Source organism: Varanus komodoensis, unplaced genomic scaffold (assembly GCF_004798865.1).
Source record: "Varanus komodoensis strain SLA01 unplaced genomic scaffold, ASM479886v1 scaffold32, whole genome shotgun sequence".
Taxonomy (NCBI): Eukaryota; Metazoa; Chordata; class Lepidosauria; order Squamata; family Varanidae; genus Varanus; species Varanus komodoensis.
In genome coordinates this window covers 581,815-701,392 of record NW_025335798.1, presented here as the reverse complement: position 1 = coordinate 701,392, position 119,578 = coordinate 581,815, and the positions used below count along the sequence as shown (strand labels likewise).

The following is a 119,578-nucleotide window of genomic DNA, read 5'->3' as shown; positions in this document are numbered from 1 at the left end:
CAGCAGGGAATGGAGTGGCCAAAATAGAAGAAATAAAATGCCCAGAGAGGAACCTGCCAGGGTCCAGAGCACTGATAGGTGCATACCTGGCTCCTGTAGTCCCCAGTGGGCTTTACCTGACATTGTAGGAAGCCGAAAGGTTCTGGGATGACTCTAGTATCTTCCACTTGTCTCCCTTCCCAGTCTTGCCACTTCCTGCTCAGAAATGCCCTGAACTGGATCTCTGGGACAATGCGAGCAATTTTATTTTCCTTCATAGCAGGGCTGGGAGACAGGAGGTAGACCTGTATCGAGAGAGACTTCTGTTCCCTCCAATGAGACACGAGGCAGGGAAATGGGTGAATCAGAGAGAGGCTTGGTTGGGTGAGGTCATCAGCGCACAGTGCTGGAGGCATTTGGGCATATGCACGTCGAGTGCGGCAAAAGCTCTGCCGTTAATGAGCAGAATGAGCAGGTGGCCGGGGGCAGCAGCCTTGGGACCACGTTGCGAGCCCAGACAATATTGCTAAAGCCAGCAGGCTAAAACCTTCCTTCAAGGGACGGTGATTTGTTAGTACCTCTGCGTGAGTCCTATTGAGTCTGTGGTGGTGGGCTTGATGGGAGAGGGCAAGTCCACAGCATGGGGATGAGAGAAGTAGGACTCCAGATCACACTTGGCTTCTGAAGACCTTTCTGTGTCATGCAGAGAAGGACATGGCTAGGTACCAAAAAGAGCTGGGGCTCAGGCCCTTAAAACAACAAAATAAGACAAGAAAATGTACTGATTCGTATATGCTAATTTACATACACTCCAAGACCGGTGCATGTGTAACTCCTGTTTCTTAAGGAGTCACCTATTTGTGAAAAGAAATGCATCAGCCATGGAGAGGAAGGTATTTGATTTAAAAAGCAAAGCCCTGCGGTAGATTGATGGGGTGCAGAAGGAGGTGAAACACGTGTGGGGAGAAGTCCTAGAGGATCAGGTGCGGCAGGGATAATCGGGGCCACTGAACCATTCCAGCAAGTGCCCACAGACCTCAGGGTGGAGCATATGGCCTGCTGGGGATTCTGGTCTCCAAATGAAAGCTTTGAGGTTCCAGCCCTGGAGGGCTGCCTTGTCACACTGCCTCTGCTCACAGAGGAGAACTGGCAGGCACAGCATTTCTTATGCCTTTCATTTTTTTTAATGACTCCCCCTGAAATTCCCTCTTCTACATGGGAAACGATTAAAGAGCATCGGGGGTCCCTGCCATGCCCCCTTTTTACATCCAATCTTGCTCTAGCGGAAGGGTGTTGTAGATCAATCTCTTCCCCAGGTTCACCTTCAGAGGAGACCATGAGGAAGCTGCTTTGGTGTACTGTTCATTTTTGTTCCTGGTGAAACATAACTATTCCTGCTGGTGCGTGATAACTCCAAAGATCTGTGTGGTTGCTGGGATCTGCCAAGGTCCAGCTCTTCCAGAGGACAGAAGGCCTCCAGAAGGATGAACTGGCTGTGTCCACCATTGCCCCATGGAACACTCCGGGATTCACAAGCCTCCCTTAAAGCAAGGCGGGTTACAACTCTCCTGGTCCATGACCTCAGTTTCCGCAAAGATGTGCTTCTTTTCTTCCTTCTGCCTATGACTAAGACAGTACACTGACTTTTCACTAAATTATCAGGAATCTCATATTATGACACAAACTAAAGCAAATGCGTGAGTGATCTGCTGAAGTGTTGATGTTTCCCTGAAATGAAAGTATAGTTTCAGGCATCCATAACAATGCATTTTTTATTATTGTCCTTAGAGTCAGAAGGTTCATTTCCTACAAACTACATTGTGCGAGGCCCATTTGCTTCATCCACAAGCAGGCTCCTGTCAGGTTTGTTGTGAGAACCACTTAGGGCTGTGTGTGTGTGTGTGCATGTGTGTGCTTTAACTAGACCCTCACGCTCCTCCAAGAGGTAACGGCTACAACAAAGTAATTTGAGGGAAGGACATGCCAGGTGCAAAATGGCAATTTTGGGCACAGAGCCAGTTACCCACCCCATAAGCAATACTCTGGGATGACCTGCAGGCAGAAGCACTCCCAGAGCTTTCTGGCCTCTGCCCTATAAGTACAAAGGCCAAGGGGAAACTGGCCTCTCACCTTCTTCTGCTGTGCAGCATTGCGGATTGGGTCCAAAAGGGGAGAGTGAACGGGGACAGTGACAAGGAGGGGGATCCATCCAGGGAGGGAGTCTCCCTGAAACCCACCTATCTCATAAGCTCTGCCAAGCAGTCTCTCCTCTGCATCCCACTGTTGGGAGCTGTGCCTTAGGAGTAGACAAGAGAACAGGGGAGAAAATGAGGGGGCAGAAAGACTGTGCATGTGGGGGGTGCATTCTTTGATATGATGCCCCCATTATGCATGTCCTCTCCATGGTGGCCCAGATGGTTCCACGTTAGGGCCTGTCTGGGTTTTCAGCTCTTGGTGACAATTTGGTTCTCTCCATTATTCATACTGATTTTATATCATTTTCATTTTACGTTACACTGTCATTATTGCTATTACTGGGCCCTTGTTGCAACACCTATTAATCCAGAGCAGGGTGGAAGTATTTAAATCAATAGCTAACACTTTGTGCAAGGGCCCACCCCAAATCTGGGGCTGGGAGAACGCGGCGGCCTGCATCCCAGCCATTCCTGCTCTGGTGCCCCTTGCAGGCTAGTAGCACAAGAGGGCCAGCAGGCTGGTGCAGGCGCCTCCGTGCTTGCCTCTCCTCTCCTCTGTGCTCAGGCCTTCGGCTTCAGGCCATGACCTTCCCTTCCCTTCCCTTCCCTTCCCTTCCCTTCCCTTCCCTTCCCTTCCATCCATCTTCCTCCTGACACAGCAGTGACAGCTGCGCCTTGCGCCTTCTCACACCTCCTCATCTTGCTGCTCAATACCTGCCGAGGAGTTATTAGAGCTGCCACGGCTGGTGACAGAAGGAGATAAATGGGCAGCAGAGAAAGATGCCCCCACGGCAACGAGTCTGGGGAGGCCGGATCTGGCACGGGAGAGAAGAGCCGGCGCTATCAGCTCAAAAGGGGGGAACAGGACCAGCAGAAGCAGGAACAAAGGGGAGGTATCCAACAGGGGCTGAAGAGAGAAATCAGCACAATGGTCTGAGGAATTATACCTATCATGGACCCCAAAGAGTCAGGCAAGGAAGATGCTTTTTCCAGGTTTCATACCATCCCCTGTGATGCATTATGCATAACTGCCTGCCCAAGGTCTGCAAAAGTGGCAGATGACTTACTGCTTTTGAATACCACCTGCCAGTTTGGGTCTGTTTAGGCAGTCATCCTATACTATATGGTATGCACATAGTATTCTCTAGCAGGAAGTCCCACTGAACTCAGGAGATCACACTGTTCACTGGGTTTTATTTAAAACATCACACCTGCTACAAGGCACTACCTGAGCTCAGGTGTACCATTCCAGGTTTTCTGATAGAGTAGGAAAGGAAGGATGAGGGCAACAAGGTTCGTGGCGTGATTCAAGTCATTGATATATTTCAGATCAAATGGCCTCTGCTCCTTAAGGTGGTCCTTTGTCCTCTTTTATAGACAGCGGTCATGCACTAGAGGACTACCCGTTTTGAAAATTACCTCTGTTTGAGGGGCTGCCCAGCCCAAGTGCAGTTTGAGGATCAGGTGGCATGTGGAGAAAGAGTTGGGCCTTGACATTGCCCATCACCTCTTAGCACCTGGACAGCAGAATGAGCAAGGCACACCTGTCACCAAGTTGTGGTCTTCCACACCATGGTGAGATGTACTTTATTTCTATTTAAAATTTAATAGTTGTTATTAAATTTGCACTGATGCATATAAACAGGTGTAGGCACATTTTAGGTACACTAATGTCCTCTTTTTTGGTGATGCATAATCTCTTTTTTTAAACTGATTTTCAAGTGATCGACCTACCACACCTGCCAATAAGAGCCCCTTTGCATTACTTTGTGTATTCCCCAAAACAGAAACATAAAGAGTTCCGTAGGAACACAAGCTTTTGATCTGAAACCTGTGGGGTGGGGTGGGGTAGAGTAGACCTTTGACTTCCCTACATGTGTCCCCGTCCCTTTTTTCTGCAGTGATTCGCAACTATTTTGGGAGTGCTTTACTCCACCATGATGTGGCAGGCCATGTGGCCGTTTCTTCTACCCCAGCAGACATTGCCACAATTCCACGCAGGGCATCCAAGTATAATCTTACTGATTTAGAGTTCTGCTTCAGTGTGATGACACCCCTCTTGCAGACTCTGACTTCTCTGCCCTCTGGGGAAGGAAGCTTCCGCCTGCAAACTTTCATGCCATCATAGAGTAGCATGATTCAGATATGCCACAGCAAGTTTTGGCTTTTAGCTTAGTGCTTGTCAGCAGATGAAATTATCATTTTTATACACCCACACTTTAGGAAACATTCTCCCTTCTTTTCTGAGATAGGTTGTCAATTAAACAAAGAATTTCTCTACACCAACTGAAAATAATGACATGTGGCTGGTAACAAATACATTGCGAGTGAGAACAAGCATTCTGAAGAATACCTGGCATTGTGTGATTGCTTGGAGAATACAGAGACGTGTACAGGTGAAATTCAAGGGGGATGGGATTATTCCTTTAGCTTATTTATGCCCCACATTTCCTCTAAGGTTCTCAGGGCACACATAGCTCTGCCTTCCGTTGTATCTGCCTAGTAACCCTGAGAGACGGCTTGGTCCACAACCAGGCAGTGATCTTGAGGGCTAACTAGGGATTTGGATTCTGGCTTCCCAGTCCTAATCCAACACTCTCTCTGTTGCAGCACACTGGCTTGCTCCTCCATGCTGCTCACTACATGGGTATCTCCTACCACATGCTATCATTTTCTGCTTCCCTCTTCCACCAAATGGGGGAAACTCCAGGGCAGTTTTACAGAGGCATTTCCTGCTGGAGGCTTGAGGCTGGAGGCTTAAATTGCATTGCTACTCCAGCTGGTGGATCATTCCTTTGCTGGTGAGATTCTTTAGTAACAGCCCAGGATAGCTGGGTGATGTTTTATCAACACAGGGGTGGGGAACACGTCTCAGTGTTGGTGGACTGCAACTCCCATGAGCCCTAGCCAACATACAGAATTACTAGGGATGATGGGAGTTGTGGTCCATCAACATCTGCAGGGCCATGCACTACTTATCCATGCCAAAATGGAAAATTGGGCAGTGGATTCAGTTTCTTTTCCACCCTGAGTAGTGGTGAAATGTCTTGGCACCAGTGGCAAAGCATCGCAGTAAAAAGAAGTGAGGCATACATGCGTAGTTCATCCATGCAAGGTGAAGCTGAATGTTGCTTATTTATTAATTGAATTTACTCAGGTCAAAATTTAATTATTAAATCACTGGCTGAAGCCAAAACAAGGGCCCAGAAAAGAGAGCTAAATGCCTGGGGGCGGGAAGGGTAATCATTTGAAATTAACACCTTAGATGCAAAATCCCAGCAGAGAAAATCCTGCAGAAAATGTGGATTACACTTCGTGGTCTCTGAGCATCACTCACACAAATGCCACACCTGCATGGAGCCCCGTTCCAGAAACCTTCAGCCGAGGCATTTTTTGTGGAGATCTCCACCACCACCCCAGCTGCATGTCCCTAGTTGCCTTCCACTCCCTCCCTCAGTTCTCTGTTGACCACCACTGTGCTAGGCTTGTTTGGGAAATTATCTGGAAAGAAATTTAATTTTGCTGAGGTTTTCATTCTGTCTACCATTTTTTTCTGTCTTTAAGGGTTTTCATTGTGCTGCTTATCTCTGTGTGAGCACCTACTGGGTGCTTGGCCCTCTGGGGGTCTTTCAGAAAGTACCTCCTCTGTGGGAATAAGTTACCCCTGGCAGAGGGTAAGGACACATTCCGTGTCCCTTTTCTCCCTGGGAGAGAAGCATAAGTTGGGCATGTGTGCACCATGCCTGGCATTTAACCAGTCAGGAGGTTTTAACCTCATGAGATGGAGCCTTCTTCTAAGTCACTAAATCTTAACAATAAAACCGATTTCTTGACAGGGAGCTACCAGCCCTAGCATGAGCAGCCAGCTCCCAGGTGAATGTAGCACATTACAAGATCTTGGAATAAAGGCACATTGTCTGTTAAATCCTCTTGTCTCCTGAGGCCACTCCAGTTTTCTCTCTCTGATCTTGGAGGGTCAGGAATAGAGTTCAGGCATCCAGATCTCAGATTCAGCAGGGCAAGAAGTGAAGAGTAATTGCTGTGGGGTAAATAGGGAATCCCCACCACCATCACCACCAGTGGCATGCACACTTCAGCTGAGGGCTGTGTTCTCCTTGCTGAAGGAGAATACAAAAATGTAAACAGAGCTGCTACCCAGAATTTGGAGATGTGATGGGAGAATTGACATGTTAAGGAGAGGCAAGGACAAAATCTCCTTTGATTATGCAGAAGGCTGCTATGGCAAATCTATCTGTCAATAGGCATGAACTCTCTTCCATGACGTTAGATTCTGCAGCGCTTTTGCTTTTCGGGATGTGACCTGTTTACGTTCTCCTCTTCATCCTAGCCACTTTAAGCTCAGTCAGAGCCCTGCTGAGACAGGGCCATACTTTGGTACAGATCCAGTGTGGACCAGAGGTCACTACCAGCTGCAACAAGGAAATAATTCACCAGGTTCCAAACAGCAAGAGGTAAAGGTTAAACGATGCGGGTTTGTGTCTGAGTGCACTGAGCTGTCAGACTCCGACCTGCCCTAAGAACACTTTGGACTACTTCAAAGCCAGCTGGAAGTTTTGACTGGTAAGTGTTCCCAGCCCCTAGACATTGTCATGCCGTTGGCTATCATAGAGATCAATACTTTGAATAGAAAAAAGGTGTTATTTGCCCTGAGCTTCAGCAAACCTGATCATCATCTACATGGAGGAATGGGTGTTTCTTGTTCCTCGCTCATGGGCACTGGCTCTTGTTGTCCCTGGAGTTCTCCAGGCTTGTGCTTCTTCCACCTGCAAATAGGCAGAATCTCCACAGCAACATGCTTGTAGCTGGGCTCTCCAGCTGTTAATACACGTGCCAGTGGCAGCCAAAGAATTCGCTGGTTGGCTCAGATCAATAGTTCCGAGGCCCCTGTCCTGTCCTGTAGCTCTTGTTGCTCCCATCATCACAATGATGGGGGAATGTAGAGTTCGCTCTTCTATGCAGTTCTTCAAACATAGCAGCCTTGTCCACTCTAGACTGGGTTCCTAGCACTCTTGTGCCCCCTTGGCTTCTGGACCCATGATTCCAGTGCACAAACCTTCCTTGACTTTCTGCTTCCTCCCTGCCAACAGTGCACAGCCCCTCTGCTGGATATAGCTGCCTCCACCCCCCTTTGGCTTCTCCATCTGCCAGTCCTGTAACCCCTGCTTTTCAGGCAATGGCTGTTTTGCCCTACTTCTTTCAGGCCCGGGGTGAGGAACCTGTGACCCTCCAGATGTTTTGGCCTGCAACTTCCAACATAGCCAATATGATGGGAGGTTCAGGCCAAGGCATCTGGAGGGTCCAAGTGGTCCATCTCTGCTTTAGTCATACTGCCACATGGTCAGCCTCCTTAGTACTGACCTTCTCCCCCACCCAGAGCAAATTACGCCTGGTAGAACTCCATTTCTGATTAGTCCCTTTTTGCACTGCTTCTCTGTCTCCTCTGCCTTTTCCCTCAAGCCTCACTCATTACTCATCTTTCTTCAGGTCGCTTTTTCTTAGGTCAGTGACAGCTCCCCAGCCATTCTTTATGCTCGCTGCCTCTGAGCAGTCCATGTCCCTTAATTCCTCCACCTGATGGGGCCACTTCCCTGCCAAGTGGACAACTTAACTTTCCCTCACAAAAACTAGACTGCAAACAACGTAATTCCACGCACATGCAACTATTCTTAGCCATTGCATCCATGCGGCCAATCAGTTGTGCAGACTTGACCATCATACCGTAAATGATGACACAGGTGTTGAAGTAAATTAATTTTCTGCTATTGCAAAGGAAAGGACTAGAAACAGCGAGTTCAAGTTTTAAGAAAAGAGACTCTGACTAATCATCAGGAAGGCATTATTGGTGGCATGAACTGGACCCTCCTTTGTTAGAGGCTGAGTGGTCGCCTACCCAGCGGTGGATTTTCTGCATCGGCCGTGTGTTGGCCAAATGACACTGAGGGTGTGTCCAGCTCTACAATTCTATGAGCAAATATAGATAATCCACTTGTTTGCGGTATCATAATGCACTTTCAGCATTATTGCTGCGGGGCATAGAGATCCGCTCACTAGGCTACGCTAATATTGTTCAGTGACCACAATGTACATCAGAACTGAAGACTGCAAGTAAGATGTAATTACCCCCTCTTGCAATAACCGCTTTTGCTACTGGTCTTGTTGCATCATGAGTGTGAGGCTATAAAGGCCTCTTACGGACATTAGAAGCACCCAAGTCCTCTTATCGGAGGCAAGAGATCCCCCAAATCTAACACACATTTTGGCTAGATTTTCTTATGCTTTTTGTACTGCTTTCCCTGACAAACACTTCCAAGCACATAAGCACACCTGTAGACTTTAAGGCCCTGTCCACACGAGTTCCCCATCCCGCCGGACAGCTTCATTCCCAGACCTAATGGGAAAAGCTGGTATATCTGAGCAGTAGGTGATCAGAGACGGGATATTTTTCCTGCTGTGCAGTATGAAGGAGATCCTCTGCCCTGTGAAGCAGGGAAGTCCCCTAATCTTGCTGATCAAAGATGAGAGCTTTTGCCTGCAAGGAGGCAGGACAGGGAAGAAAACCACCGAGTGGTTCAGTTCAGGATACTTCTCAGGCTTGTATTTCTTTATTGTGAGCCGACAGGCTGCTCAGGCTGGTTCTAAGCAGGCACGCAGAAATCTTATCCCACATATTTCAGAATTCTTACAATAAGTTAATCATCACTTTTGGCTGCACCCAGATTACCTTTGGCTCCAAGCCTACAGAAGGAATGTAGTTCTGGGACCCTTTCCCAGGTTGGAATTTGGACTTTGGACTGAAAAAAGCTTCCTCTGTTCTGCTTTAAAAGAAAAGAAAAGAAAAGAAAAGCAGAGCAACTGACCAAGTGGTAATTTCCAATGCCCTACAAGATCCCCACCGGCGATCCATTTTTGCATTCTGCAATGCTTCCTGTGGGCCATCCATGTGTCCACTACTCTCCCATGCCCAAAAAGCCGAAATGCTTCTCTCCTCCTCCGATATTTCTGCTTTGATTCTTCTGTCTCATCCTGTTGGCTAAGGAACTGGCGTCACACCGATCTCTCATCTTTGTTACTGATGGAGCTCTGTTCCTGAGAGCCCAGGTGCCTCCTGCAGGGCCACGCTCAAGCCAGTATCTTTCAAATCAACAATCTGCTGGTATCCGGAAAAACCAGAAACGTTATTCTTTCTTTCTTTTCTCCAGGCCAAAGTACAAGTTACATGCAGTTGCAGGCCTCTTTTTCCAAACGCTGCTTTTGTTGTAACCCGCGGTGTTACAGATGAGACCAGAGACCGGATGGTAAAATAAAGAGGAGGTTTATTCCTGCATTCATAGAGGAATGCGCCCCGAATGGAGTTGGAATGAGGTTTTTATAGCATCACAGTGAGTTTTCGGTAAATGGGAAACAATACAATCAGTTTTTGACAGAAATCAGAACAATGGTGACAATGGGGAGTTACAGAATCACATAGCAGCAGTTAAGCAAGCGATATACAAAAGCAGATTTGGTTAGCAGTAAGTTTTATCTTTTAATTTACACCTTCTAAGCAATCTTTGTAGGTAAGCTCTTTCCACTTTCTGAGGGGAATTCTCTGAGGCAGTTACTAGACATTTGAATGGGCTAGAGCTTAGGAGAGCTAAGCCTATCATGCATACCCTGAGACAGCTGATTATTCTAGTGTTTGGCCGTGTCCTGCCTATCTGGAGCCTAGAGGAGTCATGCCTATCCTGAATGCCCTGAGAAAGCTGATAGATATTTCTATTATGTCAGGATCCTGGGGAGTCAGGCATAACACTTTTTGTAACTGAAAGACAGTTTGGAAATTGCAGTTCAGAGCAGAAGAGATTCAGAGAGGGGGGCCTGCTTAACTCCTACCCCTTTTCACTTTTGTGCATTCACATTCACATTCACACACACACTCACATCAAGCTGCCTTTCACCTTGCAGGGAAAAAGCTCCTTCCGCTCATGGATGCTGAAAAAACTTGGAAGCAAGAAGGGAACGCACTGAGCAGCTCCTCCTCCTTAATGCTCTTTTATTCTTAGCTGCAGCCTCTGCAGCTCTGGCACACTAGCCTTTTGCATCCTGTCCTCATCAAGTGGTACTCCTGGACCCAGGGAAGGTGCTTTCCTAGGGTGCTTCCAGTCAGCCGGCTGCCATCGCTACCAATCAGAAGGCACTGCGCATCTGTCCCATCTTTTCCTGCTTCACGGATTGTCTCCTGGTAAGAAGGAAGGTTGAGAAGGTGTGGAAAAAGAAAGGAGAGTTACAAGTAGAAGAGGGTACAGTCTGGGCCTCCATGTAAATTTCTGTGTTTAAGGCAAACTGATTGCTTGATAAAAGCTTCATCCGGAAGCACCCATACTTCCTTTTAATCTCTAGGATAAGTTTTGCTCTCTCTGGCTTTAAAGCTGTGCTTTGCATGATGTTTGTGCAAGATACAGGGCAGTTTCTACCTCTCCAATGTTAATCTTGTCCAAATACTGTCTTAACAGTAACTTTTAAAATTTAGTTCTCCTCTGTGGGTGGCCTTAGGATTAAAGCTTTTGCTAAGACGAGTGGGTGTACTGGAGAAAGTTCAAGAAAATAGCGGAATGGTTTAGACTTACAGATAGAAAGATGTCCTGGTTTTTCAGTAGGAAAGCCCTGGCATTTTAAGTAACTGCAAAACATTTTGACGGTGTTTTTATGGCTTATCTTGGTTGGTAGTGGGAGAAAAGCATCTCCATAGTCATTTTAGGCGGTGACATTGCAGCTCTGCTTCTGTGCAACAGTCACCCTAGAGGAGTCACAGTCCTATCCTGGGTAGATTCTGCCTAGACATGCCTAGCAGAGGTGTAGCTGTCATGAGACAAGACTCAGGCAGCACTTTCTCCAGGCAGCACTTTCTCCAGGCACTGCACCATCTGGTTCAGACACAGGTCACACGATTCGCGTCCCAGCCCCTCGTGCTGATGCTATTTTCCCCTCAGTATTTCAGTGTTTCCCAAACTGCTTCTGTGACAACTTTTCCAGTGCTTGTGATTCCCATGCACTGCAAATAGGTTTTCCAATCTAGCCGTATTGAACTTGTAACGGTAGGCGAGGCTTTAACATTGTTTTGCAACATTTTCCCTACATTGTTCCTCTCTCGTATCTTTTCCCTTCTTGTTTCCTTCTTTGTTCTTTTCTCACACTGATTTTCTTGGGACAAGTTAGTAGGAAAACAATGACAACAAAAATAGCACTATTATTTCCCCATCTTCTACCCCTCATATTTCTCCCCTCCATCATTTAGACGTTTTGAGGGGAAAATTTTGGCTGCACACCTATGCAGGTGCATAGCTGTGAATAACCATGCAATTTATTTTTCAACCTCCATTCTTCTGCAGCATCGAAGTTGTACATGCAGTTTTCAGGCTGAGAGAGAGAGAGAGAGAGAGAGAGAGAGAGAGAGAGAGAGAGAGAGAGCGCGCGCGAGCGCAAACTTGAAAGGGAAGCATTTCTGTAATTGCAATAGTGTAGTAAGATTTGTGGCATGTGTGAATGCTACAGAGCATGATAAAGATATGTGCCCTGTCAAACTGCTCCCACAATTACAGTGCTATGAACTTGGTGTGGGACTTGATTGTATTATAAGCACAATGGCTACTGCACTATATTCATTAGCAAGTGCTTCCAGAGCAGCAACCGCATTTTGGAAAAATATTGGTACAACCTCACATATGAAAGGGCTCAGGCACAGAGCCTACCAGGAACAGACAGTTGGCCGTGTCACAAGAAAACTGATCCATGCTTTCTCTGTTCGCTTCAGTGCTAGAGACTACACATGACATTTTTGCCCTTAGGGAAGAAAATCCACTATAAATACAGCAATAATCCAATGCATCAATGCCATATTTTGAAAGGGCTGTTAGTGGCATCGAGACTTCAGAAGTGCTGGTAATGCAAGCATGGACAGCAAACAGCTAACTGGCTAACTTTGGATCAGATTCTCCAAAGTGTAGCCTTATATAATTCCAGATATTCCTTCTGGGTCTCTCTGATGCTTGTAACATGAACTAGTCGAGTATATAATCTCACAGGGAAGAGTTAAAGAATCATTCAGACAAACTATCACAATTGCCAGGTGCGGTTCCAAGGAACGCTGATGCGGCAATGCTCTCCCATTTGGTTCTGGAAAATGGATGCCAAACTCTTCCTCTGTCTCTCTCCTTAGTTAGGAGATGTGTTGCTTATCAAACTACTAAGCGGTACTGCATTCCAAAGGTTGGAAATTTCCAACTAGTGTTATACCTGGTCATTAAAAGCCATAAACATTATTTTGCGAATGTGATTAAGCTGGCAATTTATCAGTTGGCCATTGTCTATGTTCAGATATCCAAATGCATGGCATTCAAGTCTAAATTGCAAAAAGCAATATGCTTTAAGATCATGTTTTTGCTCTTTTATTCCTGTATGTGTATCTAAAGGGATTTAAACCTGTAGCAGGTATACCAACACATAAGACCAGTTCCTGGCTTATAACCACAGTCATTCCATGATTCTATGGGAGGGATGTGATGGAAGGCAGAGCCACCCATGAGTGCCAAAAATGGTTTCTATGCTTAGCTAAGGGCGGAGAAAATTCCAAGATGAGAACAGACCGAAGGGAGCTGGGGTAGTGGCAGGCACCGTGTATAGGCTATGATAGTCTGCTAAAACTCTGGTGTCCTTCCAGATGTTTTGGACTACAACTCTCATCACCCTGACCATTGGTTATGCTTGCTTGAGGTCAATGGGGACTGGAATCCGAGAAAATTTGGCTGGCCACATGTTCCCTGCCTCTGCATTAAGGACTTTGCCAAAGCAAATATTGAGGAGGGATCCAGAGATAAGGAAAGTGCTTTGGCCAGAGAAGTGGCAGATGGGACATTCTTCCCTCCAGGGTTCCCAGAAGAGTTGCAGGCACTGCTTCTTTCTCCTGACAGAGGCCGATAGCAGCCCACTCGCGATGACCCAGCACCTTCCCTCCCTGACACGCGTGGCAGTGTGTGGGGGCACTCATGGGAACGAGATGTCGGGCGTTTTCCTGGTCAGGCACTGGATGAGGGACCCCTCCGAGTTGCAGCGGAGCACCTTCCACGCCGTTCCCTTCCTGGGCAACCCACGTGCAACTGAGCAGTGCAGACGCTACATCGACCGGGATCTCAATCGCACATTCACTGCTGATTTTCTCAAGTGAGTGTTGCTCTGCGTGTGTCGAGGGCCAGCTCCCCCCCCCCGCCCCTTTCACAGCCACAGACTGCTCTTTGGCAAAGCCTCTTTATGTTCAGTGTACTTCCAGCAAAGCCCTCTAGTGGGCTAGCTCTTCTCTCCTGATGCCACCTCCTGAGGTCCAGGATCATTGCAGGCTGCTTTGCCATTCCCCCTCCCGGGACTTGCAAACTGGCCATTCTTGAGAGGAGCTCTCCCCTCGCCATCACCGTGTCCAGGGCCCTCATTTCCTGAGCCTCCTTCTCCTCCCCATCAGTGTCACCCTGGCCCTGAAACACGTGTGAAGAGCAACTGCCTCCTTCATTCCCAACAGCGTGCCACTCAGCAGAGGTTTTGCAGAGAAGCAGGAGCTTCACTTCCGCTCCAGCTACTGGGGAGCAGGCTGCCTGTCCCAGCTTGCACTGCCCTGCGCTGGCTTTGAGGCTACAGCTGGGCTAACCGTGCTGGGTAAGGCGGTGGAGCAGGGCTGTAATTGGTCGGTGAGCCAAACGGGCCCCTCTGGGGGCACATCTATGCCTGCTGACACCATCCCTTTGCACTTCTCTGAGCTTTGCACCTCTCTCTGCACAGAGAAAGAGACTTGCCAACTGGGCTTTGTGAGGTCTGTGCTTTCCCCCCGGGAAAGCGTGTCCCACACAAAAGGACTTGGCGAATCCTCCCAGTACTGGCCTCTCACTGCCCATGTTTCTGCTGCCATCTTCAAGTGAAGCCCTGAGATAACAGTGGGGATTCCTCTACTCTAGTGGGGCTTCCTCTGGGGTGAGGCTTGGAGCCAAGCCCTGCCCATGGCGGAGCCCAAGGAGGGGCCTGATAGAGAACCTCCGTGGAGATTCCACACTGCTGCTCTAGGGCCTGCATGGCACAAGGTGACCCCAGTCCCTCCTCTGCCAGAATCTGGCCCCGGGGGCAGCCTCGAAAACTCCTTTGCTTTGAGCGCCTGTTTCTCAGCTCCAAGGTTCCAGATACGGACTTGTACGAGGTACAGCGTGCCCAGGAGATCAACCAGACCTTTGGGCCCAAGAGTTCTTCTCAAGCCTATGACCTCATGCTTGACCTGCACAACACCACAGCCAACATGGGCTCCTGCCTCATTGTGGACTCTGGAAACAACCTCTTGGCCATGCATATGTGTAACTACATTCAGGTGAGGCCATGCTTTGGGGGACCCAAAGGAACTAAGGCTAAAATTCCCACTTAAGGGCAATCTTTTCTTCTTCACTCCACAGAAACATTCTGGAATAAGACACTGTCCCATCCTTCTCTATCAGCAGCAGCCAGAGGAAGAGACTTATTCCGTATTTTCAGTGGCCAAAGTTGGGCTAGGTAGGGAATGAAGTCAGAAAACTGCTTGATACTCTGACTGAAGATCTGCAGTGGGTCTTTGCAGGGTTGGCCCAACCTAGCAGAGCAAGCCCCCAGCCTGTTGCTAGAAGCGGATGTTGCTATTCCTAAGCGTACCAGTGAAGCAGTGTGCAATGTGACTGGAAGAGGAGCACCCAGAGTCCTTGCAGGCCTGGATCAGAACATGCATACGGCCGAGAATGAAGCCTCAGTTGCCGCATGCCTGCCCTTGGCCTGTGCGAAGTGTCAGCTAATTTGTCTGAAGTGGTTTTTTGCTGCTGGGTGTTGCTGCTTGCCTGGGATCGTGTGGAGGGGTGGGGTTTGGAGTGTATTTTGCCTGCTTTTTGGTGTGGTTGTGCGACGTTTGCCTGGTTTTGTTTTGTGCATGGTGTTTGTGTATGCAGTGTGTGAGTGTTGCTTGTTGCGGAGGTGGTTTGGTGGGGCTGCGCAGTGTGGTGTGGGTTAATCTTGCCCATGCATGTTCATGTTTCTTGTCTGCGTGTGCATGGTTTTTCTGAGCATCTGCAATTTGTCTTCTCTGAAATGGGTATTTTCTTGTGCTTTATGGGAAGGTCAAATATATAATCCAGCATTTGAGACTCTTTTCCTCATTCTTTCCTTGACCAAGTTCTTTGCAAAGAAAGCTTGGCTTTCTTTCTGGGAAATGAGTGCTAAAGCAGAAAACTGTAAGTTCAAGACAGTGGTTTTGAATTTTAGAGTTTAGATGCTACTTCTGCCTTGGACTTAGGTTCCAGGGCAAGTCACTTTTCTGTTATACTCACCCATTTTCCTTTTGGGAAATGGGTGTTTTGTGCTGGGCCATGCCCACCATTGCAGCCATTCTGAGAATGGCCAATCCCCATTGGAGACATTTTTTTGAAGCCGCTAATGACATACTCTTAAAATTTTAGAGGCCCGAGAAGGTTGCAGACCCCTGCAATAAGGTTTGTGGCAGGGATTTGAATTCAGGTCTTCCCACTCCACGTCTGGCACTTGTAACTATGCTGCATCACATTCATTATCATATGGGAGGCATTGATAAGGACCAGGCGATGCTCAGTCCAAAGATCTGGGGAAAGCCACAGCATGGGATGCTGTGCTGTGCCAGAAGAATCTTCCAGGCAATGGTGCAAAATACGCATGAGCAAGACTTTCTTGTGCTTGCTACGATTTACGCAAAAGCTTCTCAGGAAACAAATGGTTTAGGCAGCAAAGATGAAGTTTGTGCAAGTTGATTCCAACAGTGCTATAATCAACACAACTGTCTTCATGTGGTTTCCTGCAGCATTGGAGCTGGGCCCACAGCCCCAGGGGGTAGCACGGGCTGACCTGCTTGCTCAGATGCGGTCCATCGTGGCCTGTGCTTTGGACTTCATTGAAGAGTTTAACCAAGGTGACCTACCTCAGCATACCTTGTTCTGAGCTCCTTCTTGGGACTGGGAATTGGGCTAATGAATGTGGCCTAGAGACACTAGCTAGCAACAAGATTATGGCATGGCTTTTATTGTTTTACGGGTGAATGTTGCTTTACTGGTGAATGTTACTGGTGAACATTTTACTGGAGATGTATATCTCCAAATTGTTGACGTCTCCATACATCAGGTCTGCAGGACCTTTTTTCAGTCCAAGGGCCAAATTCCATTTCAGAGAAACTTCTAAGGGTCAAAATCCCCAAAAGACCAGCATACCTTACAGTGAGCTTTAGGAAAGGCAAAAGCTTGGAAACCACCATACAGTCAGTAGTTCAAGGAAAGGGCTGGAGTTAGGAGATGAGGGCATGGCCCTCAGAGGACCCCTAGGTGGCTGGAATGGGTCCCTGGAAAGCCATCTTTGGCCCTTGGACCTGAGATTCTGCACATCTGACATAGATAGAAGAGAGCCAGGCAGATTGACCAACCAACACATCGCGTCACTTGCGGATCTGGCGACGTGCTCCCGTCCATCCTTCGTGCCTTTGCCCAGCATGCAGTTTGCATTGCTCTGCCACGATGCAGCGAACTCTGGCTTTGGCGTGGCCTTTAGGATGAATCCCCCAGGACTGCTCAGATGTACCACAAGCTCTTAGCCCCAGAGTGGTGGCTGATCACATGGATGGGGGTGCGCTTCTTTCTGCCCTGGTGTGAAGCGTAGGAACAAACTAGGAAGCTGGTGCTTTCTCTGGACCGACCGACTGTCCATCCATCTCCATGTCTCAGGTATGTTGTTTCCAGCCCTCGAGACTGAAGCATACAAGGTGGTTGGCTTTGTGGACTTCCCCCGCTATCCTAATGGCGAGATTTCTGCTGCGATCCATCCAAATCTGCAGGTGAGTATGGAGCGAAAGCAGGGAGGAAGGGAAGATGCTGTGTGCGCACGCAGGGAGTGGTATCCTTGGAGCTGCTACCCAAAATATGGGAGGCTGGCACCCCAAGAACCTTAGTAAGCATGAAAAAATAGGCTTTGGGTAGATGCACCTTGCACCGTAGCAGTGCAATGGAGAGGAAAGTTGCCCTTGCAGCCATCGAAGCTATGCCAGCTCTCATCCTTCTGCAACCTTGGATCCCAATATGTCGGACTACAACTCCCAGTATCCCTGGCCATTGCCATGCTGGCTGGGGATGAAAGGACTGGCAGGTCCACGATAACTAGGGACCCAGGGCTGGGGAGGCTGCCTGTACTCACCCAGGTGGCTCTCACCTCTTCACTCTCGCCAGAGGAAGCTACACAGAAAGAACTGGCTTAGGCAGGGCGTCTGTCTGCTCTGGCTTTGGGCTATAACCAAACCCTCCCTCCTTCAGGATAAAGATTTCCAGCCTCTAAAGTCTGGGGACCCCATTTTCCAAACAGTCAGTGGGGAAGATATTCTATATGAGGGTGACAAGACCACCTACCCAGTCTTCATCAACGAGGCAGCCTACTATGAGAAGAGGGTGGCCTTCATCGAGACAGAGAAGTGCACAGTCTCCCATCCTGCACTGCAGAAGAGTTTTTAGACGAGCCCTGTCTGAGCAGGGCAAACTGGAGCGAGCGCCCGTCACAAGAAGGCAATTGGGCCAAGTGTTCTAGGAAACCACTGTGGTGTGGCTTATCCCCTGGACACTTGTGAATAAATAAAGACTATCAAACAGTCCACAGCTGATTACAGTTTTATCCTGTGTTGGTGCAAGATGATGCCCCAGTCTCTAAAGCAGCAGCAGTCCATGTTACTTCCACCCAAAGAATTTGTACTGCACCTCAGCATGTTTCAAGGCTTGCCTTTTGATATCTGTGGGGTGAAACTGCTGTTTGAATGAGCCAGCATGTTTTTGGTAGCATGAACTTTGGGTGTGCGGGCCTAGATGCACGTTCTGAAATCCAAGCATGGATTGCATGAGCGGTTTTTGCTCAGTTTGAGTCCCCTGCCACACCCTCTCCTGGCCTCCCTCACAGTGTTCTTGGGATGCTGATTCGTGTCTGCTCGCGCGCGCTCTCTCTCTCTCTCTCTCTCTCTCTCTCTCTCTCTCTCTCTCTCTCACACACACACACACACACACACACACACACACACACACACACACACCCCCTCTCAGTTCTACAGCAGCTGCACATTCCCACCAGAGTTTAGGGTTCCTCAGATGACTTGTTCTGTTACAGTACTGGATGTATTGCTAACCATGCTGCATTTATTATCCCTTCTGCTTTTGCAGACAAGATGTGGAACTTGGACCTACCAGCACCAAAACTCAGAAGAGCCCCTTTGGTATTTTCAGGCCAAGGGTGTGGATGTGTGGCTGTCCAGATGTTGTTGGACTGCAGCTCCTGTCAGAGCTAGGCAGTGTAAAGAATGGTGAGGGGTGAGGGGAGTTGCGGTCCAACAACATCTGGTGAATCACATATTCCTCATCCCCACTTTAGCAAGACAAGTCTTCTGCCACTGTGTTATTTCCTGGCGCTGTGGAGTTATGTCTGTTATTTGGTTGTTTGTTTATTTGTTTTCTATGTCATCCATTACTAAGTCTCTGGATGGCTTACAATATGTGCTTGTCTGTTGCGTGAACAGGAAATGTACACATGGCAACTTAGGGCTTCCCTAAAGGAGGTGTTGTGTGCTTCTGGTCCTCACTGAAAGAAGTTTATAGGACCTTTTCACATCATCATTGTTTTCCAGGGTCTCTTCTGATTTTTCCCGAGTTTTTGTGGGGTGAGAGGAAAATCTGCTAGTAAATTTTAAAATATGAGAAACCAGCACAAAAGCCTTGCAAAAAGAGCAAAATCCACTATACTGTATCTATACCGCAGTGCCACCTTGTGCTTGGTTAATATAGAAAAACAGAGAAATACCACCCCCAGGAAAAGCTCCGGGTTCTTCTGCAAGAAAAACAAAGGAGCTTTCATACAGAGGTTAAACCACTCGTGCAGAGAAGCCCTTCAGGGGTTTCCAGCACCGAACAATTTCCATGAACTGGATCCCACAACCTGATAGGCTGTTCCACATGTTTTTGCCCAGGGTTTTCTTTAACAATCAGGGCAGTCAGATGGGAAGGGAGGATTATTTGGAGGGCTGTCCTTTCTGCAGAAGAGCCCATGGCCTGAAGGCTACAGAATGGGGCTGGGCAACCTGGGCCCCCCAGTGATATTGACCATAGCACCTATAAACTTAGTCATTGGGCATGTGGTCCAGGACTGACTGGAGTGGTAGTAGAAAACATCTGGTGGGCATCATGTTGGAGAATGCTACTCCAGAGGATAAAGGGCAGAGAAAGAGAGAAAGAGAGAGTGGGGGAGGGGTGCCCCTGGTTTGAAAAGAGGTGAACCATTCTCTCCCCTGATGTGGGAGTCTCTCAAGTCACCTTTGCACTGGATGCCGAACCAAGGTGCAAAGGTGTGGCTGCAGCCAGGGGTGTCTTTGGCTAGCTTAGGCTGAGGCATCAGCTGTACCCATCCCAGAAGAGGGCTGACCTGATGACAGAAATCTGCCTTGGTTAGCCACATTGGATTAAGGTAGAATATCATCTACCTTTGGAGTGCCTGCCAAAGCTTCAGTTGTGCCAGGGCAGTCTTTCCCCACCCAGTGCCCTCCAGGAATGTTAGATTACAATGCACAGAACCTCTCCCCAGCTGTGAGAATTGTAGTTTAACACTGTGGAATGCGTCAGGCTGAGGAAGGCTGGGCCAGAATGCAGTGATGTCAAAAGGCGCCCACCCAGAGAAACATATGGGACCTAATCTGCACGGCTTGCGTGGATTGTCAGTCAGTTTCTGAGTATCATTCAAAGTGTGGGTGACAACTCTGAAAGCCCTGATGGCTTGGGTCCATGATACATAAGGGGTTGCATCTCTCTATATTGGTCTTGTTGCTTGCTAAGAAGAAATGGGAAGGCTCTTCACTTGGAAGCACACCAGCCTGTTAACACTTCATTATTTCATTCTGTCATTACATGCATTCCTCACTTTTTCCTCCTGCAAGGAACCCAAGACCACTTACCTAATCCTCCTATTCACCCTCTCCATTTTATCCTTACAACAACCCTGTAAGGTAGATTAGGCCAAAAGTCAGGGACTGGCCCAAAATCACCCTATGAGTTTCAAGACCAAGTGAGGACTAGCACCCAGATTTTCTGAGTTCCAAACCAACCATCTCACTACCGCACCATGCTGTGCCTTTATAAAGACAATAAAAATGTCTTTATTTTGACAGGCTTTTAATGTGCAGGTTGAAATTGTTTTACCAAGGGGGTATTCATCTGCCATGTCTGTCTCTTTTGTGTTTATATTGCTGCTTTGCTGTAGTATTTGGGGGTTTTTTAAAATGTAATTATATGTTTTTTGTACTAGAAAGGCAGGTTGCAAATCTTTGAATGAAACAAAGAAATACATTTTGTATTCCAAAGCAGTAAGCCAACAATGATCTAACAATTATTTATATAGAACAAGGACAAATCTAGAAACATTTCCAATGATACCCAATGCTGCATGTGCACAACACAAACTCCAACTATAATATTTCTCCAGGGATGGAAAGAAAAGGAAAGAAGCAGCTTATAATTGCTTATAGCAGCTTTCCTCACCTTAGTACCTCCCAGATTTGCTGGACTCCCACAGCCATCCTGGCAATCCTGGGAGCTGCAGTCTAATACGCCTAGAGGGTACCAAGTTGGGGAAGACTGCCCTACGGAGCTCCTTATCTCTTTTCTAGCGCCCTACATGGACGAGGTTGCTGCATGCTCAGTTGGGCCATCTAAGCAAGGCCCAGCACTGCCTGCTCCAGCTCTTGGTGGCTCTCTGGGGCCCCAGGCAGTGCCTTTTCCTGATGCTGCTACTGTTACCTGCTAGCCTCTCGGAGGCAGATGCTGGTGCCTGAGCCTGGGGGCTTTTGCAGGCAGGGCATGTGCTCTCCCCCTTTAGTCTGACTGTGCAGGGCCCAGCGAGCTCTTGGTGGAGGTGAGAGTAAGGTTTGGATGAGGACTTAAACCACTGCAGCCCACAAAACCTAGGAAGGGGGGGTTTCAGCAATGTCATCCTTAAGAAGCAGTCCACATTTTGTGGGAATGCTTAGCAATGAACTGCCCAGAGCAACTACCCTCGGAAGTGGGTTCACTTGCTACCACTCTGTCATCTGACTTCCCACTGAACTGATTTAACAAAAGAGAACACACCCAGTGGTGGTTTAGAGGATGGGATTACAGGGTTCCTTTCCCTCCATCTTGGAGCCTCTCCAATGATGCCTTTCATTTATTAATTTTGCCCCAGGGAGTGATACATTTCTCCATTCAGTTCAGAAGAATGTCAACAGCCCACGGAGAAATGAAGTATTCATTTTTGCACTGATTCTAGTGAAAGTGTCTAGGAATTCTGGCTCCTGGATGAAGCCTCAGGTTGCGCAGAGAACTTGGACACAGAAAAATCACGGGGCCTTCACATTTGATCCATGGTTGAGAGTGATTTTTCCATGCCTGTTGACAGTTTTCCAGGACCAGAAGAATTTGGTGTGAGCTTTTGTGTACTTCCTGTTAACAGGGAGGGGAAACTGCCAGGCAGATTCTTTTGGGCTGTCTAGACAATTTGCCTCAAGGCAGGATAAGTTCCCTTCGGACATGGCTTGCAGCCTGGCACCTCTCCAGCTCCCCAGCGATACCTTACATCACATGAAGACTGAATTAAATGTGTAGGTGGGGTTTCGTGGCTTTCAGTGAAGTCCAGAAGGTTTCCACAGAAGACAATTCATCCTTCCATGGGTGATGTCCCACTATCTCCAGGAGGTGGAAAGAGATCAAAGGGCAGCCCATTTCCTTTGACTACTGAAAAAGGAGGATAATGCTGGAAGGGGCGAGACAGCCCCTTCCCCTCCAGATCTGGTTACCTGGATGACAGCATCATCACAAATTCTGAAAGAAGCAGGAAGGGAAGAATTAGTCTCCAAGCTGGAGCAGGCACTGGGGAATGTTGATTGGAGTTGCACTTTAATACCAACAAATCAAATTTGCACTTCCCCAAACTAACGTACCAATTGGAACACATTTTTGCTCTTCTCACCATACAATTCCTTAACCCAAACAGGTATACATAAATGTGCACATTAGAGAGGACTGTTTGCCAAACCCCACCCCCCAAAAAACCCCTGCATGTATTTGGGGAAATTGCATACAAAATGCATGTGAATGTTCACGTGCACAAAAATGTGAACTGATATAAATTTTCATGTACACTTACAAACAGAAGAGAAGGATCTGCAAACAGTGTGGAAACAAAATGAAAGAGGCAGATTGGTTCTTCTGTGGAGGCAGGGTTATGTGAACAGAAGCAGGGAGACATGGCTAACATTGTAGATCTTTGTAGGGAATGGCAAAGATCCAAACCATGCATGGGCTTGCTCTGAATGGTCAGCAGATGTGGCCAGGGTAGTGGGTGATGGAAAAGTGGATTTGCCTGTGGGTGTAAAAGAAGCGAGATGCACGGAGAGCCAATCCCCAGTCCTTGTGGAGTGCAAGGAGGACACTCTGGCCAGGTGTAGCTCTCTGCAGGACTTTCGGGGAGGAGCGATAAGAGGGAATGGGCTGCGTTCTCTCACCATCAAAGTCCACTTTTCCATCCCCATTGAGATCAACGTCCTGTAGGATCTCATCCACTTCTTGGGCCTTCAGTTGCTCACCTAGAAGGGCACCCACAGCCTGGCGAAGCTCTGCCTCGCTGATTGCTCCATCCCCATCTGTATCGAACTTCAGAGAGAAGAAAACAGTTAAGGACTGATTTCTGCAGCTTTCACTCCAGCTTCTGCCTTTCTTTTCCAGCCACTCTTTCCCCTCCCCATTATCCAGGCTTTCTGCCACTCCTCTTCTTCTCCTGCCCACCTGCAGTCCCTAATCCTCTTCAGTCCATTCCATCTCTGCTCTTCTGCCCTAAGCCAACAACAATTTCATAAAATCACAGAATCATGGAGCTGGAAGGAGCCAGAAGGCCATCAGGTCCAGCCCCATGCCCTGCACTCTGGAATGGATGGGAAGAGATCTTGCCCTTCCTCTTTATGACAGCCTTTCAGGTACTTGTAGAGTGCTATCATAGCCTCCCTCAGTTTTCTCTTCTTGAGGCTGAACATGCCTAGTTCTCTCAATCTTTCCTCACAGGGCTCTGCCTCCAGTCTCTGAATCATCCTTGTCACCTCCTCTGTACCCTATCTAGCCCTTTTGTGTCTTTTTAAAACTTAGGTGCTGGACACAGTACTCTAGGTGAGGTATGACTAGAGCTGAGAATAGGAGAACTAGTACTTCACGTTTTCTGGAAGTGATATTTCTGTTAATGCAGTCCAAAATAGCATTTGCCCCTTTTGCAGCTGCATTACACTGTGAGCTCATATTTAGCTTGTGATCTGCAGCAATCCAAGTTCCTTCTTGTTGAGCCAAGTATTCCCCATTTTGAAATGATACATTTGATTTCTTGTTCCTAAATGGAGAACTTCACATTTGTCCCTACTGAAGTTCATTCTATTATTCACTGCCCAGTGTTCTAACCTACCGAGACCATCCTGTATCTTACCTCTGTCTTCCAGGGCATTTGCTATTTGACACTGAATTTGGGTGCCTTCCCATGTGCCCCATTCCCATGTATTGATCAAGGACTAAACCCATTGCCTCCCAATGATCTAATCCCATGCCCTTCTACTATGTGTGAATGAAGCACCTCTGCCGCTGGAGACCACCGCATGGCTCTCCCCCACTCAGCTGGCATTCAGTCGCTTGTTAAGGGGCCAGTCCTGTAGGGAAATTCTGCACAAGGAGCTCCACCCATGTAGCCACATGTTCCCAGCAACCGTGTGTGGGACAGCACCCCGGGGAAAGCGGCTCCCACACCACTGGAGTGGGAGGCTGCAAAGGAAGCCTGCATCTCACTTTTATGTGCCAAGCCCTCCATAGCAGCTTGCAGCCCTCCCATGCGGAGATCAACAGCTGGCCGTCATTTGAAAAACTGTTCCTCATGCCTTACCAATAAAGGCATGTATGAAACCTTTCAGATGCCTGGAATTTTGGATAATCATATATGTGCCCAGAAGATCAAAGAAAGGCTGTCACAAAAGCAGCATTAGGACAGAACGCTATAAACATCTGTAGCATCTTACATGTTTCGAAATGGTCACTTCAGAGCTTACATATAACACAGAGCCCTATTCCTATCCCTCAGACAGGCCCAGTGTTAAGCAACCAGGGTGCTAAGAAATGCTGCTGTTCACGTGGATAGAAAGTAGAGGGCACTGCATGAATATCTCTAGTCAAATCCTGTGATTTAATTATACTGCAAGAGTTCCATCATAGGCATTCAGCCATTTCCCCCTATCATAATTCTCCAGTTCTGTGGTGCCACTGAGGTGCAAACATGGAACTTTTTTCAGCCTAAGGGATGAATTCAGTTCTGGAGCAGGATTGGGCAGCTACCTTCCGGAGGGAGACAGAGTGAAAGGTGAGATAGGCAGTGCCAGGACCAACCCATCCAATGCCAAAAGAACTGTTGCCAGTGAGATGTGGCCTCTACCTCTCTTGCAGCCACCCCTGTCCTCCAATTCTATGGCAATAAGCAATTTGATCAAAATCGATCAAGATTATGCCTGAGACATTTTGCAGACAAAAGTGCGGCAAAGATGATTTGTCTGCAAAGCAGGGTTCTCGCAAGACCCTGAATGGACTGAAATAGTATTTATGCCTTTTCTAAACTCCCTGTCAAATGTCACATTGCTAGTCCTGTAGCATATCAAAGCAGATGATAGTTTAAGCACACACACATCTTATAAATCATACTTTGTGTTACTTGGGTTGTTGCAGCCCTGTACACACTAACCTGGGAGTAAGCTAGCTTCTAAGAAGACATGTACAGGATCACGCTGTCAGTCACCCTGGGTTGCATTTTGCAGAGAATCCATTACTTTTTCCAACTGTACAATTTGTTCCATGATAACTATTACACCATGTAACTCTGCTCAGCTGAAGGGACAGGTACTGGGGAACAAGCACCTCGGTCCCATCCCAGGCCTGCTCTGCTCACTGGCTAGTTTCCACCCACACTCCTAGCCCAAGACTCGGGACCAGTTTCAGGCTTCTGAGGACCCCTGGGCAAGACGCCCTGAGGCGAGCCCCTCTCGCTATGAGTCTGCCTTCTCACGGCCACCGCCACCAGTTGCTAGTGTGCTTCACCCCCTCTGAGCAGGAAGGCCGTGGCATCTTGTTGCCTTCCTTCTCACATCACAGTTTTCCATCTGTGCCAAGAGATCACTGTGCTGAAGAGGAGGAATAACCGGCAGGTGCCCAACCTTGACTAGAATCCCTGTCTGCATTCTTCTGGCAGGGATTATAGAAAGATCATGTACCAGTGCAAATAAAACATTGCCTGAAATATAATCATACATCTTCCCCTCCCATTCATTTGCGTCCCATTTTCATCATCCACCCCTCCCTCCCTCCCATTCATTTTCACCTACCTCACGGAAGGCAATTTTCAGCTCCCTCACGCCCACCATGTGCGCTGTCTCCTCACGCAGCTTGGGGCCCATCATCTCCACAAAGTCCTCGAAGTCTACACGCCCTCCCACTGTGAGGAAAGAGCACAAGGAAAGGGCAGTTTCCCAAGTTAGTAGGACAGACGATGCAACCCTATACATGGCTACTCAGAAGTAGATCCAGTGGCATCAATGGGGCTTAACCCCAGGCAAGTGCATACAGAATTGTAGTCTCAGAAGCAGTTTTGGGTGGTGTAGGAAATGGTGTTATTATCATAGTTATGACTGATATAATTGATTATGACAGTTATAATTCTATTATTTCTTATTTTATTATGTGGTATTAATGGATACAGATACTACCTTTCTACAAAGTATTTGAATGGCTTCAGTGATAATAGAAGGGAATATATTCAAACTCTCTGAATTCAGCTTCACGCTATCTAAAATGGCATAGAGGTACATGGGTTACTCCTCTGTACCACTTCTCCTGCACTACACTGAATGAGCACCAGTTTCTGAGTTCAGAGGCATATGCTCATCTCCATAGAATTGTGCCCTAAGCAGTATGTAAGGCTACAAACAAACAAACATACTAGAAAACCATAATTGTTCTATCAAAGGGGTAGAAGACTCAGTGCCCTCTATGTTTTGGACTACAATTCCTATAATTCAATATCATTGTCCATACTGGTTGAAACTGATGGATGTTGCAGTCTCCTCTCGCCTGCAAAAAAAAAAAAAAGTCTGAAGGATAATAGGTTGTTCTATAAAATGCTTTCATTCTTAGCTGTTCCAGATTTGTAACGGCAGCTGTGGCATGTGAAATGGCAAGAGGTTCGTGTGAGCCCAGCTTGGTGTGGTGTTTAGAGTGCTGGGCTGGGGACTCAGGAGATCTGGGTTCTAGTCCCCCCACTCAGCCCTCAAAGTATGCGAGGTAACTTTGGGCCAGTCACACATTCTCAGCCCAACCTACCTCACAGGGTTGTTGTGAGGAATAACATGGGGAGAAGGGACATGTAAGTTGCCTTGGATTTCTTACCAGGAGAAAAATGGTGGGATATACATGTAATAAAAATTACTACTAAAGAATACATAAATAAATGTCAGTTTGGTGTCCACGTATGCCGAACTATACGCCTGTCTGTTGAATGAAAGACACAGCCATTCTTCACCTTCTATCCAAATTCCCTGAAAGGGGGACTGAAATATGAAGAATTGCTGCAAATACTGCTTTTCAAGCTGTCCTTAAAGATAGTGGGTTAGATCCACAAATTGCCTTCTGTGAATAAAAGGGATCAGCTCACAGAAGGTGACTTGGGCTGATTTGGGGGGTTGCCCCAACCCCACAGCTCACCCCATGCAGCAGGATCTCCTGACCCATCATCGGGAGGCTGGAGGGGCTGCTATGGGCAGGAAGGGGCTGGGAAGCCTGCGTGCCCTGGACCAGTTCCATGCTCCTGACCTTTGCAGAGGAACCACGAGAAATGACGCAACTCTGGGCTACAGGGGCATCCTGAAGCCTTTGGGCTAAGAGGAATTGGGTGGGAGATCCTGGGGCCGGACGAGGGTAGGAGACTAGGGATGGGACAGGGAGAGAGGGGAACAGAAAGGCCCGACTCACTCCGCATTTTGATGTGCTGGGAGATCTCGATCAGCTCCATCTCCGTGGGCATGTAGCCCATGGTGCGCATGCACTCTCCCAGGTCCTTGTAGCTGATGTAGCCATCCTGGTCCGTGTCAAACTCCTTGAAGGCATCTAGCAGCTCTGCCCGGAAGAGACACGTTGCAGAGGTGAGACAAGCCTTTCCTGCTGTGATCTCCCTTCTTGATTGCGGGTGGGCATAGTGGGAGTTCCAAAAAAGACCCACAGTATTGGAGGGGATGGCTGGACAAAAGAAGGAATCTGCATGCCCCTCGCAGGGTGCTGGCCCTCTTGTTGTGAGCCGCTTAGCTAGCATTTCTCTCCCTCCTCCCCACCCCAACCACCATCCCATGCTTTACCTCTGCCTCTGAATTCCTGATAGGTAACATCGACAGCAAAACTATTCGCCATCCCCAATTTAGGAAATACACTCAGAGGATGTGCAGTGTTGCATTTTAAACTCACTGAACTCATAGCACCATTATCAGGGCTACAGGAATATATTGGGGTGGGGGGAGCTTCTGCTACTATCTGGTTGGTCATGGGGGGGCGGGGGCTGGTCAGCAGGGTCCTGAATCTCAGCCTCCAGATGCAGCCCTAGTTGCACCATTGCCTTCTAGGTGAGGTTCCTCTGCTGGAGGCTAGAATGACTCGGCCACATTCACAGAATTTTGCAAGGGATCCAGGTGTCACCGCCTTCCACTTGCAACTCTCCCACATTTTCCTGACCCTTCTTTCATCTTTCCCCCTTTAGAATGGAAAATCCACGCAGGAGAAGATGGAATAGCTGCGCAAAGCCTTCCAATCACTAGTATTAGGAGCTCACTGTCTGTTAGCACCCTTATTTTGTGGAGCACCAAAGGTTACAATCATGATTTACTAGCAAACATTCTGCTTGCTAGACAGCAAAGAACTGGGAGGTGGGGCAAAGGCAACATGTCTGTATTACTGATCCTTCGTATCAGATATACATTCAATATGGTCAATATTGCATATATTGGTCTATTTTGCATAGGCCTTGGTGCATAAAAAGGAAGGGAAGGTATATGTAGGAAATCACATGGGTAGATGTCTATTGTGTCTATTACCCCAACACATCTTTCTTGTCCTTCTAATAATGACACTGAAGGTCTCTGTGCTAAACTGGGGATCACATAAAGAATTCATCACAAACAAGTCACGTAATTTTTACAGAGATGCAAGTTGTGTCATGTGTGATTCTTAAATAAATAAATTATTTGAATCACAAATGTGGAATATGGCTTGTTGTTGTTGCTCTGATACATCCTCTTGGGTCTTTTCCAAAGTGAATACATCTTAGGGATTCAAAAAGGCAAGGGGAACAGTGCGAAGTCCTTTTACCGAGAAACAGAACATTGTATTCCTGCTTCCCCTGCCCCGCAGTTCCCCGCCTCTGCTTTGCCAACTCACCATCCAGCTCCACTGGAGAAAGTTCCCTCTCCTGGCAAAATGGAGGAAAAAGCAGAAGAATGAGTCAGAGCCCTGCTTTCTATCTGAAGATTTCCACTTATCAGAATATCACCATTTGCTCCAAGAGCAAAACTAAACCAGGGAAGTAGGGGCCTCCTACGAGGCATTCATTCATTTCTTATCAGTTTTGGGGGAAGGTGTTGGAAGGGGCTATGATTAGGTGGAGGTGATGGTAATGGCGGGGAGTTTCCAAGACTGTGTGTCTGCGTGTGGCAGAAAGCTGCGATCCGCAGTGCTAAAGGCAGTGGAAGCAGAAGCTAGGCTGCCAAATGGGGCATACCAGGGTGTGGTGGGTTGGAGCCAGCTCTCATTCTGCCTCAAGCTGATATACTTAATCCCCTCTGTTGCCTTCAGTGGTGGTGGGTCTCTAAAATAACTTCCTGATGTGGCCACAGCAAGCTCAGAAGGCTTTGAATGAAGCAGTAGATCCACTGTTTCCTTCCCCTCTGACTCTACTTAAGACTGCACGCAAGCTACCTTACCCTTTGCACAGAGTGCAGGTTAGGAAGAGTAATCAATTGATTAATGTAATAATAGTCTACCTTTTGACCAAAAACAAAGGTGCACAAGTTGGCAAACAAAACATAGTTTAAAATTTAATTATAAAAGTAAATACGTTTAAAACTCAATTAAAAGCACAGCATTAATATAAACAGCACCGGCCCTTCTGCAACAAAGGTCAGTTTGAACACACACACACACACACACACACACACACACAGAGAGAGAGAGAGAGAGAGAGAGAGAGAGAGAGAGAGAGAGAGATGCTGTTGCTGTGCAGAACAGCAAGATGGAGGGAAGTTTCCGAGTGTGGGGTGGCCATGGAGAAGGCCTATGTTGCAGTCCCATCAAATTCATCTCTGGAAGGGACACTAGCAAGAGAAAAGCTTCCCCTGAAAGTCTGACAATCTGGGCAAGCTGATATAGAAAAAGCTGGGTCTTATTTCTACAGGAAATGTTTTGGTGCCAGATTTGCTGGGGAGAGTTTTTCAGCTTGGGCACTGGTGCCAGCGATTTACTTCTGAGAGAGGTAAATGGAGAGTCAAGAGCAATTGGAAGGTTAACAGATCTACATTTTAAAAGTTTGCATTGGACTTAAAAATAGGCTGGCAGAAAAATAACATCTTAAATTTGCTATATCTATATGTTTATATCATTAGGACAAGATGAAAAACCATGACCAATTTCATAGAATCTAATCAGACATCCATCTCCCATTCCAGTTTTTCAGAGCGAGCTAATTCTTCAACTAGAGAACAAATCAATGCCAACTAACACCAGCCCCAGGGGAAAAGAAAACTATGTATTTCTATCAATACATCAACAATTTTCTGAGTTCCTTCAAAACACCGTAAAGGGAATAACAAAGACAAGGTTTCAGAAAAACATCAGCAATTCTGTACAAAATACGTAGGATCTGATCTCTATCATAATACAGTAGAAACCAATTAGGTATAAAGTGGAATTGCTAAGGGTTCCTGCTAAGCCAACTTGTCCCTACTGTTTCAGGAACAATATCTGTTCTTTGTATCTTTATCCTGCTAACAGCAAATTCAAATGGTGAGTGCTGAGAGAAGTGGAGCCAAAGGAGGGCCACTGAAAAACTATAGGGAGGCTTCAGCTTTTTCGTGGAACCCTGAGGGTTACAAAAATACAAAAGCTCATTAAAAAAACCCCTTAAGGGACAAAATAGCCTCTGTACAAGTTCAGGAGCTACTGCATGTTGAGTGTTAGTTTGAAAAGGACATGGGAAAATATGGGGAAGGAAGGATGGAATGAAATCAGGTATTCTAGAGAAGGGCATGGCTTGCTGGCTGGTGCTCAGACAGGACAGCCCCCCCCCCCCCCCCTGGGGGGGGCAGGCTGAAACATTTTGGGGAGGCCTCACTTGCCTTACTGTCAAAGAAATAACTCCCTGCCAGAGCCCTCGGAGAAGTCCCGTCTCTCTGAAGGAAGCTGATTAACGTGGAGGAAGCTTGCATAATGAAGGGAGGGCTCCGAGCAGCCCTCCCCACTTCCACCCCAGAGAGAAATCGCTTCCCAAATTAACCTGCTGAAGGTTGGATTAAATGGATTGGAGGTCAAGCACAGCTCTGCTGGCCCTTTCTCAGCCATTCCTGTAAGAACAGAAGCGGCCTACTCACAGGGTCTTAAGTGAAACTGGAAGGTGCTGGTGCTGTGGGGGCGCTGCCTGCCCATGACCCCTCAGCAGAGGCTTCTGGGAGGCCTTGCCAGTCTGGAGAGAGCCCTGGGAAGCCCCCGAGGAACTGGGCTACCATTTCTCCAGTCCTTTCCCCCACCTACTGGTCTGGCTAATGGGATTTCCTGGCCTCCCAGCAGGGCATCAGCCCTGGGCTATTTATATGAGCTAATTAAGCAAGGGCCAGGAAGGATGTTGTGAGGGGCTGGAGATCATCTCCCCAATCACAGGGGTGTCCCGGTGGATCCTGCACCTCCTTATCGCCATTCTGCCTCCTGAAGCAGTTCAGCCTCTGCCCTACCACTGACGGCCTGTTGTGCCTGCACAGAATCATCAGGGTGCCTTTGGACAGCTCTGCCTCCAACAGGGGTGCGGGACCTCAAGCTTAAGGTCTCAGCCCCATTGCTGAAGTGGCCTTGGCCCCACTGCCTTTCACCTGGTGCTCTTCTGGCTGTTTTGCATTGCTCCCTGTCCTATTTTAAAGGTTGAAATGTCTCTCATAAGACAGGACCATCTCAAGAGATTTTGGTGAAGAACAAGAGGAGGCCTTCTCCTACCCCATATTCAAGCCAACTGGACTAGCAGTTGACTGTCTTCAGCGGTGGGGGTGCCAGAGAATCTTCTACCACACCTGCAGGCAGCAGGCTGGTGTGGCTGGCACAGAGCAACCATGTGGCACACGGCTCTGTCCTCCAACACCTTGCCGCCTCCTTCCAGCACCTGGCACGTGAAGCAACCTCATCACTCTGTTGAATGGTTGGGCAGGCCCAACAGAAGGCCTAGGCATTGGCAGGAAGAGCTTTACGCTAAAGTATGCTTGCGCTCCAGCCCTTCCCCGCTTGCCTCTGGCTTGCCCGCCACTGGAATTAGGATCCTGATTGCTTCTTGAAAATGGAATTCAGCTGACAGAGGTTCCATTCTCCTGGCCTACAGGGCTCAGACACAGGAACACCGGAGAAAGGCAATCAGTGGCAAGGCGGAGGAGAGGAAGTAAGGCCTGAATGGGTCTGTGCGTCCTAGCTAGTGAGCCAACTGTAAACGCAGGGGCACATTAAAATGTCAATTAACCCAGATTCATTCCTATTTCCCCAGGTAGGATGTGTGCACGCGCACGCACACGTACACCCCAGCTCACCTGTCTGTTTTTTCTCTATATGATCTTGCAGAGCTTTCACTTTTCAGAGGTTGTTTCCCCTTTTGTAAAGGAAGTTGCCCTTGGCCCTCTGTAATGGTGGATGGAGGGAGGAGGACTGTCAATGGTAGTGCAGATGAAGGATGGGGGAGCAGGGATGGGGGGGTGTTTTCCACCACAGAGAGTGACCTTACAGCAGGTCGGGCTATATTTGTCCATCCAGCCCAAAATGGTCTGGGGTGGCTAGCGGTGGCTCACCGAGGCCTGCAGCAGATGGAGGACTTTTCACCAACTGCTCCTTGATCCTTTTAACTAGAGATGCCTGGGACTGAACCATGGACCTTGTGCATGCAAGTCTGGTCTCTGAGCTAGGGTCCTCCCAGGCGGACTGCGTGCATGCCCCCTACATCTACGATGTACATCTATATCTCGTACTGTGCACTGGTTTTTTTTTAAAGCATGCAGGAAAAGTGACAATCTTCCAGCAGTGAAATGTTGCTTCGGAAAAGGCAAGTTCAGGCTTTATAACCAGCAACAGGTCATTAAGTTCAAGTATGGGTCAAATTCCTCTAGAGTATCCACGCCATCTTGACCTGCTTCTAGCATTCCATCTGCATCCTGACCCTGGGAATTCAGCCCTTCTGCATGGAAGATCATAATCACGCTTCATGCACCCCCACAACACTCCGCAAATTCTATGCTGGTCCTGCAAGGCCTATTTTCGAGCAGCAGGGCTGCTCCAGAAGTGCGCTCTATTTACCTTCTGCTCAAACAAACCATTTCCTCTCAAAAAGCTCAGGGGAAACCAGTTCCACAAGACTGCTACAAAAGCAGGAGGCTGTACTCAGCAAAGGTCTGGCAGAAGGATGGTACTCCACCAGTCATGGAACTGTTTTGAAAAATTGTTTGTCTTAAAAAGATGGTATACAATTAAGGGATCAGTCCTATGCCCCTTAGACAGTGCTGTGTGGGTGGGGCATAAGGCGGTTTGGATTCCCAGCTCGGGGCTGGGAATGCATCCTCCAACCCTCCCAACCACTCCCATAGCTGGTGTGCAAGGAACTACATTGGCTGCCTCCCTGGGGCTGAGGAAGCGACCTCGGCGAGGGGTGAAAGGGTGTTCTAGTGGGCAGTGAGGAAGAAAGACTAGAGAGGTCAGGGCATAACATATCTTGTGTCCTCTGCAGCCTCCTCCTCTTTTCCTCCAAAGCTTAGTGATGGGCAGACGGCTCTTGAAAATGCGGAGCAGGAGCAGCAAGAAGGTAACCTCTGCAGCTCCTCCTGCATTGCCTGCGCATTTGGAAGCAATTATCTCTGTAAAATTGCTTCCTGCATGACTATAGACTCAGAGAGTTATAGAACAGTAGAGCTGGAAGGGGCCGAGGGTGCCATCAGGTCCAACCCCCTGCTCAGTGCAGGACTCCAGGTTAAAGCAACCTGCTCAGACGGCTGTCCAGTTGCCTCTCGGGTGCCTCAAGGTGTCTGTGTATTTTTTAAATTAAGAATTAAAGATCCTTAGCGGGAGAGGGGTCAGAAGCAGCTACCAAATTGGTGTTGAGGCCTCCAACATATACACCTGTCATTGACACTGAGAAGGTAAGTGGAATCCGTGCTCACTGCCCAAGAGAGCGATCTGTTAAAATACCTGCTTCGAGGTATTTGCACCCAACCTGACCTGAGGGATGACTGCAAATGAACAGCATCCCCTTCCCAGAAATCTGCATAATATTTTGCTGGTATTTACTTTATAAAACTGTATTATTTAATTACATTATAGTATTCCGTACCCACCCTCCCTTTCCCCTTCTCATTGCTGCCTTTCCTTAGCCTGCCTCTCCCTTCCTCCCCCCCTGACTTCATTCTCTTTCCTGCGTTCCATGAACAGAACCTGTAACAAAATGTTGCAGCGTGCAGCGCTCTTGTCCATGGTTCTAACCAGCCATGCTGCTGTCCTGGATGCTCAGATCCATTCCCACCACCCATGGCTTTCTGGTTCCCTGCCCCCTCCACAATCTGCCCATATTCTGTGACACTGACCAAACTCAGCCCTTATTGGGGGCAGCCAGAATGCCTGCTGATAAGGCCCACTTCTGTGCAGGTGCCACCGTGTTGGCTTTGCACGAATCCATGCTCAGAAAGCCATTTTGCTCACAGAGCTGCCCTGCTTGCTGCAGTTGCGCCCTTCCCTTGCACCTTCCCCCTCCGTCTGCAGGTACGGCCTCACCTTGCCAAAGACAGTGTTAAGGAACGGCGAGTATGCCTTGATGGCAGCTGCATGAGGGTCAGCTTGATGCTTTTTGCTGTGCCTGCGCCCGTGGCCAGACTGGGAGCTTCGCCGCGATTCAGAGCCAGAGCTTTTGCTGCCCTTGGGCTCGCCTTCCTCCTTCTGGGGCTGATCACCTTCCTCCGCTGCGCCCTTCACCGGGCCCTCTGGCTCCCCAGACTGCTTGCGTGGCATGGGACAGGTGTGCCTCTCGGATGTGGGATTTGGGCACTGCTTGCAGACTCAGAATATGGGGGCTTAAGAAGAAGTGGAGAAATCTTCTTATACTCCACCTCCAGGGAGGAGGGGGGTGGGAGAAAGCCAATTAGTGGGGATTATTAGGGAGATACTGGTGCTGGCTTTAGCCCCTTAGAGCTGCCCTCATCCATGGCTTCTAGCACAAAGCCTCCCCTCTCTACAGTCCCCGTGTGGGAGGGACTGCAGCCCAGTGGCCGCACATGTGCTGTGACAGGCGGATCGCTTCAGGCAGGACAGGAACCAGCCAGCTCCAGTTAAGTCTTCTCAAGCAGCAGAGCTGTGAAAGACACCTTTGGCCAAGGCAGTGGAGAAGGATGTGGTCCAGGATGCCCTGCCTGTCCTCTGGCAACAGATAACCAAGTGAGCAAAAAAGACACATGGTAAAATTCCCTGACAAGGTGCATTATTCTAAATGCTTGTGGAGACAGACCATTTTTGTATGTATTTGAGAATGATTAAGAAGAGGGCTTTTCTGTATGAATTTGTTTGTGGCTTTTACTGACTCCCTGGGAAAGGTGTCACCTTAATCCATCAGGTCATCTGTGTGCAGGCTCCCTGGAGGCTGGAGACAGAGCTTGTGGGATTGGAGGAGAGGCTGGGAGCATCTGGGAAGTGAAGAAGCTCATGGCATCACTGGGAGCCTCAAGAAAGGAGAGCTCCAAGGAGTCACAAAAATTGGGCCACTGGCACCCCAGCCATCAGTCAATTTGATGAAAACTATGCTTGGACTACTACTCACTAATGCAGTTGCTGGAGTCTTGGGGGCTAGCGGGAGGCTATCCTCTGATTTTTCAGTGCATCTCCCAAATATTTGAAAGATATTGTCTCAGCCTGGAAGATGATTCTTTGGAAATGGAGTTGTGCCCACAACTTCACAAACATGCCTGAAAAATATTGTCCAGGAGATGCACACAACCCATCTGTAGCATCAGCCCCTCTCCACATTCCTTCAACTCTAGCTCCACACAGTGGCTAAATTTTTTTATCCTGGGCATAAGATACAGAGCAATGGGATCCTGGGAACATAGAAGGAAGCCCTTCTGTGTCAAATGTGATTAATTCCCCCTTGGGGCTAGGCTGTGTGTGGGACCAGAGTCCAAAGAGTCCTCTCTCCCTCTTGCCTACTCTCTCAAACTCTTCCAGAAGAGGGACAGATCACTCTTGCCACAGATCTGAGCTTAAATGCTCCCAGAAAGCTCTTGCTTGCCTTGTGGCTAATGGGGCAAACAAAGTATCTAATAAATAAATAAGGCTGTTTCCCCATCCCTGCTCTAGGAAGTGTGCACAGGACTATAGGCAGTGTTTCTGTTTCGAGAAAAAAATCCGACTCTGGGGAAGTGGTGGCCAGGATATTCCCACAATGAAAGGAATATAATGTCTTATAGCAGCCTTCCTCAGCTCCGTACTCTCCATACTACAACTCCACCCACAGGCAGAATGGCCATGAGTGACAGAAGTTGTAAACCAGCACATCTGGACTACTGATCTATGCCGTGCTGCTGCAGATGATGGGGGTTCTACCCCAGCGTATCTGGAGAGGCACGTCTAGCACTGCACTGAAGTTGCAAGTGAGTTCCAGTCATGTGCAGGGCATGCACCCTTTGGAACAAGTGGAACTGATCTGTACTAGCATTTTATCATGGGACTGTAGCATCAGTCTCACACACCAGGCACACAACACATTCCTCAACCCATTGACTCCCTCAGAACTGTTTTCCCCACAACCTACACTTAAGGGTTTTTTTTTTAATGCTTCCAGTTTGCATGGGCTACAAAGTCATCTGTCTTCCAGCTTCCCAGGACTATCGTTTTTAATGGCAAAGGCAGTTTTTATAACATTTGTTCTCACCTTCTTCCCCCTCCCATGTTTTTCTCATTCTCCTTCCTCTCCCTGCTCTTTCCTCACGCTGAGTTTGATGGGACTTGTGGCAGGAAATACGTGACATTTTGTGTATTTTTCACTCTGCGCCTACAAGCTGCACAGCTGTGAATAACCAGGCAACCACTTTTAAAACCTGCATTCCTGCATATCTGCAAAAGTGTGTATGCTGCCAGCAGAGAAAAACCAAACCGATTGAAACAGCCGTAGGCCCTCTCATTTCTTCCATAATTACAGTGCTACACTGCAATGGCCTGCGGCTTGTGCTCATACTTTTAACAGACGATAAAACACATGTGAACTTGCTAACTCTGATTTCCCCATAAATACAACACCATGAATCAGTATGTGGCATTTGATTGCAGCATAAATATGATGGATACTGTACTATACCCTTTAACTTGTGCCCCCAGAGTATCCACTGCATTTCAAGAAATTATTTGCGCTGTGGTATCATCCAAATAAAAGGAACTCCAGTTTAAACCCTAAACTGGGTTGAACAGGCAATTAGAGAATACAAAAACAAATCAAGAAGTCATTTTATTTAATAAGATCTGTATTACTTGGTGTCAAAGCAGGCATATTTTCAATTTGCACACAGTTCAATCTCAGTCAAGGTTACCACTTTATTGTTAAACTAAGAAGGCCATCACAAAACTCACAGAGAACAGAACATAATAAGAAATAGCAAAGTAAGTGAAACTAGTTTCAAAGAGGCAAGCCTGGCACCGTCGTTACTGGTTTTTCGGCGCCAGGTAAAGACCTTTTTATTTAAACATCATTTTAATTGTTAAAATATATGATCTGGCCAGGGCAACTTCTTCTTCCTTCTCTTTTCTCCTCCTATATTCTTTATTTACTTATTTTATACTGTTAATTTTAATTTTATATTATTATGTTTGTATCTCAGTGTATTTTTTGTATTTTTGTATTTAGTGGTAATTTATTATGTTCTATTGTATTTCAATGTATTTTATTGTGTTGTAAGCCGCCCCGAGGCTTCGGCAAGTGGCGGCATAGAAATGTAATAATAATAATAATAATAATAATAATAATAATAATAATAATATGATAAAGAATAGTATGCATAAGTTTCTTTACAATGTAATACATTTTGCTTTGTCTGATCAAATGTCCTCCATGTCTGATCAATCGCTGCAACTCCCTATGAGAGATACTTCCCTGGGTAGATTCAAGGAGACAAGACTGTTTTAAAAAGGTCATCAGCATTTTGCAACCCAAATGTCTCATTAAAATTCTTCCTAGAAACGGCACATATGGCACGATATTAAACATAACAGTAACATTTTAAATTCCTGAAGCTCTATAAATATAGGACAGCCAATCTGTTGGTAACAGCTTTGAAGATGTTGGAATAATTTTGATTGAAATACTGCATTTATGGAAGAATTGCGTTGTTGTTATAAAAATAAAAAAGTGGGAGGAGATATTTTAGAAAATGGAAGTACATAAGACTGGATTCCTATGCATACTTGCCTGGGGATGCACTGGAGCGTCTGCATCTCATTGCAGGGCATCTTTTGTATCCACGTTCCACTGCTTTTTGGAAGAAGAAGAGGCCACAATGAAGTCCTTATCACCTTCATACATTCCCTCAATCTTTGTCACATTTTGGAACCTATGCCAAGTTCCAGCGCCTGCATTTTAGTTTCACACTGGCACATCCATTTGTTGTCAATTTTGGAAGCCTGTTTTCCTTCATTCTAGTCAATTGGAAATGATAAAGATTGCCATAAAGAATGTGCAGTTTACCATGAAAGCTTACGGAAAAATAAGCCCCATCAAGTCCAAACATTACTGCCAGGTATGTGTATTCAGGATTCCAGCCGTAATGGGCATTGCTCCTATTTTTGTTGTAATATTTGCCACAGGAAGTTTCTAGAGAGTAATGTGTCATTTATAATTCACTTACCTTGGATCACCTCCAAATCACAGAGCAACATCCTAGCTGAGAAAACACTTTCCAAGCATGTACCCTGAAGTTTGGATAGATGCATGTCCTTCTTCAGCTTTTGCAAGAACCTGGACAATTTGGGAAGACATACATGGTTATCTCAGTGGCTTAAGGTAGTCATGTGTTAACCAAGGAACTTCAAAGAAAGAGGGATCAAGGTCTATCACACATCGGCTAGTTTATCAATGCTTTGATGTCTCCATTATCACCAAGAAGTATTTGGTGAATTGCCACAGTTATTCTAGCATAATGTCACTAGCCAGTTCAAACTATTTTAAGCCACATAAACAGCGCAGTGGCAGCTTCAAATAACATGCTACGTTTTGAGGGGAGGGGTTCCTAAACCTCACTGCAAGCCATGGCTAATTGGGATGTTTAATAAGCCACCTCAGGTGAAGCAAAGGAGATTCACATGTCATGCTAAGCCACACCCTGAGTGGCTTACTAAATCTTGTGAACCTTACCGGTGTTTGTACTTTCTGTACTGCATTACCTTCTGCTCTCACAGGCCAGTGACCTGGTTCCATAGCCATCACCTTGAATATTCAAAACCATAAGCTGTGTTAGGGCTGTGAGCGGCTTGGTAGCAGCCCCAGCAACCTACCCTCACTGGGTTCTCACATGCCAAAAAGCTCTAATGTGTACCTGCTGTGGCTTGAATATTCGCAAGTTCACCCTCCACTGCAATGAAAAGCCTCACAAGGCAATGCAATTCTGATGGTTTCTTGTTACATGCAAAACAGGCCAATAACTTTGTTAGTAATTAATGGGCCCCAAGAATGTGGCTCAATTCACATGATTGTAGTAGGCTAAACAAGCCACAAATGACCCACCTGTCACAGCTAGCCATGTTGTCCAAACCTAGACAGTAGGGCTGTTTTGTTGGGGAAACAACCCTCAAATGACCCTTGAGCTGTTGCTGGGCTATTTTTAGGTTTGGACAATATAACAAGTTATGGTAAATTATGACCAGCATGCACTGCAGCTTAAGCAAGCCATGGGGACTTTCTTAATCCATCATGATCATCTGAACCAGGTCACTTGTTGCTTTTGTTCCAACTAATATAGTGATCCTTCTGGAAATGTCTCATAGTGAAAGGCTAAGAAACAGAAACTATCTTTGGGGGCTTGGTTATAGCTAGTGATCTCAAAACATATGCTTCCTATCCCTGTAAACACTTCCTTGGGTATAAAAGCCCCATTGAATTCACTGCAAAGACATGTATAGGATTGCAGCCTTAGACAATCATTTTAAGTATAGCGATGGCTTATCCCTTTCCTAATGCACAACTGGATTGCTGAAAACATGTTGGAAATGTGCATTTGATTCTGTTTCAATATCACTTTGAGAGAATTCCCAGAATCCAATATTAAACCATGCTACGTGTTGTAGATTAATGAGCAACCAAGATTATTAGCCACTATATATAGCAATATATTCACACCTTTATAACATTTATGATCATACACATTATGATGGCACTTAACCTTGGGCTCAAAACACAAATGTAGATTAGAATCAACATATCCTTCAGAAAATACTCCGATTACAAACAAGTCACACCTTTTAAACTCTCAATGAGTGAAACAAGATCTCTCAAAGGCATGCAATAGGCAGCTCCCTCAGTTGAACTGAGGGCACAATCCTGTACATGTTTAGAGAGGGAAAGGGCCTCCAATTCCCAGCATGCTTAAAGGACTGCAAGCTGCAGGGTGGAGAAATTAACCTTGTTGGACTTTTTGAGAGCTGCTGCCAATCAGTTGACACTACTGGGCTTGATGGACCTTGATGGACCTTCAGCCTACCCCAGCTGAAGCCCTCCAGATGTGTTGGGCTCCCATGGTCCATGACCATGTGGGCAGTGGCATGCTGCCTGGGGACAGTGGAGTTGTGACCCTACTCATCTGAAGGGGAAGGATGGCCCAGATGTTTTGATGATCAAGCAGCTATATATGAGAAAAAAATTTTAAATGTGGAGTAGTTCTCTTCTAATGACAGGCAGCAGAGTTATTTCATCATGCCTCTGCTCCCAATAGATTTCTTTTCGGGGGGGGGGATTCTTCCCATGTTCAGATCCCGATGCAATCATGCGTGTGTTGTGGCTGTTGTTTATACACACCCATTCAGAGTAGGCTTTTCTCCAGGGAGGAGCAGCTGCTTTTTATTCTAAAATTCTGAAATTGTCACAAAGGTGCAGAAGTGTGTGAGTTCCTGTACGTGATGCTATGGGGACAATCCACCTCACTGGAGCAGTGACTATAGTATCTTTTGTGCCACTTGAGTAATTTGTGGCAACCACCAGCAACTCTTTGCCATTCCTGATCGGTCTCCTGTATCCACCTTTATAATCTAAACTGGAGCAAGAAACCTACTGTCGCCTCGCTCCCAACCACCCGTTGCTTCATATTTTATTTCCTAATGCCTTAATTGACGGGACTATATAAAGAAAAATAAGCCATAACGGCGGAAGCAGCTGCCTGGTGGTTGGTTCGAATATAGTCCAAGGCACGCTCAGATTAGAGCAGAGCTCAAACTGCATCCCCCGCGCCGGCCAATAGATTTCTCCCGCATGACCAAGGCAAGTTTGGCAGGCTTCCAACCCGCACCCTGGTGCCGAAGTGCGCAGGGGGAAGCCAACGGTAGATGACACCTTCTATGCTCATGTCGCATTACGAAGAATGGGAGAACAGGTCCCTGCCCCGCGGGGCTTACGCTCGTGACCTATTCCCCAGTCTATCTTGGGGAGACTTTACCATAATTAAAGGGAATTGTCGGTGTGGGTGCCCCCCTCTAGTGGCCAGGGCTTTATTTGTAAGAAGAGAGGTCTCGAAGCTCACGATTCATGCAACGGGGCCCTAGAAGTTCCCACGTCCTCTTTTCATTATTCGGTAGAACTGAAAAGCACTTGGCGCATGCTTAAGGACACTCTCTTCTTGCGGATGACGACTGGTTCAAACCTGGGCTTGTCCCGCCACGGAAAATCAGGTTCCAGCCTGCACACTGGCCACGGCCCCTCCGTTGCAGCCTCTGAAGATGCGGCTATACCCCTCGCCAAAGTAGCGCCGCCCCTGCAACTACCGCAGCGGCGCGCCGCCCACCCCTCTTCCGAGCGGGCTCGCCCGAGCAGCGGCGCGGGGCGTGCGGCGCCCGCAGTGGCCCGCTGCTGACCCCGGGGGCGGGCCTTGGCGCCTCCCTCCGCCGGCGCGCTGCTCCCGCAGGGCAGGTAACAGCGGAGCGGAGAAGGGAGGAAAGGCTTCCTCCGCCGGCCTCACTGTCTCTGTCACTTCCTGTGGCGGCCGGGAGTCCAGCCCAGTCCGGGCACTCCGCCCCTCCCTCCAGCCAGCGCTTGCACCGCCCTGGCAGCGTGCGAGGGAGAGGCTGCTGCGTTCCCCCCGGCCGGTGAGTGGAGGTGGGTAACGAAGCCCTGATCGCCGTGGGGAGGGGACCGGGGCCTGGGCTGCCTCCCGGCAGGCGAAAGCGGCGAAGCGGGCTGGAAGCGTCGCTTTGGCGAGACCAGCTCAGCCTCTCTTCCGCTGCCCTCCTCGTCCTCCCCCTTCTCATTCCCCCGGCTGGACGAGAGTCCCGCCCTGCTGCAGCGCTTTTTCGTCTCTGGTTCGGGATCGAGAGCTGCGATCTTGTTTTCCAAGGTTTCAGTACTTTTCCTTCTTAAACCTAGAGGTTTCGAGCGTCTGCGCCGTCATTTAGCTATGGTTCCTGGATGGCGAGGGGAAAAGCACTTCGCACATGCCCAGAAACTCCCGCTTGCTTGTTCTGTGTTAACGGGGTAGATCCCCCTACCAGCAGCCAGGAGATTTGGGGCTTAACGTCAGTATTTTTTCCATTGAAATGGAACCCCTCCTCCTGGAAAAAAGGTTTTATAACCCATTAGCCCCGAAAGGGTATATTGATTGAGTTTTGAAGAGAGGTTAGAGAAATGCTCGGGATGTTTCCAGGTAGAGGGATCCTAGCACCACTGCTCAGAAGACCTTGCATAACTAATCCATCTTTTTCTCCTTAGTGTGGTAAGAAAAATGAGTGAAGAAGCAATGAGAAAACACTGGAGGGTTACAGGTGGAAGTTGCTGTGGTGATACCTCCATGTCTAGTGAAATTCCATGAATGAGGCTAAATGATAAAAAGTAGTAAAAGGCTTGCCTGCTTGTTTGCTTTTAAGTTGCCCAATCATCAGTGTTCTCTGAGTGGGCTGCAAACAGTTAAAAGGCTAAAATGCTTCAAAACATGCCTGGAGCTGAGTCTGCCTGGCTGAGATTTTTCTGACACCCTGTGGGTCCAAACTGAACAGTTGGAATTTGGTTGCAAAATTTCCACTTTGCATCTGGCAGTTGCTGCACTGGAGAAATTGCGTGATTTGACTTTGGCATTTCTCTGTGGGGCTCTTCCTTGCAGGAAAACAATTCCAGAAACTAGCTTCCTTCTAGACAACAGCAAAACACAGTCTGAGAGTTTCTGCCTGGTTGAGTTCCCCTCCTGCTGCCTTACACGCTCTCAGGTGCAAAATAGGGAAAATATCCTAGGCGAGGGGTTCTGGTTTGCTGAAATAGGTTGGGCAAGTTCTGCAGTGCCTCCAACTCTTTCTAGGGTTGTGCGGAAGAAAGGCGGTGCTTGCCCGTCCTTTAGTTCTTCTGTGGCATGAACCTTCCCAACAGGAACCACCCAAAGGAAACTTTCTTTTATGGCCCCAGTCACACCTGGTGGCAGCTGAAAGGAGGGTGGGGCCATCACTGCATCAGAAGCGGAGGCTGCAGACGGAAGCTCTTGGGCACCAGAAATCCCTGTTAGTCTAACTCCTTTGACTATGTGCTGAAATGGAACGTATGTAGAAACACACTGCTAAAGGACTGTGTGCGGTGGTTGTGCCAGTTTTTGCAGTGCTGGCCTCCAGCTTGAAGGGGTTCTGTTTGGAGGTTTGAGCTGGCCTCTGGCTCCGATCAGGGCACCCTGCTGTTGGACACAGCCTGCCTCTTGAACATTTAAGGCTTAGTTTGCATTCAGGTCTTTTAGGTCTTTTGCTTCAGTGGTCAGCTGAGGGCTGTTCTCTTGAAGCTGACTGCTGACCTTCCTCCTCTCAAATAGGTCTGGATAAATCCAAAACCTTCTGATTATTATATTTTTGCTCTTCTTTTTTCAAACTTTTGTAGAGGTAAGAGGATTGGGTGGAGAATACTTCTGTGGTCTAGGAGGGGATTTTCAGTTCTGACATTTCATATCACTCAAAGGAACCAAGGGTGTGTACCTAATTCTGTCTATCTTCATAAATGTTACAGTGTTGTACTACTTCAGTAGACATGCTCTGCATTCAGCTCCACTAACTCAAACAGGGCCCAACCGCCTCTGGAAGATGGTTCTAGTTCCCTTTTCCACTAAGCAATCTTCCTCATACATATTTCCATAAAATGAAACTGAGAAAGAGAACCCTCCCTAACTTAGGGATGGGTGAGAAATGTGTTGTACTTTTAATGCAAATTTAGCAAATTCTCACCTGAACAAATAGGCAAGATAGAGGTGAACCTCAGAATCTTCACATTTCTTGAACTTGATTCAGTTTGGTAGGGATAGGGAGAAGTAAACACAAAAATTGTATATTTGGAAAATATATTTTTCATGCCCACAGGGAAATAGGATGGAATACGTGTCATCCTGAAAATCCTGCAATTTCTGTGAGAATGAGAGTGTCAGACCCATCCATTCCTAGGCAGATAGTGGCTAAGAAGCTTACGGTAGTCGAAAGCAAATGCTGCAAGGAACAAAGAATCCAGCCGTGGTCCAATTATATGTGGGGTTGGACACACACGTGTTGCACATGGGGCAGTGTTAGTATTCATTTATGAAATTAAATGGAAATATGGATGCCCACAGAATTGCACGTAGAGATTAAAACTGTAATGTATGGAGTTGTTCGGAGCTGTAGTACAGAAACGCATTTGAGTTACTTGAGGAGGAAGCACGCATGGTTCCTCCCCACAAACAAATAAATACATCAGAAGCACGCAGGACTTGCAATGCCTTCAGTCCGCTGCAGTCATTTAGTGGTTTCAGAAAATCCCTTTGATCCTTGCTCCACATTTCTGCATATTCTCATGGGAATCATATTCTTTACTGAAGCGTATTGCAGCATTGCCTGACACAATGTGATACACTCACCACCAAATTAGATGTGTGTTACCTTGATTTTCTCCTGTATCTCCCCAGTCATGTCATTCCGGAAGGTCGTGCGCCAGAGCAAGTTCCGGCATGTCTTTGGGCAACCTGTCAAGAACGACCAGTGCTACGATGACATCCGAGTGTCGCGGGTCACCTGGGACAGCACCTTTTGTGCTGTCAACCCCAAGTTTGTGGCTGTGATTGTGGAAGCCAGTGGAGGGGGGGCCTTCATGGTTCTCCCGCTGCAGAAGGTGAGGAAAGAAGCAGTGAAGCTAGAAATGGAGGGAGGAGGTGTGGGGACCCCAGAATTCCTGAATGCTCACCAAGCCTCATTTATTTCTTCTCTTGCATTCTCTGCTATATGTTAGGAGTGCAGTGGCCAATTTTGGAGCACAAGGGACTCACTGTGGCCACACCCACAAGGAGAGTCCAAAAATTGCAGGTAGCAGTCCAGTCTTGATCCATATCAAGAGGCTGGTTGTAGCAGCTTTCATCCCTTCCAGAAGCACAAGTTTCATAAAGCTGTCTGGTCTTTAAGACTAACCCCCCACCCCCAAAATACTTTGCATTGCAGCAATGTATATTGTTGCCCGGAAAATCCATTGCCCACCAGCTATTGAGGATTGCAGGTAAGTTCGGGGGAACAAGGGGTTGTCACTGGGTGTGGGGGGCTGATATCCGTGCCCCTGCTAATATAAAAAGTTCCACTTCTGCATCCATGCGAGCTCAGTTTCTGCTACACCACTGAAAGAATAGGAGGGTGGTGATACATTGGGAGTGGCAATAATCCCGCAAAGCAATTAGGGATACTGGGAGCAGGACTCCAGCTTTGAAGGGATTGGAAAGGGCTCCCACCAGTTCTTGACTCTACTCCTTTGTTTCTGTCCCCAGACTGGGCGTATTGATAAGTCTTATCCTACAGTATGTGGGCACACGGGACCAGTTTTGGACATTGACTGGTGCCCACACAACGATCACATCATCGCCAGTGGCTCTGAGGATTGCACTGTTATGGTGAGGGGGAGATGGGGAAGGGGCTGCATGGGAAGGGCTCTTTTGCAGCCATGGTCTCTTGCGAGAGACACCTGCTGAAGTTCACAGTCACATGTATTCCATGATCAAGCAATTTGACAAGTTGATAAATCTGTTTTTGAAAACCAGCAGATAGAATATGGCCTCCTAAAACCTTTGCCAGATTGGTATTTGGCCCCTGAAGGGAAAGTGCTTCTCTCTTCCTAACATGCACAGAAAATCCAAATTTTTAGCTTGTGTCATTTTGATGATCTCTCTCGTTTCAGTATGTACGCAGGTTTGTATAAGGGAAATTGGAGACAGTATGCAATGATACTGATGTCCCTGCAGTATTTGTAGGTGGAGGAAATATTAAGTGGGATGCGCTGCTGCAGCCTTCCCCAGCCTGGTGCCTTCCGGATGTTTTAGACTTCAGCTCCAGCCAGCCACTGGCCCAAGTGCTGGGAGCTGTAGTCCAAAACACCTGGAAGGACTAGATTAGGGAAGAGTGCTCTGTCAGGAGGTGGAAAAGACTGAGGAGCTGCAGGCTACTTGCAGAATGTGGGATACTGGCCTAAGATCAGGAGAGGGTCGTCTCTTTAGTATGGACAGGTTGTCTGTCCTGGTGGTTGTGATCAAATGTTTCATGATGGGCGACTCTGTGGGGTAGGATGTGGCACCAGAGTGAGAATTGGAGCAGAGGAGAGTGGTTGAATATTGTGTCATTGTACTCCCTCTTTCTCCTCAGGTGTGGGAGATCCCAGAGAATGGACTGACACTGCCTCTGACTGAGCCAGTGGTGGTTCTGGAAGGGCACTCAAAGCGCGTGGGCATCATTACTTGGCACCCAACTGCCCGCAATGTCCTTCTCAGTGCAGGTACCATCTGTGGTGGTGGGTGGTGGAAGACGCAGATGAGGAGGAAGCAGAGTTGAGATGCTTTGGCTGCCAGCCTGTGCGTGGGCCATGTCAAGATACAGCACTTGGCATTGCCTGAGAGCCTCTGCTCCTGTGACAATGCTGTGCTTGCGTGTGCCAGGCTGCGATAATGTGGTTTCTTTCCAGGCTGCGATAATGTGGTTATCGTGTGGAACGTGGGTACAGCTGAAGAGCTTTACCGCCTTGACGATCTGCACCCTGACCTCATTTATAATGTGAGCTGGAACCGGGATGGCAGCCTCTTTTGTTCTGCCTGTAAGGACAAGGCCGTGCGCATCATTGACCCTCGCCGTGGGCAAGTTGTGGCGGTATGTTCCTCCCTCCCCGGAGTCTTTTGATACATGGGCATTCTTGGCCTGGTGGGCATTTGTGTACTTGTTCTCTCTCTGCTACTGTTACTTCTTCTTGGCTTTTTGACAAGGCCTTTCTCATCCTGGAAGTCAAAGGGATTTTGTTTTGGGTCTCACGATAGTGCAGTAGGGATGTATTTGGGACTTGAAAGTCTTCTGCATCTTGTTATCATCTCTTTGAGATGTGTGCCTTCCATTTCTAGCTTGGTTAGGGGTGAAATAGCTCGATCTGGATCTCCAGGTAGATCTCCAAGTGATGTGCAATGAGTCACGAAATTCCTAATAGTTAAATAATAGCAACAACTCTGCACTAATCCATTTTGGCTGCCGAAATTAAGAAAGCTTCTGAGGGAAAACCAGGAATGTTGCTTAATAACAAACACTAATGTTAAAAATTTACATTACATTTATTTTCCACATCTTATCCTTGTGAGTGAGTGACTGGCCCAAAGTCACCCAGTGGGCTTCATGGCTGAGTGGGAACTAGAACCTGAATCTTCTGAGTCCCAGGCCAACACTCTAGTCACCACAACACAGTGACTCTCATTTTTGGTTTTGATTCTGGGTTGGTTGACTTGTGTTTCCTGTTTGCATTTTTAGTTTCTGTTTTTTATTTTGTGCGCAGCTCAGGGTTTGAAAACAAATTCCTGTTCTGAGACGCACTTAGAGGTACCCTGCACCTTAATTCTAAGTTTGTGTGCCCCTTACTCTGATCCACTGTTTCGCACTTGGCTCTAGTTTAGTGATCTTGAGATCCTAGGAAATAATAAAGTATCTCCCATAATCTAGAAGTTTTCCTAGCCCTGCACTATGGTATTGATCATGCCTGTGATCTCACTTGCACAACTTTAACCTTGAAGAAGATTATTGTTTGCCTCTGGGGTTGAGTAACCTGGAGCAGTGCTAATCTTTACGTATGTTTTGTTGGGTTGTTCAGAGAACTGAACTGAAAGATTGGCTTTGGCAGCTGCTTTTGTTAAAGGAAAATGCAATTGCATTTATGTTTTTAACATCACCACTCTCGCTTCAAGTTGTAATCACTTTTCTACCTATCCACATATTTATTCCTTTTATCTTTTTTGTCTTTCTCTGGAATCTCCGTACTGGCATATGAAACATTACACAAATACTGTGAATGAAGGATTCATTCAGCCTTCCCTAGTCAGGTGCCTTGCAAATGCATTGGGCTTCCTCTCCCAACAGCCCCAGCCAGCATGACTGACGGCTGGGAATGTCTGGGGTTATAGTCAAAGATATCTGGAGGGCACCAGATTGGGGAAGGCTGGTCTGTTCTCAGGCAGTGACTTGAACACATCTGTCAGACCCAGGACTGGAGCCCCTTCTTCAGCTGGAGATGCCGGGGGGGGGGTGGAATCCTGTACTTTTTTTTCATGCCGGCCACCCCCTCGTGTCTGCCACTGGCCCCTTGTTTCTTTTATGCCTGCTCTGGGCCAGAATGCGTGGCTGGGGGTTGAGCACCTCTGTCAGCATCTGGTTGTGGGGAAGGGTGTCCTTGGACCTTAAGGGTGGGAGGAGGAAGTCATCGGGTCGACGCTGACCCTAATGCATAAGCCAGTTAGAATCCAGCAGCAGAACAGGTGTGAGAGTGGGGCCAGCCTGGAGCGTTTGTGGCAGCCGAGGGAGCGTGTGGAAACTGCCCGCAGCTTTATCTGTTGCTTGTCCGACGGCACAGGAGAAGGAGAGAGCCCACGAGGGGGCACGCCCCATGCGGGCCATTTTCCTGGCTGATGGGAAGATCTTCACGACGGGGTTCAGTCGCATGAGCGAGCGGCAGCTGGCGCTCTGGGACCTGGTGAGTGGGAGAGTGGGGCAGGGCGGGGGCGTGCTGCACTCTGCGGTGGGGAGGCACCGTTGGGCATGTGGGGAGGGCTCTCCCTGAGCCGAGGAGTTTGGGCTGAGCAGTGGACTCTTCCTGCCATCCCACTTCCTGGGCTCAGTTGGTGCATGGGAGGGCAACCGCCGGCCCATGTGGGGACCCAGTCCAGCCTGTGGAAGGCTGCACTCCCACAGCCGGCCCCCCCCGTGATCTTCTTAGGCCAGCCTTCCCCACCCTGGTGGCCTTCAGGGGCATTTGGACCACAGCTCCCAGGATTCCCACCCTGCAGGGCCATTGACTGGGAATTCGGGGTGTTGCAGTATGAACATGTCTGGAAGGCACAAGTTTGCTATCAGTGTAGCAAAGAAATTTATTTATTTATTTATTTATTTATTTATTTATTTATTTATTAAAACATTTTTATGCCGCCCCATTCGCCGAAGCCTTGGGGCGGCTTACAACAATAAATTAAAACATCATAAATAACATTTTAAAATATATACATTAAAATAAAATACAAATATACAATATAAAATAAGCTGCCCTGGCCAGATAAAATTCAATTATATTAACATTTAAAACGCTGCTTAAATAAAAAGGTCTTCGCCTGGCGCCGAAAAACAAATAACGACGGCGCCAGGCAGACCTCTCTGGGGAGCGCATTCCATAACTTAGGCGCCACCGCTGAGAAAGCCCTCCTCCAAGTAACCACCCTCCTAACTTCTTTCACGGAGGGCTCCCGAAGAAGGGCCTCTCCCGCTGATCTCAGGGGGAGTCTGGGCATATATGGATGTAAGCGCTCCTTCAGGTAACCAGGACCCAAGCCGTTTAGGGCTTTATAGGTCATCACCAACACCTTGAATTGGGCCTGGACTTCAATGGGGAGCCAGTGAAGCTGACGGGGACTGGGCGTTATGTTCACATGACTCCAGTCCTCCGTCAGCTTCACTGGCAGCTCTATTTTGAACCAGTTGAAGTATCCGGACCGTCTTCAAGGGTAGCCCCACTACCCTTGGGAGCACTCCCAAGCTGCGGACCTTGTCCCTAAGAGGGAGTGCAACCCCATTCAGGACTAGGTTCAATTCACCCTCTCCGAAGCCCGATCCGCCAACCAACAGGACCTCCGTCTTGTCTGGATTGAGGCTCAGTTTATTGGCCCTCACCCAGCCCATTACCTCGGCCAGGCACCGGTTCAGCACAGCCACTGCCTCACCTGGATTGGTGGAGAACGAGAGGTAGAGCTGGGTATCATCAGCGTACTGATGGTTCCGCAGCCCACACCTCCTGATGACCTGAGAGCATGTGCTAGAGAACACTTTGCAAAAACTTTAAATAAATAAAACTTTAACTAAATAAGCAAGCCATTTCCTCTTCATTTGCTTTTCTGAGCGGGCTGTTTTTCTTTGCACTGGAGCAAAATGGGCATGGCTTAGATACTGGGTCCCACCGTATGGAGGAAGAGGGCAGGGCTGAGTTAGCCAGCACTGCTTCCACTGTCCCATTACTGCCCCCCATTTGTGCATTCTGGGAGGAATGTCTGAAGAGGGGAGCCTTTCCATGGGTCCAGGCACCTCCCCAATCTAGGAAGCTGGAGGGTAGGGAGATGGGGCTGGCAAAGCCTCCACCAGATTCTGTTTGTGAGGAGGATAATGCCAAAGGGGCTGCGGTGGCCTCCAGTGCCTGAAGGGCCTCTGCGCTTCCCTGTGTGTGTGTCTGCCCTGCAGGAGAGCCTGGAGGAGCCCATGGCATTGCAGGAGCTGGACTCGAGCAACGGGGCCCTTCTGCCCTTCTACGACCCCGACACCAACGTGGTTTATGTCTGCGGCAAGGTATGCTTCCCCACGCAGCTCGAGAGGGGCCTCTGGCTTGCTGCCTTAGCCTGGCAGGTCATCCTGACTCCCTTCGACTTCCAGTGGCTTTCTTCTCCAACAGAAATGTGTGAGGCTGAGCCGCTTGCTTGTTGGAGACAATATTTTGTGTGACTTGTGCATTTATAGCCATGCCCTGGATCTAAGGGATCGGGTCCTCCATTCTCTGCATCCTCTGCAGCATCACACCTTGTCTGTTGCTCCAGATCCCCTCTGCAGACCAGATCCTTGTTTTATCTCTGCCCCTTCGAACATGCTACAGTATCTCTCTGGTTCTGTTCTCTGATTCTGTTCCCAGACAGGATGTACTCTGAAAGCACAGTTGCTGCTCTCTTGCCAAAACTGATAAACTTTTACTGTTCATATTTCATGGAATCTGTATTTACAGTGTTGAGCGCCAACAGATTTCCCTTTCTGTAGTAACTTACATTATAACTTAGTGTCCCAATGAAATAAAACTAGGCCTCTCTACCAGAATTCAGGCACCTTGGAGTTGCCTGCTGGACTTCGGTGACTCAGATTCTTTCCTTGCATCTCAGTGTGGGGCCAGAAATTACTACAGGGCTGTGTTTCAACATTTACTGCAGCCAGGCCTGCCTGTGATAACTCCTGCAAATCAAGCTGTGACTTGCTTGTGTAAGCAAGTTATCACTGACCGAACCCCACAGATATCTTGTGGGAAAGCCCACCTTCCCTCTGAGAGCCAGAACTCTGGTTTGTAGCAGCTTTTGATCTCCTATGCCCTGAAGAGGGAGAAGGCAGTAGCTCCCACCTTCTTTCCCTCAATCACTCGGTCCCGTTTCTTTGAAAGCAAAGTACTCAAGATGGCTGCATAATCAGGGCGGCTTACATGACTTTGTAAGCCATCCTGAGGCTTGTTGCAAAGGATAGCATAGAAATGCTTAAATCAAGTTAAATTCCTAAAGGGTTTGTTAAGATGGGGCAGTTGGTTAACCATGACCGTGATGGGGGTGGCGTTGACACTGTGTCCTCCTGCCCTGTCGGCTCCTCCAATTTCCTTCCAGGGAGACTCAAGCATCCGGTATTTTGAGATCACAGCAGAAGCACCTTACATCCACTTCCTGAACACCTTCACTAGCAAGGAACCTCAGCGCGGCATGGGGTGGATGCCCAAGCGGGGCCTGGATGTCAACAAGTGTGAGATCGCCAGGTAGCTGGAATGAGATGAGCTGGTGGAGGCGGGGGGAGGGGAGACCGAGGAGGGCAAAGGGGCCGTGATCACGGGGGCAAGTGGGTTTACTCCAGCATCCACTGGTCACGTCCGTCCTTTTCCTCCTAACCTGCTCACCCGGTTGCCCCCCATCTCTGTTTCTGCAGGTTTTACAAACTCCATGAGCGCAAGTGTGAACCCATCATCATGACAGTGCCAAGGAAGGTGGGTGCTGGACAGGAGGGATTCATCTACTGGGAATTCCAGCTTTTTGCTCCCTTTGCTGCTGTTTGGGGTAGCCACATTCAGATGGCTGCCGGGAAGCCCCAGCCTTGTCTCCTTTTTTGGCTGGACTGGTCATTCTGCACTAGAGAACACTCACCTTGGAGAAAAAGCCTTTTGCCACTGCTTTGCTCAGGTTGTACATTGGTGGGGTACATGAAGGAGCTGCACGCACTTAGATTTTGGCAGTCAGGAAGGGCTGAAGCGTCCCTCGAGCGGCACTTCGGAATCCCCACCCGGTGTCCATTCCATCCACCCCGGTTTCCTGCCACACAGCAAGAACCTGCCAGTGGTATCTGAGCTTGAAACACAGAAGTGGGCACTGCTTTTTGTGTTAATACAATAGCTCAGCCTTCAGCAGAGTGGTTTGTACGTGTGAGGAAACAGAAAGAGGCTTGGATGAGCTAAAGGCTTCTCCTTGTTTGGCCAAGCAGGATCTCCTCAGTGAAGCAAGTTGTAGCTGCAACTACCTTGGCAGCTTACCTTGAGCAGCTAGTACAGCTGTGAAGCAGGACCTGGGAGAAATAGACCATGTCTGAGACAGGAGAGGTGCTTTCTCATCAGAACAGTTTTTAAAACCTGAGGTATTAAGGCATTTGCTTGTTATTCCTATCTCCATCGTGAGCGATAGTCTTTTAGACCTGTCCTGGATGCCCTCCATCCTGGCTGGTGTTCCATGGCTCCTTTCCTAGCCTGACTATTAGGGGAAGAGGCTCAGTGTGGCCTGCCTAGGTGCAAGGCGTCCTCTCTGCCCAGCAGCAGGGGCTTCCCTCCGATTCCAGGTGTGCTGGCCAGAAGTGTGAGCGCTCACTTGAACAGTCGCTGCGTTGGTAGCTTGTCTTGTGTCGTCGTTCTACAGGGAGAAAAGCAGGTTGCTGTTCGCATACCAGCGCCGCCATTTCAGTTCAGCTTGAATAAATGAAATTACACTGATCTTGACCAGAAGAGGCCACTGCTAATGCGACCTTCTCCTTGCAGTCCGATCTGTTCCAAGATGACCTGTATCCGGACACAGCCGGGCCAGAAGCCGCCATGGAAGCCGAGGAATGGGTGGCGGGGAAGACAGCACCGCCCATCCTGATCTCGCTGCGGGAAGCCTACGTGCCCACAAAGCAACGGGACCTCAAGATCAACCGAAGGAGCTTACTGCCCGAGAGCCGCCCCGCTGCCGTGCCCAGCACCGGGCTGAGTGCCACACACCCCAGTGCCATGTCTCCGCCTGCTGCGACACCTGCCATTAGCGTTGGCATGGCTGGTGGGGTACGTGCGGGGTAGTAGAATGGGGTGGGCTGGTGCTTCCTTGTCTTCTCCAACAGGGCTGCCCAGGGACCGAGCTGGAAGGGAGCACGAAGCACGTGCAGCGCAGGGACTTGGGGGTAGGAGAAAGTTCACACGTCTGGCAGGAGGCGTATTAGAGGGCAGCGTTGTGTGTATTCTGCATGTCTAATCTTTGCTTCATTTTGAGGCTTTCCCGCCCTCTCATCTACGTTTTCCATTTTCCGGGGCTGGGGAGGGTTTCTGCAGTCCAAGTATGAGCCTCCAAAGTCCCTCCTGCACACACAAAGGTCACTTGGAAAGCTCTAGTTCCTTGGCACCAGTTCCTCAGGGCTTGGTGAAGCGGGATTTCGGGAGCAGCATGAGCCATGCTCAGGGCTTCTTTGCTGGGAAGAAAAGTGGCAGCTTCCTTCCTTCCTGTGGCTCCATAAATTGAGGCAGGATTGTGTGTGCGTGGCTGGGTTGAGCGGGAGTATTTAGCAGTGTGGCTTTCCTCGAATGTGTGTGCACATATTCACCCAAAGGGTGTGGTTTATCTATCTCTGAATTTCATAGAGTGAAGCATAAAATAGAACACTGAAATCGTGAAAGAAAAGCATCGAAGCTTTTGTGTCTTTGCCTGCTCTGATGCAAATCTGTCTGTCAGATCCTGTATCTGAGATTGGAGCAGCTTAAGAAAGCAGAAGCTGAAATGCTTACATTGTAAGCCTGAGGCTTTTTTGCAATTAAGACGGCATATAAATATTTTGAATGAATGAATGAATGCTTTAGCTTGAAGAGTTCCGTTTTTCTGTTTGGATGGTCCGTGTGTTAGGGCTTGAGCCAAGCAGCTGGGATCTTGGGAGGTGCCACAGGAGCGCCCTGACACCGGTTCCCTCCATTCGCAGGAAGGCAGGTGGACTACTGAGGAGGTGCTGCACGAGGTGGCGTCGCTGCGTGCGCTCGTGGCTGCCCAGGGCGAGCGCATCGCCCGGCTAGAGGAGCAGCTGAGCCGCCTGGAGAACGGCGATGTCTAGGGGCCTGCTGTGGAGAACCCGTCACCCTGGATCTTCCGACACACGTCACGGTTTCGGGCTGCCAGCAGTCCCTTTACACTGCCTCATCCTGCCCTGTGGTGTGAGACTGGGAGTTGCCCTCTCTTGCTGCTACTTGGGAAGTTCTTTGGGTTTCGTCTTGGACCAAATCTCCTGTTAATCTTGCACCCCATATTATTTCGGGGGCAAAGTGCTGGTCTCCCTGCACCTGCCCCTGTGCCTTACTCTGGTCAGAGCCCCTGCCCACTGTTTCATTCCCGTGGCTGGTTGGCCCGTGTGCCACACCACTCGGACGGGTGGCCCGGGGAGAAGCCTGGGCTTGCCTTTCCGTCTCTCCTGCAGGGTGGGCTTGGCCATCTGCAGCTGCTGCTTCCTGTGCTTCAGTGCTGGGAGTCGCCCGGCCTCTTCTTCCCTGCTGCCCCCTTTTCCTTGCTAGGACCACTGAGATCCTGTTGTGGATTCTTCTGCTTCCTTGCCTGAACTTATTTTATTTTTGAAAGTCACCGTGGAGATGAGCAGCGGGGCCAGACTGTGAAAGGACCTGTCATCCCGTCAGCCCCAAGGCTGCTGTCTCTGGGAGCGTCTTCCCTCCAGCCCTCAAAAGCAAAGCAGGTTCTGACGAAATAAAGGAGGGCAGGAAGAGGGGAAGGAAACGGTTCAGGGTCAATATCTATATTTTCATTCCAAATAAAGATCTTTATAAAGCCACAGCTCTGTGCTGAAGTGTCTTGCTGCTCCGTTCCTTTTTCCTGCGGGCTTGGAGATGAAGTCAAGGTAGGTGGCACCTCTTTCCTGGAAGGGTGCCTCCTTCAGGCCATCGGTGGTGGCTGTACCTTCATCAGGGGCAAGGAACTTCTTCAGCCCTCCAGCTGGAATCTCATTTCTCAGAGGCATTTTAGCTTTTCAAGTGTGTGTGTGTGTGTGTGGTGCGGGGGGAGTGGATGGCACATAAGCCAGGAAAGCATCAGAGGTTGGGCCAAATGTGGCATAGCCGTGAGAGGGGCTGAGGACCAGGGTCACAATAATGCTGCACTGGTTTTGGCCCTCAGGCCAGATTCCTTTTCCACATACTTCTGAACTTCAAAGGCAAGCTTTCCCAAAGGGCCAGGGTGAGAGGTTTATGCCCTAAAATTTGGATTTAAAACGGACCGTCCTCTTCTGGAGGGTGGAGGATGTAGGAAAAACTATACCTTCTCTTGCACCACACAAACCCACAAGCTACCATGCACTAGCTGATGAGGCCTCTGCTGAAGGAGGAATGGATGTTTCTCCAGCTAATTGTATGGGAAGCAGAGCTACTTAATAGGTTTTGACTTGGTAACAAAGGAGGCTGCCTTACTTCCAGTCAGATGCTGGGTCCACCTAGCCCAGTATTGTCAAGGTTGACCAGCAGTTGCTTTCCAGAGTTTGAGCACATGTTCATCCTTCCTTCCATGGAGAGGCTGCAGATTGAACTTGGGGCATTCTGCATACTGAGAAGATGCTTTATTCTGGAACTGCTGCCTAGTCAGTCTTCTAATTTCCTCCTCTTCCCAGTGTGGTAGTCGCTGAGCCAGTACCATTGGGGTTCTATTTTGGCAGTATCTGAAAAGCCTCAAATGAGAAGGAACAACCCATTGGAGAAGACCCTGATGCTGGGAACAACTGACGGCAAAAGAAGAAGGGGACGGCAGAGGATGAGGTGGCTGGATGGAGTCACTGGGACAGTGGCTGTGAGCTTGGTTGGACTCCAAGGGATGGTGGAGGACAAGAGAGCTGGGAGGAATGTTGTCCATGGGGTCCTGATGGGTCGCGCACAACTTTGCGACTAAACAACAAGAAAAGCCGCTAGACATGATGCCCTTGGATTCCAGACTACTCCTAGCTACATGAGTCGGAAAAACAAGTCCTAACAGGAAGGTTCTCCACTAGGGGGCGGTAGATGACAGGACCTCAAACCTTTTAAACTAACCTCCCGGGTTTACTTACAACTCCCACAGCCTCTTATTTCCCATATCCACCACCTGATCTGCCATCTGTCTGGTTTAGGCCCAGACCCAGGATTTCCTTTAGGAGATTCTGTCAGGAGTGGAAAGAGGAATGCTTTCTTCAGTTCGGCAACATGCCCTCTGCAGTTCCCTTAAATGTGATGACCCACTCTTGCTTGAACCCATGTACAAGCATAGAAGAGCATGGTCTGGGCACATGCACATATGCATGTATATGTACACATACAGGAGCTATGTGCTCTTCAGTGTCGAATATTTTTCAGAGCTTGATCTTTGGATTATTCATTACGATATTTATATCCCCCCCTTTTCTGTCATTTGGAAAACCCAACATAGCAGTCCTCCTCCCCATTTGAATTTGCACAACATCACCCCTGTGGTGTAGGTTAGGCTGAGAGTCAGTGACTGGCCCAAAGTCACCTAATGAGCTTTATGGCCCAATGAGGGCTAGAACCTTGCTTTCCCAAGCTCCAATCCAATATTTGGACCATTACACCGCATTGGCTCTCCTGTGAAACTGCAAATGGGAATGATGAAGTGACCGTGGTGAAGATGTGGGCACCGAGGAAGCAGAAGTTGTGGTGGCTCTGAGGATCTCTCGGGAGTTGTTGCTTGACGAGAGTGTGCTGAAAAAGAAATGGTGTTGTTTCGCTCCTGTTTTATCTGCTGGGAGAGTTTCAGAGTGGTAGGAATGATGACAATCATATCTTGGCCCTTGTAGAACTGGGGGCTGAATCCTCAGAGACCCCCTGGGGCCAGTTTGCAAACCCCTTTGCAGAAAAAGTCGCTTGGATCTTGGGTTGCTTGTGAGATCTGTGAATGTACTGGAGGTCCCTACTTTCCCACATTTAAAAACCAAGTATGGGTATCTTTCTGACTGTGCACTCCGAAGAAGTGGGCAGCATTCCTGGATCATTGCCCATCCTGGCTTTACTAAAACAGCCAGAGGTAGGATGGCCAAACTGGTGGAGGGGTTTATAGATGTTTCACATGAAATTATCCATACTAGGAGAGAATATTTTGTACATCTGAACTTGTATTACCCCTGGCAGGCAAAAGCTGTCCAGATCTTGAGCACAGAGGCCTTTACGTGAAGGCAAGATTCTAGTTGTCTGCAGCCAGCCATGGTGAAATCCGTGAGGGGAAATCTCCTTTTGGACTCATCTGTCCTAGCCAGCCACTAGGTAGGCGCCAGCATGACACAGTGCTTAGAGGATTGGGCTGGGACTTGGAGATCTGGGTTGAAATCCCAGCTTAGCCAGGAAGCTCACTGGGTGACTCTGGGCCAGTTGCTGACTCCAACTTAACCTGACTTGCAGGCTCTTCAGATGATAAAATAAGAGAGGGTAAGGAGGGAGCTGCTGCAGTTCCCTGAAGAATGCAAAAGGGAAGGATAGAAGTGTAATAACTCAAATGTCCTAGGCAATTCCAGAAGGTGGTGCTTGGGAACAATGTTCTCCTTTGCCTTTGGCATAACTAGGCAATCCAGATGTTTTGGACAACAACTCCCCTTACTGCTGGCCATTGGCTGTGCTGGCTGAAGTTCATTGGAGTTTTTCCGAAATGTATGGAGGGTATCAGGCTATCCACTCCTGAACTTCTATGTGGTTCTCCATAGCTTGTATTTAGTGCACATGGGTTCTGAGCCTCCCTTGTGTTAATAACTACACGAAACTGCTGGCAAAGGATTAAGATAATGCAGCATCACTGATATGTAGATGCTTCCCGAGTCATAATATTCCAGTATCTGGATTTGCTGGAAGCACGTGTGCTTTTGGTCAGGAAAACAGAGGGGATGGGGTGGGGGTGGGGGTGCCTTCACACAGCTTAGGCTGGTGTACCAGATGAGTCCTTTCCTGGAGGAGGCTGATCTGACCATGTCTGCACTCGCCTTCGCCACATCCTGCTTCAACTGCTCTGATGTGGTCTATGTATGGCTGCCTTCTCAATTTTCAGAACCTGCATCTGCTCCAGCCTGCTGATGGGACAGGGGCCGTTCATTCGCCGCCTGGCCATCGTTTGTTGTTTCATCCACAGCAGCCCCTTGTGTGTTTCAAGGCCCAATCCAAAGAGCTGGTCCTTGCATTTTTAAAGCTCTGGGATGCTTACAGCCTCAATGGTTTGGGTTTGGGATATTTAAGGAACTATTTGTGTCCACATGATCTGACTCCCCTTTTTGAGATCTGCTCAGAGGGGACTAGGAGCTCAGCTCCATTTGAAGTTTGACTAGAGCTGTATTCATATTATCGTGCTTTTGAATGCGTGTTTCCATTGTTTAAAAATATAAAAGATGTTAATCACGCACTTTTTTAAAGGACTGTTTACTGAAATGAAGCTTACATTTTAAAAGTAAAATGATTTAGGTATATTGCAGTCATCCTTCACCACAAAACAGCTCCCTGTTCTCCTCTAACAGCTAACGTGCAGTACAAACACAGTGGTCTTCTGCTGTGTCGTTTTCATAGCTCTTAAAAATGCTGGAAATTTTTTACTAAATGTGCTCATGCTACAGGCCCCAGCCATGCATCAATTTTCCACAGCAGAACAGCAGTGGTGGGTGGCAGGTGCACTGCTCTTCCTGCTCAAGGGGGCGACAGGAAGCTTGTGGTCGGTACTGTTGAACGGGTACATCTCTGCTGCCTGAGCCTACGGGAAATAGCAGTGCAGAGCTGTGAGTACACATGTAAATCTCCCCTTCATAATCAGTGCTGGGTCTTGCACTGATATATGATCCCTGCTCCATGTAAAACTCAGATGAGGAGATGAAACAGGCAGCTGTTACCTTTTCCTTGTGGAACGTGTCTTTAATTGCATTTATACACTGTTCCACTTCTCAAGAAGGCAGACTGTACCCCATGCTGCACAGTTGTCTTTGCGTCACATCATCTATACACTCTGATTTCTTTCTGTCTCCCTTTCCTCAGTTTCCTTCTGGAATGCAAGAAGGACCAGCCTTTTGGGCACTGCTCTCAGCTTCAGTGGCCATCCTAATACTGAGAAGCTTTTTTCAGTTCTATTAGCTCTGATGAACAACTTTTCTGTTTATTTATGTCTTGCCTTTCTGCCCAGGAGCCCACACGATCCTCCTCACCATTTTATCCTTGCAACAACTTTGTGAGGTAGATAAAGTTGAGAGTCAGCAACTGACTGGAAATCACCCACTAGGCCTCAAGGCTGAGTGGGGACTAAAATTCAGATCTCCTGGATCCCAGTGCAGATCTCAAACTGCTATGTCACACCAGCCATAAAGACAGGGAAATATAGCAGTATAAGCCTGAAATTAGCGGGGGGGGGGGGGGCAGCCCTCGACAGCTGTCCAAAATGCATAATTTTTTTATTGCATTGCATTGAAGCAGACTGGGCACTGTCTCAAAACTAAATCCATGCAAGAGGTTTGACCCGTTTCTCCCCGCTTTCCTGCCACTCTCTTATAAAGGCCTCAGGTTAAGTTCATCAACTGCAACAAAGAAGTCGGCAATGGCTTTTGATTTAGCGGAAATGGGTAGTCACGTGGTTCTTTGCATATGGGGCTACGAAAGGCTTTGCAGCAAAGCCCCTGTGCAGTGGAGCAGGGACAGGCAGGAAGCGTTCTCCCTCCCCCTTGACTCACCCGCCCAAATGTGCTTGCAAAGTTTCATTTGACTCTAGGCAATGCTGCAGCGAGCAAAAACGCCCTTCCCAATGCAGGTAAGTGGTCAGGCCCGACAGGTGTGGCACGGGAGGTGACTTGAAAGTGGGGAAAGATCTGTAGGTCCAGCTGGGGAAGGCAGCAGTGTGTGAGACATCTAGAAGAAAGGCCGCGTTGTCCCACAGTGAGTCGCTCTGTTGAGCCAAGACTGGCAGCTAGCTAAGCCGCTGAGCCTTTCCGCCGCTCGCTCACAATTGGACTCTTTGTTTGGCTTCAAGCAGAGGTGCCCAGGCTGTGTCCTCCTCGGGCAAGTGGGGCCAGTGCAGAAGCAAAGAGGGGCGTTGATTGACATGGCTGTTCAATGCTGCCAGGGGAGGGATGCGTAACTTGTAGGCCAAAACATCTAGCGGTCCACAACTCTCATGGTCCTCCACAATGGATAGGATTGATGGCAACGGAAGGACAAAACATCTTGTGATCACGGGTTGGTCTTGCGATGCAAATGTGCTTATCCCAGGCTGGCCAGTTACCGGCTGGATGACCCTTTAACCCCAGGACCCACGCTGGGCTTCAAGTTGCCTGGAGGACCCTGCTGTGCTGGACTAATGCTTGGCACTGCCTCCTCCTCTCCACTCCCTCCATCCTTCCATTGGCAACCCAGAGGGCACAGTGGGAGCACTGAGGGGAGCGGGTGCGGCAGCTGCCAAAGGGGGCACATCTGGCAGCTGTCATTCTGTCATGTCCCATCCTCATGCTGGAGGGCAGGATCTCTGGTGCAGAGGGGGCAAGATGGAGTGTGGGGAAGGCACAGGCTGCCTACTGCTGGGCCTGGGTTGGGTTTCCAGGGGGCTGAAGCCGGGTTCCTGGTTGCTGCTGGCTGATCCAGTGGTTGAAGACCAGCACAGAAGAGGGTGTGCTAACGCCTCCTCTTCTCTGCCCTCCCCTCTGCACCAACGGCCCCTGGTGCAGGCCTCTGCAATGCATCAGTGATGCTGAAGGCCTGCTCAGCTTCATTTCCCACCTGTGCACTTCTTCTTTCTCAAGCAACACCTTCTTGTGCTCTTGCCATGGGGCCTGTTCATTTTTTCAGCGTTGTGGCATGGTTCGGATGACACAACAAGCTGCCTATGGTTTAAGCCACGGCTTCTTATGCTGCTTCATAGCCATCTTGTGGAAAAAAATGTGGGGTTCACATACATCCTAAGCCATGTCCCACCCAGCCAATGGCTTAGCATGTAATATGAACTCAGTCACTGTAATTTTCATCCTATTTTTCTACTGCTTTTTGTGAGGGAGGGCAGAATACAGTAGACTTTTCATCAGAATCCTGTTCCCTTGGAGCTCTTTTTCTCTAAGTGGGGGAGAAGCTGTTGCTTCAGTTTAGCTCATTCTTAAGCGGAAAGGCATTAGGAAATTTACAAAGGTAACTGTAGATACAATTGTGGCTGGGGAAATGTGTCCTGTTACCCACAACAAGGCCAGCTTTGCACAGCATATTAAGCTGTCACAGAGAAGGTGGTTATGTAAATCTGGCCAGCAGACGCTGGTAGTTAACAAGGCGACATGGCTTATTATCCACTTTGCAATCATGTAAATCAAGGCTATTGGAAACAGTAAGCTGTTGCTTCCCACTATCGTATTTGCTCCTCCTTTAAGCTACTCTGGTCTCTAAGGCAATGCTTCTGCCTCTGTGCCAAACAACCTTCCAGCACTAACCAAGACCTGTTGCAGAGATTCTGCTGCTCGGTTCTTTGATGCCCTCAGTGAAATGTAACTAAGGCCCATCCAGGTGGCCAATTCCAACTTGTTAAGAAATATGAGAAGTGGACTTTCTCCCCTGTGCTTGCCACTTGTTTGTAAAGCTGCTTCCAAAATCTGTGATGAACCCACCTTGAGCTCCACCTTTGGATAAACCTTTCTCCTGCAGGTGTCCCACTTGGTGCCTTTCGGCATTGTTTACAAATACTGTAGCACAAGGCCTTCAGTTGGCTCAAGGTGGAGAACTGAATCAGCCACACAGAAAATGGGTTGTTAAGAGAACAGTTGTCCCTAGGAGTGTTCTGTAACAGAGTAGCCCATAAACAAATGATCCTTGAAAATGCTAAAGTGGGCTGACCACTTTATTTACAACACAGATATATGTGCACAAAGCCCTCAAACATTTTCTGTTACCACACTCTGCATGCGAGGGGATATAGGCTAATTGCCTACGTCACAATTTAGCTTAATTTTTTTGGTGCAGATGAAAAGCTGGTGCTTGGGCTCCATTAACAGTTGCACATTCCCTTCCTTTGTTTAATTCACCCTTCTTTAACAAACCACCATAGCTACCTTGGAAAGGAAAGTAGCCCTGCTGTTGCTTGCCGGCTACCTTACAGTGAAGAGAGAACATATGTTCCTGCAGAAGGCACGTAAGCCCCTGTGCTGCCCTGCTTGTCAAACTGGCGGTGCCCACACAGAGGACCTGCACTTTGGCCAAACCAATCTCCATTTCCAAAACTAAATGGTTAGAACGCATGATTGACCTCCTGACACTGGACAAGCCAAGCCGCTTCCATGATTACTTCTTAAATATAAAAACACAGCACACAAACAGAAATCCCGTGATTATTCCTTAAATGTAAGCATGCAGCATACAAGCACCAAGCTGCCAAACCATGTCCCAATGGGTCTCTGTGACCAGAAGTTGTAAAGTAAGGGGGGCAAAGGGGCACTAGGTAGAGAAAACGGCAAAGAAAGGATGTGGAGATGAATACGTTAACCAGCCCCTGCCCAAATGGCAGAAGTGTGGGATGCCGAATACACACATCCAAGACCTTATCCAAGGGCCCCTCTGCTGCAACTACAATCAATGGCCTTTGCTTAGGTGGGATGGAAGGGAAAGGAGCACAAGACTGAGTCAAAAGGGCACCATGCTCAGCGCGTAGGCCCATGGGCTGGTGAAGGGGGAAGCCCACTCCTCCATGAAAGACAGGCCTGTGGCGATGGAGCCCCTGGCTGGCCAAGACCAGCCTGCAGCCTGCTTTTAGCATAAGCTGGCCCTGTCCTCTTTCCGATGCTACCAGTATCTGTCACAAGGGTCTACCATTTTGGCCAAGGGGAAAGTGGAAGGGTTTGTCCAAGCAGGAGCATCCTTTGCACCCCATGGAAGCAGCAGCACGGAAAAGGCCATGAGTAAATGCGGCAAGTGTCTTACTCTCAGATATCCTGAGAGTCAAGACATCTTGGGAAGAGAGGGATGTGTGCACAGTGCCCTCCCTTCACGTGAGGAACAGGCCAGTCTGTCAGCTTCACATTTTCCTGTATTGTTTTTTTAAAAGTCTATGCTTTCTTTTGCAAATAGGAAGAACTTAGTGATTTTTGTTAAGTTCTCACAAAAAACAAATTGGATTCCTATCCCTCTGCACCAGCTCAGTTCGAAGGGTATAGCTGTTCCCACCAGCAGAGAATCATGATGTGCCTGCCTGCCCTGAGGCTGCTAAAGCTGGGCAGCCTTTCAGGAAATAAGAGGTGGCAACAATCATTCAGCACTAATATTTGGGATATAAGCCCAGCTTTTAAGAGCCAAGGCCTCAAAGGCCAGAGCCTGAATGGGCAAATCTATTTGCCCATATCCATGTTTTTCTTTCTTTCTTTCAATCCCCATTTCTTTTTTATCCTGAGTAAGGAACACTTTGAGAATGTTTGTAAATTCTTTCCAAAACAAAACCGAAATTTTCACCCATCCCTGCTTTCAGCCATTGCTGTAGATTGGCAAAGCCCCTAACATCACAGACAGATAAAAGCTGCCTCTCGCAACGCAGGTTGGGACATGATGCATATGAAGGCGGCAAACCCAGTGAGTGTAGCTTTGAACACAGAATTCAATTTCCTGAGACCTTCCTCTTTTATTTTTTTTAAGAGCATAACTTTAGCATCTTTTCACTATCGATACAGTGAGAAAGCAGGTGGGTAATGCAGAAGCCAGACTATGGCCAGAGGTGGGACTTCAAAGTTTTGCAGGGCTGCTCATCCCTCCCTGGGATTAACAAAATAAATTATGCAAAAAATAGCATGTGCATATATATTGACCTTGTAGGCATGATTTATAGTCATAGATCCAAGCTTTTCTTGGCACACATTTTTTTTCTTTTTAGTGCAGAGGCCACATGGCCATGCCTTTACTGTGGACTCTGACCCCAAAGCTGTAATTTGCGCTAGGACACAATCACTCTTCTCTGTCCCTCATTCTTAAATGAAAGCATCTATTGCTCTTCAGTGATGTTGCAAAGCCTCTAACGTCAGATTCAGAGGAGCATCCGCTGAAGGTCTGGAGACTGCAAAAGCCTAGGAAATTCTTTTGTTGCAGTTCTTCCACTACGATTCCCAGCGGCAAGCAGAGGGATATGTAAACATTTGGCTGCTTCCAGGCAGTCCCAGCACCCAGCTGCTCCTTCCACTTTGCCCCCCTATTAATGCTGAAAAGAATTCCATGATCCGCACATCAAAGGTAGACTCCTCAAGAGGTGCAAAGGGCAGGGAAACATCCAGGGACTTATGTTGGCTCCTTTCTTTCTGCAGGCGCTCAGCTTCCCTTACGTTCTCTCTGCCCTGCTGCTGCTGCTGTTTCCCGGGAAAGCCCTGGCAGACGCTGCAGGGGCGAGTGACGGCAGGAGAGGTGGCAACCATGGAGATGATGTTACTGTGAGCATCCTGGTCTGCCTTCTGCTGCTCCTTCTCCTCATGCTCTTTCTGGCGTGGCAGCGGCTGAGCCGTGAGACAGCAGGGAGATACCATCCCCGGCACCTGATGAGGGGCCTGATCCTCCGCTGGCAAGAGTTTTGTGGGGAGGCAAGTGCTGAGGACGCATCCCAGAGCTACCGGGACGAAGAGCTTGGGCAGCAGCAGCAGGATAATGACATGGAGGACGAGGAGGACGAGGAGCAGCAGCTCCCGCAGGGAGACAGCGAGCAGGAGGAGGAGAGGCAGCTGATCCCCAGCAAGAGCATCAATGCCGAGCTGCACCAAGATGCTGGGGTGCAGGAGCCCCCGGAGGAAGAGGGGGCCTCCCGGGCAACAGAGGGCCGGGCCGAAGCCCTGCTCAGCGGCCTGCATTCCTTCTCTGGGACAGCTACCTGGGAGGACAGTGGCAAACCACTGCATGTCACTGCCCTCTAGAAGCCACAGGAAGGAGGGCAGAAAGGAGCCCCTGCAAAGACAGCCATGGACAGGAGTCACACTCGGCCACGATCTCATCGGACGGCCGCCACAGGTTAAGTCCCACGGCCATGGTAGGGACTGTGCCTGTCCCGCTTTGCCTACCTCCCCTTCCTTGTTTGTGCCCACATACTTGCTTGTTCTAGTCTCTCTCAAGAAGAGGCTGCCTTTTTTGGTTTCTTTTTTTTAAGCACCTTCCCTCTGACAATAAAGCGACGGGGAGAAGGCTGCACTCAACAGCCTCCTCCGTGGGTGGGGCGACTAAAGCGTATGTCCGTGTGTCGTGGCATCTGTCATACTCCATGTACTTCCCGGCAGCTGTGCTTACAGGCCGCCTGCCGGGCACGGCAGCAGCTGGAATTCGTTCGTGGCATGGGATACGAAGAGGTGAGACTAGCAGCCCTGGCAAAGAGGGCTCCTCTTGCAAAGGCTGCTTAGGGAGACACAAGGAAGGCGCTGAAGTTTTTGGCACTTGGGTGGAGGCTGGAAAAAGTAGATGCACGAAGAAGCTTCGAGGGGAGGGCGCAACTCCACAAACAGCAGGATCTTTTCCACCCTTGCTTCGTAGTTCGAAACATTGAAGGGGCACAGATCTGGTAGCCACAGTAACAAGGGGCGTCAGGCAGGCCCTCTGCCCTCTGGGGGCCAGCACAGCAAAGCCCTCCCCACCCCAGCTTGCACTCACCCCAATGAAGGAGGCCAATGCTGGGAGCTCAAGGCAGGAATCTCTGGACAGCTCCTTCAGATGTCCCAAGTTCCCTCTCTTCCCAGCACTCTCCCCATACAGACATACACACATTATTAAAGCACCTTGTGTGGGGAACATTCCCCAAATGGGGGAAGCACCAATGCCATGCGGCCACTTCAAGCCCAGAGGGAAAGTAGCCCTTGCCATGGGGGAGAAAGGGGCTCCCCAACCAGGCTGCACATTCCCAGGGCACACCTTGAGCTCCTCCTAGCCAGTAGAGGGCTCCATTCCACGAGGTGAACAGTCCAATCAGCTCCGGCTGGCCGGCTACCGTGCCCGGCCTCGGCCTCCTTTCTTCTTCCTCTTGCTACCTGATGGGGTTTTGATAGGCAGTGGGGCGGTAACTTCTGGCACAGGCGTGAGGGGGGGTGCCGACAGCTCCATCAGCTCCACTGTTGTGCTTGGCTTGAAGGCCTCAAAGGGTGAGAACTTTAACGGGCTGCAAAACATGGGCTGCCATTAAAACCGTTACTCACTCAGCCACTGGCACGCCTTCCTTTTCCATCCCCGCTGCAACAGCTGCGGCTCTAAGCCCCACCAAGAGCAGCAAATGGTACAGGAACTTTCCCAGGGTGGCACATCACAGGCAGCATTTCTTTTGCCAAGCATCCAGAGCAGGATAGGGTTAGGGTTACCTGACAGGTGTGCGGGGACTGCTGTTCAGGCGCCGTGGAGACCGCACTTTGGGCTGGAAGGAAAAGCCCTCCTTGATGCTCTCCAGCACTGATGGGGCTACATAGGTAAACCCCTGTGAGAGGAAACACCTGGTCAGCACTGAAAGGAGAGATTTACTTCCTCGTTGCCCCATGAAGTAAGAAGCTGCCTCCGCCTTCCCCAACCTGATGCCCATCAAATACTCGTGACTTCAGCTGCCACCAGCTCCAGCCAGTATAGCAGTCCTGGCAGCTCTAGTGCAAAAGGCTGAGAGGGCGCAGGGCTGGGGATGGCTGCGCCACAGGCAGGGAACCAACCCCATGGGCCTCATCTGCACCACACGGCAGTTCAAGTTCCTTCCCCCATGGAGGGGGTGATTCAAGATTACAGGTAGAAAGGGAAGTGTCAACCCTTCCTCCCTGTGTGCTGTGACCTTCAGGAAGAGTCCCCCCCCACACCCATATTCCAGCAACGGGCCTTGAAAAATGGTTTCTAACTTTTGCAAGCCTATTTTCTGCAGGAAGAAATGGGGAATCTTCAAGCATGCACATGGCACACGAATGTGTGTGTACTCATATACAGGTATTATTACAGATGTGTAATCTTGTATACACAGATTATATCTATCTCAAAAGTCTGTCTGTCTGAGAGAAAGGGTAGTGGGAAGGTCTCCCACCTCTCTCATACAGGACTTCCAGCTAGGCATCCCTTACCAGAAAAGCTTGATTGGCACTCTCGCTGAGGGCACCGTCGTCAGGACTATCCACAGGGGTCTGGCGTGTGAAGCGAGTGTCAAACTGACTGACATCGTCCTCTGATTGCTGTGGATGGGAAAAGAAGGGAAAGGAGATCAGCATGCAGGCAGAAGGAAACGCAATAGATCCAAGAAGAGGAAGGAGAAGCCTTCCCTTCCTACATGATGATCAGGCAAGGTAAGCTAGAAAGCAGATACACAAAGGATGGCGAGGTGCCATGTTTTCTCCCAAAGCTCCAGGTTAGAGGACTGCTTTGAATAATGTATTCAGAGGACACAGTGCCCTGTGCTTCCTTTAGTCATCTTAGCAGGGGAGAACTCAGAAAAACAGTCCATTTCAGAACCTTCCTTCACTACTAGTTTGCTCCGGTAGCAAATAGCATGTGGATAAATTTTTAATAGAGCCGGTGTGGTGGTTGGCGTGTTGGACAGGGGATCTGTGAGAACCAGGTTCTAGCCCCCATTTGACCATGAAGCTCCCTGCATTTCTTTGGGCCAGCTGCTGACTCTCAGCATAACCCACAGGATAATTTTGGGAGGATAAAAGAGAGTAGAGGCGTACTCAAGCCACCTTGGGTTCCTTGTAAGAGGAAAAAAGGCAGGACAGAAATGTGATGGTGGTGGTTAAAAATATGGTAACACAAGCCGCACTGTTAGCCGACTGACGTTAGACACTGTTGGGCTGGAATTGCTAAAGGGGTTCAATGAACAAAGCAAAAATGAAATAAACTTGCAATGTGCAGCTCACAAGTACATTACTAAGGACTGACACACAGGAAAGCAGTACAACACCTAAAGCAGGAACGGGCATCTTGGAGGCCAAAAATACCTGGAGAGCCATAACTCTCATCAGCCCTAGCCAGCAGAGCCAAGGCTGAGTATTGATGGGAGCTGTAGGGTCTGCAAGGTCACAGGCTGCCCACCACCAGACTAAACAAGGCAAACACGTAGGGAATGAGAGGGAAGGCAGAGAGAGATTCCAAGCACCCTGGCCTTGAAGGGAGTGAGCAACCATGGGCTCGAGGGAGCTTGGCAAAAGGTGTTCAGACAACATGACACCCCATCACAAGTAAAACATCCTCAATAGCAAGCTGGGGGTTGTCAGGGTAGCTTCTTGTTCATGAACAGGTCACCCAGAGGGTTGGCGGCAAACAACAGGCCACCATGGCACGTCACCCACCATGGGCTGTCCTGTTGTGTGGACCAAGTCAGTGGCTTAGAGTCAGTCAAGGGAACGTGCGGGCAAAGCAAAAAGCAATGATGGTCTCAACTCAGCATTCCTGCATCAACCTTCAGTATCTAAGTACAGAGCGGAATACATTCAATGGCTGTGGACTGAGAAGAGCCATCAGAAGCAGGGCTGAGATGTGGGATGATGAAAAGGCAAGGCGAAGGAAGGAGAGTGCCGGTGGCAGCAGTACCAGTAATGGACGGAAGGGTGGGTCAACTCTCCTGGCCAGCAAATCATCCCAGTTAATATGTCGGAAGAACGGGTGCCTCTGCAACAGAAAACAGAGGTTTGTACTACTCAGAAGTTATAGCAGTTCCTGAAACGAATAGCCCTCACAATGAAAGTTCTGAATCTGCCCTCACATTCCTGCAGGATCATTGGATCTACTGCCATCTGGGTGGAAAAACTGCACTCCATCCGGAGATTTGCAGAATTAGTACCAGGAAAACTTTCCCTTGGGACTCTGTGAGCAGCTATTCCTCCTTGGTGTTCAGGACAGACCAAAACTACCTTAGAAAATGCAGAACGAGAGCCAGCCTGCACAATCCAGAAAACAAATGTGGCACAGCCCTCGAAGAGCCATGACACTTCAGAATGCACATAGTGGATTGGAAGTTCGAATGCTTGCCTCACCCCAAATACAAGACTCCCCTGTCTATAGGTTTTTAGTTACATACTCTATGGAGTGCTATGCTATGCACTTTTTGTCTGAATAAGTCTCTGGTGACCTCAGATTAGATGGGAATATCATATACCAGCCTTCCCCAAGCTGCTGCACTCCCGATTTACAACCCTCACAATCCCCAGCTGCAGGAGCTGGAAGGGAGCAGTTTGGGGAAGGCTGCTTTATGCTCTTAAAAGCTGAATTCTGCAACTCATGTGGGTTAATTTTAGCACATTTGCCTGCATTCCTTCTGTTTTTATTCATTGCTGGTGTGACGAAGCCCCATCCCTTGAAAGGTATGTTCAGAGGACAACACCCCTTTTCTCAGTTTCTGGGTGACCACACACTTTAAAGCCCAGTTTGGTAGCAAAGTCAGAAGAGAAGGCCTCTTGCTTTTCCAAGAAGCACAGACGTGCTCAGGGCTTGGAATTCTATCCAACTCCCGCACTGGTAAAACATGGCCACCCATTTTTGCTCACACGGCATCAATCACAGCAAACCTTGCCATGACTCTGTCTCCCTCTTCAGATTCAATTTTTACCTGCACATCTGCAGCATCGTTAGGCCCACCTCCAATCCTCTGACTGGGATTCCTCTTAAGGAACTGCAGAAAGGAAAGAATCCATTGAGGAAATGCTGCCTGGGTTAAGTCTAAAGGGCAGAACCAGCCTCTTCATGCAGCCCCGGCTTTCAGCCATAAACTCCCAAATGTGACAATGTCATGAAAACCTCCATTTCATCCCATTCAGACTTGTTCAGTGCAGAACTAGCCTGGCTTTTTGGCAGCCTCTTTCACATACACAGGCACCCACAAATTCATCCATCGTGCATGCTTGGGCGAGTCCTCCCCGTCCCCGGCAAGGGGGGGGGGGCGCAAGTGATCGTCACCGCAGCTTTTGCACACCGCCCCCCCCCCACTGCTGCTCTCACCTCCCAGCACTAGGAATGCTTCATGGTGAGAAACTGCTGCATCTCACTCCCCACCTGCTTTCACCCAAGCTGACTAGAGCAGGTGTTGCACATATACTGCAGTGTGGCCTCTCATGCACAGAGCACTTCCTGCAGTCGAGAGAGGCTAGAACGAGAGGAGCTGGCTTGCCGCTCGCTCTGAGGGGCAGGATGAGAACAGAGGAAGAAGGGGAGAAAGAAATGGCAGGTCCCCCTACCACTTCTAAGATCACAAGAAACATAGAAAGCATCTGCAATGGGGGTTATGCAAACCGCATGAGCGCGTGCTTCTTCCCACTCCAGCCTGGATTAGAAAGGGCAAGGATGCATTATGGGAAGGAAAAGGCATGTCACACTCGTGCGCTGAAGACCATCTGAGCTTAAAAAGAGGGCCTAGCTGGTTCAGCATTCTGCTCACACAGTGGTCAACCAGCTGCCCTCGGGGTCCCACAAGCGGGACAGAAGTGCAACAGCATCTTCCAGCCCATGTTTTCTAGCAACTGGTGTACACAGGCATGCTACCTCTGGTACACAACTATCAGGACTAGTAGCTATCGATAACCTTTTCCTCCATGAATTTCTCTAAAAGTCTTTTAAGTTGGTGGCCAGCTTCTGGAAGTGAATTCCACAGTTCAACTATGTACTGCATGAAGAACAGTTTCCTTTTATCCTGACTCTCCCTCCAATCAGCTTCATGGGAAGAGTACTATGAGAAAAACTTCTTCTTACCAATTTTCTCCATGCTGTACGGTTTTGTATAAGTCTTTCATGCCTCCCCTTACACTGCACCCTTTTTCTAAGCTAAGCAGCCTCAGGAGTTGTAACCTTTCCTCTTAGCAGAATTGCTCCAGTAGTCTTTGGTTGCCATTTTCTGCACTTTTCCAGCTGTCTGATATCCTTTTTGAGTTACAGTGACCAAAACTCTACACAGTATCCCAAGTGTGGCTCTAGAACAGAATCCTATAATGGCATTTTGACATTGGCAGAGGTAATTTTCTGATTTCTTTTTAAATAAACTCCAATGTGGAAATTGCTTTAAAAAAAAACCCACACACTGGGTCAACATGTTCAACAAACTATTCACCACAGCTGCAACATCTCCTTCTTGGTCTGGTACCACTATTTGGATCCCTATTTGGATCATTTGTATACATGAAGATGGGATTTTTTCTACAACATACATAACCTCACAATTCCTTATACTGAACAGTATTTGCCATTTTAATGCATTTGCCATGACTGATGACATTGGGCTAAGCTTCAGGGCTTCTTGCCTTTAATGTCCAGTGCTCTGTGGATGCAGACCCTTCCTCTCTCTATCGGGTCATCAGAACCACAAGTCTGGGGTTGGCTGCCAAGGCCAGCCAAAACCTGGGGACACACACAGAAGCCCATCAAGGAGCCCTTCAGGATAACGATATTGCTGAAGATCTATTAATAGATTATCACGTGGGACTTACCAAAATCCATACAAAGGCAATCTGCTAATGGCTTTGCAGCAAGGGTGCAGAACAAGTTGCAGTGGGGGGAGCGAGCTGCCCGCCACCAGGGCTTCTGTGGGCGGATGATGTCAGTGGGCGCCGACTGACTCCACTGCCATCTGTTTTGCCCTTCTCTGTGCAGAGGCATGGAACTTCATGCCGCTCCCAGTACAGAGAAGGGACTCTGCAGGTGCTAAATGGGGCATCTGCTGACTCCCTGGCTTGGGTGGCACATGTTCGCCCCATGCCAAGTAGCTGGGCCAGTGGCTGCTCCTGCCAGCAGCAGCTCAGTCCCCCACTGCCTGCAGTCCTCTGGTTATTTCCAGCCTGCCAGAGACAACAGCGGCGATTCTCCTGCATGTCCGTTTGGGAGGGAACTTGCATGCAGAGATTCTCACTCGTGATTTCGTACCTTAGGCTGGAGGTAAGAGCAGGACTTTTTTCAGGGCAGATGCCCCCAGGGGGCAGGAACCTGGAAACCAAATGGGTTCCGTAGGACAGAGGTTCCACACCCTTGATTTACAGCAATTGCAAAATACTGTGGGGTATGGGAATTGGAGTAGAAATATAACAGATAAGGCAGTAAACATCCAGATATGTAGGGCCTAGTCAAGCACTGAGTGGGTTTGTACCTTTTTGATCAGGTCACGAGCATCTGGTGTCAAATAGGGTGGAAACACCACCTTTCCCTTCAGGATTTTGTCGATGGTCTTCTTTCGGTTTTCACCTGTAAATGGAGGCTGCAAGGCACAGGCACAAAGGCTGAGCGTGGACACAGCAGCGCGAGAAGGTGCTTGAAAACCCAAGCAGTTGCAGACAGCAGTGCTGGGTGAGGAGGCGGCAGCAAGGGAAAGGGTGCAGCAAAGACCTTGGCAGAAAAGCAATAGGGGACCACAAGCAGAGTTGCTCGACAGTACTGGGTGCAACCAAGGGGATTTGCTGGGCCTAGGAACAGAGCCGTTCAAGGTGCAATCCCATGCAGGTTTAGACAGAAAAAAAGGCCTACAACTCCAGCATGCTCCAGACGGCTGTGCTGCGTTTTGCAGGCCTTTCTCCATGAAAACTGCATCAGATTGCACCGTAAGGCACACAATCAAGGCAGCAACTGCTCAAGGGGCAAAGGACCACTTGTACAGCACTGTGCCCACAATACTTGCTAGATTTAGCAGAGGGATGTTGTCCAAAAGCACACGGTCCCCGTTACCCCTTGACAGCAACCAGCTGGCCGACAGCAAAGCTCTCGGCGATACCTGCCCCATCATCCAGTGAGGATCGTTGCGTTGCGTTGCGATCCTCCCCTCCCCCTCCCCCTCCCCGCATGGCTTCACTTCTGCCGCACCCCGCGTGCTGCTCGTTCCACCCCGCCTTCAGACACAGCACAAGCGAGACTTGCCGATCCAGTGAGCATGTCGTACATCAGAGCACCAAGGCTCCACCAGTCCACAGCCCGGTTGTGGCCGCTGCGCATCAGTATCTCTGGGGCCCTGGATTTAGACAGGAAGAGAGAGAGCGAGAGAGAGAGAGATCCAGACATCCCTCACTCAACTGCAACTGGGACAGAGTCCGGTGAATTTCCCAAAGGCACCCAGGGCCCCATATCACCTACATGTACTCTATGGTGCCACAAAAGGTGTGGGTGACAGCACCATCATGGATAGATTCCTTGCAAAGCCCAAAGTCTGTCAGCTTAATGTGCCCTGTAGAAGAGCAAATCGGAAGAGTGAGATCCTGTTCCAGTCCTGGCCAGGAGCACAGTGCAGCAAGGACTATATTCAGTTCCGTGCAGTGCCTCCTGACCCCAAGTTTGAACGCTGGGATGTTGCGCCATACCCTGGCTGTTTAGCATGATGTTCTCAGGCTTGAGATCCCGGTAGATGATGCCATTAGAGTGGAGGTGACCAAGGGCCAGGGTGATCTCACTCAGATAGAAGCTGGAAGAACAGAAAAGAGTTCAGTCAATAACATGAAATGAATAAATAAGCAACAACACAGCTCAACCCATCCCTAGGAATGTGCTTACCAGTCCGCCACTCTAGGACCCCAATGACCAGCAATATAGGTCAACAGAAACACAAGCACAGCGACCTTTTTCATTGGTCTACAATGGGGGGAAAGCTGCCTCTTTTGGGAATGCTTGCTGTTCTCTCCTCCCCTAACTGCTTTTGAATTTCTGTTGAGTCAGCAGAGAGAGGGCCCAGCTCTCTCCAATCAGTGCATCCCCAGGTGGATTCTTCAGAATCAGAATCAGGGCAGAGGTGGTGGAGCAGATGACCTCAGTGTCAAGGTCACAAAGTCAAGGTACCGAGGCAGAGTGTAAGAACTTCCTTGGAGAAGGAGGAAGACAGTTCAGAAGAGGGAGGGGTGGAGACTGAGGGGAATTCCTTGAGCCTGTAAGGGGACAATAGGTGAAGGCGGGGAGCGGGGGACTAAATAAGATGCATCTGATGTTCTCACCATCTAGCCCTCAAGCAGTAGGAGCCAGGCTGAGGGTGGAGTCTGGACCTTTCTGAAAGGGAGGGAAGGAGGGGATACTAGACTCAGCTCTTCACATGGGCAGATGCTACTCCCACATCTCAAAGGGATTGTTACTTTGATTTACAGTGTTTGTGTTATGCCCTGTACAGGACAAATGAGGGAGTGTGCTTCTAAGGTTTTCTCTAAGTCTGCTAGAAAGAGAAAAGAGGAGGACAGTCATGCTTCTGACAGTATCTGCAAGGCATTTTATCTAGATGCGCACTTTACACATTTTTAAACAGAGGCCTGTTGATTTCACAGGGCAGCAGGAAATTATGTAAATATCATGGAACTGTTTTCAAATGAAGGCACATCTTAAAATGTCGAAGTGGCACCATGCAAGCACTTCTGCAGTTCGATTCTGTCAGACAAAGCTGCATTTTCAAAGGGCCACAACCAAGAAAGCAAGGCCAAGCGTATGAGATCTGAGGACAAAGGACCACAATGTGTGGGCAGCCATTTGGTGCTAAGGACCCACAGGCATATTCCTTCCCGCAGGGTCGCAAGAGATTGAATGGCAGTTAATTCAAACCCTACCCAGAAAGCTGCTGAAAGATACAGAGAATCTGACTGAAAGAAGGTAGCCAAGTTATTCTCATGAATCAGATGGGAGCACTCTAACACTTCCCATTACCACCTTTCCTAGTTCCGGCCTGTGCAAGAAACAGGAGAGCAATCTAGTCCTAACCCTATCCCTGACCACCCCAGTTGAGGCTATGGGAGCATTTCCACTGACCAGGCTGCATCCTCCAGGAAGATGCCTTCTCGCTCCAGTTGCATGAAGAGCTCCCCACCTAGCAAGCACAGGAGAAAGGGGAATGGTCAGGCCTGCTCCAGCACAGCCTAGCCACCCCCACCACCCCGAGACTCCCCATGGACTGTGTTCCCAGCTGGTGGACAGAGCCGCTGGAGCAATCCTCTCTCCACACACTGAGGTGGCACGTGGGTTCCCATACCGCTGAGGCATTCCAGGATGAGGTAGAGCTTGCCACCAGTCTGGAAGGCATAGATGAGGTCCACAATGAACGGGTGCTTGATGGCCTCCAGGATATTTCTCTCAGCCTTTGTGTGGGCTGTGTCTTTGGCATTGCAGGCAATCTTCGCCTGTGGGAGACACCCAGAAAGAATTAAAAACTCATGAAACCGTGTAGCAGGGTGTGTGAAAGGTGCGTCAGTTTACCTTCTTCAGGACTTTCATGGCAAAGATTTTCCCAGCGTTTGTGCCTTGCACCTTCCGTACCTGGAACACCTGCATTGGAAACAGAAAGTGAGCTCCAAAAAGCAGGGCAGTTTTGCAGAAGGGCCACAACAAATCCCTTTTCAGGTTACAATGGAATCAATGGTCAGGTGCAAAGGTATCCTTTCCAAAGAGGTGATCATATTTTCCAGGGAAACGGGATTAACCAGTGAGGAAAGGAGGACTCTGTTCTCTGCTATGGAAGGCTGCACATGGTAGGCATGTCATGAGCAGAGCCAGCTAGAGCCATGGGTCCGACTAGATGTCCTGGGAGACCCTCCTGACTTGCTCTGTTTCTGTGTTTCTAAGCCAGGTACAGCTAGCCCTGAAGGCTATCGGAATGACATGGGGAACAAGAAGGCCCAAGGCATGACATTTTGGGACTGGTTCAGAATGGATGAGCATGTTGTACCTCTTGACCTCAGAGACTTGATCTTGTGCATTTGCTTCAAAAGGATGCTGCTGTCAATGACTCACAGGATTCTGCCTGACCCCCAGGCCCCCAAGAAGCATTGGAGAATTCTGGGGGAAGAAGTGTGGCAGGGATGTTGAATGTCAAGCCTGGGGGTGCCAAACCCAGCCCTTATGCCACCTCGCCTGGCTCTATTCCTTTTGGCATCCTGGCATGTGCCTGCCCTTTTCCATTTCTAAAAGGCTGAAATGTGTTACTGGCAGTAAGAACTTTAGGCTAAAAGGAAACTCCTCTCCCTTTGGTTCCACACATCACTGGAGTACAGCCCCGCAAGAGCTTATCTGAAACTGAATTAGGGCCCTCCAGCTGAAGGGTTCCACAGCCCTGGAGTAAAGGAAGGGCAAAACTTCTGTCTCCTTTAGCACCTCTACTTCTGAGCCTAAACTGAAAGCTACAAGCACTCATGCCCCTGGCTAACCCAAAATTAAGCCAGGTTATCTAAGAAGCTCATCAAAAAGTTACAGTGGCCACAAGGTTACAGAACAGTCCATTTCCCTTTGCAGTGTCAAGAAAACAGAAGGATATTTTCATCACTGACATTGCTTCAAAAACAATCCCATGTTTTAGGGTACAATTCTAAGTATGCCTGGACAGAAAAAATGTCTTACAACTCCTGGCACCATCAAGCCAGCATCGCTGGCTGGGGAATGTGGGGTGTAGCACGACTTTTCCCCACTCACAGGTCTGCACTGTTGGCACCATCCAACAACTTGCAGGCCCCTACTGGTCTTATTTCCTATTTTATCTGCCTCACTTCCTCCTTAAACCAGGAAAAGCTGTGGCAGCTCTCTTAAGAGTTCTGGTCCAGCTACTATTTGACACAGCAGTGACTGGCCTGTTTCTCGATGAGGTGTTCAACCTGTCCGGATTGTGCCATGTAAGCAAATACTCCTCCATAGACACACACAAAGCATTCCTTCACACAGAACTCAGGGAGAAGATTGCTGCGCTAATTTTATTATTGCACACTAGTCAGTTAACTATGCAGAAGGCTATTAGTTTCACAAAGAAGCATTCCACCAAGTGAGTCCTCAGCTGCAATCTAGAGTGCCAAGATGCAGGTTTACCACCTCAGTGAGAAGCAGGCTACTTTCTGTGAAAAGGTTCTTCAGAGATTTTGGAATCCAAATTCACTTAGAAAGGGTTCAATAACTCCACTGCTCTATGAAGTTTTTAAGGGGGTATGGATCTATACACTCCCATAGCTAATAGTCTCTCTAACACTGCAAACCTCTATGGTGGGGTAGGGGTTAACAGTGACAGCTGGCATTTTGGAGTAGTTAGTGCTGGACCAGGATTCAGCTGGTCCAGATTGTAGGCATCACTGTGTGACTCTGGACCAGTCACTGACTTGTAGTCTAACCTACCTGAAAAGGGTGTCATGAGAGTAAACTGAACCGTGTAAACATTCAGCTTCCTTGCAAGAGGAACAAAAGCAAGATATATAAGCAATCGCAAAGATAACTCTGCCCACAAGCCATTGCTGACCTTTCCATAGCCGCCCTTGCCCAGGACACGAAGCAGCTCAAAGCAGTGGGGCCCAATGCGCTCCAGGCCATTGTTGACAATGCTCTCAGAGATTTCAATCTCCTCATAGCATCCTGGGACAAGCCTGAGGGAGAGAAAAGAGGGCAGAGCAATAAAGAAGCAGGTCAAGGCTGGGAGGCTCTCTAGCAATGAGGACTGCTGTGTTTTTGAAGAGAAGTCACAAGCACAGAAATGTGAAATGTGTTCCATGAGGCACTGACAGGTACCCTAACAGAAGGAAGCTTCAGAGGGACCATTGCCTGTCCCTTCTTCCTGCAACCCCCCAAAGCCTCTCCTTCTCCTAGGAGTCCTCTACACTGCTCAGGGGGCAGAGAGAAGCAGTGAATACCCAGGAAAGTTCTCCAGGGTCTTAAAGCCACTTCTTGCTTTACTTTTAAATATATGAACTCCAGCATTTAAAAAGAATTTCTGTTTTTACTACAGTATTTGAGTACAGCACATGAATAGTACAAGAGGCACAGCCTGAATCAACCACACATCGTGCTTACTATTGGCAGTATTCACAATAAAAGCTAAAACAATATTGCAAATGATAAAAACTAGTAATAAAGCATGTGTGTTGCTGGTAGGCAGCATCTCTTCAGTCATATTTGGAGTCCCAGCTCTGGCATCAGAAACTCACTCTAAGATCGCAGCTGGAACGCCAAGTTTGATGAAGCTTCCCTGCTCCTCACAGCTGGAGCAGCCATGCTGGCTGCCTCTCCAAGGTCACAAATCGACCTTGCGGAAGCAGTTCGGGGCCATGGGGAGCGGGGAGATCAGCACTATCATGGCATGCTGTATCCTGGCAGGTCCCCAGCTCCCTCCCCAGGTGCTCTGGAATGCGGCATTTAAGACAGCTAAGGCTGGCTGGCTCTTTGTTTTGCAGACTGTGAGGAAAAGCACAGGGGCAACCTTCACTGGAGTGCTCTTCCCAGTACCTTGCACCAGATGCCCACCCTCCTATAAGTTGAGAAAGTAACAGGCATCCAGATTTGATTGCACCCCAAAAGTATTACTTTAAAAGCTACAATAAAAGCTCAGCATTTAAGCAAAATAAAGAACAGAACAACTAGAAATGAGAGATTATTTTTAAATGGAGCAATCAAGATGTTAAAAATAAAGTAAGGCACAGTTTGAAAGACCTGGGAGAATAAAAAGTTCTTTGCCTGTTACTCACAGGCAGATGTCGGATGTGGTTCTGTAGCATCCAACTGCTGCTTTGCTTTGAGACTGAAATAGATACGGGGTAACTGATAGAAGAAAGTACAAAGGGTGACTTTACACTGGCCCAGGCTTTCATGAAGGCTTATTGCAGTGGTGAGTGTCAGTACCAGACTGAAAGCACAATCCTATGCGCATGAAGCATGTTCAGTTAGAAAACGTCCTCCTAGCCCCTGCACGGTGGCTGGAAGAGGCTGGGAGCTGCCGCACTTGTTTTTGCACATGACTGCAGCTGAAATGTTGCATCCACTGGTGGTTTTGCCTCTGCTGGAAGTGCTTCTGCTTGCACAAGTCAGCACCCAATTTTCACAGACCTCTTCTGTTACCACTGCCCTCTCAGCTTCCATGAGAGGAAGGACCTTCCAATGATCCAAGTCATCACTGGATATAACTCTGAGTTCACACCCTAGAAGCTCTGAGCTACCTGACAGAGCCGGTCTATCTGTCTCACACCTACTGCTAAGGAATGTTCTTCTTTACATAATGTGTAATGAGCATGTACTTATTTACCACAAGAGATGGGAACCGCCATTGACTCAGAAAGCATTTTTTTTAAAAAAGGATAAACACATATATAGAGAGAGCAAAATGAATGGTTAAGTGGAACCTTCATGTCCTGTTAAATGCCAAACTGGTACCATCATCTTCACACACTGATTTATTTATTTATTTATTTATTAAAACATTTTTATGCCGCCCCATTCGCCGAAGCCTCGGGGCGACTTACAACACAAATTTCTGAGTGTCTGGCTGACTGTTTTGAGAAACAGACTGTTTTGAGAACTAGGTGGGCTTTAGTCTCTGATACAATGAAGCAACAAAGATCCTCTTAAAGTGCAATCCTATGCAAGCAAGATCCAGTGTGGTATAGCAGTTAGAATGTTGGACTGAAACTCTGAAGGCAGGGGAGCTCAGCCATGGAGCTCACTGGGTAACTTTGGGCCAGTCACTGCCTCTCAGTCTAACTAACCTCATGGGGTGGTGGTTGTGAGGATTATATAAACTATGCTGGGTTTTCTGCAGGAAAAGGTGGCATATAATAAATAAATGAAAACATTAAAAGAGTAGACAAACTCCTATAATTCCCAGCATGAACCAGTCTGTCTAAACTGGCATAGAATTATGCCCTTAATAGCTATGCTATATTCCCTATCAGGATAGTAAAGAATGGGGAATCTTAACAATTTATCATTGTTACTAATTTACTAGCAGCGGTAGCTGGGAACGCATTCAGCACTGAGGACAGCCCTTGCTTCTCCCATCAATCTATTGTTTGCCTTGATCAAAAAGCCAACTGGCAGTTTGACTTAAGCAATGCTTTGATGTGCCATTATGGGATATGAGCAGCACTGGGTAACAAACAACAAGCAATGTGCAAACTATGCTGTGGAGAGAGAGAGGCCCATTTGCTTGTGCCTGCTTCTCAGCATCAGCCAGCTGGGCTGCAGAGGGACCCCTGATAACCTGATCCTCCAAGGTCACTCTTGCCTACCTACTTCTTAGGGGACCAAGGGGAGAGCGAGATTCAGCATGGACACGGTTGAGCGTTAGGCTGTGGCAGAATAAGCAAAGCAAGACCCACTGAGGAGGGAATATGGGACTATGGGTTAGCTCCAGTCTTATTCTTACTCAGAGCAGACCCACTGAAACCAAGAGGACATTTGATTAGTCTCATGGATTTCAAAAGGTCTAACCAAAGCAAGAATAAGTTTGGATCGAACCGCTCTTACTAACAGCTCTTGCACTTACTCTGGGCCATTGCTGCGAAGATCTGGGTCCACTTCCTGGAAAAAGATAAAGCAGAGGTCAGCACCAAGGAAAGTGGGGCAGCCAGGCTTGCACTTAGGCATGCCATGGGATGTCCCAGTGTATGTGTGTGCGAGGGTGTGGGGGTGTTAAGCACTAGGATTACTATCCAGAACCCACTTACTTAGGAGTAAGTCCCACAGAACCCAATGGGACTGACTTCTAATTTGACACGTCTCTGATCCGACTGCACTGCTCCTTCCTGCCGTCCTTCCCTCCTCACCCCCTTCCCTTCCCCTTCCTCCCCAGCTGGGCCCACCCCCTATGATTTGCCACCCCGCCTCACCAGGGCCCCCAGTTCAGGCTCCTCCCCGTCGCTCCCCTCCTCCGTTTCCAGGTCGATGTCGAAGACGCCGGCCATGGCTGGGACTCCCCAATTACCCTCACGGCCTTCCGGGCCCCGCCTCCGCGCTTCCGTCACCGAGCGTCATCGTCACGGGGCGGGGCCGCACGCCTCTTCGGCCTTGCTCACCATAGAGAAAGGGAACAGAGCGGCTTGTTTTGTCGTCCTCAACGTGGTTCGTTCAGTCGCCTTGGCCTACAACTCCCAGCATGCTCCGGACTGCAGAACTGGCTGCGGGAGGCCGTGGGTCAATATGCTTGAAGAGCCGCAGGCCGCGATCTCCAGTTCCCTGTTTGATAGAGGGCTGAGGACGGGAGAGTGGGAGCGGGAGTGAAGAGTTCCTTTTGCGCAACAGGAAGGGTGAAGGCCAGAAAAGGGGTGAATGGAAGTGAAAGTGAATGGAGCCCAAGGCGTGCATGTCAAGCACTAGCGGTGGGTTCCCTGGGAGGCGGGGGTGGCAGTTTTGCTAGACTCAATCTTTGCTACACTGCAATCTGAGTTTTGTTTTGCGTGTGCTTTGTGGTCTTCTCCCACCAGAAATGTGAAACAGCCACCGATAGCAAGTGGTCAGGGTAGAGGAGGTATAACGTAGTGTCGTATCTTTAAATGCCATTGATGATAGCTTTGATTTTGTACAAAAGTGTGTTTTTCGTGTGTGAGGCATTCCTACAAACATAATGCTGTGGCAACATTGCCAGTGGGTTTTCTCATCCGCAGCCCTTGTGATATGGGAATAACTGCACTATGTTGCAGTGTTAAGAATGTAAGAGCCATGCTGGATCAGAGCAAGGGTCTGTCTAATCCACCATCTGCTGTTCATATACTGGCCAAACAGCTGCCTACAGGATCCCATAAGCAGGAGAAGAGTGCAACAGCCAAGTCCCCGAGCATCTGGTGTGCATAGGCATACAGCCTCTGATGTGGAGGCAGGACAGGGAGTACTGATCCTTCATGAATTCACCCAGTCCCCTTCTGAAGTGCTGATGCCTATCACAACATCTTATGGGAACGAACTCTGTAGATTAACGATGCAGTTTATGAAGAAGCACTTCTTTTTATTGGTCCTGAATCACCCACCAATCAGCTTTATGAGATGACCTGGGTTGTAGAAAAAATTCTTGTTGTAAACTATCACTCTCTCTCAGTTTCAAACAATGACCAGCAGCTATGTAGGAATAACAGCACTGCACTATGTTGCAAGGATGTCCTAACTATTATTTTGGCCCCTCCCAAAGCAATAGCAGTGGAGCACACTACAAAGTTTAATAATATTTCACAATTCCACCCCACTCCTAGCAACATGGGGATAATATCAATGGACTATATTTGCATTGGCAGAACAATTTTTTATATGTTTAAAAACTCAGGAAGTCTGCAATATTCTTATGGCTAATGGGGTGGGATAAAATTCAAACAAACAAACTTTACACTATAGGAGAGTTCTAAGTTAGAATGAACACAAATTGTTATCTTTTCTTGTGTTAATTTTATTACATTTATATACTGCTGAACATATCTAAAATAACGTTAAGCAGTTTATTTGTGTGAGGTGTGTTGCGGAATCACAGCTACCCTAAGATCTTTAATTACTCACTTGCTACCCTATGGACAACTGCTGGGGAGGTGGAAGTAACCTGTACATTTTGTGCAAGGCCCCTACAAAGCAAGTCCTCACCACCTTAGTTCTTGTGTGCCCCCTACTCCAGTTCTGCCTCATTGTTCACCAGAGGCCCTGCATGCATACAGGTCCTTGAAGGGGTCAGCAACTGGTTCTGCCCCCAGCCAGAGGGCGCCAGGTAGCCTCGTCAACCACCCCTCGGGCCTGACGGTGCTGCTGCTCAGTGCCAGGTCGGTCAATAATAAATCTTCCTTCATCCATGACTTGATTGTGGATGAGGGGGCCGACCTGGCTTGCATAACAGAGACCTGGGCGGGAGAGGGAGGGGATGTTGCCCTCTCCCAATTGTGCCCGCCCGGGTTTCTGGTTCAACACTGTTCACGCCCAGAAGGGAGGGGAGGGGGAGTCGCGTTGGTTTACCGAGCCTCCATCTCTCTCACGGGTCTTCCGGTCCCTTCGAGACCAGGGCTGGAGTGCCTCTACTTGGTGTTGGGCGAACGAGACAGATTGGGGATTCTATTGGTGTACCGTGCACCCTTCTGCCCAGCAGTCTCCCTATCTGAGCTGACAGAGACCGTCTCGGACCTGGTGTTGAGGACCCCCAGGATGTTGGTCCTGGGGGACTTCAATCTCCATGCCGAGTCTGGACTGACCGGGGCGGCTCAAGACTTCATGGCCTCTATGACGGCCATGGGCCTGTCTCAACACGTCATCGGCCCGACCCATGAACGTGGACACACTCTGGACCTGGTTTTCTCGACGGGGCAGGAAGAGGATGACCTGAGGGTGAGGAACTTATGTTTGACTCCCCTGTCATGGTCAGATCACCTCCTGGTGAGGTTTGTGCTCGAGAGCGGCCTCTCCCTCTATAAGAGTGCGGACCCGATTGTATGGGCTCGCCCCCGGAGCCGGATGGATCCGGATGGATTCCTGAAGGCCCTGGGGGAGTTTCCGGCTGACAAGACTGGTGCTCCTGTTGAGGCTCTGGTCGAACTGTGGAACGGAGAGATGACCAGGGCTGTGGACACGATCGCTCCCAAGCGTCCTCTCCCACCGGGCAGAGTCCGCTCTTCCCCTTGGTAGACACCTGAATTGCGGGCGATGAAGCGGGTTGGGAGACAACTGGAGCGTAGGTGGAGGAAATCACGGGATGAATCTGACCGAACACACTTGAGAGCCCACTATCGGGCCTATGCTGTGGCAGTGAAGGCGGCGAAAAAGAAGTTTTTTTCCGCTTCCATTGCCTCCTCACAATGCCGTCCGGCGGAGCTTTTTCGAGTGGTACAAGGCCTGGTTCGCCCAGGTCCTAAGGAAGATCCGATGCCACCCTCAAAGGCCTGCTGTGACGACTTTGCCAGGCATTTCAGGGAGAAAATCACTCAGATTCGTCACGAGCTGGACTCCACTAATGAATCAGAGGTCTCTGGGGAGACGCCAATGCTACCGTCTGGTCCAAAATTGTTGGAGGAATTTCAATTATTGCGGCCCGATGATGTGGACAAGGTGCTTGGACGAGTACGTCCCACCACTTGCCTATTGGATCCTTTCCCGTCTTGGTTAATAACTCCAAGCACGGGATTGGGACCTGGATCTTGGAAGTGGTTAACGCTTCTCTGAGGGAGGGTCGAATGCCTGCCCCTTTAAAGGAGGCGGTAATACGACCGGTCCTGAAGAAAGCGTCACTGGATCCAGAGATGGCCACTAACTATAGACCTGTGGCCAACATCCCGTTTCTGGGCAAGGTGTTGGAGCGAGTGGTGGCGGGACAACTCCAAGCACTGTTGGATGAAACTGATTATCTGGATCCTTTTCAGTCCGGCTTCAGACCCGGGCACAGTACTGAATCTGCCTTGGTCGCCCTGTATGATGACCTATGCAGGGAGAAGGACAGGGGGAGTGCATCCCTGTTGGTTCTTCTGGACCTCTCGGCGGCTTTCGATACCATCGACCATGGTATCCTTCTGGATAGGCTAGCGGGATTGGGGGTTGGAGGCACTGCTTTGCAATGGTTCCGCTCCTATCTCAGCGGTCGATTCCAGAAGGTAGTGCTGGGGGACCATGTCTCTGCGTCATGGCAGCTATGCCATGGAGTACCACAGGGCTCCATTCTATCCCCTCTGCTATTTAACATCTATATGAAACTGCTGGGAGAGGTCATCAGGAGGTGTGGGCTGCGGAATCATCAATACACTGATGATACCCAGCTCTACCTCTTGTTTTCCACTAATCCAGGTGAGGCAGTGGCTGTGCTGAACCGGTGCTTGGCCGAGGTAATGGAATGGATGAGGGCCAATAAACTGAAACTCAATCCAGACAAGACGGAGGTCCTGTTGGTTGGCGGATCGGGCTTTGGAGAGGGTGGATTTGACCTGGTCCTGAATGGTGCAACACTCCCTCTTAGGGATAAGGTCCGCAGCTTAGGAGTACTCCTCGACCCGGAGCTTTCTTTGGAAGCTCAGGTGACAGCGGTGGCGAGGAGCGCATTCCTTCAGCTTCGGCTGATTCATCAGCTGCGCCCTTACCTGGAGTACGACTGCCTGGCGACGGTGACACACGCGCTGGTGACTTCCCGCCTAGACTTCTGTAACGCGCTTTACGTGGGGCTTCCCCTGAAGACGGTCCGAACACTTCAATTGGTGCAAAATAGAGCTGCCAGGTTGCTGATGGGGACGGGGCGTTATGCTCACATGACTCCAGTCCTCCGTCAGGTTCACTGGCTGCCCATTGAAGCCCGGGCCCAATTCAAGGTGTTGATTATGTCCTATAAAGCCCTAAACGGCTTGGGTGCTGGCTACCTGAACAAGCGCTTACGTCCGTATATGCCCGACCGCCCTTTGAGATCTGCGGGAGAGTCCCTTCTCCAGGAACCCTCCATGAAAGAAATTAGGAGAGTAAGTACTCGGAGGAGGGCTTTCTCTGCGGTGGCGCCCAACCTATGGAATTCACTCCCCAAAGAGGTCCGCCTGGCACCGTCGTTACTGGTTTTTCGGCGCCAGGTAAAGATCTTTTTATTTAAACATCATTTTAATTGTTAAAATATATGATCTGGCCAGGGCAACTTCTTCTTCCTTCTCTTTTCTCCTCCTATATTATTTATTTACTTATTTTATACTAATAATTTCAATTTTATATGATTACGTTTGTAACTCAATGTATTTTTTGTATTTTTGTATTTAATGGTAATTTATTATGTTCTATTGTATTTCAATGTATTTTATTGTGTTGTAAGCCGCCCCAAGGCTTCGGCAAGGGGCGGCATAGAAATGTTATAATAATAATAATAATAATAATAATAATAATAATAATAATAATAATAATAACTGGACCCTCACTTTCACACCAGTCCCACACAATGGAATTGTAAGTGCTAAATTTTCTGTATGCATAACATTGCACTCCTTTTTGAACTTCTGTTCTGAAAACCTACTATTTTTCATTCTGTCATCTAGTGTAATTAAGATTTTCCACACTGTACAACAGACTTCCCCAAAGTGGTTCTCTCCAGATGTATTGGAGTACAGCTTCCATTGTTCCCAGCCATCATAACTCTAAGAAACTATCTTAAAGACTGAGTACTATATTCACCTGGAGGTAAATTCTAAGTAAGTTCTATATTCACTTGGAAGGGGCCTGGAGGCCCCTTCTGACTCTCTCTGTTTCTCTGTTTCTAAATTCCACCAAAGTAAATGGGACTTACTCCTGAGTGCAGTTATATAGGATTACACTATAAGTCAATGGTGTCCCTGGTCATTCACAGCTAATGACAGCTTATTTCAGAGTGCACACCCCCAGTTTCTTATTTTTTCATGATATTTCAGCTGTCATCTTGGGGATATCATGTATTACAATTCCTTATGCACGAAGGAGGCTGGGCTGGATGTGATTCAATGACCTTGCACTGAAGATACTTTTTCTTGCATCTGAGAATATATGATCTGGGATGGCCTACAGCTTATTGTGGGGTGCATAACCCTATTTCTGTGTTCTTTTCTGCAAATTTTGATACTTATTGGCCCAGGAGCACCAGGTTCCCATTATTTGCTTTTCCCAGTGGCACCAATTTACCCGTTTTTAAAAAAAATCAATCGGTTTACCCTAAAATGCCTCAAAATATGTGTATATGTTACTGAAGTAATTGTGTAATAGTACAAACTTAAAAATTGATTTCGAAAATGGACAGCCTGGGGCGAATTGTTCCTTCCCAGCATACATGATTGCATTATTCCCATTCCTATAGAGTGGAAGGTATGCATAGAAAATTGGTCATAATTCTTGAAGTGTGATAATTACAGTTGATTGGATAATTCCTATAGCTGTCAATCTGGAAGTACCCAAAGTGCCTTGGAGTTCAGCTGGAATGTGCTTCCCAGTAAGTGTGCTTAGGATGGCAGCCTCAGCAGCAATGCCTTTATTTTCTTTTTTGGAAAAGAGTTATCAAGTAGCTCTTACAGTGTCATTAATATTTTCTCCCAAAACAGGTTGCCATGAAACAGAAATGAGTGTTTGTTCAAGGCATGCTGGTGTTCAAGTTGGTAAAATGGCGAACTCTAAATTAATTTTAAAAGTTTCGTGCCATGCTTCAGTCACCGTGCTCAAAATGTTCTTCTGTCCAGGCACAGTCCAACCAATATCTGCATAACCTCAGCAAGGTTCTAGATCATGTGCTTTTCCAATGAAGCCTTGAAGACACACATGTGCCTTCAGGAAACCCTTCACTTTCCTACTTGTCTTGCAGCAGAAGTGGGGAACCTGTGCCCTCCAGTTGCTGAGACTGTAACTCCTATCATTCCTGGCCATTAGCCATCCTGGCTGGGGCTGATGGGTATTGGGAGGCCAACCATAAGTTCTTTCTGCAATCTGCACTGGCTTTAAGAAGATTCATAGCACCATTCTGGGTTAATCCATAATGGTTCTGATCCCCAAAAGCAATGAGCTTAGCACTGCAGCAACTCATAATGCTAAATCATAGACTGGTATTGAAATCCCTCCTATATAAAGCAGTTTGAGAGACTGTTGTGAAAATAATGGAATAACTCGTTTGCATTGAAATGGTGTATGTACATTTGGGGGTTCAGGCAGGAACTGAGTGAAGTTTACTTTTGGCTGTGGTTAAACATAGTATTTGGTGTGAATGAACTAAACAGGCTAGAATGGGATATTTTCAGTCAGACAAACACAAAGTGTTTTATTCTGGAAATGGCAAAATCAGAAGGAATGGTGCAGCTCTACTGTGGAGGCAAGAAGTAAGGGGTCGTAATGCAAAATCTGACCAAAAAATATCAGTTAGAATTCTCAGAAAACTTAGCAACATAACCATAATTTAAATCCGCACTCCAACAACAGATGCTGAAGAATAAAAAAAAATACGCTGATGGTCAAGAGAAAATTACTAACATACCAAAACAAGACATGCTGATAATCATTGGTGACTGGAACACAAAAGCAGGAAACAAGTAGGGGTCAGAAATGCAGCAAAAGAATGACTCATAAAATTCTGTGAAGCCAGCCATCTGTTTATTGCAAGTATATTCTTCAGACAACCAGACAGATGAGCATACACATGGACATCACAGGATGGCCAATCAGAAATCACATAGACTGTGTACTTGGAAGCAGGAGATGGAGAAATTGTATTTTCACTGGCAAACAAAATCAGGATGAAGCTGGAAAGATCAGTAACAGAAGCATAGCTCCTAAATACAAGTTCAATAACATCCCTGAGGAATTTCAAGACAAAGGGAAGAGAATTGCAGTACTAAACTCAACTGACTGAATCAGTACTGTGGTTTGAAACCAAAGGCATTATTAAGAAGGTATAGAAAAAGACAGTTCTTGTGGCAAAAGGAGGGAAAAACCTAGATGGATGACAGAAGCAGCACAATTGCTAAGGACAGGCAAGAAGCAAAAGGTGACAGAAATAGGGTAAGAGAGTTGAAAATAACTTTTCAGAGAGTATCATGTAGAGATAAAAAGAACTATTACAATCGTCAGAACAAAACAAAAAAAGAGGAAAAACAAATGGCCTTTTCCAGAACATCTAAGAAATCAAAGGGAAATTCAAACCCAGATTAGGAATGCTGAAAGACTAACAGGGAACATACTATCTGACCAACATAAAATAAAAGTGGAACAGAATATAGAAGAAATATACACAAGAGATAAAAGGATGACAGACTCCTTCAAAAAGAAATCCTACAAGGAAGAACTTGCAGCAATAGAAAGTGAAGCTGCTCTGAAAACACTTGGAAAGAATAAAGCACCCAGAGTAGATAGGGTACCGGTAGAACTATTCTCAGCTGAAGAGACTGGATCAGTCCAAATCCTAACAAGAATATGCAGACAAATATGGAAAACAAAACAGTGGCTCACAGGCTGGAACAATTCAATCTACATTCCAATCCCCAAGAAAGAAGAGGCTGAGGAGTGCAGCAACTACAGGACCGTCACACTAATTTTCCATGCAAAATGATGCTGCAACAAAGAATGTTACCCTATATGGTGAGAAAATCCTGACGTTAAAGCTAGATTCTGAAAGGGAAGAGGCACACAAATTCATACTGCAAATAGATATTGATTACTGGGGTGCACCAAAATATTTCAAATCAGTTTGTTCTTTATAGACTACAGTGAAGCCTTTGACTGTGTGGATTACAAGAAAGTATGGATGGATTGGAAAGAATTGTGTGTGCCTCAGCACTTGACAGTCCTGATGCGTAACCTGTATTGAGGAAAAGAAACTACTGTACAGACAGAAGATGAAGAAAGAGAATGGTTTCCTGTAGGCAAAGGCAGCAGAGAAGGGTGTATTTTATCACCCTATCTGTTCAATCTGTAGGCAGAACATATCATAAGGAAAGCTGGATTAGGATCAGAGGAAGGGGAACATCAATAATTAAAGATATGCAGATGATCCCATATTATTCCAGTCGCGCTTATGCACTTTTTTACCTGTTCATCAGGTGCCATTTCAATTCACCACTGCTTTCTGCCAGTAATATGGTATCATTTGCATATCATAGAATAACAGGGAAAACAGCATCAAGAGGATTACCCAGAGTCAAGTAATTATTGACAGAACTATTTCGTATTTCTGTTTAAATACTTCTTTGCTTCATATATTTCCCAGGCGATTTCTTCATTGTCTTAGTCCTTAAGTCTTCATCTAATTCTGCCTTATTGTAGTGTAAACTCATTGGGTTGGATCCCGATTTTGGTGTGCAACTGGGCTGACAGAAGTAGATTTCCGCACAATAACCTCTAGCCCCCTGAAAATACTGCAAGGGTCAGAGAACCCTGCCAAATGGACTACACTGGGGTACAACTCTAGAAATTAGGTCATCAAGAAACGATAAATCCTGGATCCAGTCCACTGCTGCTTCTCCTACCTTCAGGGTTCTTCATAAATTGTTCTTCTCAAGCTTCTTTCTGACAGCTTTTTCAATACATGAAAACCTTAAATGTCCCCATACCTCCATCTCCTTCCATTTGAACTAAATATTCTGGATGACTTTGTTTCTTGATGCATTCCAATTGGGTATTTGGACTGGTGGTGGCTTTAGTAGCCCTGGCATGTTATTTTTAGCTGAAGGTCAACAGAGAGGGAATTACCTCCCTTTTATTCTTATTGGATCTCTCAGTAGCTTTTGATGCTGTGGATCACACTGTTCTTTTCGATCATTGTAAATCACTGGCTTTTGGGGCTAGCTCTTCAGTAGAGTTTCTTCCTTGGTGTTTGCTTGCACTCTAAAGGTGGTTTCATTGATGTTGTTTGCTAGCCCTTGGGAATCAGAATGTAGTCTTCCACAAATCTTGGTTTATTCACCAATGCTATGAAACTAGCCATTGGAAGAATTTCAGAGTTTGGTATCGTGTGTGTCAATTATACTGCTATAGCTAAGATATTAGAAGTGGCTGGCTGTGTCCTAAACTAGTGTCCATAGCTATTCAAACTAGCTATGTTTGAATAGATGAAGGTGAACAAGAAAAAAGCTGAATCAAGAGAATGTGAGAAATGCTGCTGCTAGGGAATTCTCTTGGAGGTGGCCTGTGGTTTTCCCATTTGAACATATTTAGAGTCAAGGTGGATCTTGCCTGTATCTATCTCTGCTCCTGAATAAACAGACAGCAGTGGTGGCCATGGGAGCATTGCACATAGGTTCTTGCCTCTGTTTGAGGAAGAGGGATCTGACTTCGCTTAGCTATACTTTTATGAGCGTTGGGGATGAACAATTGGTGGCCTTCCAGATGTGCCGGCTTACAGCTTCCATGATCCCTTACGACTGGTAATGTAAACTAGGTCTGTAGGCTAAAACAGCTGGAGAGCCCCAACCCCATCCATTTTACAGGCTTGAGGACTATTAGTATTTGCTTTTCTGCCTGTGAAAATAACTCAGAAACAAAATGTCATTGCTCCTCTCACTGAGACATGAATGTAACTACTGTTTATATCACTGCAATGTTTTCCTTTCAGCTTCTAGACCAGTTGAGGGGGCGTTCTTGCAGGACATGAAGCCCGCCATATATAAAATCCTTCAGGACTTTGGACTGCCGTGCCTTTGGAACCACCTGTCCCTCTATTAGCCTTTACGTTGCTGTTCAGCAGATCAGGCCTTGCTCCACTTGTCTCCATTTTATGGACTCTGAACATTCACTCTGAACAGAAGAACCATTACTGCAATTGTCCAAAAGCTACAGAATCACTAGAGACAGTTCTTACCTTGATAGTTTTTGTAAAGGCTGTAAGATCTAATTGCCTTGGCTAGCATTTGGCAATTAACCAGTCGCTTATTTAACAAGCCACTGTTTCACTAACTGATGGTGATTTTCAGTTGACTATTTACTTGGTTGGCATGAGGGCATTGCAATTGGAGAAACAAATCAGTCCCTGTCCACTTCTGGGGCAGGGTGTGTGTTGGTTAGTTATTCTTTTTCAAAAGTAAGTGGTGGTCACTGTTGGTAAAAATCTTCTGCCATGTAGAAGCTCCTCCACTTGTGAACATTTAGTGTAGATATTGAGGTTACTAATACACTGATTCTGTAACGGTAGACTTGCCTTAATAAAAATAGCTTGTTGGTTTGGTTGGACAGATATTTTGTTCAATTCCGAACATTCTGGCGGCTATAGCTATACTTTATACCCCTTTCTGGTCTCATACTCCTGTTCTAGTAGGGGGTCAGCCACTAGAGGCGCCCAATCCTATTCCTTGCGAGGAAGCATCTGATCTTTTCTGTTGCCAACTTGAAGCCGGGAAGCAGGGAAATGCATCCATCCTAACTTTCAGGCAGACCAATTTTAGAGGATAGAGCACAGATCCAGCAATTTCTTCTTCAAGTAGCCCTCAAGACAAATGATATGCACGAGGGCTTTGTAGTAGCTTGAGAGATACTAAGCAACTTCAGAGCTCAAGAATTAATGGAAGGCCAGTTTTCACTAAACAGTGTAATAATCTCCTAGTAATATATTCAAATTTTGCCAAGGTCCTGTTAAGTAATGGATAAGCTGATGAAAGCAAAAATCTTAGGAAAAGGACGTTATTCCTCTTACTCCTGACATGGGTATGTTAACACACAACTCTGAGTGGAAAAAAATAACTTAAATCAGTTCTGGTCTCATCACAGCTCCAGGCCTATAATTTGCTGTTGAAACTGTATATAGTATGAGGCCAGGTTTGTTAAATGATCTTCACACTGTAAACGGAAACCTGGTTCCTGAGCAAACTGCCTCCAGACGCCATTCACACTGAGAGCAGGGCTAGCAGTGGTTGGCTCTCAAAGCCCAGGGTCCCATGATTCCTGAGACAGCCTAGGTTTTCTGGAGGAAATGGTTACAACTGCAAGATGTGGAGCCTGGGCTCAGCACTCTCCACAGATGAACTGCATCTTGGCGGGTTCTCTCTTCCTTTCACCACTCCCCGTTCCTTCTGCCATTTGAGGACCACCACCCCACTACCCACCGTTTCCTGCTGAAGAGCTTTTTCTCACACTACTAGCAACTTTCATCACTGCCAAAAGGTTGCAGACTCCATGACAACATTACAAGTTGGCCTCCTTTTCATCAACCTGCCCTACATTCTGGTCACATAACCTAGTGTCTTCATTGTACGTTTTTGTATCTTTAGAAACCATGGGTGTTCTCGCCTCGGTACAAAGATTACTTTGTGGAAAGAAGGCAGGAAACATTTGGTGCAAGTCCAGTGAATGAAGCTTTGGTTATGAAAGCAAGACCTGAAAGTGCCAGGCTTCATCTGAAGAAGCCAAGAGGACCAATTCTTTCTACAAGATCATTGGTTACTATGCAGATCAGGGATAAAGCAGAACCAAGCTTGGTGCCCGGAAATGACAGTTCCTTCTATCTTAACTTAGCTTCTGTGTTGTGGGATATCAGCCCCCAGTCATTTTGTTAAAGATAATAGTTGGATCTGCCTAAGTTTGCAAGGTACTTAAGACAAAGGTTATGAAAGGGAGAGCTGTTGTTCCCCTTCCCTTCAAGGCTTGTGGGGAGGGGATAAATCACAGTCCAACTGTGCTAAACAGCCCCAAGAGGAGGGAATACCCTATGAGGTCTAGTACCATAGGCAGTACAGAAGTGAAGAAAGGTCTTGCTGTGGGAATTAAAGGAAGACAGTCTCTGGTTCTTCACAAAAGATGGACAGTTGAACTCTGGAAGACTATTTCTGTACTTCAGAAGCAACTACTCATGGAAGCCGCTGGAAGCTTCTCTGAAGCAAGCAGGTCCACAGGAGTTGGGAATCATCTTCTCCATGCAACGAAGTCCTCCAAAATCCCTTTGCTTCTCCAACAGATTTTCCTTTGCCACCCTAGGAAGCAGTTGGGTGCTAAAGGCTGAGATGAGTAGGTGCAAATAACACCTCTGCAGTCTGGATATTTTTACATGGCATTTTATTGGGGGAGGAACTCCTACGCCTGCCTGGTTACAGAAGTGAATGATAGATATAGGCAGGCAGGGTCACCTATCCTTGTTAGGAGGGAACTCTTAACTAGTGGTCCTACTGTTAGTCAACAAGTCATGGGCGCCTGAAGCTCCAATTCTTGCCTCCCCTTCCCCAAATGAGATCAAAATGTCTGTCATTTTAAGCCTCAGAGTGGCCATCCTGACTTGTTGTGGAAGCAAGAGAAAACCAGTGAGCTCTTAAAAAGACAGACCTTCTTCCCTCCATGCTGTTTGGAACTGTTCATTCCTCTCTTTATGCTGGTTATAGAAAATTTAAAGGATGCTGGTACTATAAAGGTAACATTACTTATTTGGGGAAGCATTACTTGAGGACTATGCACAAACAAGGTTACTTCTTCCCACTTCAGAGTGGTGGCAAGGGTGCGAGTTGTTATTGCAGAAATACTCAGGAATGCTGGCACTATGGTTTCCTAGTCTTGAAAAGGTCCTTGGGGTTCCACTGGAAGGATTATTTCCCCCAAGGTAGATCAGGAGTGCTGGTGCTGTGATCTTTCACTGGAGGGCTGCAGGGAATGGCCTGCTGCCAGGATGTGCTATCACAGTGCTATCCTATTATAGGCTCTCCTATTATAGGAGTACTGCAAGGTGTGATGCTTAGAACAGGTTCTCTTATCAGCACAGAGAACCCATGCAGTGGACTCTGCCTCTAGGAGAAACACACGCATCAGGGATGACCACCGAGTTTCTCTGCTGCACTGTTATTCTGTGGTCATCTGATGAGCATGCATGTACTCTTTAGTTTCTGAAAGAACTACACAGTGCTAGGATGTTAGTTAGCTGTGGGCTTTGCAAATGCTGAGCCAGCAGAACCAGCTTGTTAAACAACTTACATTCCACTCCTCTGTAAACAGCTGTTATTGTTGGTGCATGTGGTCCTGCTGTTGTTACGAGTAGGTTGGCTGAGGAGCATGAGCAAGTCAGAGGGAATGCCTGTAAGCAGCTGGAGTTTGCCTACAGGGAAATCTAGTGCTCAGGGGCAGCACACACTATTTTGCTCCTGCAAATCACAGAAGAGGTGTTGGCTGATGGGAAACTGCAAAAGATCTGACCACCAAACCCTCTCTTCCTTTGACTCTGGAAGTGTGAGGTGGGCTCTCTCCTGGGCTGCCCGGTAGCAGCTTTTCCCAGTAGAAAAAAGAGATGGTGAAGAAGCTGAAACTTCTATTGACTGTGGTGGGGAGGGGTAATTCAGGAAGCAAGCTGGGATAGTGGTGGAAATCAATCAGAGCTGCACATGAAGGTATAGGACATGAATGGTGAAGGTGCCTGGGACTTGTAGTTAATTAGATTCCCCCACAAAAGGAGGTGGTGAGTCCCTTCTGGGTGCAAGTGGTGTGGGTGTGGCACTTACCAGACACGGCCCCAGATGGTGCCTTCCTGAGGGAGACAGCAGCCACTTGAGAAAGACTGTAGGAAATAGGGTGCCTGGGTAATATGAACCCTGCGGTGGGAGGTGACTTGGGAATCAGGGGAGGGTAATATGGCAGCGGGGGGGGGGGGGGCAGACAAGGCTCCCTCCCTGGAGCTGAGCTTGTGCCTGCTCCAGGCTGAGGCAGCCGTATCTCCAAGGCTATTTGAAGTGAGAGAGGAAATGGGCCACAGGGTAGTGCAGCGAGTCGATGCCCAGAACCTGGCAGATGCCAAGCAGCTTCAGGCACGCCTCTTGGCGGCTGGAACTGGCACAGGCCACGTTGCAGTAGGGCTCCTCGTACTCGTTGGACGCTAACTCATCATCTAGGCGGTTGAGGCGGATGATGCCACGCTCGTGGAGAGCCTGAAGCATCTCCTGGTTGGCCGTGGACTTGAGGACCTGCAAGTGCTGGGACCCCAGGCACATGACTCCCACCAGGTTGGTGTGGGGCGGGGCACGGGCAGGCAACAGTGGGGCCACTCCACAGGCCACCATGACAGAAGCCAGCATGATGTCAACTCCATAGATCTCCTGAATCCAGTCGCGGAGGTAGAAGCCACCCATGCGGGGGTTGATCTCAATAAGCTTGGGGCCGGCTGCTGTCAGCTTGAGCTCCACATTGAAGACGCCATCGGTGAGGCCGCATCCCAAGCAGCACTGGTAGGCAGCACGGATGAGTTGTGCCTCACGGTCGGGCGGCAGGCAGGTGGGCATGCAGGCTGCCGTCTCCGTGAAGTTGGGCACCCGGGTGGGCCCATTGTCGGACACAAAGGCCCCCAGCATCCGCCCTTCATAGATCACCAGGTCCACGTCATGCTCGGTGCCAGAGACGTACTCCATCAAGAGCATGGTGTTGCCCCAGCCCAGCCCAATGCCTACATAGTCAGAGTCATCCTGCAGGTCCTGGGAGATCTTCTCGAAATGCAGATGACACTGCTGTGCATCCTCCACCAGCTTTACCCCCACAGCGCCTGCCCCATACTCGAGCTTCATGACCCCGGGGAAGTTGATGTGGCTGGCCGCCCGTTCTACATCGGCATGGCTTTCCAGGTGGCAGCAGGGCACAGCATAAAGTGCTGCTGAGGGCCAGCGTGGTCCCTCCTTGCGCCGCCGCATCAAATGCAGATGAGTGCGGCTCTTCTGCTTGGCCACTCGCATGGCATTTGGGGAGCTACAGCGCAGGCCCAGCCCTTCACACACTAGCGCTGTCAGGACTATACAGTCATCCCAGTAGGACAGGCAGCCATCCAGATGCAGGCCCCTCTCCTGCACCAGCTCCACCACTCGCCGGGCATGCTCCTCATCCCTCCTGTGATCCATGGTGTCATAGTGGATGAAGGTCTGCACCAGCTGGGAGGCAAAGTGGTTGGGGTCGGACTCCACCAGGTGGATCTGGGTTTGGGAAAGAGGAGAGAGAGGGAGTGGGGTGCAGGGGAGAGAGAGAGAGCAAGAGAAAGAGAGAGAGAGAGAGAGAGAGAGAGAGAGAGAGAGCAAGAGAGAGGGAGGAGGGTTGGGTGGAGAGTGGAATCAGGGTTGGGAAGACAAAAGGGGAGACACAGAAGGGCAGAGATGCAGAGAAGGTGGGAGAAAAATCAGAGATGCATCACTACTGAGTTACAGAGAAGACCAACTCCTTGGGACCAGGTGCAACACAGCAGCCCCCTGAGGAGGTGGCACAATCCATGGGCAGCTGCTCACCACCTTATGGGAATTGAGTTGGGCAGCCCAGTCCTGCTCTTGCTGGCAGTGAGATGGCCATAGATTTGTAGGGAGGTGACGGGATCTGAGCTTTCTCAAGATCCTGGTTTCTGCAGCAGCTGAGTTCAGAGTGAGAAGGTTCATTGTCCTCTTAAGTCTGGGAGGAAGGGACTGAGGTGCTGTGAGACAAGAGCCAGGCAGGCAATGTGGGGAGGAAGGGGTCAGAGTCTTGAGAAAAGAAGCTGGGCCTGCCAGTTGCACGGAGGGGAGCCACACATCTGTTCAACATCTCTGTGCCTCCTTATCTGGAACCATTTTGGATCAGGAAGGTTCCTCCATTCAGCTCACTGAGCTTTGCGAGCCATAAGCAGGGAGCGGATCGCTGGAGCAGTCTTAACTATTTCACTGCTGTGGCTTTTTAGCAGGGATATCCAGCAACTCCGGGGATGTGGAGACTGTCAAGCAGACCCCTTCTCCCCACAGCTTTAAAGCAACCCCGGAGCCAAGCTGTTTTCTAAGAGGCGCTTGGATGAAGCATACAGACTGTCTCATTGTGAAGACTGCAGCTGTTGACTCTGGCATGCACAGCCAGTTGTGCTCAGTTCAGGGTCTGAGCTGGAGAATGGAGGTAAGACTCCAAGAGGGGCACACTCAACCCTCCGTCTCGGAGGAATAAGTTGGCATCGGGGCAGCTTGACCCTTCAGTTCTTGAAATGGCACTGTATTCCCATCTCCTCTAAAGGAGGAAGCTATCAGCACATCATCATGTCCCAGCCCTGAGAAGGGAGCAATGTTCGCATCTGAATCTGGAGAAGCCAGGAAAAATCTGACGTCAGGAAAAGGACGAGGTAAGGGGTTATCAAGTGGGTTGATACTCCCCTGCTGTCTTGGCACTAGGGCTTCCACCTGATTTCCTTGGCAGGGCTCTTATGCCTTTAAGGGGGTGCAGCAACTCATGCCCATGGGCTAAATTCAGCCCTCCTTTCCCCTGGATGCTGATCATTGAGTGATTTCTGGGCTCTTTTAGCCCCATTCTAAAAGGCTGAAATGCCTCTTTTGATGCTCGGAAACCAGCACTAAGCTTTAAGCTAAAATGCACTGGCTTTTTTGTTCTACTCCTTTTGCCTTCAGCCCCACTCATCAATCGAATGCAGCCTCAGGGGCTTCTTCAAAACGGAGTTTTGTTCAGTGCCCTGCTTTAAACAGCTGCACATGGAGCTGGAGATGCAGCAATGGAAAAAGCAGCAGTTTCTCTCTCTCTCGTGCAGCCAAGAACCCTGTCAAAATAAGGGAACAATGCCACTTAGCTGTGGGTGTACCATCCCGCAGTGGCTGGTCTTGGAGAAAGTAAAGCAGGGATCCTGGGGATCCATAATCTATGCATTCTGCCCATCTGTCCTGCCCCGTGTTTATTTCCTAATGCTACATATAAAGGCATTATACAGGAGGCAGTAGGAGGCAGCTCAGGCCAGGCCTGAAATCCACAACAGCTGCCCAAAATTCATTTCTATCCCCAGTGATGCTTCTGAAAGAAACATGTTTCTGGACTGGGTCTTCCAATGCTCTACTTGAAGCAATCCTGGTAACATGACCGGCCTCAAGGACAACTGTAAGGCATGGCAGGGGAGAAGTCCAAGCCAGAAATGGGGCAGAATGCACTCACGCAAGTGCATAGTGGAATGGGGGAGCCCTTTTGACGGGTGGTGGGAGTCTGCAATGCACTTGGATGCACCCATAAAGTGTGCATACTATATGGTCAGGGGCAGTGGGGGCTATGTTGCTCTAGCTAGTCCATCCTGCAGCCTGTGGGGGGCTGCGTGGGTCCGGTTTCCGCATCTTACTTTTAGCCCGTAGTCCCTGGCTGCCTCCCAGATGAACTTTTTGCTGAATCCGCCGGCCCCAATCACCAGCACGTGTTTGCCCTCCATCAGGTGGCACTGTGCACGACGCAGCATCGTCTCCACTAGGGGGTATGCCACCTCACCCACTGGTGCCCCCACCACCCGGCCTATGGATTCGAAGACTGAGCAGGTCTCAAGACACAGGTGCGAGTTCATCTCCAGGGCCACCAGCTGCAGCACCTGCTCCTCTGAGCTCAAGATAAAATCCACACCTGTAGAAAGCAGAAGCCAAAGATACAATCAGTTCAACAAGGTCTTCCTGGAGATCCATAGACATTCTGGTGCAAACAACCCCAAGTCCTATTGGGCACCCCTTCTCCCAGGAATCTCAAGCGTGAACCCCATTCCCTGCCAGCAACCCTGCAATGTACTGGAAAGCATGGCAACTGGCTTCATATAGTAATGGCACAGGCAAGGGAAAAAGGCTGACCCCAAACAAGCATTCAGTGTCTGCAGCCCACCAGGACTCCTGTTCCCTGAAAAGGGATGGAGGGAAAACCAGTGAGCCATTTTTAAAACAAGAACTCGAATTTATTTAATCAGGAAAGGAGAAAGGAGGGAAGAAGCAAAAGAAACAAAAAAATTAAAGCAAGATTCTAAATAAAATAAAGGGAAAGGCATGGCACTTTGAAGGCACTTAAGGCACCTGATGATGCTAAGCAGATCTGGGCCAGCCAGTGCTTGGAGAGCAGCCTCTTGGGGAACCCCATGGAACCAGTTTGAGTTCCATGACAGAAGAAAGGTGGGACAAAAATGTAATAAATAAATGTAAATATGAGGGAATCTGGTCATTATGCAGCCCAGAAATGTGGGCAATTTCTTAAGAGGGCTAGCCACTTGTGCAGGCCAGAACTCAAAGCTACGTGTAGGCCTCAGTTTCTGACTGTTGATTATGGAGCTGCTGCTGGCTGGTAACTGAGGCTGCTTTGGCTGCCTTTTTCAGTCTCTTCAGGACCTCTTTTCTGTCTCTGCCTTTCTCTCTCTAGTTTCCCAAAGCCTTTCCTTCACAAAAACTTTTCTTTACAGTTTCAGCCTCCTCAAAACCCCCACCATAGCACCTCAGGGTTGAAGGGGATTGAACTCTAGGCAGCTCCCCAAAGGGGCAGCACTGCAGCGGCTTACCCAAGATCAAGTGACTGCTGAATAAAAATCCGCCAGAGTTGCTAATTGGAGTTGGCATTAAGCCTTGCCAACTCCAGCTGGAGAGAATTCTGGAGAACCAAAGTTCTCTCTAATCCAGCATGCCATTTCCGCAGTAACTTCAGGAAGCCCACAGGGTGAGAGGGCTCTCCTAGTCTTATTGTTGTTACACGCCCTCAAGTCATCTCTGACTTATGGTGACCCTATGAATGAAAACCCTCCAAAATGTTTCTTAGTCTTGCCTACTGCGAATGTGCATTCCCTGCAACTGATCATGGAGACTCCATCACAACTAATAGCCTGCAACAGATTTCTCCTCCATGAATTGTTTCATTTTAATCGCTTTCCTACTAGTCCTTAAGGTGGAATTTGCCTTTTCTGTACTACTTTAAGACATGGAAAGCAGATGCTGCCACTGTGCCTCTCCCGGTCGTCCTATCAGTCCACTTGCCATTTTTGCTACAGTTGGTAGAGGAAGAGGGCAGGCAAAGGAAGCAGTGAGGGAACAGGGCACACATTAGCACTCCTGCATTCCTTCCTGTGACTTTGGTGCCTCTGCTTGACAGATGAATTGTCAAGAGCAGCTGCTCTTCCCGGGAGCAGCTCAACTGGCTCCTTGTTCTGGAAGGGCTGAACAGTAAGTCACTGAGTTTATTTAAAAATAAAAATAAGAAAGAGGCCAGCATCTCCTGTCAATGCCAACTGTTGACCCAATTGTATCTTAAGGGGAAGGGAGGCAAGAAGGGAAGGTAACAGCAGAAGGAGGAAGGGATGGGAAGCCTCAAAGAGGCTCTAGGAACTATGTGTTGAACCTGAAGTTGGAAGGCTCAGGGCCACTCTGTTTCTTTAAGGAGAGCTAAAGACATTCTGTGTGCTCTTGGATAATAGGAGGAATTCTGCTGTCTTTTCCACTATGCTGGGCTGGACTTCAAAGCTACCCAGTGTCCTAGGTCAGGTTGGTGGCTGTCAAGCTTACCTAATCCTTTTCCCTCTTTACTAGTATCCTGAAGTCTATGAACCAGAACCAGACACAAAAAGGTGGCTGGGGGGATAGAGCCTATTAACCATCAGTCACACACTGATACAAATCTGCATGTGAATTACCAGAAATCAGGGCTCCTAACACATCCTAAAAACTGGCCAAAGGAGTTGAAAGATCTGATCAGGGATTATGGGAGTTGTAGTCCATTTGGCAGAACCAGGTTGCCTGTACCCTTGTAGCTGCTCCCTATTGCTGCCCCACAGCTTGGGCTGCAACCAAAATGCAGAACCCCTCGATATCTTGCAAACAGCCGGACTGGCAGGCTAAGCTCACCAATAATGTCAGTTTGCCCTCGGCGGCCACCTCTTTGCTCAGCTGACAGACCAGCCTCCATATCCATAAAGGCTTCCATGGCTGCCTCGGCCTTCTGCTTTATCTGGGCATGAATGGCAGCAATCTGGGCTTCATCCTCAAGCCCCCACTGCCGCAGGCTGCTCTCCAGAGTTTGGGGCACTGTAGCCTGGTGCTTCAGGGGCTTATCTGCCCGGCCTACACCACAAACCACCTGGAACATTTTTTTTAAAAAATAGGTTAAGAACTTTCTACGTTGCAGGCATCTAATATTTACATCCTTTAGACAGACTGAACATTTTTAATTCAACATTTCCAGATTGGTGGTCCACTTTATTCTTCTTTAATTTTTCAAGCTTATGATGGTACTCCCTACCTTTTTATTATTCAGATTTACAAATTATTAATAAACAGCAACAAATTTAAGTATACTACATATGAGTCCATTTCTTTACAGGCTTTCTAATCACTCAAGATCTGTATCACTCAATAAATGGATACTACATTCCATTAAATGCAGCAATTTCTATGTGGCCTCTTGTTATAGGAAGACCTGCTTTCTTGTATTCAAAGTGTGGGCTACATCTGTGCACGCAGGATCTGCATGGTTATGCTGCATGATCTCCAGTTCTATCCAACTGTGAAGTAACTAGAATATTTCCTGCCCAGGAGGAGGTTAAAGATTGTGAGTCTGAGACTAACTTGGCTTAAGTCCAAAGAAGAAATGATTTTAGAATCAAAAGGCCACTTTAATCTCCAAGTGCCAAACCAAAGCTTGTTTGTTTGTCCCACGAAACAGTTCAGAAGTCTTGTATTTCCGCACTATCAACCTTACAATTCCATCACCTGATTGTGGATTGAAGAAAATCTCCTGTGTCCTCGTTGACCTTTGAAAGTACTATCTATTTTCTGTCAGTGAAAGTTCTCTGTGCTTTCTTCCCCCTATTTCTTGAGCTCAGGGATCCCATTACCTTGCTCAGTAGAGGCCGGTCCTTCCGGAATCTACAGACAACAGCACATATCCGGAGTGCCAGACTGGGCCGTGGAGATGTGTTGCCTGAAATGTAGTGCAAACAGGTAAAAAAGGAGGAGAGATAAAATTATATTGGAGAGGCAAATTGACAAGAATGGGACACATGTACAGAGGAAAGAGAAAACAACAAAAGAGTAGAAACTCAAGGATAATTTGGTCCAGGATAGAATGAGCCCTGGAAAATGACCCTGGACAATTCTGGGATTCTAATATTGCAGCCTTGCCACCCTGCCTGTACCATCATTTGTCCAGCTTCTCTCATTCAACAAATTGGTGGTGCTGAGCATCTCTTTCAACCCACAAGGCCAAGCATGCAAGGAATGTAAAGAGATGAAGTCATCATTGGTTGTGTCCTGTTGCATGTTGCCCCGAGAGCTTCAACTCTCAGGCCGTTCATAAACTGAACCAATAATTGAAAGGGAAGGTTTTCCTTACATGGGGAGCCACTTGTCTCCAGTGGGCCAGGCTGGATCATGTGAGCGGTGGGAATGAAGGCCTCCAGCAAGATGCTCTCCTCCTCCTCCAAGGTCTCCAGCAGTGCAAGGACCGCTTGCAGGACATTCCCCTGTTCTGACTTCACGTGAAATGACACAGCTTGGGTGCCATTCCAGCGCCAGCCCGATGGCTTGACCACCACCTGTAGGGAGAACAATGGAAACAGTGGTGATCTTGCATCAAACACCTTCCCCACAAAGACATACCAGGCAGCTCCTGCATTGGATCAACATTGCTTCAAGGCTCCGCACCTGGTTGTAGGGCTCCATGGTACTGCTTTGCAAGAAAGCCGCAATTTCCTCTTGAAGCAGGTTGTCCTGCCCCTCCCGGCCACTCAGCTCCACCATGCGGACGCGCTGCTCCTCGGTCACACTTCGCAGGGGCAAGGGGCGCTTGAAGGTGAAGGCCAGGGTTGGGGGCACTGCTACATGGGCCTGCTGGTCCATGAGCTGGCGGGTCAGCAGCTTGTCCTCCAGCAGGCGAGCCAGCTCACCTGAGCCCCCAGTGGGGCAGTCGAGGTCTCGGGCCAGCTCTGCTGCCGACTGGCCCTGCACCTTGCAAGGCCCAAAGCACCCCGTGAAATAGGTGACATGGCGCGGGGGAGCAAATTCTTCCAGAGTGGTATGACCCCCAGCCTGAAAAGTCACTGCCTTGAAGACCAGCAAAGACGACTCTCCAGGATGTGATTCAGAAGGGACTTTGGAAAGCCAAGTTGGTGACAGGCACAGCAACATGTTACCTGGGGAGAATGAAGAGGGAAAATCCAGCCTGTAAGTGCACACAAGATTCCCATTGAGGAAAAGCTTGACCCTAAAGTGACAAGGATAGTCCCTGGGCTCAAGTTCTGGGAGGGGCTGCCAATATTTGGCAGGCTGTGAAACATTCATGTCAGTGTAATCAGCAGCAGCTGGGAGACTCGGAGCCCTGAATGCTCTCAATGCCGTCAACACCCTGATTATCTACCCTGACCACTGCCTTGGAGCCTGCCGAGCAAGAATTTGTCCTATTCTTGTTCTCTGGAAAGTGTCAAGCTTTCCTATATGATACCATTGATTTGAAAGGGATTGAACGGGAAAGTGGAAATGGAACTGTCATGACATCATTTCCACTTCTTCAGCATGTAGTTATTCATTCACTGAAGGAGCTGTTGGTGACCTGATGGTTAGAAGGCTGTAACTGGAGCACCTGCGGTCTGATTAGTCAGTCCGGAATCCTCATACCTACATTCGCAAATGTTGGACAGAATTCCCATTCAAGGAAAAACCAAAGGCTTGCTTGCTGCAGCACCATGTGTGACTTCACCTCAGCAAAATCCTGAAGGAACACAGCTGCCCTGTTCCTCAGGAATTCCCACCTCAGGCAGCAGTGCTCCTTAGGATATCCACTGTCCTCCAGACCAGTGCTGGCTCTCTCTCCAGAATTCTGAGCAGGTGTTTTTCCCAGCCCCAGCTGGCGAGGTTGTGCATTTAGCCGAAGGTCTTTTGCAACTCATGTGTTCTACCACAAAGCTATGGCCCTTCCAAAGCAAAGTGCGGCTCTGCTTAAAAATCTAGCACAATCAGTATCCTTACCTGCAGGGAGAGGGCCCTATGTGCACGCACTGCATTCCAGTTCCATGCAGGCAGACAACTGAACAGCTGGAAGTTGAATACTACACCAGCAGATGTGATCCTTAGTCTTTCCTTATGGCTATGCAGCGTAGTGGGTGAAAAGGGCTAAAGTGAGAGGAAGAGAAGCCCTTTTCCTCATACTCTGCTACAGCAGTGGGAGGGCATACACAGAATCCTCGGTCTTCTTCCAGCTTGGAAACAACCATGCTAGAGAAGATGCAAGCCTGTATCAACACTGGCCATTCAGCATTCTCTCCCACTCACATTTTTGCTTGAATCTTGCTAGCCATGCTAGGAACTGGTACTCCAGCTGGTACTAAAATTAAAGTGAAGTTATGTTTTTACAGGCGATCGCAACAGATCTCTTCATTGTGTGCAGGGCTCCCAGTTCTTACAAAATGAAAACACTTGTACATCAGACAACATTGAATCAGAGGCTTCAGACCGGGGCAGCGCCCTCCACATGTTGTGGGATCACTTCCTCTCTGACCACTGGCTCTCCTGGCTAGAAGTTATGGGAACTAGAATCCAACACCATCTTCAGGGCCAAAGTTCCTAACCCCTAGTTTGTCCACAGAGGGTTCTCAGCATACTATGACCACTGAAGACTTTGGGCACTAGGAAAAGCCACCTCAAGCCTAGAAGCCTTTCAGCTGCAACCCTTTCTGACATTCAGACCTGTTCCCCTGCACCCTGGTGGTATCTTTACACCCCAGCAACCTTTCCGCCTGTTCTTTGTAAATGCAGCATTGAATGCTATGAAACGGAGAAAGTCCTTCTGGAAGCCATTAGTAGGAAGAGGAATCTGAAGAAGCTGAATTCTGAAATGCTCACAGGCTGGGCCAGATGTTACTAGCAGAAAACCAAGGCATTCTTAGAACATTTAAGGAGCTTATTTGGATATAGCATGCTCTTCAAACACACCTTTGGTTTTATTGTCTCTTCATCTGGAAGCTAGCCATACCTTTTGGTCTGTTTTGTAGCATTCAATTTTACCATTCAAACTAGGACACAAAGATGAATCCGAGTTTAAAGGGCAACATGCAGACATGGTGCTGTCAGTTGTGACTGGACCGTGTGCAGTTCAGTAACTGGGATACAGGGAGGCCCCTCTGCCATAAGACAGGGTCCAATCCCTCCTCAATAACCATTTCTACCATTCTTGTTGGGAAACCAAATTATTCAAACACATTTATGCCACTGTCAATTGACAACTCTGTGCAGGTATTTTGAACTTTGGTGTGCCTGAGTTTAAGCACAGATGAGCTCTTAGAACCCCAGAAAAGTAGCAGCTAGACTGATTGGAAGAAAGAGGAGGGAATCCTGGGAAGTGTGGGGGGAGGACTGTGCCTTCGTGTGGAAGGTTGTGGAGAGCTGACCTTCTGCTTCATTCCTGCCTTACGCTGCTCCATGCACTTTAGCCAAACAGAAATCTGAGCAGCTCAGCTGCCACAGGAGCTCTAGTTACCACCAATCCTGTCTCAGCTTCTGAGATGCCAAGAATACAACAGAGCAGCTGCCCAAGAGGGTCTGCAGGAAGCATGCACAGCCAGATATCTTGGTCCAAACAGAATCATAGACAGGGAGAGCAAACTGATGCGAAGTTTGGGCACTAGCTTTAGAATGAGTCACTTCTTACAGTCAGTATGAAAAACCCACAGGCATTATATTGTTTCAGTCAAAGTTTGTCATGACTAAGTCCATGGACCAGGAACAAAAGATCCAATCTATTTTCTGCTGCTTAAATCAGGCCATTTTAGGATATGTTTGCTTGTCTATAAATACAGAAATTGTGATATTGACAGAAGTATCCTGGGGATGTGTACTTAAATGTAGCTCAATTAGCTTAAACCAAGTTCAATTAGCCTCCCTCCCAGGTATGTTCATACAGGATTCAGTCTGAATTCCTTATACCATTTAGGGAATCAGACTGTGTGGTTTAAATGCGTGAAAATGTGGCAACAACATGTATTATTATGCAAGTCTCAGCTATCTGAACACTTCAAATTAAAGACCACTCCCTGCAAAGTCTTGAATGTGGGTGACTCCAAAATCCAGGGGCATTTCATCCACCCCACAAAATGCTGGAAATCATGTTTTTCTTTTGTCCTATCTGTGGATGTGGAAAATTTTTGAAACACCTGCAAAAAAACCTCCAACTTGTTACCAGTGACAAAAAGGTAACAGGTGTGTACACCAGAAGCAGAAGGATCTCTTTCAAACTCTCTCTAGCTGTTTGAAAAAGCTATAGGCTGTTTCCCTGATTGTGCATTGTCTCTTGCACTTTCTTTGGATTTTAACCTTTCTCTGAAGAACTCATTTTCACCTGTATGGTGTGTCCCTGCAGGCACATATGTATATATACACATATGTACTTTCCAACCATGCTGAGCCTCTGGTGAAGTAGCTGGAAGCCTACAACAGGCCATTACGTAAGTGCGTCAACCAGCTGGGCCAAGCTGAAGGGACCAGACCTAAGTCCTTTGGCCATGACATTAGGATGGAACTCACCTGGACACTGGTTGCCACCTTCCAGAAGCACAGACAGGTATGAAGTGGGGGAGCCCAAGACGCAGATGGTAACATCTGATGGTCCAAACCCTGGAAAAGGCAAGGGAATCAGTGGCCTGTTGTTCATGCTGGTTCTGGAAACCGTACCACCCCTGCAAACTCCACTTTTGGCGTATGAATTGGGTAGACTCAGTCAATCAATTCTGTCCTCCCAGCTATAGCCCATATCTCAGCATCATTCTACAAATGGATTTATGTGAAATGAAGCACAGCGTTCACCACGAGGTGCTTTATCAGACATCATGACTACCTCTGCAGATATTCCAAAGCAGATGAATGGTAAAGTATTCACATCCACCTCCTCCATTTCCTTTGAGGTGCAGGGGTAAGCCATATCAGGAAATGCATGTGAACGGCCACCATGCTCCATCCCCTCCACATCATCTCCCTGTCCCATACAGCTTCATTACGTCAGACACCACTGCAGCTGCTTCTCTAAATCCAGCCTATACATTATATTGCCAAGTGGCCTCTTCTGAAGCCTTGCTCAAGTTTCATGCAAAAACTACCTGCCTCCAGTAATCTGCATGGCTAATTCTGAAAACAAAACAATGGAGCTCTCATGTGCTGGTCACGTCCCCCAATATAAACAACAACTGCACTTTTGTAGCTCTGTAGCAATATTTGGCACAGACACAGTGCTCTGCAATGCTGCACCTATATTATCTTGCTTGTATTCTAAAATCATGTAAAAGTAGGGCAGTAGTATTGTCCCCATACTGCAGACAATGGGCTAGGCTGAAAGAGACAGTGCGAGCAATTCCTGTTCCTTTCTTCATACAGTGAGGGACAGGGTGGCAAGCTGCACTGCCTCTGGGGTATCCCTTTTCCCAGTTTTGCAGCTCTCCATCAGTTGAAGGCTGACTGTCTGAAGTAGGGAATCTTCCCTACATGTGGGGAAAGGCAGAAGCCTCCACAATCTGGGTCCTGACTTGCACCAGGGGATCGTCACAAGTAGGTGAGGTTCCCCATTCCCGGTGTTCGCCCTTTGATTTCTGGAAAACTGCAAATAAAGAAGGTGCTGTGCTTGAGAGGATGGAGCTTATCAGTGTACCCCAGCTCTCCCCGCCGGCATTGTAGCCACGTGAAGAATGGGAATGTCTGCACTGGGAAAGAGCCACTTCCCCAAGCTTTTCCCTCCAGGTGTGTTGGACTGTAACTTCCATCATGCCCAATGCTGGATGGAAATCATGGGAGTTGCAATCCAGCACAGTTGGAAGGGACTCGGTTGGGCAAGCTTCAGGGAGGGCTCTTGCTTAAGGCCTTCTAGTGAATTTGTGGCAGACACAAAAGCAGGATCAGGAACTTTCTACTGTGCTGTGGCTCTTGCACACACCTTACTCTCCCGCCCCAAAACTTGGGGGTTGCAGTGCTCTTTTTAGCAATGGGCTGATCATTCAAGCAAGCTGTGAAAGAAAGGGATACTACCCAAACTACATACCCCAGATTACCAAAGGGGATTAATCCAGGGCATATTGCGCTCTCCCTCAAAATATTGCCTGTTAGCCACTCACTCTTCCAGGTCCCAGTCATAGCAGGTTGGTATTTCATGTGCATGGCAGAATCTCTACTTTCCTAGGACTGATCTTGATCCTTGCCCTTCTGGCAAACCTGTTTTCCTGGAGTTGTCCCTATAGGAGATGCACCTGAATATTTCACTCCAAAGCCATGGCAGTCAGCCTGTCATGCTTCAGGCAATACAGCTCCTTCTTCAGGGGCGTAACTTGGAAAATCTTTTTTAAAGCATTTTGCGTAGGACTAATTGCTTGTAACTTCCACGAATAGCTTCATGGCAGCTGTGGAGCCTTCACACCAAAGAAGCGCTGCTCACCTGTTCGGGGCTCCTTGGTGAGGTCAACTGTCTCTGGGAGTCCCTCCTGCTGCAAGGTGCACTGCAGCAGGTCATAGTAATAGGCCGTGCAGGCTCGTGCCTGTGCATCCTCGGGGCTGATCTTGCAGTCCAGGGACACATCCCGGCGCCAGGCACAGCGCAGAGGGCTCAGGGGTGGCAGAAACCCCTGTTCTGCCCAGTCCAGCTCCTTGGGTGTTGGGGGTGGCTCCGTGTGGATCTGGTCCAGGGACAGCTGTGGAGAGAGAGAGGTGAGGCGCTTAGGAAGTAGTCCCAACAAAGGTGAGCAGACTCGGCTGCAGGCTGGATCCCACCAGGGCAACAGAGAGCAGGCAATTCCAGACAGCAGACCCTGGAGGTCTGATGGGGAAAAAGAGGTCCCATTGTCTCAGTGGGGCAAGGGCAAGGTGCACTGGGTTCATTGCACTGTCAGGAGACCAAAAAATAATTAAGGCAATTTTCATGTCAGAAATGAATTTTTGGTGTACCTCAGCCTGCTTTATTTATGTGTTTACTTTTTAGTCACTGCAGAAATGCATTTAAAAATGGAATTGGACCAAAAACAGAGCAGAGCAGAGCAAAGCAAACAACGCAACCCTTTAGAAACTTTCAGATGCCTGAGGCACAATCAGGGCCACAATCAATGCCTGAGGCACAAACAGTTAAATTGGAATTTAAAAGTGGCAACATTTTTCATTATCACTGTTAATAAGACCCAAACAGGAAGGTTCCTTGCTTTCCCAGAGGGGTGAAGCAGGCTTAATCCTCGAAGGTTAATTGATACACGACCAGGAGAGGTGGTGGTGGAAAGACTCTAGATGATGAAATAGAGGGAAAGGTGTGGTCTGAAGGCACTTAGGGCAGCCACAATGCACACTGATGTACAGACAGGTACAGGTGACAGGAAGAAAAGAGAGCAAGGCCAGACTTACCATAACTCAGGATGAAGTTGCTGCAAGAGAAAGGGAAAACAATAAATGAAGTTTCTTTATGCTTCTTGTGACCCAGGCTGTCATCCCTTCTCCAACCCTCGGCAATCCCTGAATTTGATTTTGTTGACAGCAGGCCTTCACAGGCTAACACAGTGAATGCAAGGACCAACACGAAACAGTGCTCTGCCTGATTTATTGTCCTCACTAAGCTCTTGGACAAGAAAGTGACCGGCTTTGCATGATCATGGAGGGGGAAAGCAGCCACGGCAGCTTCTTTGCCCTGCCGTGCATGTCAGTCATGTATCAGGCATGCAAATCCAGAAAGAGAGGCTTTTTGCTGTGGTAACAAGCCACCCAGAACATGCACTGTTGTGGCAATGAACCAACCCCACCAGTTAGCACAACACAACAAACTGCACTGTTGAGGGAAATTATACTAATCCCCTTAAGCATGTGCAGCAGGGAAAAAAAGCCTTGTGGCTTTCATTTCCCCTGCTGTGATCAGGCAAACAGGGACAGTATTGGGCTTTTCACCTGCTGTCTTGAAATTATGATATGATTCAGAAAAGAAAACCTTACACAATTTAACATTAATTTTCCCTCACTGCTGATATATTACATGAACTTGCATGTCCAGTTTGTATGCCTGCTCACAGCTTCCTGCCCCAGCACCTTGCATCACACAGCTGGAAAAGACCTTGCAGAAAAGGGATAGGTATGTGTGTACACTATTTATTTATTTAAAACATTTCTATGCCGCCCCCATCGCAACAAAGCCTCAGGGCGACTCACAAAGAATACATATATGCATACATAAATAATGATAATATAACAATAAAAAATAGTTTAAAAACCCTCAATGCATTTTTGGCTAAAAATTTTAAAATCCTAATTAATTCAATAATTTAACAATTAAAATAAGTTTTAAATAAACAGGTCTTAGCTTGGCACCAAAAAACAAATGACGGCGCCAGGCGGACCTCTCTGGGGAGCGCATTCCATAGATGGGGCACCACCGCAGAGAAAGCCCTCCTCCGGGTACTCACCCTCCTAATATCATTTACAGAGGGTTCCCGGAGAAGGGCATCTGTTGCTGATCTCAAGGGGTGGGAGGGCATATATGGGCGCATGCGTTCCTTTAGATACTAGAACAGAAGGGCCGTGGATCTGCACTGGATTAACCTATTTCATTTAACTGTGTTGTACTTGTATCTTTCCGCTCTTTTCCCAAGCAGCTGATGGCAGCATTTGGGGAATTCAATGCATGTTTACCCTTGAGTAAGTCCCACTATGTTCTACACGGCTTATTCCTCTAGTATGTTTAAGGATGTGGGCTATGAACACTAATAGCAATTGCAGAGTGGTGCATTTGGGGGCTTGACATAATCCATGAACATTCCACAGTGAAGGATGGCAGGGAGAGAATAGTTGCAGCTGATACCAGCGCCTGGGGCGCTGTGCTGGCTTTTGGTACCAGGCAGGTTGGTGCCTGCTCTGTGTATTCAGTCCAGGCTGTTTGCTGAGCAGCTCCCTGGGGATCAGTGAACTGTGAAATTTCCAGTTATTCACGAAGATTTAGATGAAAAATGAGGCTAGGACTAAACTAACATGCTTGTCCATTCTTCCTCCTCCCCAACCTACTACACCAGCTCAAAGGTTCACCTGAGGCCCCCTATTTATATGCCCAGGCAATGGCTTTCCCTTCTCGCTAAATCACAGTTGCCCTGGGCCCTAGGCTGAAGAGGTGTGAGCAACAGATACGCTACAAAAAGCCCCGGCACCCTGGAATCACTCGGGAAGCTGAAGCCACTCATCTCATTCTCGCCTCTTAAAAAACCTGCACACATCGTTGGACCCAAAATGACAGTGTGAGAAAAAGTCATGAAGGTGCACATGGCACCACGGCCAATGGTGGCTTTATGGCACCTACTTCAACTCTTTAAGCAATGTTCCTCTGCACCTAAAGACCTATGGGCTCACTTTTACTATTTCCTTAAATGTTGATGGCCCAGATTCTTGGAAATGCTATTGCTATGTCCATGTCGCAGAGCAAGAAATGCAGCAAGAATCTGGCTTTCATGTGAATAATATTGAATGTGCCCTTGGTACTCATAAGCCCCCCAAATCAGGGGCTTATAAACATCCAATACAGAGTAGAGGAGATCTCTACCTCCTTGTACTTTGTGCTATGCACTTTAGTTGGACAGCCATTTTCCAGCTATTTTTAGCCATGCGGAGTGCTATAAGGATACGGTGTACCCTGGAAGCCTCAGCCTCCTTTCCTCCCTCAGAACACCTCCTTCACCCATTCTCCAAAATCGCTCTCCCAACTCTGTGTGTGGGGAACCCTAGCAGAGACCTTGGCTCTGACCTTGGCTCTAGGAATCCAAATTATGCTACGGCAGTGCTCTCTCAGAAAACAAGTTTCTAGTCCATAAAAAAAAGCATAATCTGCAATAAAAATTGTCAGTTTTTATTTACTACTTGTGAACTCCAGCTGTCCATGGCATACAACCCTTATTTATCCAGTTCTACCTAGCTATTGCATATAACAGCTTTGTAAATTCACTTTTCCTAGTTTATGACAAAAATGGGAACAAAAAGGAAATTCTACCAGCATCCACCACAAATTCTAAATCCAAATACTGCATCCACCATGGAGTTGGCAAATAAAAATCAGTGTGCAAATGAGTTCATTTATCCAGCAGATGTCTGTATCAGAATTATTCTTAGAAGGACAGTTTTCCTCTTCCTCTACACCCTCTTCCCAAGCATGGTGTGATTCTGAAAGATCAAATGATGACGCTGGACCATCTGTCTTTTCATGGGAAAGATAACGTCCTCTCATCCTTTACACTTGCTGGCTCTAGTGGTGTCGACTTAGAGGTGATACTTCGCAATGTGACAAAGTGCCTGTGCCTGCAATAACTGTGCAGAAGAGAACTTTTTGGTAGGGGCATCTTCCCCACTGCAACACTGCTGTGGTTGGAGGTACAGAGACAGACCAAACAAACATGCAAGACCTCTGCTCAGTACTGCTTCTAAAACACTCCACCTCTGTTCTAAATGAGCAACTAGAATATGAAGCATCTCCATTCTGTGGTGCTGAATTGTGCATATAATTTCCCTACCATCATACCTATGTTTAATCTGGATAGCAAATGATTATATTTTAATTGAAAAACTCTTAGTCTGTCCACTACACTTGACTATAGCATGCATACAAACAAAATTAAACAGCAGGTTGTGTAGCCTCGGCCATCTGATGAGGAGAGGCAAATTATACAGTGCAGTACAGTGGCTAGCATCTTGAAGGTAGAAGATTTGGAGGTTGGACATTGAGGTTTCAAAGCCCAAATGTTGATAGTGGGCAAGTTAAACTGTTGCACAATGCAAAGATGTTGGAGAGCAAGATAAGTACTTTTTCATGTTTGGTAGCTCAAGGAGGTTGCAAATAACTACCACACAGAACTCTGACACACCCCTCTGAGGCAGCATGAGTGCTTAAATAAAACTGTTCCATCTATGACAAGAGCTAAATCAATATCCTTTCCCTCCCAAACTAGTCTGACAGAATTATATTCTTGTTAGCTGCATGGAAGCCAGGGATCTCTGCTCCCTTTCTGGGCCTCCTTAAGTAACATGAGAGCCACTGAAGGTGTGAGCTGAAACGGCGGGCAGGAGAAATGCTTGCTGGCTCACAGCCCGCTGGACTCTTCTCTATCCAACAAGGCATCACTTTCTCTCTTCATCCTATCTGGTATCACTTGATTTTCCCATACATCTGAGTAAGATGCAAATTGCCCAGAGGCTTCGGCAACTAAGTGGCACAGAACTTAAATGAATAAATAAATAACAAGTACACGGGGAACAGAATCTGGAATAATACTGCAAACTTTCAGGCCACAAATGTGTATTTACTTACCTAGGAGTAAGCTCTATTACACAATGGTAACTAGTTCCAATTAGGCATGTATAGGATTGTAATTATTAGGATTATTCCACCAGTGAAACATTAGCTCTAGTTACAAGGTCTGCCATAAGCCACATAGAAAGCAAAGGTAACCACATTGGCCATTAACAAATCTTCAAAGTCCATATTAGTGTAAAATCTTTATTAGGCTAGTCAAAAGTTCATCCCAAAATGTACAAACTATTCAGATCTCCAGATCTCTTCGACAGATGAAATGTTCCAAAAAGTGCAAAGGGGGAATAGGAGGAGCTGTCTTGATGGTGTCTGTTGAGCATCTCAGGGTAGAGGAGAGATCTGTAGACATTCAAATTAGAGTCTAACAGATCATGGGATGGTTACAGGTTGGATCTAGAGGTCATGCCCCAACACAGATGATTGGTCTCATCCATTTATACAAATAGCAGGTGCAATACTGTTCATTGAGGATACTGAGATCTCACTAACTTCAGTGTAATTGTGTACAGAACAGCAATCACAGCTTTTCCACAGATGTGGCTGCATCTTCACATTTGGAGGGGAAGCAGTATCAGGTTGCACTGCTTCACAGCAGAAGCGGTATCTGCAATTTAATGGACAAATTTACCACTCCTTGACTGTAACATAGCAACCCATCCTGGTTCACGCGCCATGGCGGCTTTGCATGTCATCCAAACCAAGACCACTTCCCACAGAGGGCTTGTTTCCAATCAACAAGCCACCCTGACAACCAATGGCATGTTCTAAGAGTTGCTGAACTCATGATGGATTGGCTTGTCCAAATTCAGGAGACCAAGCCTTTCATGGGTTGTGGGAAGCAGCAGGCAGACAAATTAACAAAGCAGTAAAGTCCCCTTGATACTTTTGGTGATCTTGCCTTTGTTACTGCAATGACAGACCCTCCACTGATGCCCAAGTGACACTTTGGAGCATCCATCACTGGCTTATTGCCTTTAAAAATGTGTAGCACAAATTTTGTTCATTTTTTAAAAATTCTGGTCACTACATAGATACACACTCACAGAAGAATAGAATTCAGAGCCATACCTAGTTAACGTCCTGGTAAGTGTCAAAGTGCAGTGGGCAACATCTATGGACTTTGACCAAGCAAGGCTGTATATGGGTTGCCTTTGATAGCTGTCAGTTGGTGAGCTGTCAATTGAAAATCAAAGCAACAAAGTGTTTTTCCTTGAAAAGGGGTGGAAAGGACATCTCCACCTTGTGGTCCTCCAGTTTAACAGTGTTGTCCTGATTGTTATCAGTTCCCTCCATTTGTTTTCACACTTTCCTAAGACTCGAGGTATTCCAGAAAGGGTATTTGCCTCTTGACCCACTTTACAAGCACATTCTTCTGACAACTGTCCAAAGAAAGAATTCTTTTCTTTCAGCCTCTCTACAAATCGGAGCATTTTTTTCTAGGACAGGGAAATATAAGCAGATTTCATGGTTGGTAAAAACAAAAGTGAAAAACTACTCATGAATGCAAAGGGGTCTCCATTAGGGCAGGGAATTGGAGACAATATGGGTTCTACAGTGAAGAACCTGGGTAGAAGACCTGGGAGAAGGAGGGGAAGACATCTCATGGTATGACTGATTGTCACAAGAACCCACCTTGGATAGCTTATTCGCAGGGTGGGTTACCATGTAATGCAAACTCATCTATTGTTAAAAGAAAAACATCTCTCATGTTTCTTCACCAAACCTTCCTGGTATATTGAGAGCACAATCCTATATATCCCAGTTCAGAGGAACCCCTCACTGTTCAGTTGTATTTAGTCCTTGGTAAGTGTGTGTAAGAGTGTGACCTAAATAGATTTAAACTAAACAAGTTCAAGATCTATAGAAGATACATTAAAATGTTAGATGCAAAAGATTTCAGCTTATTGTTTGATTCACATACCTGTCATTCCAAAAGTAAATTGCATGCTAGTTTTGGATATAGATTGGAAGAAAAAAACTCTCTCCTCATGTTTCTTTTCGCTAATTCTGTTACAAAAAGAGGGGCAGTGAGACACTCACAACAGAGGCAAATATTTGAAATCCTAAGTCTCAGCTAGAGACCTAGAGGGCGACCATTAGTCACAGTAGTCATTCCTGAATTAGATGGACCAATGGTCAGGCTGGCTTTAAGGCAGCATCATGTGTTCATTTCCGATCACCTTGATGAAAAGGAGAACCAACTCTTTTCCTGTTTACCGAAGTGATTCACTCTGAAGTAACTCATTTGCTATGTGCAGGCGCTAACGCAACTGCACCCCTGCGTTCTTCTTAACTTGCTCAATTTACTGTTATCTAAAGTAAGAAGAAGAAATCTGCAACCATTTAGCAAGTTCAGGTAAATCGTGGCTGCAGTTGGCAAATATCATAGTCACCCTAGTGTTTACCAAAGAAAACACCAACATTTGATCCAGTAATAGGGAAAAGTAGTTTTTATCTCAGTTTCAAGTTCATTCTTTAAACTTGCCCTTGAGATTGGTGTACTAGTTCACTGCCTACCATTTCAAAAATAAATATATATACTGTTAATTTGTTTTATATTTTTAATGTATTATATTTTAATTTATGTTGTAAGCCGCCCCGAGGCTTCGGCGAATGGGGCGCATAGAAATGTTTTAAATAAATAAATACATAAATGACCAGTCCTCTTGATCATACAGGCTCAATGAGAGGAGGTCAGTTGCACAGGCTCAGTTCTCCTAAGATCCAAGACTCAGCTCCTATTCTGTCCAATTATGAGTAAAAGGATCTCTCCCAGCCTGCCTGAGACTGGCCTTACTATTACAGGGTGAGATGATTTAACACATTTTTAAAGAAATGAATTTGTTTTTGGAATTAGCATAACAAAATTGTTTTTACAGTTAGCACAAGCACAAACTTGTTGAGGATAAAGTTATTTTTGTTCTGATAATACATTACATTAAAATACTTTTGATATTTGATCAATTGACCTTTTCAAAACACTTCTCAGCATTAGTACTCCCTCAGATGGAGAGTTGATTTACTTGTTACACAAAATGAAGTAGTAATTATGTAAATGATATTACCTGAAAGGTTTGTTGTATAAACTACAGAGCACTTTGTAATACCAGCTTTTTATGATGTTTTAATATGGTATATTTAATATTGTATTTTTAATGCACTGTTGTGAACTGCCCAGAGAGTTTTGGCTGTTGGACAGTATAGAAAATAAACAAACAAACAAAATGAAATTTATTCAGCCACATTTCCTGAAGTTGCCTTCCAGAGCTTTTGGATTTCAACTCCCACAAGCCCTAGCTAGCATGGCCAATTGTCCGGAATGCTGAACTGTAATCCCAAACATCTGAAGGGCATGAGGTTGGGGAAGGTTGTCCTACAGTCACATCAGACGGGGCTCTGATGTGATAGAATTGTGTATCACTTGGCACTGCAGGTGGAGGCATATTTTTGGTTGCCCCCCAAATCCCCCTTGGTGTGTGTAGTATACAAGCTTATCAAAGATAAAGCTCCACCATAGTCTTTGCTGGTGCATGCAGGAGCCTTCTATGATAATAGCTTTACCTCTTAAGCATTAGAATGACTTCTCCATGGTTGGCAGCAATGAAGTAGTACAATTAATCATTAGCAAAGTCCGACTAGAGAGAGGCACTGGTGGTATGTTGCTGCTGTTCAGGACTTGCATGCAGGTGCTCCATCTATTCCCTCCAAACTCACCCCTCTTAACTTTTTCTGCCATGCTGCTCCAACATCTATTGCCAGACGCCTGGTGAGTCACAGATAAGAGCTCTTTTGAGAGGTTCTCAGTCCACCATTCAGAAATGGAAAGTATCAAATGTTATGCAGTGGGGTACAGGGAGAACTATGAACTGAAACAGCTGTGCATTCTCAAATGTACTGGATTAGGGCAGTATTCCAGGCTGGGAGCTGTAGTGCAACATACATGGGGAAGGCATATCAGGTGGAGAAGGCTAGGTAGGGACAAGGCCTTGCCCACAGAGGCTTGGGCTGGGGCAAGATAAATCTTTTATCTGATAAAAAACGCTGATTTCAAGGATCAAGTAGGTCCTGCAAGGTTTCTGGTCCTGCAGGGTTCTTGGTCCGCAAGTGCCTAGGGCTTCAGGTACCAGCACCCTTGGTCTGCCCATCCATAGACAGGGACGCAGGGGACACGGGGTCCGTGGTGCTGTCAGCTTCCTATTAGTGGTAGGTAAGGCAGAACAGCCCCAAGGATGCCTGTCTTCTTTGCAGAAAGCGCTTCACAGCACTCCAAGAAGAAACGCAGAGAGGCCCCCAGCAAACATGCTGCAAATGACCCCTGACACTTCACCGCCACCCTTCCTTCTTGTCCACACACAATCAACGAGGTCGGGGCAGGGTAAATATGTGGAGGCCTGTAGTGTAAAGGGCAGCCAGGGCAAAAGCACGGGGGCCATGCGTGCCTGCACCGTAATTCCAGACTACTTAGTCGAGGAAACATCAAAGAGGACGAGGAAGCGCTGATGTTTCGACGGCGGTGTAGGCATCAGATGGTTGCCGGCGCCTCCGCAGCTTGCGCCCAGCCGCATCAGCGGGAGATCCTAGACTTAGCCATCATCCTCTTCCGACCGTAGGAACGTGCTGCTTTCATTCACCAGCCTGCTCTACAACGCACGACGGAACTGCAAGCCTGGCTTGGGATCGCCAGGTCAAACAGGGCCCCACCAGCAGCTCGAGAAACCCCCTTCCCTGGCCCCACACCGCGCGGAGCTGCCTTCCCGCGCGGCCTCGGGCGCCGTGCTCGCCCACCCCCAGCCACCGACCCCTGGATCCGTCCCAGGACGGCCGAGCCGGCCGCCTGCAGACTTGCGCCGTCCGCCGCAGCCGCAGCTCGCAGGCGCGCACGACAAGCCGCTCGCACACGCCACCCGCTCCAGCGCAAGGCGAGCTCTGCCCTTAACGAGGGGGACGGCACGGCTCCCGCTCCGTCCTGCCGAGCACGCACGCGAGTCCGCGAGCAAGCGGGCACCCGCACGCATCCGCCCACGTGGCCCCGCACCCCGACCCCCGTCTCCTCCGCCCTTCCCTCGAGCAACAGGCTGCGCCCCGGTCTCCCAACTCCCCCGGCCGCCGCCTCGCGCCCCAGTCCGCCGGCGGGAAGCGCGCGCGAGAGCCAGCCGGGAGCGGAGCGGAGCGGAGCGGGGAGGGAGACGCAGCGCGCCGACGCCCCCCGCCCCCGCCCCCATTACCTTGCTGCTGCGGCGGCGGTAGAAGGATGCCGAGGCCGAGCGGCACGACGCGGTGCAAGCCGTTGGCGAGGGCGGGGTGGCAGGCGCCGGGGAATGTCCCGGAGATTAACTCCGCCGGGCTTTATATAGAAACGGCGCAGGCATGCCCAGTGGAGCGGGGCAGCTTATCGACGACCATCGGGGCGAGGCAAGCGGGAGGCCCTCGCCAGCGCCAGAGACGCCCACAGCCATCGGGGGAGGGCGGGAGGCAGGGCCGCGCCCGCGGGCTCGGCGGCGAGCGCGCGCGGATGATGTGCGGGAGGCGCACTGGTGCGCGCGCGCGCGCGCGGGGTGGGCTGCGGGGCGAGCCTGCAAGGCGGGGTGGGCGGGCTCGCAGGCCGGCGGCTGGAAGTGAGGTGTGCGAGCGGAGGAATGTCCTCGGAAAAGCGCCCGCTCTGCTAGCGCCCCGATGGTCGTGGGCAAGTGGTCGTAGGCAGAGCGCTGAGCTCCTTCACTCCCCCTGGGATAGACTGGGAGTAATGTGCCCATTTTACAGATGGAGAGCAGAAGCGGAAAGGACTTTCCCTAAGATTCAGCTTGGAGCCCTGTTGCTCCAACCCCAAAACTCCAGAGAGGGGCTATTTTCCTCGATGTTTGTTTGTTTGTTTGTTTTGCCTTTGTATTGCAAGGAACATTTTAGCCTCTAGGCAATCCTGGCCAGCAGGTGTGGATGAGTGGTAGTGATTTATCCAAATTTGCCAAACCCATATTAGCTTAATACCTTTATTAAACCAATCAAAAGCTCACAAAATATGCAAACTTTGGAGATCTTCAGATCTCGTGGTTTAGGTTTATTGAACTTCACCGGTTAGGACAGAAGTCCGCAACCCAGCACTTTGCAAATGTTTTGGATTATGGTTCTCATTATCCCCAGCCAAACCCAAACTTTTGGACACATAACAACAACTAGCTTAGATACTTTATGATTGTTAA

The 119,578-nt window shown here is 48.1% G+C and overlaps 6 protein-coding genes across 13 annotated transcripts; 3 read left to right on the top strand and 3 right to left on the bottom strand.

Annotated features, from left to right (window-relative positions):
- The first annotated feature begins 6,028 nt into the window (after window positions 1-6,028).
- ACY3 (aminoacylase 3) lies at window positions 6,029-17,837 on the top strand. The gene is made up of 10 exons (XM_044438460.1): window positions 6,029-6,047; window positions 6,523-6,646; window positions 6,714-6,755; window positions 10,238-10,416; window positions 13,142-13,391; window positions 14,376-14,571; window positions 14,654-14,750; window positions 16,054-16,161; window positions 16,964-17,073; window positions 17,546-17,837. Exons 1-10 carry the CDS (start codon window positions 6,029-6,031, stop codon window positions 17,738-17,740), a joined length of 1,320 nt encoding a protein of 439 aa, XP_044294395.1. The 3' UTR covers window positions 17,741-17,837.
- A 3,740-nt stretch (window positions 17,838-21,577) lies between these two features.
- On the bottom strand, window positions 21,578-34,630 carry LOC123027524 (calcium-binding protein 2-like). Its single transcript, XM_044438459.1, has 6 exons — window positions 34,397-34,630; window positions 28,781-28,811; window positions 27,329-27,472; window positions 25,687-25,796; window positions 22,795-22,942; window positions 21,578-22,111 (listed from the first exon to the last, which is right to left on the bottom strand). Exons 1-6 carry the CDS (start codon window positions 34,628-34,630, stop codon window positions 22,083-22,085), a joined length of 696 nt encoding a protein of 231 aa, XP_044294394.1. The 3' UTR covers window positions 21,578-22,082.
- Window positions 34,631-41,879: 7,249 nt separating this feature from the next.
- Window positions 41,880-55,185, top strand: CORO1B (coronin 1B). 4 transcript variants are annotated; one of them, XM_044438388.1, is made up of 11 exons: window positions 41,880-41,957; window positions 44,758-44,960; window positions 45,601-45,723; window positions 46,469-46,598; window positions 46,785-46,966; window positions 48,702-48,821; window positions 50,570-50,674; window positions 51,739-51,884; window positions 52,052-52,109; window positions 53,145-53,426; window positions 54,329-55,185. In XM_044438388.1, the coding sequence occupies exons 2-11, from the start codon at window positions 44,760-44,762 to the stop codon at window positions 54,455-54,457; spliced, it is 1,476 nt and encodes a 491-aa protein (XP_044294323.1). In that variant the 5' UTR covers window positions 41,880-41,957; window positions 44,758-44,759; the 3' UTR covers window positions 54,458-55,185. The 4 variants fall into 4 exon arrangements, with proteins under 4 accessions (XP_044294323.1, XP_044294325.1, XP_044294322.1 ...); XM_044438390.1 differs by having other exon boundaries at window positions 41,896-41,947; XM_044438387.1 differs by lacking the exon at window positions 41,880-41,957 and adding an exon at window positions 42,066-42,195.
- A 9,442-nt stretch (window positions 55,186-64,627) lies between these two features.
- On the top strand, window positions 64,628-65,558 carry LOC123027523 (protein tyrosine phosphatase receptor type C associated protein). Its single transcript, XM_044438458.1, has one exon. The coding sequence runs from the start codon at window positions 64,628-64,630 to the stop codon at window positions 65,246-65,248; it is 621 nt and encodes a 206-aa protein (XP_044294393.1). The 3' UTR covers window positions 65,249-65,558.
- RPS6KB2 (ribosomal protein S6 kinase B2) lies at window positions 65,539-80,946 on the bottom strand. The gene is made up of 15 exons (XM_044438259.1): window positions 80,834-80,946; window positions 80,491-80,525; window positions 77,479-77,602; window positions 75,462-75,530; window positions 75,238-75,385; window positions 75,018-75,075; window positions 73,598-73,698; window positions 73,374-73,464; window positions 73,161-73,251; window positions 72,400-72,507; window positions 69,880-69,942; window positions 68,865-68,942; window positions 67,403-67,510; window positions 66,671-66,783; window positions 65,539-66,474 (listed from the first exon to the last, which is right to left on the bottom strand). The coding sequence occupies exons 1-15, from the start codon at window positions 80,906-80,908 to the stop codon at window positions 66,303-66,305; spliced, it is 1,434 nt and encodes a 477-aa protein (XP_044294194.1). The 5' UTR covers window positions 80,909-80,946; the 3' UTR covers window positions 65,539-66,302.
- Window positions 80,947-93,390: 12,444 nt separating this feature from the next.
- Window positions 93,391-118,752, bottom strand: CARNS1 (carnosine synthase 1). 5 transcript variants are annotated; one of them, XM_044438153.1, is made up of 12 exons: window positions 118,607-118,752; window positions 114,450-114,554; window positions 113,871-113,985; window positions 109,454-109,473; window positions 108,504-108,756; window positions 106,613-106,702; window positions 102,743-103,230; window positions 102,432-102,633; window positions 101,935-102,020; window positions 100,946-101,177; window positions 98,431-98,702; window positions 93,391-96,283 (listed from the first exon to the last, which is right to left on the bottom strand). In XM_044438153.1, the coding sequence occupies exons 4-12, from the start codon at window positions 109,454-109,456 to the stop codon at window positions 95,051-95,053; spliced, it is 2,859 nt and encodes a 952-aa protein (XP_044294088.1). In that variant the 5' UTR covers window positions 109,457-109,473; window positions 113,871-113,985; window positions 114,450-114,554; window positions 118,607-118,752; the 3' UTR covers window positions 93,391-95,050. The 5 variants fall into 5 exon arrangements, with proteins under 5 accessions (XP_044294088.1, XP_044294089.1, XP_044294087.1 ...); XM_044438154.1 differs by lacking the exon at window positions 113,871-113,985; XM_044438152.1 differs by lacking the exons at window positions 113,871-113,985; window positions 114,450-114,554.
- Between the last annotated feature and the right edge of the window lie 826 nt (window positions 118,753-119,578).

Coding starts and splice junctions, on each gene's coding strand:
- ACY3 (XM_044438460.1), top strand. Junction 10,417..13,141: donor GCTTCACGGATTGTCTCCTG/GTAAGAAGGAAG, acceptor TTCTCCTGACAG/AGGCCGATAGCAGCCCACTC. Junction 14,751..16,053: donor AGTGGCCAAAGTTGGGCTAG/GTAGGGAATGAA, acceptor GGTTTCCTGCAG/CATTGGAGCTGGGCCCACAG.
- LOC123027524 (XM_044438459.1), bottom strand. CDS start 34,630: ATGCCACGCAAGCAGTCTGGGGAGCCAGAGGGCCCGGTGAAGGGCGCA. Junction 25,797..27,328: donor CCAGCACATCAAAATGCGGA/GTGAGTCGGGCC, acceptor CTTTCCTCACAG/TGGGAGGGCGTGTAGACTTC. Junction 22,943..25,686: donor TGAAAATTGCCTTCCGTGAG/GTAGGTGAAAAT, acceptor TTCTCTCTGAAG/TTCGATACAGATGGGGATGG.
- CORO1B (XM_044438388.1), top strand. CDS start 44,760: ATGTCATTCCGGAAGGTCGTGCGCCAGAGCAAGTTCCGGCATGTCTTT. Junction 46,599..46,784: donor CAATGTCCTTCTCAGTGCAG/GTACCATCTGTG, acceptor GTTTCTTTCCAG/GCTGCGATAATGTGGTTATC. Junction 53,427..54,328: donor GCGTTGGCATGGCTGGTGGG/GTACGTGCGGGG, acceptor CTCCATTCGCAG/GAAGGCAGGTGGACTACTGA.
- LOC123027523 (XM_044438458.1), top strand. CDS start 64,628: ATGTTGGCTCCTTTCTTTCTGCAGGCGCTCAGCTTCCCTTACGTTCTC.
- RPS6KB2 (XM_044438259.1), bottom strand. CDS start 80,908: ATGGCCGGCGTCTTCGACATCGACCTGGAAACGGAGGAGGGGAGCGAC. Junction 80,526..80,833: donor AGCCTGAACTGGGGGCCCTG/GTGAGGCGGGGT, acceptor ATCTTTTTCCAG/GAAGTGGACCCAGATCTTCG. Junction 77,603..80,490: donor CTTCGCAGCAATGGCCCAGA/GTAAGTGCAAGA, acceptor TCTCTCCCTCAG/GCTTGTCCCAGGATGCTATG.
- CARNS1 (XM_044438153.1), bottom strand. Junction 106,703..108,503: donor CACCAAGGAGCCCCGAACAG/GTGAGCAGCGCT, acceptor TGCCTTTTCCAG/GGTTTGGACCATCAGATGTT. Junction 102,021..102,431: donor GGAGACAAGTGGCTCCCCAT/GTAAGGAAAACC, acceptor ACTACATTTCAG/GCAACACATCTCCACGGCCC.